This window comes from Harpegnathos saltator, unplaced genomic scaffold, assembly GCF_003227715.2.
Source record: "Harpegnathos saltator strain DR-91 unplaced genomic scaffold, Hsal_v8.6 scaffold51, whole genome shotgun sequence".
Taxonomy (NCBI): Eukaryota; Metazoa; Arthropoda; class Insecta; order Hymenoptera; family Formicidae; genus Harpegnathos; species Harpegnathos saltator.
In genome coordinates this window covers 1,234,363-1,363,925 of record NW_020230327.1, presented here as the reverse complement: position 1 = coordinate 1,363,925, position 129,563 = coordinate 1,234,363, and the positions used below count along the sequence as shown (strand labels likewise).

Here is a 129,563-nt window from a genome sequence, read left to right as displayed (position 1 = left end):
GTGTGGAAATTTTCTTGTTTAATAATGCGTTACCTCGTGTTACATCAACATATATGATAACTGAAGGTATGCAATTTCACAAGAAGATGTACTTTATCACGCGTCCGCAAAACATCGGATTAATTGTAAATTACAAACTCAGTATTTTATTAAATATATTAAAATTTTATACATTACAAAATTGTCAGTTTTTACAGTACATTCTTTTTATTAATAATTTTCCCTCCGAAGTTTCCAGGAAATACAACTTTTACGGAATTATATCTCAACAAACTAACATTCCTGCACAAATAGCTTCCTGAAACTTCATTAGTCATTTCCTATTACAATCCTGGACACGACTTACATATGTCTTGGTGAGAACGCGTTCTACGGTTGAAAATTCACATGTGAGTAATATCAATAATAATTGCCGCTTGTTAACTTCTCCTCGGCCTCTACTTGCTCAAAGCCACCCGAGAGAACATTGTTGACCAGCAGCATCGTAAGCCAAACACTTAGCTAAATAGCTTCTCTCTTTTTCGGAGAGTGGGTCAGCTCTTATCCGGACAGAAGCGACCATCTCGCGCGAACAACACCGGGCGGTACCCAATGGTGTGTCAAGGTGGTAAATTATTCATGACCGAGACGAATGAGTTAATAAGCTGTAGTACGAGCCCGGGTCGAGGCAGAGATGAGTGATCGTAAATGTAAATCAGCCGGAGCCACGGATACTCAGCCCCGTAACACGAAAGGGGCGCGGTGCCGTCCGTCCACCCGCTACGCTGCCCTCTCTATGTGTGTCCATCCCTTCTCGGTATTCTCTTTCACTCCGCGCTGTCCCGGTAAATATATTTACCACGAAATCCATGCATTATGCTCCCGCGAGCGAACCGCGGATTATTCGAGCTGGATCGGCGCGTACCAACACGGTATTAAACCCTACGAAGATTGCACGTCGTGATCACTTTGGTCGGTTTATAGATTTATCGCTTCCCCAGTCTCGCTGATCTTCGTGGATGGTAAATATCGCTCCTCGTCATTAAAGTGATATTTGCCGTGCACGGAAAGGATGGAATTTACGATTAATAAAGGTGGACTGTACTGTGAAAGGGAGATATATTACATTGTTTTGATATCCTGCAGCGATGTGATCATTCGTTTTTTTTTTTTTTAATAATATCTGTTTTTTTAACAATAATCAGTTTTTTTTTTAAGATTTTATAACCGAGTTTGCAGTCGAAAGGGATTTCGACGTCGCGTTAATCCCCGCGTATCGCAATTTCCGAGATTGACAATTTCCGATTATGCAGGTTTTATTCATTGTTTGAACGAACACGACGGACTTTTTAGTTTTGAGCAAGGGATTAATATCTCTTTTAATCTCTTTCGTTGTTATTTGTGAAAATTAAAATAAACAGGCGGAAATGGAGAGAAATTGAACGCGATTGCGTGCCGAAATCGTAATTTGGCGATGTTTTTAAAATTTCTCTTAATTCGCAACTTCACAGAGATTGCAACTCCCATGAACTCTTTTAATTCGCCTGCTTTTTTTGTGGAGGATTATTTAAATCGCATCCGTTTTGGAGAAAGCGCAATTGGCCGGGAATACCATAGCATGTAAGTGCGTTACATGTTTCCTATTACGCGAACCGTGTTGCGCCCTGTTCGAGTTATTGGGAATAAAAGGAACAAAAACTAGCATCCGATGAATTCGGTGCTGGCGGCCACGAATATTGGGCCAATAAAGGACCTACCGTAAAGCTCGACGCAGTTGTGTATTTCTTTTAGGATATTTTGTCACAAAGCGCACGCTCCGCTATTCAACACAACTGCATAATTTAGCTAATCGATTTAATTTTCCCCTTAAAGCAATTATTTTTTCCCTTTTTAAGCAAGTTGCACTCAATTAATTTCGTGAATCAAATTGTATTGGTTTCCGGTAAACAAATGGGAGTATATAAAGGATCATACAATCCATTTTCCTCGAGGTTTTAAAAGTCGACAAACGGGAGTTATATTCAGAGCAAAATCTAGACCTGTTGAATCGCATTAATTAGAAATTCATGTCATGTTTGGTCATTTTTGTTAAATTAGAATGAACTATCGACTTGTTGTAAGAATTGAAGACAACCCTGTGAAGAATTCAAAGATATCAAAATGTTTTGATGGAGAGAGAAAGAGAGAGAGGCAACTATAAATTATTATTACTTTTTGACCGATACTAAATCTCGGAATAATACATCAACAATTGCTCTCGTTGTTTTAACTGCACTTTGATAAAATATTTTTATCTGGGAATGATCCTTAGTGAAAAGATAGATCAAGAGATATATTAAAAATTCGATTCGCATTTCAATAGAGACGAGACAAGAAATCGAGGAGAAAATAAGACATTGCGAATTTATTCGATTGATCGGCAGGCGGCAATACGAAAAATGAAGGGATTCACATATAAATAAGGAGCGAATCCTGGTCGACGGATGGGACGGTCGGGCGAATCTTCGTGTTCCATTGTATTTTTCCAGCTTTTACTGCCGCGGATGGTTTTCACATTATTTCCTTACTTCCGTCATGACGCGGCCTGGGCGGCCTGAGCGAAAAACTTTCTGAAAATCAAACCAGCCCAAGCCGGCTCAATTTAACTCGGGGCATAAAAGCTCGTTTAACTTGTTAACTTAGTGGAAGTTATCGCTGAAATTACATTCTACATTTGCAAATTGCGGCACCTACTTTTTGTCCATATTTTCATTTCGTTTCCGAGTGTTGAATGTAGCTATTCCTTTTAATATGCGATGAATAAGGAAATTGCATTCGATGTTATCACAAATTAATATTGAATTTTACTCATCAACTGTTAGCGATGCGATTGGATAATTATCATCATGGGTCGAATCGTAACGTCGAGATATGATTCTTGATTTTTATTTTCTTCTTTTTGAGGGTTGTCTCTTTTAAGGTTAAAGTTTAAATCCGGCTTTAAATCCAGCTTGAAGATTAAGTCGGGGTTTGATCGCGGTAATCTAAACAAACCCTTGGGGGTGGAATAGCCGCTAAATAGCCGAGACCTCTCACCGACAGGAAATTTGATGAGGGTTCAGCCGAAACAAAAGAAATAAGATGTATACACGGAAGAAATCGTCCTGGAGCGATGGAGATTCTCGGTCACTCTCTCGAAATGTTCTTTGTGGAAAAATGTTCGTTTGTTCTTGAATCCTCATTCACGAGTTTTTATTGTGTCTAGAGAAATGAGATTGCTCTCTGACCGGAATGTTTATTACACCTCATCGTCCCGATTTGTTGCGAAAAATTGCTGATAAATTTTACGAGGAGTTACGAGCGATTACTTATTAAGTAATCGCTTATTAGATGATCCGCCGGAAGAAGTTTGGGAATGTGCTCGAAATAATTAGTCGAAGTAATTGATCATTTCCTCGAAGTCCTCGCATACTTGGAACGCTAAATAATTGGACAAAACTAGCAATGTGCCTGTATCGCTAAGTGCTTATAATATTAAATATTTATCACTCGCAATCGGCGAAACTTTGAAATATCGGATGTGGAGGAACTTTGGACGCTTGAATTATTAAGTACTTCGAGACTTCGAGTACTCGTAACTCGCACACAAATACAACTTTATATATGCTCGGCGCGTTGAATATCCAGAGTGCTGTATGCTCGGAATAGTTCGCATTAAGAACTCCAAACGTCGGAGCACCGCGAGTCCTGAGTACTAAGTATTCGGTAGTCGTTTGACGCGCGCAATTTTGGACTGGGCAGAAATTGCGAGAAGCTCGCGACGTTGCACTCTTATAACCGCGCGCGTTTGCATGCGCGCGTAACAAGAGAGCAGAAGGACAACCTCGCCGTGAGCGAGGTCATCCGTTTGTTTAGGTAACTCGCTTTAACAAAATTTACTGCTACGCGATACTGCCATGCGTTACGCCGGTAATTGAGCCGCGCGAGGAAAAGCGGAAATGGAGGTAAGCGGACGAGGTAATGACCGCGAGATTACGAGAGCCCGATCCCCGCCCGGTTCATTCCTCGAATTTCCTTCGCGTAGATGTTGGGATAACAATTTGCAAGGGACATAAATGCGCCAGATGCCCGCAAGGGCTTGCAGGAGCACTCGGTAGGGAATCGATCCTCCGCATGGAGTCTGGAAGACCACTCGCAGAATCTCGAGTACTGCATTCAACTTCCATAATAGCGGATAAGTTAATAGTCCGAATAATGACTCGTCGAGTGATTCCGACCTCCTCGGTCCCATCGGTCCCGCACAAAGGAGGAGTTCACGCAATTGTTAACAGATTTAGCACATTGTCAAGCGTAGTTGGTACTTGTATTAATAATATTTTCTATACGCTACCTTTTTGTATGAATTATTATTTTACGCATTACGCTGCTCTTTCTTTTACGCACCACTTCGTGCAATATGATAAAAAACGTCCGAATGAGGCGATCGCACGCATCGATTGCGAACATTAGATTATCGCAATTACGTAGCCACATGCGCAGCGGCTTCCTTCGTTCGTTGACTCCTTGAGCAGCCAGTCCCGTGCTGCAATTTCGAGCGTCGAGCGAAACGAAAGCTGTGAGCGTTGCAATTATTTCGTTTTTCTGCAGGTACGAAAGCCAAAATTTGGGAGAGTATCTGGGGAGTATCGGCTTCGGTGGGCTGAGACAAGCGAATCGATCGTCCATAGAGATTCCAGAATGGAGAGCACCCGAAGGATTCTCTAGGATCCCGATGGTTAGCACCTACCTCCGTAATGGCGCTCTAACAATGAAATATCATTGTCTGAGACGGCTGGAGCCACTTCGAAGGGGACCAAACGAGCCCCCTTATTTGAATAACCCTACCGTCCATTTTTGCGATCTCGGCCCAATTGACACGATTATACGAAACTCCCTCGGAGATCTCGGACGAAATCTCTAATAAACTTAGCGGTAAACTCCAATCGGACGTAGTCCTGATTGTTAATTCAACCGCTCGATCTTCTGAACTTAGTTACGGAACATAAATTAAGACTTTGAAGTCGCCCCGGCTCCAAGTCGCTCGTTCATTAACGGCCCCTGCAATCGAAATCGCGCCGATCGCGAATTAATATTGAAATATCAAACGTGTTTTTCCCTCGTTGAAATGGAAAAAGAGGAAGTGAATTTTTATTACCGCATTACATTTCTCGATCAACATTTGTCCGCTCATCCACACACGTTCCTTCTGTTTTTCTTCATGGTCTCTCCTCTCTCTCTCTCTCTCTCTCTCTCACACTTTTTCTCTGATATTTTTATGGCCATTTGTTGTTTAGAGCCAGTAGAGATAATACTCTCTCAACAACAAAAACTGATACAGTGGCGCCAAGGCGGCCTTGGAACTTGAAATCGGTCGATATTATTTCCGCTATCTCGGCGCGTAATGATAATTAATAGTCGAGGAATGTCGAGGGTAATTAATCGTCGGAAAATAATTAATAGTACGCCGCGGTAAAATAAACATGATTGAACCGTAATTTATTATCTGCGCCGCGCCCGCCCGCCCGGATAAATATTAAACGGCGAATTTCGCGGAGAGCCTGTTAATTACTTATATGGGGAGTTGACGAATGGTGTTCTTCGGGGCGAATCGATGGCCGAATGTCCGGACGGGCGAGTCTCCTCCGGACTTAGGTAAATTTATCCTGAAACTCGTTTCGCACCTGGTGATTTCTTCCCGAGTTTAGAATACGTTAAATGGAGCGATCGCGTTTTTCCTTTCGTTCTCCTTCTCCCCCCCCCCCCCCTCTCTCTCTCTCTCTCTCTCTCTCTCTCTCTCTCTTTCTCTCTCTCTCTCTCTTTCCTCTTTTTTTCTTTACGGGCGCCTAAAGTACACATCGCGACTTTACGAGCGCTTTCACGATCGCGCGGGCGTAACGCGCAACGCTAGGAGATGTTAAACATAACGCGTAATATCACGCTGTGGACGTCACCGTCGTCATCGTTCCGGCTTTAATGCACATCGCGTAACGTTCATGCGCGCTTTCATTGCCGCATTTATGGACGGCGATTACACAATGTAGGTTGGGAGGAAAAAGTCATTCGGCTCACGCGCCGCGGTTATCTTTTTCGAAATGTGTCAATTTTTCCTATCGTCGCTTAATCCCCCTCTCATTCCCTTTAATCCTCTCGACGTCCGCGACGTTGCGCGGCGTCTTCCGAGAAGCGCTGGGGAATCTCTATCGATTGCGGCGAATAAGGAGCGAGGTCCGATTTGTGGACGTATCAGTGAATAATGAAACGTAATTAATTTTAGGAAAGAAATCCGTAACGAGATACCGTATCGGCCTGAACTCTACCGCTTTTATTTCGCCGCGCTTCTACATTTCCACAGGAGAATCAGACATTTATGATGGACTGTACCTTTCTCAATTTGGCGTTCGGTTTGATTGGTTCGATTCTGGTTTGCCCTAATTCGATCCAGTTTACCATGCAATCGGCATAACGATTGATGTTGGCATGCCAACAATTACATCGTTGAGCCACCGCTAGGATTTTGACCCCTCGTTAACGCGCTCATCGTGTCTCACGACCGAGTAATGCCATAAGAACGTTAATCACGCAACCACAAGATTGATTTCCATACCGCGCGTAAAATCGAAGTAAAATCGGCTCAGATCAAGTGCGGACGATTCCTCGAAAAATGGGCCACCTTCAAGCCGAACATTCGACAGGGTCGACGGCAGCACGGCTAAGTGCTGGTGTATCATTAATTCGCGGCAAGACGCTCAGAGGTGAAAACTCTCAAGAACAAACTAGTGAAATTGAAGCGTGGCCCTGGGAGGCCGATTAAATAATTCTGGACGGGCAAAACGGTGCTTTCACCGCTCTCTCTCTCTCTCTCTCTCTCTCTCTCGCTCTCAACATTCGTCTAACATCGCTCACACGGATATTATTACCCGAAGAATAGCCGTTCAGGTGGATCAGGGGGTGGTTGCTAGCGGGAGGAGGGAGGTTGCGCGGAGAGGAAGGCTCGGATCCCTAAGTAAACTCGAGGCTTTCCTTTCAACGAGCTTTCGGCATTGTGCCCGGGCGAGCTCGCGCACGTAAATACCATGATTGATGGGATAGAAACAGCCCTTGAATCGCCCTCTCCCGCTTCTCAGCCGGCGTTCTCCGAACACCCTTGCGACCAACCACTCCCGCACGAAGTTTACAAGAAGGCCACAATGGGCCGAGCAGTGCCGATTTTCCGCGCAACCCCTCGCGATGGGCACTTAACACCCCATCCATCCCCCGTATTGTTTGATTGTTCAATGGCACGTGCTACGATCCTTTCCCCGGCTATCATCCCGACTGAGCTGGTGTCGGGTTCCTCGGCGTGTTCTTCGAACGGTTCTCTTGCGATTCACTGTTAGTGAAGTAGAGTTCGCCCCGGGAGATCCTCAGAGACTCTCGAACATTTTTATAGCGACCTACGGCTTCAAAGAGCTCGATAGACCTTTCGAGATTCTCTCTCTCTCTCTCTCTCTCTCTCCCTCTCTCTCTCTCTCTCTCTCCCTCTCTTTCTCGAGGGTTATTCGAGTTCTCGCGAATTCCTGAGAGAGCAGCGTATGTCGGCCTAATTAGCAGTTTATGTAATGTGTGCTTTTCTTAAGTACCCTTCTCGGGCAGCACAAGGTTCCAAGAGATGTCTTAAAGACATCCAAAAGGCGTCCCATCTTTCTTAGACGTCTTCAAGAGATCCTCCAGAAGTTTGGACTGTCTAGGTTAGCCTTTTGAATGAGGATTTTGGACGTTCTTGAAAAATGTTTTTTTTTGGTATTCCCTTATATTCTCTCTCTCTCTCTCTCTCTCTCTCTCTCTCTCTCTCTCTCTTCCTTCTTGCTTTTTCTTTCTCCGACCATTATGTCTCGAAATGTCAGTGTTGTTGAATTATTTAGATTTTTTTAGGGGTCATGCCTCGGGATATTTTCAATTCTTTGAGACGCCTCCGCGAGCGCTGCTCCCCAGAGCTTTCTCAGCTTTCTCTAAGATGCTTTCAGGTTCTTAAAGCTTCGGATCGCGTCAGTAGGTCCCTCCGTCGAGGGTACAACGGCAAAAAGCACGTCGGTGTCTCGGGCGGGCTAATTACTCGGCATTACAGGTGCATCAGCCGTAAAACCAGGTACACGCAGCCCGCAGGTACACTCGGCTAATTGAGTGGGAACAGACTGTCGCGACTCGTACGTTCGCAAAACCACCATTTCCCACCCTTCTATAGAACGTCGGTGGAGAAACTGCCAGGTGTAAATACACCGGCGCATTCCCATACAATCGCGGATTGATGTGTCCTTACACCTTGCGGTCCTTCCGCAAAGTCTCTTACTTGCTGAATACTTTCACCTTTGCTCCTTGCAATTTCTTGATTTCCTCAGCGATATAGCTTTCCATCGCTTGTTCGATCAAAAACTGACTTGTCGCATGTTCCTTTAACCCTTTAACGCTTACTGGTAACTATAGTTACCAGAAACGCATTTAAGAGTCCATAACTTGGTCAAAGAAGGAGATATTTTCGTTTCCTTTGCACCACTGTAAAGGTGAATTCTTCTTCTAAAAAATGGCACATAGATTGTATGTAGATTCGGTTTAGTCTGTTTTTAGCTCAGTTTTAATGATAATATGTTTTGTCAAATTCCAAGCAGGCATAGTTAGCATTGCTACTGACATTTAGAGGTGCACTATAAATGAATAGATTGGTATCTGTTGTAATTTTATACATTTGGAAGCTTTCTCAGATGCAAAATGTGAAATTAAAAGAATACAGAAGTTCAAAATGGCGAGTCCAATATGGTGGACACGAAAATCAAGATATCAACTTATTTTCATGAAACCTGATAACCTATATAGTTTTTGGTTATCACTGGTTATAGTCTCAGTTAAAAAGAAACTCAAATTTTATTCTTAAAATACTTATAAAAAAGTCAGGCGTTAACGGGTTAAGTATCATCGAGATGCGCTTTCTGAAACACAAAAAGCGGAATAAAAAAACGTATCAATCTATTTTGTCGATAAAATTGGATAATATCAGAGTACGTAATATTTTTGTCAGGGGATGATCTTGGATAGTCGGTTCTTAAATTTATGCGAATTTATCGCGAATTACACTTGCAACTACGAGGATACGGTAACATCGCCATTATTGTTGTTGTTGTTGTCGGAAAAGCGAAGCGAATATTCGGGACGACAATTTTATCAGCATGTCTTCGTTTGACGGTTATTTGAAAGCGAGTGCGAATAAAACGTATTGCGGTAAGATGAAGGTAGTTGATTGAGGATGCAATGGAAATGTATATGTGTGTATGTGTGTGTGTGTGTGTGTGTATGTGTGCATTGCCGTTGCCACTCGAAGTCCAAGGCGTGCAAAGCAGCAGGGCGCCGCGGAACTTTTATATTCAGAGAGCGTCTTCAGAGATACGAGATCAAATTAGCTCCAGAGACGTCAGATCAAAATATACTTACTCTCTTGTACGAATTCTTCGTCTTCCCTCTCTTCCATTTCCTTGTACTTCCACCTCGCGCCTTTTCACCCCGTTTTATGCGGCCGACAGCGAGTACGACACGGAATAATGTCGTTTCGTGAAACATTACACGTGTTTGTAAAATAAGTAGTTTATACAATCGATTAACGGTCTCGCATTTACCACGAAGAAACATTCCCATCTCGTTTCCACCTTTTGGTTAAATAATTTCCCGTGTAATTAAAAAGCAAGGAAGACGAATAGAGAGAAATTTGCGAGAAGCTGAGGAGGAATGAGGAGAAGTGCAGCAAGAAACTAGGAGGAAGGGGTAAGAGACGAAGGGAGCAGGAAGGAGAATAGGTTGGGGAGAGTAGCTCGAGGCTCGGAGATGGCAGGAATATACCCGTAGAATTGCACGTGATGCGAAAATTCGTTTATATGCTGCCAGGGCTGGCATTCCTATAATGTCTACCAATGCCGCGCATTCCATTCTGCTCGGATGACGCGTATTCCCGGGACTTTATACGCGTGTACGTATTTCGCGCTGCGGATAGAAAACGCTGTCGCCACTACGCCTACAAATCAATGATTTAGCACCGCCATCGAAATTGTCCGTGACTTCCTTCGATTTGCGTCGCACGACCGCCGCTCTTCATCTGGAAATTAATCGAGGGGTTGAAAAGTCGCTCCACGATGGTTTTCACATTAAAATAAGCGATTAAAAACTAAATTCAAATAAGCCATTCAAATAAGCGATACTTTTTGTACGTACACGCGTTTCCAATCTTCCGATTCTATTTATTTATATTCGTTGAGTTCATCCGAGGAAAGACGAGGAGTGCGCGTCCTCGTTTCTGAACCCGCGTGTATCTCTTGCAAATCGGACTTTTAGATTCACACTCCCTTGCTCATAGCAAGTGCAGTTATAAGCGACCGAATTTTACACACGTGTATACCTTATAGCTGGATTTCGCGGGTTGCGTGACTCCTCGATCGCCCAGTATCGTCCTCCGCGTCCGGAGGATGAATACGAATGGCGAGTCAACGAGGCGTACCTGTTGGTAAGCAGAGGCGCAATATGGAATATCGAATGCACTGACTCGGCTGTCTCGGCCAGACATTCCCGTGGCCCCGCATGAAGCCACCGGATGCATCAAATGCACCAAATGCAGCGTGATAACGTCACTCACAGGACGTAGGGTCGGTAATTCGGCAACGACGTGAAAGGGGCGACAGGGGAAGGGGATAACTTCACCCTCGCGCAACCGCCCGTTCGCCGCGAGTAATTTTCGAAATTGGCCTTCCAGGACGACGTCGATTCGACGCGTGACGGGCGAACGTAAAAATCGCGCGGCACTGGCGGGGGATGAATAATCGTCCCGAGGTTAAATTACCGGGGGAGAACATCTGGGAGAAATTCTCGATTCGTGTATCGAGAAATTTCGCCCGCTGATTTAAGCCGGCGTCCCGGGACATTTGAATCCTGCTACTGTGTGCGTGCGTGTGTGTTTTCGCACAACTCCGCAGCGCGGTTGAAATTTCGTAGGATCCTAGAATTCTGAATTGACGTTTGAATTTCTGCATACACGTCCGTGTGTGCACACATACGTACACGGAAAGTCGCATTTTTCAAATTCTAAGTTCACAGACTTGGAATCGATAAAATTTCAGCGCAGCTTTACCGCGCAACCGACGACATTGTACCCCTCAGCTGATTCTGACATTATGTACTTCGTGGCGCGTTTCACAGATTTTTATCGGTCTATTTTAAATTATTGATCGTTATTTTGACATTCACGATTACACATCATGTCGACAAAGTCAGTGCTGGCACGGCTGGCAGTGTTATGTCGGCTCGTTGATTATCGTAGGTGTTCGGGAGTCGATACTCCGAATGTGGTCGATACTCATGGCTATCCTCGAGCCTTCGTTTCGGTGGCAAAGAGGCTTGTTTGCGGCAAGGACGTGCCAAGAAGCTTGCCGTACTGGAAGTCAAGTTTCGGGAATAACAAGACGCTCCAGAGGTTGCTAGCGCTTTTCCGATTTCGGCCCCATCGATCCTTGCATGGTGACCGCCAGGGAATTCTTTATACTCTAAATTTGAAACCAATTCTCCTAGTTTCAAGTTTAGTTTTAAGTTTTTTTAGTTTTAAGTTTTAGGGTTCAAAATTCTGAGGATATATACACAGGTAAACTCTATTTTATAATTCTATGTGAATGATTCGACAATGTTACGTTATATACTCTGGTCTTAATAGAAATTTAACATTTTTATGATTATAAACACTGTGTGTGTGTGTGTATATTTTTTATAGGGTGTTTAGCGTAATGGTCTTCACGATTTTTGAGACTCTTTTGGTAGTTTACAGAAAAGGTTGTGAGGTGAACATTCATACGTTTGATATAAACTACTACTATTTGCAATAAAAGGATTGGAAATATTTTTCGTAAAAATTTCAATCAATTTGAATTTTTTAAATGGCACTATGCAATTTTCTTCATAACATTGTAGAGAATTTTAGAACGAATTCCCCGCACTGCCCGAAGAGTAGAAATATCGAGATTACATTTTTGAAAATACTGTTATACAAATTATGATTCATTTGTCCATATGATTCGATCCAAGAATTTTTCTCATATAAACAATAGCAAGCCTGTTATGAATTTTAAATGTCGTACCTCGTCAGTCGAACGTAAATGCAATACTAAAATCAATTTAAACGGATAATATTTATTATCTTTTGTTGTTCTATGTTCTACACTTGGCGTTCTACACTTCCAACAGCGCGAATCGACATATGTGGATTTATGTGAAAATACTGCTAATACTGTTACAAAATTATTATCGTTCGCAACTACATGACTTTGACATTTCTCATCAGGAAATTTTTCAGTTCCCAAAATTGTTGTTTAATATTTCTAAAAGTTTTCTCTGATGGATGATTTCTATCTGGATACCGCTGTCTATGTAATACTACAATGGGAATTTTTTCTACATTTATAAAATATCAGTAGCATGTCAATTTTTCCCAAATTAGAGTAACAATTCATTCCTGCTATTGAAACAACGATTAATATCAACTTCGGAAGAAAACTCACAAAATACTGATCATTATCCATGATGAATATTATGTTTACTGCAAAAATGGTTCTCGAGCAACTTGCGGTGTTTCTACATACATTTCTAGTTAAAGCTTATAAGTATTGCTATTTAAAATAACGTCGCAAATTTAGTATTAAATATGAATAAAAATAATATACGCAGAATTCGTCTTAAAATTTCTTACAATAATACGAATAAAAAATAGTGTCATTTAAAAAAAAATTCAAGACAACATAGACTTTTTATAAATTTTTTTTTTCAAATTTTTCTATCGCAAGTGACAGCCTGCATGAAATAGATGAATGTTCACTTTACAACCTTAAGTGCCGAAAGCGTTTAAAAAATTGCGCGATTCATTATATCGAACACTCCGTATATACCTTTGCTTTATAAATATAATTTAAATTTTAATTCACATCATGAATATGAAAGTAATATTATCGCGCTGAATTTGTAATTTAATTTTCATAAAAACACTGTTACACGTATGCGTAAATTTATTATGTGATTTCTAATAATTTTTAACATAACAGATATGTTAATCAAATCGTGCTGCCCCGTTAATTAAATAATTTTTTAACGTCGAGATCTTTGCAAAAGTAACAACAATAGCCAGACAGATTTTATCGACTGTTTCGCCGTTAAAATCAGCGGATGCTTTGTCCCCGCTTTTTAGCTTCTCCGCGAAGAAGACATACCGAAGAAAAGACACCGAGCCGAGTGTGCCGCCGCCCAGGGAGCCCTTTTATTGATGGTGATAAACATTTTTATGAACCCCATGCGAATTACTACTTTTTATAACCCTGCCACTGAAACTGAACTGCCGTCTTGCCTAACCCCCTAACATTCACCCCTCCGTGGGCGTCCTCGTCTTTGAACAGTTTTCCCTCCTCCCGAGTATTTCAATACCAACGAAGCTCGACATATCCCTGTGACCGTGAGATTTCGGAATTTAAAGTTTTTTCAGCTGAGAATGAATTTTGTGATCCGAGTATTCGTGGGACTGTAAGTTTAAAATTAAAGGCTCTCGAAATACACAGAAATCCGAAAAGCAAAAGCTTAAACATACTGTGTACTTGAGAACTCTGAATTCTCGGACTTTTGAAGTTTTCGTATATTGAAACTTAGGACCTCGAGAGCTTTGGATTCTCAGGACTCCTTAGGTATTTTCGAAACTTTCGAAACGACAAAAGAAAAACAATTGGAGGGCTTAAGGTCTTTAGACACTTTAGTGATGTAAAAGTGTTGGTGTTTACATACTTTTTACAGCTAAATGATGTTATTAAAAAAGCGAAAAGCTTGCGCGTTCAAACTTCACGATGTAAAAGTCCTTGGTATTTTAGGGTATTTCGAGGGACAATTGTAAAAACTGGCGTATTTCACGACGAAGACGCTGTTTGTAGCGCAACATTGTACTACTGTTACGATGTTGAGAAACACAAATGAATTTTATTTAATTTAACTTCATGACATGTAAATCCTTGGTTTCTGGGATCCTTAGATCCGGCCGGGATTATGCTGTGTCCTTCGTAGTCCAAGCTGGCGGCACGAGCCGCGCGTTCCATATAATTGCGCTATAATAGCCATCGCAGGTGTCGACTCGTTAAATTGTTAATACATCACTGCGGAGGGCGGCCAGGAATTTCCGGAGTTAATTCTGCAGCTTTCCGGATCCGCGAGAACGAGTTTGAAGAAGTTTCGGCCGATTACTTGCTCGTTAGAAATTAATAACGTCCATCGGACACGCTCCGCGCCGTGCCGCCTTCGAATTTATTGACGACTTGCTCGCTAATTTCGCTTCTTGGGTCTCTTTCTTTTTAGCGCTGCGGCGAAACTTTAAATATCGGCGTCTCTCGCGCCTTTTTGCCAAAAATTTGTGCAAACTTTCGCGGGCCCTTGCGCGTTAATCAGACTTCTTTGCGATGAAGGTTCCACGTCCAGCCGACCTTGTTTTGTGCATTAACTTTTTGAAAGCGTCGTGCTTCTCCAGCCGAGCTGCAATAGGCAAAGGTTTAAGGATTTCGATTTCCGAGCGAGAAAAGTCTTGCAAGTGACGAAAAATATACGAAGCCTCTTGAGGATCTCTTCTCGAGGAACCTGTGAAAAAAATGAAAGGTAAGAGGCGAGGAGAAATATGAGGACATTGGAGGGCGGTAATTATTGCGAAAGTTTTACACGTATGTACATTAGCGGTGTAAAGTCCGCGATGGCTGTCGATACACCGCGATATCTGTCACTGGGTGCACACCGGCGCGAGCGAACAATTAATTAAACAAATAATGTAGTCGGGCAATAAATTAAATTAATCATATGATAAATAGATATGACTTCCATTCGTTGAAATTGTTTAACACATTAGAAGTCCCCGATACCGAAATTCGCGAAAGTGTGTCAGGCGCGAAAAATATACGCGGTGGCTTGAAATTTGCGAGTTCCATTTGGGACGTATTAAAATTAAACGGACAAACTTTGCCGAAACTGTGTAACATCAATATTTACGTAATGAAATTTCGATGTTGTCGGATTGCCAAAATTGAATTAAGAGAAGAAACGGTTGTAAATATTGCTCTTTCGCGAAATTGCATAGAGCGAAATCGCGTAGAGTTTTACTTTTCGGAGAAAAAGAGAGCCGAGGAGAAAACGACGGAGAGGAGAAACACGTCAGATCGTCCTGATGCACCGCACAAAGAACTGCTGAAAAGTTTCGCCGGTGCGCACATCGTTATATCAATAACTGACAGCGATCGAGAGTAAAAGTAAGCTGAGATTTCTCAGCACGAAATTGACTCGGAACATTCATATCGGGACATCCAGATATATGGACGAGACATCGATATGACGGATGCGCGAGATTTCGCGAGGAAACTTTTGTCGCGCCGCCATTAATAATAATAAACGTCGCGACATCGATAATAACTCGCTCTATAACGGTGCTCGCCGACTTTGCCAGACGCGAGGAGACGCGAGACAAGGACAAGGGGAGAGGGGCGGTATGTGCGACCGGGATTCCCCGGGGTACATACGTCTTCGCTTACGTTCAACGCGTTATTTTATTTACCGTACCATCGCTAAATTTGCTCCCTGCCTACTGCGAAATTTTCTCTTCTTCCGGCGCGATAAGCGATATTACTTCGACGTGACTCTCTTTTGTAATTTTGTAAAATTGCACTCGAGCTGTTGCCCCATTTATATACTGAACTTTTGCGTCCTCGTAGGATCTTCGTGGGAGTTTCGAGCGACCTGCTGACCGTTAAAAGTATCGAATTAAGACCGGCGATGATTTCACGGTTACGCGTAATTTTGCAAAATCGCCGAAAGGACGTAGATATCTTCTCGCGCTCGATATTTCGCGAACAACTTGCGCTTCAACTTTGCGAGAGCTCCTTCGTCTCGAAATTCTAAACATCCTTCACTCTTGATCCTGAATTATTATTCTAAATATATTCCATCTCTGGATCTCTGGGTTGTCAGTGTATCTTACTGTTTCAGCAACGCTTGAAATAATTCCCAGGGCTCGTTTCATTCCCTCGCTTCCACCGTGCGGGGCGTATAAAAATCCGCGCGCCTTTGCGCCATCTCACATTCGCGCCGTGCAAAATCGGCGTGAAAAACTCGGCGAAGAATTTTGCGGCCGAAGCCCCCCGTCCATGACGGTTCGTAAAAGTCGCCGTCAAAAATCGCGATGATGATGCGGTCTCGCCGAGCGAGACGCTCACCCTCTTGGCATCATACCCACCCCCTCTTGGCGCCGCTTCCGCCCTCTTCCGCTGCCGTCGCGACGTTCGCCCAGCGTCGTTCGGTGGAGGCGTGCATTTACGAAGGGCCAGTACGCTACCAGCCGTCGAGCGGATCGAACATAGCAGCTCGAGGTAGCCCGTGCCGCGTCGACGCCGTCGAGTTCCGCGATTGTGGCCGATTATCGGATGATTCTCTCGTGTGACGCGATGGCTCCGCAGGGGTCAGCAACTTTTCTCGCTGTGTGCTCCGCTCCGCAGGACACGTGCACGCGCGCGTGCGTATCGCTCGCAAACACCGCGGCGGCTACGTGATCGCCTCGCGACGTGATAAGCCGAGCAATTCCGCTCGTGAGCACTCCAGTGAACGCGTCGTCGAGCGTCGTCAAGGATTTCGAGCAACATGCATCGCTGGCGTTATTAATAATACGCCGAAGAACTCGCGAGAATCCAGATGTCCCTGCGTTACGGCCTGCAGGAGGTGGGTTCTTCACGCGGCTCGGAGCGGCACCGTTTTCCAATTCGCACGTTCGCCGATCGCTCGCGGACGGGGAGTAATCGGCGACTCTTAGGTCTCCGGAAGAGACCGTCATCCGAGATAACTCGAGAGGCCGCAGACGCGGATTATTAATGCCGTTGACACAGCAGCCCGCGGGACGGTGTAATATTTGAGCTGTCAGTGCGAGTTGAGTCTCCTCGAGGCCGGATACTCGAGTTTCTGTATTCCTAATCCTTATGTCCTTCATCAGCCACGGCGTCTACGGTGACTGGCGGCGTGATTGGCTCGCGACGATATCCCAGTAATTTCGTATCGCAGTAATTTGCGGAATCGCTCCGAGTCAGACGGATCGTCGGGCATAATCCGCTTATTAACACGAGTCATTAGTGCTACGAAACTCAAAGTTTCAACCTCGAAGCCTCGGAAAACGTATCGCCGCGCGATGAATATCCGCCGGCTTCGTTCTGTAATTTTTGTATTTTCCACTTCCGCACTTCAGAGAGAGAGAGAGAGAGAGAGAGAGAGAGAGAGCGGAGGACGCTTTTGGGGCTTTACGTATTTGATTCGTTTCCTTTAAATGTTGGCTGATCCTTCGACTTTGCGCTAAGTCGTTCCCCTCAAATATTTGCCGAGTACTTGCAGCTTTGCGTCTTTGGATCCCGCTGAAACTCACAACTGTTCCGCCGAGATACTTAATCCAGCGCGAATCGCCCGATTGTTTCTCATGGTTTCGCATCTTTCTTCCGAAGATTCCTCGGCGTCACGTCGCTTCGTCATGTCGAAGATTTTCGTTTCAAGCGCTCTGCTTATCCTCCCACCACCAATCTCATCAAATTCACCAATCTATTTAACGTAAATGTCCGCTTTGCATTGCTTAACATTTGTCCCGGTATTTGTACGTTACACTTTGGACTCGGTGGATCTTTTAGCTCTGGGATGCTCGCGTACATTTTCGAGCTATTTTCAGCGCGATTGTTAAATTTTACTTTCGCGCTCTGCAAATAAAACGGCGAATATATTTATCCGATTCGTCAACAACGTTGACATTCTTAGGCTCGGACACATTGGGAGGCTCGGATTCTCCCGCATAATCTCGCGGTCGGAACACACCCTAATCCGCGCACTGCTCGCCAGGACCCTATGGTCCTGTCCAGGATTTGGGACGAGCGGTCGCTCGTGACAGTAGAAAAATATCGCGCATGGCGCCCTCCGCTTTTTCCGCTCAGGAGGGTTGGAGGAACGGTCGTCTGACACTGACACGTCGGTAATGACTTCGAAGAGACATGTACGGAGTGGCCTGAATTGCGGAAGCGCGCTCAGCAACACCAAATTTTTCCCAGCGCTTTTTTTTCGCCCGTCACACATTAAGCAGCAGATATTTTCTCGACCGCCACGAAACGCACAACGGCGCGCTTAATGTCTCATCTGCGTTCGATAGTAGCGTCGCGTTGCGAACGCTACGTTTGAGAGTTAATCAACGGTTAACTGCTCGAGGAGCAAATGAAATAACTTTCATGGCGAGATTAAAATTGTACGCGTCGAAATTAAGTGGCGGTGCTTACTTACAGTACAAACGTGCCCTCTCTCTCTCTCTCTCTCTCTCTCTCTATTTTTCCTCTATAAATATGTACAGCAAAAAATGTTCACTAGCGCAAGGGAGAAGATATTTGTTACGCGCAACGAAATATACATTACGCGTAAAATATCCTACCTCGCGTTTGAAAACTGCGTGCAACTCGATCCTTCTCGAAAGTGCTAAAACATTCGTCCACCGCGAAATCGTTCTAATGCAAGGTAAATATTTCCTCGCGCAACGGGAATTGTTTTGCGCGAGGCAAATATTTTTCCGCGCGACGCAATCGTTTTAAATTGTTCCCTCTCTCTCTCTCTCTCTCTCTCTCTCGCTGTCTCACGCTCTGTCGCTCTCGCGTCCTCCCCTCGCTCTACCTTTCCCTCTGGATTTCCCGATCGCGATCGAGGACGCGCCGTTGATCCGAAATTTTCGCGTCGCGCCGGCATTTCCCGGCGGGCGCGACTCACCGTTTTTTCGATTGAAAAACGCGTAATTTGTAATTTCCCGTGGGCTCGCCGGGAAATCCGCGAGACGACACCGAAATTACGCTGGCTCTTGGCGATTCGTCCGGGATTGGCGCGGATCCCGGGCGCGTCGAGATTTTAACGAACGCCCTTTTTTTCCGCCGCTGCATCGCGTCGGGTTTGATTAGAGCTCGCGGACGCGGAAATCGCTCGTCGCGACGCGGAAACCGTGAAAATCGTCGCGCCGGCGCGCGCTCGTCCTCGCACGATTTTACGGTGACTCGTTTCGCTGAAACCGAGCCGTGTTCCGGATCGAGCTTAATTAGTACGGCTACGTGCCTGCTATCGTTCGTTAATGATAGTTATACAGGGTGTGGCACACTTGTGTATTTTCCCCTTATTATACTATCCCGTATGTACATATCATAGGCAGATTACATGTCCGCTTTGCCGTGTAAGTGAGAGTGCCGCGCGCAGTAACGTCCGACGACACTCATCGGAGTTTATTGGGCAAATAAAAGACCTGTGCAGCTCCTGCACAGGTCGAATATACGGCGGATGACTCGGATATTGAGCGATTTCTGCGAGATAACTCCAATCTCGCCCGTCGTCCATCGTACTACGAATTTCGCGATTAAAGATAACAATTCGAGTGATGCATGCACACCGCGAATTCATACCAGAATTCTCCGTTCACGATATCCGACTCGGCCTGTTATTCGATCGGCGGTGTTTCGCATTGTGTCGCACCTAACGCTCCCCTTGAGCCAGCAGAAAGGGTGACGCTTTGATTTTTCGGAAAGTCATCCTCTCGTTCCGATACTTGGGCCTTTTTTTCTTTGATAACGGTAGGGGAATCCTCGTGGATACCCTCGCCCTTTGCGAGAGGCGAGGGTTATGCCGGACTCTTACCGGCTAAAATCTCACCGGGGTGTCTTCAGGGGGACCGTTGTTTGCGGAACTGGAGGAAACAACTTAATATTCCTTCTCCAGCCCTCTCCCTCTCCCCCCCCCCGCAATACTTGAGCCTCGCCCGCGGCACTTAACAAGCTGCAACTTATCGCGGCACAAACAAGGCTGCTCAACACGAAAATTCTCACTGCTCCAAGAAGCATAGTTTTCCACGGTCTACAGTAATTTTCTGACTTTTCGACTCAACTTGTGAGGGCGAGATTGAAAAAGTAACCACAGGGTAACAGGAATTTATCGTACACTACTGGTCGTCTCGCAGACAGCCGGTTGAAAATGAGCTTGAATTTAAGCACCACGGCGGTGCGATTTTGAATACTCGCGCTCGAATTCTCGCTCTCTCGAAGTATTCACCCCTGCTTATCCGTCTATCCATCTTCCGTGCGCGCGCGGGGAATTCCGGGCTACCGCAGTCCTGAAAAGCTCAGCGCAACGTCGGGCCGCAGGAACGTCCGGCGCGCGACTCGCCCTCTGAATCGCTGGACCGGGCTTGGAAAAAACAGACGGACGGACTCTCGCTCGCACATACGCGATACGGCCGTTTTGTTTGCCGGCTCCGCAACATTTGACAGCCATTTTTATCGACTATTGTCCCTGGTCCGACCGGATATCCCGCTACCGGAATGCGTCTGCAGCAAAACAGCTCCGGCCTATGACAGGGGCCGGCCGGGGCTGAAAGTGTCGATGAAATCTCTTTCGAATTCGCCCGACGATGATCGGCCGCGGTTAATCATAATACATTCGAACGTTTTCACAAATTTTGGTTTCCCACGGACGCAATTAACAGTCCTCGCTATTGCCGCCGGCTCGGGTACCGCTCGTAATCTCCTCCGTTAATTTTATTCTTATTTACATAATAGCAATAATAACGATAATATCGGAACGTTAATGTAACAATCTCGATTTATAACGAGCGCATTTGCTTATAACGCTCGCGCTCACACAGCGCGAATTGTCACATTATATTGATACATAGCGGTATTACATTTTAATATTATAACGATATAATATTGCACGCTCACACACACACACACAAAGCGCTATCCGTTTTCAACCTAATGCTTATTATTTATTGTTTAGCGTGATAATTTGGCAAGCAGAAATTACCCGCTGGAGAGACTTATCGAGAGGGCGCGCGCTCGCGTTTTCCCACCGGTCCCAAAGTGTTAAATTATTCTATCGAGTCGCATATCCAAAGATCGGTTATTGCGTTAAACCTGAGAGAGAGAGAGAGAGAGAGAGAGAGAGAGAGAGAGAGAGAGAGGATCAAACCGATCGCGACTCTAATCAGAGCGTTTGTTTACACTGAACGGAAAGAACGAGGTTGACAAAGAGTTCTCGAATCTCACCAGGGCCTCCCCTTTTCTCTATTACTCGCCGGCCACGAGAGGGTAGAAATCCCGTTGTGGAATTTCTGGATTCCCGACCGGCCAAAGTTCTCAAGAAAGAGTAATTACAAAAGGACGAAAGGAAGGAAAAAGAAAGATGCACCCACTGAGGAAGCGTCTCTCTCTCTCTCTCTCTCTCTCCCCTGGCCCCCTCCTTTCCCTCTCACCTTCATTCTCTCCCCCTTGGATTACGTAGTACGGGAAGTGTCGGCGGGGAGGTGGTGGAAGGTCTCCGTCAGGCGCGAATCGCGGTCGATTCGAACTTTTAATTACGTGATACTTAGGAGGTGCGGCGAAGGGCGGCACAGGGTGGGTCTTCGTCGAAGGGAAAAAGAGAGGTGGAACAAGCTTAAGCAGCACTCGAAACTGCTTCCTAACAAGACCGGAAATCTTTCGAGGACCCTCCGCAACTGCCGTCACGGCTGTACGCCGTTTTTCAATTAATTAGACCGGCTCTGAAAGAACGACGCTGTAATTGCAACTGCCATCTGCAGCGCGGACGTAAATCGCTCGCGCGAGCGCGTGTATTACGGCCGTGTATTACGCACGTCAATATGAACACACACACACACACACACGTCCCGTCGCGCACCGAACGACACACCTGACCTTTGCTTTTTTTTTTTCTCGCCGTGACCAGACCGCGCTCGGCTCGAGCGGGGCAAGAAGTAATTGTCGCTATTATTTTGCGTCGGCGGCCGCGGCGGGTGATTTTTGTCGGCAAACTGAAAATACGTTTTGCAGCAGCGCCGACGCCGGGATTTTAGCGGCGGAATCGAGGGGAGCGTTCCTCGCGTTTTTCCGCGGTTTTCCGGCCGGCTCGGTTGACGATGACGCACGGACCGAGCGGCGCGGCGTCTTGTTAGTGTCGGCGCCATTCTGTAAATTCGGAGTTCCCCCCTGTAAATCCGTGAGGTTCATCCGAGCCGGTAAATTGAAATTACTTCCTTCATACTTCCTCATTACTTCCTTCGAGAGCCAAGTATCGAAGGTTTCCGAAGTATTCAAATTTCGTAAGCATTCTCTCACTCGAGCTCTCCCGCCCTCCTACTCTCACCCTCCGGCTGGATTATTTTCGCTCGCATGCGAGAACGCGATGCTCGCCTTTCACCCCCTTCACGGGAAAGAGAATCATCGGAAAAGCCGGAGGCTCTCACTGCCATCCACTTCCGACGCGGAAAATGCGGTGGCGATAATGGCGACCCACCCTTCCATCCTCACGGTCGTTCTCTAGCTTCTTTTCAAGCCCGCTGCGATAACGGCAATCGGAATTAATTTCTTCGAGAACGAGCAAACGTTTTAATGGTTTCTCCACATAACGAGAAATCCATTAACGGTCGTCCTCTCCCCCCCCCCCCTCCCCCCTTCAAAAGGATTTTTTTGCGCCGCCGCAGTATCACTCTCGCGAGTATCCTGGTGTCGCTTGTAAAGTGTACGTGAAGCCACCCAGACTCTGTTCCTTGGCGCGGTAGATATATCAAGTTCCTTCCTGGCACGTTTTCACGCTTGAGATTACAGACGTTACGATAAATAATAATTTCTGGTTCGATTCGCGGAGCAGAGGTCTCTCTGAGGCAAATATCATCCAGGGATTTGTCAAAGAGCCCGTGGAGCCGAGCGTGGGTTGGGAAAGGGTGTGACTTTTGCTGAATGCATTAGGTTAAAAATAGAAGGAAGACACGGGGATAAAAATCGTCGGGAACTTCACGAAGAAGCAAATTGTGCGGTGAATGTTGGAACGGAGTACAGCCGAAAGACTGTGACCTGCCGTAAAGTTCCTTGCTCCAGAGAACATTGAGCACGAAGCTCGCTTCCGCAAGGACGAGGACGTCGACGCGATAGCTGCAAGGAAACTCGGAAGATCCGGAACATGCAAAGAGTCACAAGGACGAGCCGCATAAATCGAGGCTCATTGTACACATTGAGCAGGTGATTCGCTAACGATGTCACCCTGAGGACCACTCGAGAGACGAAAATGTGCTGCTCAGGTGGTCCAGGTGGAATCAGGTTGACCAGGTGCGGCGTAGTATGCGGGCTCGCTGCATTGGCGGCCCTCAGCACCGCCCTTCTGGGTCCCACCTGGCTCCACACCGAGGAGAAGCTCGCCCTGCCGAATCTGCCGAGAAATTTCGCGAATGTGGTCAGCGTGAGGTTCAAGCTGGGACTCTTCAGAGTATGCCCGAGGATCGTGAAACCCACCAACTTCACATTCCGTGAGTAATGATTATCCTTTTTACGACAATTGCAAAGGTAGATAGAGCCGAATCTACGAGGCTCCTCTCCCTCTCTCTCTCTCTCTCTCTCTCTCTGTACTTATGATTTTCCTTCTGAGTTCTCACTCCGAATTTCGTGATTTTCACAAATTTTAGAGAGAGAGAGAGAGAGAGAGAGAGAGAGGGAGAGAGTTTAATTATATTTCGTTAAATTTTATAATTCTGCTCAAATTTGATCTTTATCATACGTCTGGTGCGCATCTACGTTCCGCCAGACGCAGATCACGCTGCGGAGTGCCAAGCGGAGTCTCCCGAGGCAAATAAATGGCTCTATTCCGCTTTTGCAATTATCAACGGAAATAGCCTCGATGCGGAGAATGAATGTATCTTTATTTTTTTGACACAATATCGCGTGTCACACCCGTAAAAGACGTCCGCGGCACACGATATACCGCCCGATCGCGCAGGTAATCCTCTTAGGGTGGACGTAACGGTTAGGATTAAAACTCCAACTTTATGTTAATGAATATTCATGCGGCAAAAAATTGCGGATTCCTCGAGCGCCTAAGGAGCTTCGTAGTATGTCCCGCGCGACAGTCTCGTTTCTTCCGTTTTCTCGACGAAATCTCGCAGTACGACGGGTCTCTCACGAAGGGTTTTCAAGAACGACGAGGAGTAAACGTAAAAACAAATGACAGTGGTTGTAAAGAGCACAACGGGGCTGGCAGGTGGGAGGGGGTGGACGGGGCGGGGGGAGGGGGGTGCGCAGAGAGAAAACAGCCGCGGGCGGCGCGGTTACAAGGATGGTTGCAGCTACCCGGACGGTGACAATTCCTTTTTATTTCCCTCGCAGCCTCGTCTCGCTCGCTCAGGCTTTCGACTTTTATTTCTACCGTTGCCCTTGCTATTTCCTCGCCCCCTCCCCCGTCACGCCGCGTTCGAGACTACCCCTCTCGGGCTCCGTTTCCCGCACGGAGGTATATTTAAACGTATTCCGCGATCGGCCGATCCGTTCCTATTGTTCCGCGTTCTCGGTTGAGCTCCAATTCTTCAAGGATCACACCGCTCCTTTGTCGTTACTTATTCACGGTGATGGACGCTCCGGTGTCTATCGGATTGGCGAAGCGCGTCGTGCCGCAAGGAGGGAAGTTGTGTCGGGTGTTTCGCTTTTAATGAGACTTATTACGATTTCAGCTAAATTCGATTAGATGAATTAAGACCGCGCGACTAACTTTGTGTATTGTGTAGATACAATCACACAAACACACACACACACACACACACACACATATATACATATACATGTAGGGTTCACTCATAATTCTGTTTTAAAAAGCGAACTCGGCCGGAAGTGTGCAACATCCGTAATAAATTCTGATAAATTGAGTTAGTCAGCATTCGGGTCTTAAATCGACTTAAAATTCTAGAATTAAATTTCAAATTGTACTAAAATTAGTTAGCCGAGGCGGACAAGTTTCTGACTCCGAGAAATATGGCAACGAAAGGATTAAAGAAGAGGATTGAAGAGTTACACGCCGGAGCTGATTAACTTTCGATGTGCTAAGGCTGAGATAATTTCAGCTGGTATTAAAAAGGAAAAGTTGAAACTAGTTGCTTAACTTAATTAAACTTAATAATTCTAAATACGGCACAATAAAACTCCAAATGAGATCTTAATGAATATAAAAATATAAGAGATTGCACAGAGTAAAATCCATCGGAGGAAGAGCGATCTCTCGACGGAATACAAACAGCGAAATAACGACAGAGATTTTTATTTAAATATTTGCACGGTACGACCGGCTGTTCTTTCACGTTTAGCGTATATAAACAATTACGCGCCCTTCGTAGGCTTTCGATTGAAACGAAAAATATATTTATGTAAAAATTATATAATAATAATGCGGGAGATCCGTTAACCGGTCGTTGTTAATTATCGGTTATTTACGCGGGCGAAGTCAAGCGAGAGATTTATTTAGGCGAAACGCCATTATCCAGTTACATTGGGAGCCCACACACACACACACACACACACACACACGTAGCGATTCTATAATGGGGCTGCTATCGGTATATGTGGTCGTTTATTATTTACCGATTAATAAATGATTTTATCCGCGGCAAAATCCTCGGCGCAGCTAATAATTAATATTAAAGCTACGGAAATAGCCGCGGAAATCGACTTTCATCGAAGCCGAGTTTCATCGGCTGATTTTCCGAGTGTACATATGTGTGTCTGTCTGTCTCTGTGTGTGTGTGTGTGTGTGTGTGTGTGTGTGTGTGTGCGTGCGAGCGCAAACACGCTTTTCAGCGGGACTTGGCAACGACATACCTTCGAAAACAACAACCCAACGGTACACGCTCAGACGACGCGTGCAACAACGCGGTGCTTCGTAATGCTAAACATTTATCGTTCTGATATCTGTCCTTAGCGTCAAATTAACCGGACGCCGCAACAATGCGAGACATCAACATAGGGATATCCGGATCAAGCGTGTATTGTTAATTTAGGCAAAGGGGAAATTACGGTGCTTTGGATCGTTCGGCTCACACAGGCTTACTTTGGGTTTATTTTACGCGTTAACAGTCCACAACAAATTGATGATGTAGCGAATCCCCTTTCAAGGGTGTTACTCGGTTGGTTGCAAACATCACGGCAAACAGCACGAGCTGGTTTAACATATCCTAAGAAGGAAAAACCCCAAGTGCCGTAACTTTTCATTTGCCGCTAATTAGACCTCCGTCCTCGTAGGACATCCTCTCCAGATATTTTCATATTGATGATGCGAGGCGATTTTAACGCGGGGCGTGTCGCCCCATTTCGATTTGCAAACGTTTCGGAAAGTCTTCCGGAGTTGATTACCCTTCTACGTCGCCTCTTTATCCTGCTTAAAAGCCTCAGAGCGTGTCAAAGTAGACGAGAGTAACTGAATTAAATTCGAAAGTTTTCTCCTCCCCGGAAAACTACGGGCAAAACTGGCGGCGCCGGGGGTGGCTCGGGTCACCTGTAAGTAACCGGCGCTCTCAAGGCCGCGCACATCCCCGCCGTAAGGGATCATGCGCGAGTTATTAGTTCAAATGAGCGGTGAGCGCAACAAGGAAATACTTTTAAGCTCGGATGGAGAGAAACGAGTCTCGCCTATCGCCTCCGCAGAGACTGGTGATTCAAAGATGGCGAGTACAAACCAGCGGCGTCCCTCGTAAATCTTGGCACCCTTCGGGTGTCCCACCGCGATTTTTGCTTGCGAGACCCCGTCGATAAGTGATGGGTCTTAACTACGGGGGGGACTTGATTCCTGAAACACGAAGCCGCACGATTTATGTTTTATTGTTATTCGCAATGTACGTGTCCTTTCTCGAGAATTACAGTGGATTTTTGAAATTAAAACCCGTCATTAATTTTTATTTCGGTCATGAGCTAAATTGAATCGCTGCTTTACGATTCACCGTGTGGTTTTGCAAAACAGAGTAAATGAATTTTATAATTGAAAGCTTTATAAGCGGCTATATAATAATTTTTCCATTTATACCAGTCATTTAATCCTCGAACGTCAGAATGCAGATTTACGTTTAGCCAAAAGGAGAAGTTATGTTGAAAATCTGAAAATTTGTACTTTCGATTTACCGTTGTATCAATTTACATCGATGTATAATCATACCTAAATCGATGGTTTTAATGACGATGCGCTTTAATGACGCTTGTTTCTCCGTCATTTGTAATTGTAATTTACGTTATTTCGTCGTGCCTCATTTTTTTGAAACGTCCCGAAAAGAGAGTTGAAGCGAACGCAATCAAGGTAGGAAAAAGTCGGCAAACGAGCGTGCTTTCTGCGTGGCGGTATGTCGCTGATTCCACGTGACTAACGAGTCCTTATTATCCTCGTCATCATGTGAAATTCGTTCTGAAGGAGGCAAAAGTACGGAAGCTGGGGAACTTTGAGTCTCTTCTTCTTGACAAGTGTCACTTCGGTTCACAATAACCGTATGATGATGACTGATGACGATGAACTCGATAGCGTCATCGAATTAAGCGGTGACTGCTGAATGGCATTTCGATAAGGGAGCTCGTTGCTCCACTAAATTTCCTCCCTCCAGCCGAATTAAGGCTAATCAATTTTCGATGTTCAATGTTCAATGTATGTTATTGCTATATGTTATATATTATACATGTTATATGTTATATGTTATATATAATACAAAACGTACGTACAAAAATAATTGCTTATATGTGTATCGTAGCGTAGCGTAACGCAATCAACAAATTAATACATATCCTACACGTGTTGTGTCGAATACATAATTAGTTATAATATTAGTTATACTTAAATTGTGACGTAATTAATTATCATAATTTGCTGCATCATCTCTGTCAGTAAAGTATAAATAGTACGATCTACTATCCATGTCATTTAATTATTACTATTGCTAATACTTAATTATTCACTATCCTCTGTTTGCTGTTATTATTGCTAAAACCGTTATTGCACGATTACTCCCGTGCGATATTAATTAATAATAAGGGGTATTGCATTAGAGAGGAGCGTAATAGAGAACTATCTAAAAATCGACGCGTGTCAATAGTCGGAGCGGCGTCGTTACGCGGCCGGCAATTAATTACTGTCTCCGTAAAACTGCGGGACGCCGACAATTTGTCTTCATTGCTGGCGCGACTTATCGAAGGGTATGAGGGGGGAGTGAAAAATAGGAAAAGATACGGAGAGGAAGGCGGGGTAAAGGGGAGGAAGGGATTTTGACGAGATACAAACCCGAGCGAGAATTAAATCCGCGAGCAGGAAACTTTCACCGGTATAAAAATTCGAAAAATATAAACTCCCAAATATGTACGGACTGAATCGTGTAAACTCGAATGGCAAACAAAACAGATCCGTCGTTAGCGCGAAACAACAAAAAAGAAGAGAAAGAGAGAGAGAGAGAGAGAGAGAGAGAGAGAGAGAGAGAAGGAGAGAGGAAAAGAACGTATAAGAATTCGCATAGCATTTCGCGGATAGAATTACGCGGGAGCGCGAAATTCCAAGGAAACAAGCCGATACGACAGACCGAGCAACAAATTAATCGCTAACGTAAGACAAAAGGTTCTCGATGTGGCATTGTGTGTTCTCGTGTTCTCCCTCTCTCTCTCTCTCTCGCTCTCTCTCTCTCGCTCTCGCCCGCTCACGAGGATCTCCATGTAAATCACCTAATCGCCATGCCGCTCCGCTTTCACCGGTTAAAAAGGAAATTCGGCGCTCGGTATAAATCGCGAGTGCCAGGGCCGAGGCCAGTGTGCGGCACGATAATAAGGTTATTTGTAATTCCAGTACCGGCTGATCAAATCTTCCTAATTTCCTGGATCTGCTCGCTTAAAATTCCGCTCGCAGGACGCGCCCGCTCCTCAGCATTGTTGCGGAAAGTGTCTGGAATTACACCGTAGAGAGGCTCCGACACGGCCATAAGGACACGAAATAACGATCGGCGCTGTATTAATTTCTAATGCGCTTCCGCCCCGTGGATCTAATTGCCCCGAGGTGCTGGAAACTCGAGAATAACCAATTCGTGCATTATCCTCCTTTAGGAGTGTCCTCCTGGCCGTTGGATTTTGTTACCGCGATGCCTCTCTCTATCCCTCCCTCCCTCTCTCTCTCTCTCTCTCTCTCTCTCTCTCTCTCTCTCTCTCTCTTTTTATTTTATGTTATTTCGATTTATCTCACGTCCACCGTTGCGTTTGCGTCCCGCACACCGTACAGCACACTTCGTGTCCGCGCGCTTCCGTGTATTTTCAATTTATTTTATTTAAGCGATAACACAAGGTACGTAAGGAGAGGCGAGTAATTAAGCGGACATATAGACATAGGCCGGCGGCGACGGCGGCGGGCTACATGTAAAGCCTAATTAAAATAACAAAGCTAAGTTAATAATTCAGCAGGCGGCGGTTTGAATGACCCGTAGCAGATCTCGCGACAATTAATTGTGCGCATTGTGCTTTCGACGCCGCGCCGCGCTGGGAGCGCGCTCAGGACGATTACACGGCGAGCGGGGAGGATCGAGCGAGAATCCCGACTTGGCGCGAGAGACTTTCGCGACGGTTAATAACAAACAAAGTCGTTAATATTCCGCGCGGCTCGCTCAAAATGTCGTAACGTTCCGCGAAGCGTAAAATTGCGGCATTATTCCGGTCGCATTCCGCCGCCGCCGCCACCGCTGCCGAAAACGTTGCTTCCGGAAATAGTCGCCATGCCTTAACGCACTAGGAATTGCACCGGATAATCCTCTCCTTCGCTCCCTCTTATTTGCCGCACATTCAACTTTCGGCCGGTTCTCGCTTTATTAAATTATTCTTCGCTCTTTAATTCGAGAACTTCCGTGACAACTTTGCTTGCCCGGCGTGAATGATTACCATATTGCGAGATGCGAGTGTGTTTGTCGTGAGACGAGCGCGATAACGCGACGTCAGGGAAACGTCATCGAAATTATGAATTAGCTGAGCCAGCGTGTATACGTCAGCGTCTCGCTATCACAACGATTTGCTTGTAAGGATGGAAATTGTAACTTCGCGACGATAAATCCGAAAGATGTCCGCGCTGCGTCGCCGTGACGCGGGAAAAACGAAGAAGCTTGACGTAAGCTCTTCGGAATTTATGTGACGATATTTCTACACGTTTGAAAGGTGGCGCGGGATTGTTCGCTAATAAATCAAGCTCTAATGTAGTCCCTGCGATTCCATAATCCTCCCCTGCCCTCCCCTCAATATTTTCCTTCCCGTCGACATTCCGCGTGAGACGCGCCCGAGACAAATCGCGTTTTTGCGTCTCTCGCGCAAAAACGCGATTATATGATCGCGTTAACGGTGTTACATAACGCGAGACGCGGTTTTGCCGTGTCGTTCGTTTCATCTCAAAATTGCAACGAGAACATTTGGCTAGTTGAGAATTCGAGTGCGCGCTACGACAATATCAGAATTCGGAGAGGACCGTTGTTATCTTTTACAAGGGTTCCCAACCGGGGGTGCGAAGAAACATTCTTGGGGGTGCGAGGAGAAGCGATTGTAATTAATAATGATTGGGACGAATTCTGGAATAATCCGGCGCTTTTACCATCAAATCAAATAACATGTTATTAAAATTATATATTTTTTACGTATCCGTACGTATATATTCATTACGTATCGCTATGCGAAGTTTGATACCGTGGATAATAATTTTATAATATTAAAATGATAGTTAATTTCTATAAAACAATACTATGTAATAATAAATTATTATAAATTAACTTCTTACCTTCCCAACAACTAAAATCCCAACAACTAATTTTTACCATAAAACATATGAATAATTTTTTTTTTGTATGGGATGTGAAGGATCATTGATAAATTTTTATAGGTGCGAGATACAAAAGAGGTTAGGAAACCCTGATCTTTTACAAAGTTTAAGCGTCAAACTAAATACTCGGGGAAGTGTGCGAAAATTGGGAATCGGGAGATACGAAAACTCGACAACGTCCGAAAGCAAGTGCTAGATTTAAAAATGGTACTTTTGAAGATCGATCTTTATTATACCCAGCTAACTGGGCTAACGTCGACGTCGCTTTAAACGCATCCAATGTTATTCGTAAATTCTTACCGTTATCCCGACATTATCGGCGCTTTCGCCGACGAGCATGCTGCAAGACCGGTCTATTGATTTTGCGTAGAATCTTTCCCATTACACGTCTGGGCACGCAGGCTACCCTTGAGGGCAGCCACCTTTCGACGTCTCGTAACCCCGAAGTAAATTACACATCCCCTTTGATCTAGCTGGCCGCGGACTTACCCAGGCCGAAGCTTCTGATACATTTTTCTCATACGCTGCTCTCGATTAGACTTTCGCGCGTCAAAGGGCAGGCTTGCTCATGGAAGAAAAAGGCAAAGTTGCGTCCACCGTAATTCCCGAGAGAACAGAAGACCGGGTTCATTCAACAAAAAGCGGACCTGAAGCGATAAGTCGGGTGTATTATGCTTCAAAATGCTAAACTGAGAGTCTCGGAATGCTTTTGTAGAGTGGAGTTACGGAATTCCTATAGACTTCTTTTCGAAAATTTTAGCAAGTGTGATGTTTTGGAAGAAAACTCCATTTTCCCTTGTCTGTCGCGAAATACGAGGAAACTGAGGGGAGAATTGACGTTTGACAAACAAAAGTTATAATTGGCCTAGTAAGAAGAACTGGAAAGATGATGAAGCTTAACATGTTATCGGAGCTTGGAAAAGACACGGTGCACGTGAAAATTGGAATCTCGCATCGATCTCGCATCTCTGTTGTCCCTCTAAAAATGTTCTCCGTCGGCGTTGTCAAGCGCCAGGTTCGAAGACTCCGAAGAAACAAACAAAATTTTAGAGGACTCATGAATTATTTATAAATTTCGAAATTGGAGCCGAGGAGCAAAGGGACCGGTATAGAAATTGGGAATTTCAGAAGAACGGAGTTCGGCAATGCGGTCGGTCTTGCAAGAAGTACGACTCGCATCTCCCCGCATTTCCCACCCTTGTGTTAACACACTCGACACCGCGGCGCACGATCGACGTGCTCGGCGACTTTTCAGTCCGTGGTTTCGGGAAATCCAAGAAAATCTCGGGGATTTTCCGGCGGCGTTGTCGCGCGCGCGGGCGCGCGCGGGCGTGCGCAACGAGTAAAAAGGGAAAGAATGTCGTGGCGGCCGATGCGGGGATGCGGCGGGGGGCCGGGTAGAGCCGGTAGTGTGGGTAAGCAGTAAGAAACTCGGATCGACTACCTGATGGGTCGGTGCCATGTACCAGATGTTCGGTCTGGTTCGTGGCGCCATGGATTCTGGAATCGACAGGACCAAGAAGCGCAAAAAACTTTTTTCGATTTACCGCCCGACAAGCGCGCGCGCGCGCGCGCGCGTTTTGTCCCGCTTGATATATATCTCGCGCGAAGGGGATGCGATAGGGTACGTGGAATTGCGCGAGTGATTTTCGCATTGAGCCTCGGCCACACTGAAATTGCGCGCGAGCTTGGGAAATTCGGAAATTTCGGGATTTCGCCGAATTACCAGTTACAACAGTCGGATTACCCGCGCATTTTTTTAATCGTCCGCAATGAGTAAAAGAGAAAAAGGATCGAGCAGTGCGAGAGAGAGAGAGAGAGAGAGACAGCGAGGGATGAATTCAAAGTCAGATGCTGAAAGAAAGCCGTGTTAATTAATTAATTAAAAATTACACCACGGTGTGGACGAGACGCGGAAGAAATGCGGAGTTTACGCAAATATGACGGAGAAAAATCCAAAGCTTTAATACTTGTAATGGACTTGTTTACAAACAGGACGGCGAGGCGGTTGTTTATTCCGCCTTTACATCTCCGTCTGCGTGTTTCGACAAATTTTCGCCTCGAAACTTCGATGTCGAAGATTTTACTCCGAGCCGGGGCGAGGCGAGGTGAGGAGAGCGGTCGCGCGTGTTCGAAAGTTGCGAAAGTTAGACGAATGCAGAGTTGATGAGAACGAACGACGTGCTGGCGCATTCTCTCGCTATTTTCGCGGGTTATTTTCTTTTAATCCCCTTTCGCCGCGCGTTTTTCCGCGCTAATAACGAGCGGCGGCCTCGATCGTCGCCATTAGCGGCCCGGCTCTCTCCTCGTTTCCGCCGGAAGCTCGAATTAATACGAAGCTTTGCGAGCGAATCGTTGCGAACGAGCGCCGCAACAGAAAGCCTGAAGAATTTATGTTTCGCGGCAATTAAGCCGAAACGAGCGGATTAAGCGAGTTTGCGCGTTCCTGGCCGATCCGATCATCGATCGTCGACATTTCGATTACACCCCGAGACGCAATTGAATTAGTCCATGTAAAAAGGACCCGACTCGACCGAAATCACAGATATCGATCACCGCTGATCTCCACAGAAGAAAGCCATATCTGTCGCGTCATATTTGAAGCTATTGAACGATCACAGTAATATTCAAGAGGATGCGTTTAGTTCGTTACTTTCTTTGTCAAGCAGATCTACAGTGTGGCAGTACTGCTTTGCGCAAGCAGAACTTGCCGCAGATGGACAGGAGGAGGGAGGAGTTTTTCGATTTAAGTACAAAATTGGTAGAAGCTGAAGCGACGCAAAAGCGAGAGACTGATATAAAGCGAAAAGGGTGCAAGATGGAAGTAGTTTGAGAAACTTTCATTAATCCTCCGCGGCGTATTCAAAGCGTTTTAATTTCGTGTAGAGCACAAAAGAATTACTCGGGTCGCCGGTGCTGAAAAACAGCATTATATACGCCGCTCGAACAGCCTGAACGAATGTATATAACATTATATTCATATATATTTCACACTGTTCAAATACTTCTCACCGGTTCTTGCAGCTACGAAGGCCGTCCGAAGAGAATTCTCGAGCGGGTGTTCGCGAAATTAAAAATCTGAAGATTTTTAGGCGTTAAAGTATATGAAGGGTTTAAATACTCGGAAGCAGGCAGAAAGATCCGATGGAAATGAATATACAGAGACACGTCGAGAGCGAACAATTGAATATTAAACAATTATTTTCGAGAGTGAAGGTCCTATGAATAAATTACTCTTGAATTGCAAATTCACATGTAATATGCAATGCGATATGCGATGCGATAAAAAAAAATGTGTACTTTAACAGACACGGTGGTCGTCGTAAATGTTTACTTTTGCTTCCGCTTGTTCCTGCGCAACATTTTGTTCATGATTTCCGTGAAAAAGGTATAAGCGATAGTCCGACACGATTCGGCGATATCCTAAAAACGGCATTTTACTGAAGAAACAAATAACTGTCCGGAGGCTGCTGGTCAAAGCGTAATAAACGCTTTGGGACTTTGGCATTCGGCAGTCCGAATTGGTCCTTTAAGGATCGAATTCCGATATCGCCGGCCGCGGATTGGCCGGGCAGGATTTTGCGGAACCGCGAAAACACCCACCACTTAATGGAAATTCCTCTTATTTTTTCGAGATGGCTCGATTATCGATTCCGTCGATTCTCGTCGCGCACATCCTCCTACATTCTCCTCGTTCGTCGACTCGTAATAACACGTTCACGTTGCGCGTAACACGTTAGAAGAGGAGGGAATAATAATCTTGTAACTTGAGACTTGGCCGAGACATTACATTTATCTGCGGAATGTCAATACTTAATGGCTCTTAATGCCTCGGCTATTTTTCAAGTAAAAGTCGAAGTAGAGGTGTAACGGGGTTTCGTATAATCGGAAAATGCTGTATAATTTCTAATACGTTCCTGCGCGCGCTCCGAGATGAGTTATATACGCCCGAGAATCGTGGGCATCGATATTGAAAATAAAGCGAGCTGTACTTAACGCTTTGTGAAAAATTCCCCCCATTTTTTTCGCAGATCGCTCAATTCTCGACTTCACGGATATTTTAACATCCTCTTTCTATTTCCCGTTTGCAAGTTATAATACGCTTGCGCAGCGCAGCCGGCGCACCTTTAATGGCTTTCGTTGCAGCGAATGTATTAATAACCATCAGGAAAAGTTCTCGCAACGGCGCGAACGCGGTGCGGTCTTTTTGCTCGACATTCGCCGGTAGCCCGCGGCTGTTTCCCCCGCGCGATGGCTTAGAAGAACTTGCAGGAAAAGCTGCGCTTTCTTGCATCCGGTACGAGCGACCGTTCCGAGTAATGTCGATTCGCCGTCTCGTGATTTGTCGGAAAAATTCGCCCCGGTAGAAATTTTTCGTTAGCGCGGTGCCTCTCGGCGTTGCAAAACAGATAAACTTGCACGCTGTGTCACGTATTTCGCCCCAGATTGGGATCCAGAATTCACCAAGAGAGATTTATACGTGACTTACGGGAGATTTTGTTGATGCGGTACGAAACACAGCGTGATGGATTGCATTTTTTTTTATGCTTATTGGCTTTTCTTGGCGAAAGCTTAATAATAAAGTATGGAAGCTTCCATATTTAGACTGAGGGAGAAATGGAACGCTTAAGAATTTATTATATTTATGGCCGTCTTGACTTGATAAGGTCGGTAGGAATCGCGAGGAGACCAGGAAGAAAGTTTCTTATTATAAAAGTTACACTCGATCTTGTATTATAAACTTTGTTATATTTTGTGATTGTGGTGTGTGCAGTGTTGACTGCTTTTCTGAATTCTGTCGATCGCTCGACAAGATAATTATTTCTGGATCGATTAATTTTCTAGCTGAAGTATCTCTCATTTATTATTACTGTAAACCGCTTATGAATGTATGTACGAAATGATCGGCAGACTTGAGTTTTAAACTTGTGATTGGTATTTGCGATAATTAACCTTTGTGTGTGTGTGTGTGTGTGTGTGCGTGTGTGCGTGTGTGCAGATCGAGCGAAATTACGCGCTAGTAAAGAAAAATTAACAATAGAGATCGCGCATCGCGTAGAAATTCTGCTGACGATGGCCGAACGTAACGGGTGGCGAAAAGCGCGATGAGTCGTGCATTTTGCCACGCGATCGGTGCCGACGAGCTCATTATGGCACTAACGAAGCCGGAAAATTAATTTCTCGGTTGAGTGCAATCACGGATTGCATTGTTTAATGACCGCGACGGGCGGGAAGCCGGAAACGCCGCTACACCGGAAGGTCGAGCCGCTTGATTACCAGTCTGGGCGGAGATATTATTTCTGATAACGAATATGCTTTATCGTTTCCCACTTCGGAGTTGTCCGCTCCAGCGAAAGTTCTGCTCTGGCGGGCTCGATAAAAAAAAAAAAAAAGAAGAAGAAGAAGAGAAAAAGAGAGAAAAAAGGCGGACAAGCTCTCTCAATTTGGTAAATTAATTTTTGAGCGCACGCGAGAAGGTATCGCACTGTTCTTTTCTGCAAATTTGAATTTTCGACTGCCCGAGGCTCCAATATTGGAACATTCGCCATTATTGACATTACTTTTCCCGGACTTATCATGCAGCCAGCCAAGGTTTGCTCATTGTCGGGACGTCACTCGCGTTCCAATTGATTAACGTACATTAATCGATATTTTTTCGCTCAAGTCTGACGTTTCTCGCTGTCGCGTCTGTCAGAATTGAATTCTAATGTCCAATATGAACATCATACATATCTCTAAATCCAACCTAACGTAACGTGTCATAAAAATATAGACAGTTACCGAAATATTAATACACACTGGCTTTATGATTCCGAACCGGTGCGTATTTCTCTCGACTGGCAATTTTCATTTTTTCAATTGAGGAGATATTAACGCGGGGAGTTTTGCACAAATACAAAAAAAGAGTTGCTGTTCCCTTTTGTTTAATTTGCCGATTTTCCCAGATATTTCTACATTTTCATAAATACGACGCGCGCGCGCTCAAATCGTCGCGAGTTTCAGCGCGTTGAAACTAAAGCAATTCCCCGCTTGACCCGAAATGAGAGCGCTTAGCGAAAGGACCGGCGTATCAGAAAGGGTGGCTTTTATCGTGCCGCAATTCCACACTCGCGGAACGCGGCACGGGATATTAAATTTATTCGCGAGTCGACGCCGAGAGGAAGAAATCGAGCGTACTCGAGTCGTCGTACCTCTGCCCTTCGTATTTCCTCGCCGCACGAGTTCCGTTTTCGATTTGGCTTGGCACCGGTCCACTTACAACCCCTCCCCCTGCAGCGAGCCGATTTACATGATCTCGTGGAAACAACTCTCGCAGACGATCTTCTTGCACCGAATGAGAAATCTTCGGCCTTTAACCGAATAAGCTGTCTCGACTAGCTAAATTCGAAGGATGTTCTGCTCTTCATTCCTGTCCGCGCTGCGCGATGGCCGGGGACAGGGAATGTAAAATATGGCGCGCATAAAAGTGTAAAAACAAGAGAGAAATCGTTGATAAGTAGTGGGGTTGATTGTAATGTTGAAATTAGAAATGTCTGCGAGAAAAGAGATTTGAGAAATTAAACTCTAATTTGGATGCAATTTCAACTTGAAGATAACACCGGGAACAAAATTCCAGAGTTCGACAAACTTTACGTCGAGTCTTGGGATAAAATTGTTTGTAAAACCATTACCAGTTTTTTCGCGCGTGCGATAAGTCGTAGGTCGAATCGAAGATTCGCAATGAAATATTCACGATAACGGGGCAAGTCACGTGACGCTTGAATCCGCGTCGAGACAATTGCCGCCGGAGGTGCTGAGAAATTAGCGAATATTTGTCGGGAATAAATTCTCCTTTCGGGTGTCCTTATTTTGCGTGTTATCACGGTGGGCAACAAATCTTGGTCGGCGCAACATCGGGGCAACATTGGTTGCAGCATTAATTCCTGCAAAAAGTTTCATTAAATCCGAGTTGCTACGCTCGATAAAAGGAGGGGAAGGAGCGAAGAGGGAGCCTCGCACGCGATGCTGTTCGCAGGAGCCGGCGCTGCAGCGTCGCTAACGCAGGGGCCCTCGGGAGGATTCCGCACGTACGTCCTGCAGGAAACTTCCAGACGGCGATTCTTCCACGGCGGCAATGGCGGAGTTGAGAAAAAGTATAGGAAAGGAGAGAATGAGGAGGAGGATGTGGTGGTGGTGGCGGTGGCGGCGATGGTGGCGGTAGTGGTGGAAGCGGTGAGAAGGAGAAGGAGGGAGGACGAGAAGGAGGAGGACGAGAAGGAGGAGGATGGTGAGATCGGGAGGGTGAGAGGATGTAGCGCTGTAACTTGTCGGCATTAAGCCAATTAAGATGACGCATGGCCGCAAAACTTTCACCACCGGCAGGACGATCAATTTTGTTCCCTCCGAGTCCTGCGACGGCAACGATTCCATTGAAGGGCAGCTCCCACGGAAGGACCCGACCTGCGCTGCACTTTTTCGCATCCCGCAGCGGGAAGAGTGTCCGAGGGACTTTGAGGGATCGAGCCCGGACTTTATAGAGGGATCCCGACCAATGGAATTGGAATTCCCAGATTTTCAATGAATCACGATTCGATTTTAATAGCGCCCGCTCTCTCGATTTTATTAACGAATGCGCGCACTCTTGAACGGTAATGCCGAACAAGTAACAACTTTGTACTTTTTAACATAACTAGAACACTGCAAGCGCGCGCTACGCGCGCGCCATTTCAGCATATTCATATTAAAGTTAAGAATAAATATTATAAATAAGAAATAAAACCTGGAGTATAATATAAGTTCGATAATATCCGACTCCAACATACGATGTATTAGGCGCATACATTTTGAAATTCCATAACACATATTTCCTGCATAATAACGCGTCACCGTCTAACCAATGAAAATTTCAACGTTTAGAATTTCTATTCAAGACCATCTTAAGCTCTCTCTCCCTCTCTCTCTCTCTCTCTCTCTCTCTCTCTCTCTCTCTCTCTCTCTCTCTCTCTTCCCCCCTATCTTCCTCATACTCTCTCTCTCTCTCTCACACTCTCCTCTCTCTCCCCCTTTTGCTTTGTTTTTCTGTTTCGTTCTCTTTCTCACACATTCTCTCTTTCAAGCACTCTCTCTCTCTCTCACACACCCTCTCTCATACTCTACACACACACACTCTCTCTGTCTCTCTCTTACATATACACTCTCTCTCACTCCTCCCCTCACACTCTCCTTTCTCTTACACACTCCTCTCTCTCTCTCTCTCTCTCTCTCTCTCTCTCTCTCTCTCTCTCTCTCTCTCACTCTCTCTCACTCTCTCTCACACACTCTCATGCAATCTCTCTCTCATACCCTCTTTCTCACATACACACTCTCTCTGTCACACTTTCTCTCCTCTCCCCCCCTCTCTCTCTCTCTCGTTATATTTATTACCATTACCCGATAAAGAAGAAGAAATATATTATACCCTATTATTTTATGTTATAAAATTGTTAACCTGATATAACCCCATTATAACTCCTTTCGTACAAACTGACATTCAGCTGTCATTCGCCGCGATGACAGCTGCGAGCGACACGAATGCAGCCGTAACCGATCGAGGCGATCGAGACAGTCGAGATGGCTAATTAACATCGCGGAAAAGAGGCTTCAATAAGAAATACACTCACGATAACACGCACTTTTTTGGAGAGGAAATTTGCATCTGATTAATTGGATCCTCTCGGTGAGTTTGGTACACTCACAAGCAGTGATGGGTAAGATTTCAAATGTATCTCGATACAGATACATGTGAAAAATTATATCTAAGTATACAGGGTGTCCCATTTTAAAAAACGCACCTCGATAATTCTTCAACGAAGCATTTTCACCAAAAGTGTTTCGGGCGAGAGTTATATAATTTCAAGGTGGACATAAAACAACTATATTATTTTGTTTACAAATGACACTTTCGAGATATTCCCTGATCATCACTTTTCTTAAATGAAAATCCCAATTTTTTATTACACCGTCCTTTTCTATCAATTAATTTAAACAACTTTTGTCTGAAACATTTTTTTATTTGCCTAATCTATTTTGCCGCGATATTAAAATTTGACCTCCAATGTTAAATAAACATTCAACCGGTGCTGATGATGATATAATTGTGTTGAACTTTAAAAACAAATATTTCACATGAAGATAATGTGCTATCGATACGATATCTTTTTGCTTGTCTGCCAAATAAGAAAGAACTTCCATGCCGATGGCACTGTCAATTGTTTCCATATTACCTTGGTCTTTTAAAAATTTAAAGAAATGTTCATCTCCCACGGAAGACTCTGAACAACTATCGGAAGATATTCTGGTTTCATTTTTTAAATACGCATATTTTTTTGCTCCTGTAATAAACAACTTTTGACAATATTCGTGGTTCAGGATCGTTTTTGAAAAAATCCCTGCTTCTTGAATCAAGTTTAGCCATTTCAACTTAAGTTTAGGAATAGTTACAGATGAAATAACGCAAGGTTTACTATATATACTGTCAAAATTCAATACAGTATCCCCGAATCTTTTGTTAATGCCATCTATTAGAGTATTTCTCAATTAGGTAATTCGCAAATTAATTTTAAGTTGCAGCAAAGCTGGCAAAACTGGTATCCTAAATAACAATAGTTTTCTCCCTGTAGCAAATCAAGACTGTATACTAAACTTTTCATTACCACGATAACTTTTTTCCATCATCGACCAAAAATACGTGAAAATATATCTGAAAATGTATCTGAAAAGCCGTTTACACACTATGTTTTGTATCTGGATACAGATACTTCAATTCGAATGTGTCTCGGATACAGACTCAGCTGAGCCAACTGTGTCTAAATACGTCTAGATACGATTTAGATAAAGCTAGATACTGTATCTAGATACATGTGTGTATCTAGAAACTACCCAACACTGTTCACAAGGCGCGATCTCACGAATCGACGAGGGCGCGGGGGAGGAGGGGAGAATGAAGTATCGTTATAATCACGATCGAAGCATTCCTCGGGCATTAAGCGAGAAGAAATTTCGTTGGTAAACTATCCGCTCGCTCTCTCTCTCTCTCTCTCTCTCTCTCTCTCTCTCCACTTCGATTTCGCGTGAAATTTCGCGTGCGATCGTGCTCGAAGAGAAACGGCGTGTAAACGCTGTAAAGCGGAGATCAAAAAATACCTCGGAATTATTGAGTGAGGCATCACACGAGGCAAGTGTGCTTCGGTTAACAGGAAGATCACAATGGCGCCGCTGATATTCCCGCACGGTGCTCGTATCCTCGAGCCCTCGATTGCACACAGCGGCAGTCGGTGCATTCGTTGGTTTTCCGCGCGGGGAAAACGGCGCGCGGTATCGATTGTCTTCGGCCTCGGCGGAAGTGTCTTTCGCAGCGAGAGGCGCGCATTCTCGACGCGTATCTCGAATCGAGTTCTCGATTCTGGAGCAGGCCGGCCTTCGAATGCGGTTAACTAACCGGAAGTGACGAGCAGACAAGCGCGTTGAATGCACGGGGAATCGTCCGTAGAAAGTACCGCTCGATTTTTCGACTTACACACACACACACACACCATACACACACGTACACGTTTACTCGGAACCGCCATATTTTTCCGATGTGGCGAGTATTTTCCCGCTCGTCGAAAAAACGACACGAAAAATTATATCATATTCTTGACTCGAAGTGTCGATTCTTTTCGCCGTGGAGAGATTTGCAAACAATCTTTGGCGTGACTGGCACATACACAAAGAAGGTACCGAGCGAATTGTCGATCTGTAAGATTCATCCCCCGGATCGAAAATCCTCCGTCAATTCCTTTTAATACGTTTAATTTTTTGCAGGGCTAATATCGCCGACACGAATCGCTACTCACTCGAGAATGTCTTGCTTTCTTTTTTCCGACTTTCCTCCAGCGACAGCTCTCTTTCTCTCTCTCTCTCTCTCTCTCTCTCTCTCTCTCTCTCTCTCTCTCTCTCTCTCTCTCTCTCGTTCGCTTGCTCGCTCGCTCTCTTTCCGCTTCGCCCCATCGATTTCACCCCCTACGTTGCCAACCCTCCACCATACGACCGCTTCTGTCAGCACAGATACGAGAGGGACGTCGAAAAGTTTTGTTCTCCCGCCGCGGTGTCTTCCATTTCCATCCCCATGCCCCACCGCGCCGCTCACCGCTCGCTTTTCTTCGTTTTTTTCGCGCGCAGATTGAACTTTACGAGCGCGTATCCACGAAAGTTCCCCGCGACGAGAGGACGGAAAGTAAAAGCCAAATGGAAATCAGCTCCGCTATTTCTTAAAATTGTCCGTGAAATTCATCGAGTATTTGCCGGCGCGAGTTCCCGCTATTTCTGAGTCGCCGCGACGGACGACTTGTGAATCTGCAGCTAAAGTGTAACACCCCGGAATTTGCTTGCAAAGAACCTCCCGCGAGGAGCGCGAGCGAACGAAAATATATGACGAAAATATGTCGCGGAGATTTGAACTTACGGAATGTCGAAGACTTTAAAAACGCGAGAACGTGAATATCTGAAAACTGTCCGAATTGCAGATGCGAGGATATTGGCGAAGAGTTGGGGATTGTAAGTAGAGTGACGATTCAACAGAGCCCCCCCGTGCAAATATGCATGGTAACTCGCAATCGTTTCTTTTTGTTCTTGGCATCGCAAATATTTAACAACGTGGAGAACGTGTTGGTCTCTCGAAAGCGCCAGTAGAAAATGCGACAATGTGAAATCCAGAAACTAAAAGAGAGGGACAGAGAGAGAGAGAGAGGGAGAAATACGATCGTTCGAACTTTCCCACCTTGGAGGTACGGCGATTTGAAATTCGTAAACTTGGAAGATTGGCAGATATGGATATTGCAAATTTCTGTTGAGTAGTCGCTTGGATGGAAGTAACGTTAACTGCGTTTTCGGTGCGTCGTCGTCGCCGTCGCCGTCGTCGCCGTCGCCGTCGCCGTCGTCGTCGTCGTCGTCGTTGCAGAGGACTGTATTCTCAAGAAGTTTCATCCCGCTGAAGATGTCGATGCACACATCTCTATCGAGCTGAGACATTGGCTAACTTTTAAAGTGTCGTTACGTAGAAGCGACGAGGTGCCTCCTCTATATTCCGAGACTCTCGTAGTCGCAACGTTGCGTTACGTATATCCAACGCGGCGAATATAAGCCTGGCGTGTGTGCGCGAGCGCTGCAATGTAAAATCTCCAGTTTAAATTAACGCTACGCGAACGGATAAAGACGAGAAAGCTGCCGCTTCTACTCAGGATTTATTTTTTCGCCAGTGTGTCGTGGTTCAGGTGTAAATTGGAAAAATGCCGAGTTCCTTGGAAACTTGCGAGGCCAAGTCTCTCATAAAAAGTGGCAACGAACAAAATAAAATTAAAGAGCATGAGAAAGAATGAGATACAAAAAATCGCAATATATTACGATTTTTACTCCTGATTGTCTTGAAAAATCAGATCTTGGATCTTTTTGCTTCTGTGTAACTGTTGTAAATCATAACTGCCGATTTATCGTTTGTCATGAATCACACGAAATCGCATCCATCGCGGAAAATGACATGTATTACTAAAATTAAAGGATACGGTGAGGAATGAGATAAAAAAGAAAATCGCAGTATAATACATTTCGATTTTTGCGCCGGATTATCTAGTCGTGGAAAATCAGGTCTTAGATTTCTTTATCCGTGTGTGACTGTTGTAAATTATAACTACCGATTTATCGCTTGTTATAAATTATACGAAATTGCGTATCCATCGCGGAAAATGGCATGTATTATTAAAATTAAAGGATATGAGAAAGAATGAGATAAAGAAGAAAATCGCAGTATAATACATTTCGATTTTTGCGCCTGATTATCCTGATTATCTCGATGTGAAAAATCAGGACTCGGATTTCTTTGCCTGTGTGCGACTGTTGACTATAATAACTAATAATAATGTAGATTATAATAACTGCCGATTTATCGCTTGTCATAAATTATTACGAAATTGCGTCGATCGATCGCGGAGAGTGATACGTGTTACGTATCCGTCAAACTAATTGCTTCGATCGATCGTGTAATTGGGAAATTGTTAAATAATGTCCGTGGAATTTGCACTCCTAATACTTTCGTTTTAGACCTCATGAATTAAACATTTGAATGCCGTGAAAAGTCGGCTGAGTGCATTGGACTGAGTGCATTTTGGCATCGCGCACTCTCATCCCGCCCACTCACGTCCGAGACACCTTATATTCGGAACATTATTGCGAATTCTCGGGGAAGAATTTCATAACAAGCGAGCGCGAGCGACGGGCGAAAGAGCGACGAACGATAGAAAGAACGCCGCCGAAAATTAATGGCGGCAATTTAATTACTGGCTATTTAATAACCGCGAGAGGCGAAAAAAGCGGCGCGGCCGCAGCGGCGCCGTTATTCAAAACATAAAATTTAGTACTGTCGTAAATAATGTCGCTCGCTTTGTTATTGTTGAGATATTTCTCAACGTCCTTGATGAAATATAAACTTCGCTACTCAAAATGTCGTTTTTCCCCCGTCACGCGCGATTATAACTCTCGCGGCGAAGTGTCCCACGCGTTTGTGCGCACATGGGTAATTAGCGCGTGAGATTATCCAAAATGCAGCGCAAAAAGAATAAGGGCAAAGGTCACGACCCGAATAATATCTGCCGTTAGCTCAAGCTGCAGGATTTATTGACGCGCGCGCGCAAGAGAGATCTCTTTTTGTAAATAGAAATTTCCCTGTACAAAATGCAAGATACATCGCTCTTTAAATGCCTCACATGCAAAGTCACAAGGAAGGAAATTCGACGCTAAAGTCTCGCTTTTTCACGACTGGGAAACTGGAAAAGCCGATGAAATAAAGATAAAACGATTGTGCGTTAATCGCAATATTGCACGTCCTATTCCTTTTTCTTCCACCTGAATTTGATCGCTCTGCATCCAACCGCGCGACGTTCCGACCTGCATTTCAGAGCTAACGGACTAAAAGTGCCCGAGTCTTTAAGCAACAAAGCGTGCGCATCGCCATTTCTACAGGAAAGTTTAAATTGCGTTTCACAATTTAAGGTAGGCGATAGCGTGTAGTTCGCGCTTATTTACTTCATAACTTAATATTAGTTTACAACTAACACACATTTTGTGCGCGCGCGCGCCTCACGCTAGCGCGTGTTATTGTTGATAACATCGGCGCATCTTGTTCGCTACCAGACGCTCGCACACATGTGCAAACACACGTACACACGTGTGCGCACGCGCGGGTGTAAAGCTCGCACTAACACAACAAGCGAGAATGCTAGAGGTTTGCTGGCAACGGATAGGGGTGAGGAGACGAGAGAGGGAGAGAGAGAGGGAGAGAGAGAGAGAGAGAGAGAGAGAGAGAGAGAGAAAAAGACGGAGGGAGACTTCGCTCTGAAAGTTTCCTAGAAACTCCACTTTTTTCTAATTTACACCTGGACCTCGATATACCCACGGGGAAGTAGATCCTGCAAAAGGAAGCAGCGGAACGATCGCTCCTGCGCTCTCACTCGTTTCCTCCGTTGCTCCGTTGTCTATCAGAATGTCTCCCAGAGTTCCGGTATCTCAATATTCAAAGATCTGAGAAAGAGCGAATGATAAGAAAACAGGAAGATTTCGAGGTAAACTTGCGAAAATATCGATTTCACATTGATCATTATCGCTCACACACAGCAGAACGAGAATTAGCCTGGGCATATTTAAAAGTCGAAACAGTGATTCCACACGGCTTGCGCAGACAATGCAAATTTTCCAAAGTGTACAGTTTACATTACCGGGAAATTCCGCAAAATGTTGCGCTCCCTTAATATTCGCGATTATCCGCGATACATTTCGAGTTCTTTAAAAATGTATATCGTGTATGCGGTATATTAGCATGCCCAGAGGGGTGAATTTATGCGAACAAATTACAGGGGTTGCGCTTCGACGATCGATCGTCCCTTTCCGAAGCCGAGCTTGCAAGTACCAGCTCGCGACGTATTGTGCCGCGATAAATCGAGCTTCGACGAGCCTCAGAGTCTTATCGAGAAACCGAGGATTAACTGACTGCGCTGGAAAATACCGAGGCTCGTATTCACTCGTCAACTCGAAAATCCAACGATGCAGTTTGGTGGCCTGAAAAAGCAGAAATTTCCGTGATTAATAATTCACACACACACACACACACACAAAACTACAGGCTCCACCGTACGGACGCCGCCGGTCCATTTTGAAAGTTGGGAAATTACAAATGTCGGGTATTAGAACTTCGCGAGTAACTGCGGAATAAACCAATTAAATTTAGAGCATGCTCTTTTCTTTCATTACGTATTCATTTCTTGAATCTCCAAATCGCTAGTCGCTGGAATCGCTGAAAATTCAACCGTTAAGCCCCCCCCCCCCCTCTCTCAGATACTTGACTCGCTTGACAGAGCTCGGCTTTTTTCAGGTAGCCCGAGGAAAAGGAAAAAGTCCAGATGTTCACATGCGGAAGTTTGAAAAGGAGGGCTCTCGGGCGTTTTCGCGTTTACCTGTGTTACTTTACATTTCCGAGACTGCGATCCTCGACATCGGGAGGCTTTGGAATTTGTGAGCGGAAGGATATCTCATCGGGCCGAATTTTGCCAAGCTAGAGACTTACTAATGAGAGCTCGCCTCGGGGCGATTAACCGCTTAGATGGCGCATGCTAACAGTGCGAGACTACCTTCTGGAGATAACGTGACAAAATCTCAGGAAATGTAATTCGTCAGACGAGACCGGAGCGTGTCTGAGGAATCCTGAACCTCGCCGGGATAAAGGCATCCAGGATGCAAGTAGAACGACCCGGGTCTCCGAAGGATGCAGCGGGAATGTTCTCGAGAAATTGCAACTCTCTCTGGCATGGTATTGCGCATGAAGAGATCCTCGAGAGAATCGCGGACCGGACCACGACGTTCTACCTTTAACGTAAATGCATTTTCTCTTCTTGTAAAAAAGACGCAAAGCCGCAAGACGATCGGCGAAGCTCGTGGATTAGATTCTCGTAATATTCAGCGGGTCGGCGCTGTCGAGTCCTCCCCGTAATGCTTGTTTCATAAATGAACGAAATGGCTTGGAGAAAATCAAATTGCTACATAAATATACCAAGTTAAATGTTACATACGCAGAATTCACATGTAACACGTTATTACTCTTGAAAACATTCTTTTATTTTTATTTTCGTATTATTCGTATATTTCGCCTTATACTCGTTATATTTCTACAAACTTGGCTGGGATAATGGATAAATATCGCAAAGGGCGAGCGGAAAGTCCGCCCTTTCGGCAAAGTCTGCCGGTTCTTGCGTGCACCACCTCGTGAAACGTCCTTCAAAACGGCAACCATCGACAAACTCGTCGATGGCAAATTTAATTCGGCAGAGTAGTGACTATATGCGCGAGACCCAAAGACCCAAAGACTTTCCCTGACTGCGTTTCATATTGGATTTGCATTCGAGCTTCGTCGCTTTAAAGACTTTGCCGACTTTTTCAGAGACCTTCGAAATCGGCCAAATATCTCGCGCGCGAGAGTAGCTGTCCGATAGAAACTCTCTTTTTATGATCCGCTTAACTTTCTGACTTTCGACAACTCTAAATTTGTAAATTCAACGGATCGCTGAAATAAGTATTTTCCGAAGGAAAGATAGCACTTATCGGGCGAAAGAGAACTCTGGAAATCTTTATGCTGCGTACACAAGTGAAAACTTATCTTTCGGAATAGAGATATTTACACTGAATCCCTTTTTTCCCTTTTTCTTGCCGAAAGAATCCGATGTAAAAGAGATGGAATTGTTTGCCCTGGGATCTTCCTGACTTCTCGTTTCTCATCTTCCAAATTCAGAGATTTAAGAAACTTTTAAAAGTGGTGTCGGAGATTTGCTCGCGACATATTCCTTCATATCATATGTCATAACACATTAACACACGCACGCACATGCACACACACACACACACATTACGCGATATTTCAAAATACTTATTCTCCTCTTTTGATATTCACGGTACACGTCAACAAATACAAAACTCCCGCGATGACAGCTGCAAAATTGCCCCTTCCTACGAGCAGGGAATCTTTCAGCTACTTTGTGTTTCATTCTCAACTTTATAATCTTCGAATTTCCAAAGTTACCGCACGCCAATCCCGCTCTCTCGCTTTTCTCCGATGCTAGTTTCACGTTTAACTTTCCATCCCCAAAACATTTCCGAAAGGATCGCTTCGAGCGGTCCATTGGTCGCGCAACTTTTTCGCTCTCATCGCGAGCTTTCGGAATCTCGCTGTCATATTTATTCGCGGGCTCGCTCGAGTTCTCGGCAAATAATTCTTAAATCACCGTATCGCCGAGCGGACGGACGATTAGCTCACGATCGAGTGCGCGCTATCGAGCGCGTTTTCGTACTCTGGCGGTCGCGGAGGGTGAACCTCCGTCCGTGAGAACTCGCAGCCAACTTAACGAGTATAATACGTGTCAAAGTTCTCTCTCAAAGCGGCCGCACCTGCAGCTTCGTTATACGAGCGCGGGCTCGAACTAGGCGGCAACTTGCCGCTAACTTGCCGGCAAAGTGCGTGATCCGGAGCTGCAGCGCTAAACTACAAGAAGGAAACGAGCTTACCCGCTTACTTACTTATACACCCCGGAAATACCGTAGTTGCTCCGCCGAGCATTTTTACGCCCGGGGTCAGAGTTTCGTCTTCTTCTTATAAGCCTGGGTCGCGCCTTTACGCCGCGATATTTCCTAGATATTGGACGCAACACACACACCTGCTAGCCTGATCACGAGACGCGCGCTATTGTTATAGTTATTATTTATCATCAAATTGGACGTCTCTTGCCGTCGCATCGGCCTCGCCTGTGTCGCAGTCGCTCGGAAGTTCGTGCCGTTCGTGCGGAGGGAACGTTGAGAGAATGAATGATTCGAATTATTCGACAAGACTCGAATCTACTTACTCGAGGACTTCACTTAACCTACTTCTCCTCTCGCATCAGCCTTTAACCTCTTGGCCCTCATCGCGACTTTCTTCAAAGACGCTCCGCGAAATGCATCGAATCGCAGAGGCAGTCTGTTGCCGCGGAGTGCATGAAATTGCCGTGTATGTGTCGGAGGCTGCGTTATAAAAGATTCAAAGTGCCTCTCCCGTGAGAGAGTCGACATTAAAAGCAAGCTACTCGAGAGAATATAACAGAAGTATTCGCGAGAGATCGAGATATCGACTTTTACTTTATTTCGCGTGTGTGCGCGCCCGCCGTAGTCTTTAATTTTCAATTCGTATCTACAATTGAAGATCCTCCCGCTGAACATGCGGGGGCCGTCATATTTTTTAAGTGCTAAAACTTGTAGCCTCCAAGTTGCAAAGTTTTCAGCTCGTTAGTTTTATCAACAAAGGGAACTCTTATTTATACTCGCGCAGTATTCTCTCTCGAAGCGAGCGGTGTAAATAATGAAACATCGATAATTATTAACAGTCTCTCCTCTTTCCTTCATCTGCTTAAGATATCGATAATTTACAATTTTACATTACATTCTCCGCATAATAGTCACATCACAAAATTATTGAATATATTATATATATATATATATATATATTTATATATTAATATATTTAATATTATATATATATATATATATATAAATTAGAAGCCTCTATTAAAATTGCCGATTTATACTAATTCTTCCTCCCATTATGTGAGAAAAGAGGAGAATTCGGGGCCGACAAATGCGGCATTAATTTTCAAATTCGCCGGTATTTTGCGAAATGTCCGATTCCACGATTCTCCATATTTCCATCTTCCGCGTCGCGTGATTTCAATATTCGGGAATTTTCCAATTTACCGGCCAGTGGTTTTCAACGGGACGCACGACGAAAGAATCAAATCACACACGGCGCGCAAACAGACGTTCCGTCCTGGCGGATTCGGAGTCTTGATCTTGGCGGCGATCTAAATGAGTTTCCGCGGAAGCGCGTTGAATCGATTAAACACGGCGCGCGAGACGGCCGGATGATTGAAATATCGAGTAAAAGCTAGGGCGGATTCTCCGCACCTGAGTCCGCCACGCTGCGTTGCGGCGGGGGTATTCGTTACGAAGAAGAATCGTTACGAGGAAGCGTTAAACTATCGCTTAATAGTCGGCAGGTTCGGCGGAAGCGCCGCTTACATAACCATCGCCGTATTTACGCGAGCAACATGGCCCGATAAAAATAAAAACGCCCGCCCGCATTCTCGTCGTGCTTTTACGACACTGCGGATTAATAATGCGGAGCGATTTACCATGGCGGAATGTCAGCGCTCCTGCTCCGCTCCGCTCTTTAAGCCGCGTTCCACGCCGCTTACATAATAATCAACGGACGAGAAGTCAATGATCAGGCGTGTTAACATCCGCGTTCGCGAGTGCTCCTCGAGAACACGCGCGGCTTCTCGTCGTGCGAATATCGTTCGGGTTTTGTCGCGTTTCCCGACTGAAATCGTTTTTGAACTTCTCGGGATCCGCGATACGCGGGACCCGCCTCTCCTTCCTTCACTTTCTGATCGATGTCCTATAATTATTATCGCACAAATACCGAGCACGGTGCTGGACTATATTTGACGAGTTACGGCTCTGTTGTTAACATCACCGGCAAAATATCATGGTTAATAACGATCATCTTTATATTAAATATTATCCGCAGCAGTCTCAGCATTCTCCGTGAGATTTATTTCATAAAATACGCAAAATACCGTTCGCGCGCAATATTCGCCGAAACGGGAATATCTCGCCCTTCTTTGCAACGTAGGAATTCTGAAATGGACGTTGCGGAGTTATCACTTCTTTCTTTATTACTGTTTCATAATCCTTATCTGGTATTCGTGTTTTGAGCCGCCTCTCGCGGTGTTTCCGGATGCGAGCGGAAGGCAGAAAGCGCGGGAAGAAAAGCGAGAGAGGGAAAGAGAAAGAGAGAGAGAGAGAGAGAGAGAGAGAGAGAGAGAGAGAGAGAGAGAGAGAGGTTTGCGGCGGCAAGAGGGAAAAGGGAGGGCAGCGGGAGGAGGAGGTGAAAGGGGGTGCGGAGAGCGATATTGATTTTGCAGCAACAAACCGGCGGCGGCCGCATTTCATAGCCTACCAGACGTAGCCAGACGCACGTTCGACGTGCCATGGCGGTCTTCGTTAAAAAGCTGCGAGTCCCGCAGGAAGGGTTAGTCCAAGGCGAAGGCCTGATAAGCCACACCCTTCGAGACCTGCGACCTTATCACCTCTAAGGTTAGGCTTTATCGAAGTTTACGGGTCGGCGAATACGCGCCGGAGTCTTCCGGACGATTGCGAATACGCCGGCTTTTACGTCGACTAATGCGCAAAATCGCACCCTTTTCCTCTTCTCTCTCTCTCTCTCTCTCTCTCTCTTTTTCGCTGTAACATTTCTTGGTGTTGCAAAAGAGAATTAAAAAATTATATATATATATATATATATATATATCATATATACATACTCGAGCGCGTGCGCGTGTATGTGTATATACTGGGTGTCTGAGACGACCCGTACACCCCTTTTCTTTCAAAGACTAAGCATTTTGGGAGAAACGTTTTAGACAAAATGATGAATTTGATGATTTTGAAATTTCCAAAAGTCGATAGGTTAACAAAAGTTAGAGCACTATTATAACAATATATTCTTGAGACCAAATAGAATAGAAAAGTCTAGCATTATTTTTTCTTCCGACAAATAGTTAGCAAGATATCGTAAGTTAAATATTGAAAAATTACCAAGTTTTCCTTAAATATCTAAAAAAATATTAGATAAATAAAAGAATGTTTCGGACAAAAGTTGCTCAAATTAATTGGTGGAAAAAGATGACGTAATAAAAGATTTGGATTTCTATTTAAGAAAAGTAATGATCAGTGAATATCTCGAAAGTGACACCATCTGTAAACAAACTGATATAATTGTTTTATGTTCCCCTTAAAGCCATACAACTTTTCTCTGATACATTTTTTTCTAAAATGTCGCGTTTACAAAATAATCGAAGTGGACGGGTGGTCAGATATATCTGGTATATGTGTGTATGTACGTATGTATATATATATATATGTATATGTATCTATATATGTATATATATATATATACATCTATATATGTATCTATCTATCTATCTATATATATATATAATGCAAATTTTCAAGTTATCAATTGAAAGAGCCCTCAAATATGGTTATTTTTAATCATTAATAATTTAATGATTATTGCGATTTTTGCAAAATAATACATAATTTCTCTTCTCAGTTTGATCTGATTAATCTGATTCACACTTTTCCGTTTCCAAAAGATCCCGAACATTCTATATATATATATATACATTTTGGCGATAAAGAAAGCTGCAATCGCAGGTTCTATTTCGTTCGTTTAATCTTTCCACTCTCTCGACGTCGCCGATTGATGTGCATGGAAGCAAAATTCCCAATCTCCGCTTTAGAAATTTTGCGGCAAAGTTGCAAAGGCGTCTGCTCCGTACAGATATATATATGAGGTTGCCCGGGTCTTTTCCATTAAAAAATTGAAATAGGAAGGGGGTAAACATTAGTTTTATTACATGTTCTCTACATGTGGAAACGATGTGTAACGCGAGAGACAAAGAATAAGATCGTATTCAAAGGACAAAATTAGTCTCGAATACATTTCATAATTTTTGAACAGAGATGAAAATAATTCCATGCAATTTTTTCCATTTTCATAGTTACGGTGCGTATGGAATTTTGAAATCACATTTAATCCACATAGAAGAGTTATTCTTCTGGGTTTTGCAAATAACAAGCAACAAGCTAATGTTTTTAAAATGTTCAGATAAACTTTAAAAGCATATGATTATAAAATGCAGGGTAGCCCACGTAACTATTTATAACTTGATATCTCGCAAACTATTTCATCGATTTTAAAGCTTTACAGGTCTTGAATCGCGTGGGTCTGAGCGATCTTTAAACTTGAATTGAGGTTAGCCTCCTAACCCCGTTTGTGAGGAGCGTGTGGGGGAGGGAGGATTGGGATAGGCATTAATTTTAATTTCTACACAAAATTACGGTGTGAAGTTTCGACTTGTACCTACATGAAGCGCTCGCGAATAATCACACGAAATGAAAATCACAACACTCTGCTCTAATTTATCCAATTTATTAAATATCCAAAATGTCCACCACGGACTTGTAAAAATTTATTTATCCGAATTAACAAATTATTCTTAACGTTTGATAACATTCCGGGAGTTACTGAAGCGCAAACACCTTCGCTTCATATTCTCTTTCGTCGCCGGGGGTTAAAAATATAACTTTCTTCTTCAGAAAGAAATATAAATAAACACTGTTATACATTAAGTTCTGTACTTTCATTAAGTTCAACTCAAGTATTCATGAAAATCTCTTCAATTTCGAGCTACTATTTATGCAGTAACATTATGAAAATCATAGCTATGTTTGTGTGTATGTGTGTGTCTGTGACACGAAAGTAAATATATCATTAATATTATTTCTCCTAGCCGGCACCATTAGACTTTTATGTAGCCCTTTTGTGATATGGATTGAAGACGCCTCATAGATTCACAGAATTCAAGAGTTAAATCGTTAAAATCGATGAAATAATTTCCGAGATATCGAACTATAAAAAGTTTTGTGAGTCATTCTGTATAAACTTCAATTTTTTTAAAGTGTACCTTTTTCCACTGTATTGTGCATTATCACAATTATTTCATAACATAAAAACATTTTCTTTTCTCTCCCTCCGCCTCCCTCCTTCTCTCTCTCTCTCTCTCTCTCTTTCTCTTTGTCTCTCTAACCTGCCTCTTAAAATAAAATGTGTAACGCAAATTTCAGATGAATTTTTTGTCGAATATTTTCAGCTGAAAGATTCGAGTAAACATGTTTAATAGAGAGACCGCACAAAAACAGCTCCCCTGTGACGTCATTTCAACGTAAGCTTTATCTATAAACTCATGAACAAAGGCGTCTCCCTACGAATGTTTCGAAAATATTTTTAATGCCTGCATAAATAAACGAAGTTTTCGCGGGAAAAAGTTCTTACGGAATTAAAATTAATTCTTTCATTCGAATGCTGCTTCACAATGCCGGGCGCTCTTTTTTCATCGCTTTGTCGGAAATATGATGTGATGTTGTAAAATGCATAGCAGCCGGGCTTTATTAACGATCGCACGCGCGCACGCGTGACGCGCGCTCCTCGTGTAGCGATACGCGCTATTGTCTCGCTGATACACGCGCGATGTAATACAAATCGCAGCATAATGGAAGAATAGTGGCGCAGAAGTCAATGCCGACCGCTTTATCGCTTTATTATAAACGCCAGACAAAGGGGATTTATGCGAAGAGGCCGTCCTGTCACTGACGGGAATTTTTATCCAAATGACGCGCCGCGTCGCGTCAATGCGTTCCGTCATTACCTATTTTACCTATCTTTTTCTTTTTTCATGAGTAAACATCACAGAGACATTTTTTTCGCGCACGGTTAATCTCTCAAAACTGCACATTTCGGTGAATAAAACGCGCTTACACGGAATAATACTGCTGGTATTTTGGTATTTTTTTCCTTTTTTATGTCCTATTTCCTTTCTATTTCCAATGGTGCAGTTTCATTTAAAAAAAACCAATTACACTTACAATTACAGCGTCAAATGTCGCGAAGCTTATTTCTTTCGATTTGCCTCTCCATATTTCGGCATTGAGATCCACTTGGCAAAAGTGATTCAGAGGAACAAAAATCTCACCAACAACAATCGGGTATCACCGAGGCGCCGCCAGGAAGGATGATTACTGTCGATCAGAGGAAATCACGTGATCAAAGGCCGGTTGGTAAGCGAAACACGTTCCGTCCGTCAACAGAGATCCTGCCGGTCCACTTTGGCGGAGTCCTTGTCCGACATCCTTGCGTGGACAACGTGATGACACTACACAGCGTCTTCGTCTACACATCGATCGACGTCGACCCGGCGATGTGTATTAACGTCCACGTCCAAGAGCAACGTCCGTGTCTACAGCCACGTTCACGTAGAAACTCTAATTGACGGGGCGACCGGTCGCGAAATTCTCGAAATAGAAGTAAAGCGGTTAATAAGCATAGGTAGAATATCTAATTTTCCCGGCTTCTCCCGGCGACGCACGTAATTTCGGCACAATTAATCGCGCACCGCTTTTAAGGCTAAAAAGCGGCGCTCATCAGAAAATTATCAAGCTCTCTTAAATCGATTACCAGCTAAAAAGCACTTAGTGGCAGCCATTTCTACGCTAATAGGCGGACTTGCTTTAGCAACGACGGAGTGGAATTGGAAAAAAGAGATAATTAGCAGCAATTTATTTTTCCCTAACAGTTTTTCCTCCAACACTTTTTAATAATAACGCGTTTTCAATAATTACACTCGAACGCGAGTAAGATATCGAAGCCGATCGATTTTTCATGCCTAAAGCTTTCCTCTCTCTCTCTCTCTCTCTCTCTCTCTCTCGCACAAGAGGTATCGATGGAGGGAGAAAGATTTTTCGGGAAAGCACGTAACAGTGAAGAGCGATATGCTTGCGCGTATGCGTGTGCGCATGCATGTGTCGAAAATAATTGCCTGTTGAAATGTAATTTATAATTCGGAAGCACCGGAAAATCGCCGTGTAATTCGCGTGACAGCATAAGCCTCTTTAATTTGCGAATTTCGCAAGCTTAAGCGTTTTCCAGGACGCGTCGGCAACGAGGTGCGTTTTGGTTCATAGATTTTCCAATCCGCGGAGGTCCTCCGCGCGTATCCCGGCGCTAATAAATTTTCGCCGGTATGATGAGTCCGGTGGTCTCTCCATTAAAATAAATCTATCGGATGCGCGGGAATCATACAGGCGCGCTCGCTCGCGACGCGATGAGTCGTAAACGCGCGCTGCGAACCGGAAGCGTTGGGCGGCCAGCGGCAAGAATCGAAGCTGCGCGGGTGTCTCGACAGATTTGTTGATGCTTTCTGATGTTGCCGACAAAAGGGATCGAAAGCGAGCCGAGAGAGGAGGATCGAAGAGGTCCTCGCCGATTTATTTCCCGTCAATACGCCGGCCGTTGTTTATCATCCTCCTCGAGGATGCAAGCCTCGCACAGACTCTCGACCGGATGCGGCGATCTATTTTCCATCGTAGGCGGGATGCGAAACGATGGCGGGATCGTGAAAAATAGCCGCGATAAATAAACGAATAAATAAGCAGAGGGTAGTTATGTCTTTGCAAAATTCAGCGCATGAAAAATGCAATATTCGCGGGATAAATTTGTCGGCCGGTCACTAAAAGGATTTGCTTAAAACGCTCAAAATATTTCCATCGTTCGAAATCACGTTTGTTCCCCTGTGTATTATTATCCTTTATGCATTATCGACGATCCCGATTATGTGTGTGTGTGTAAATTGATGCGGGAGATACGATGAGGTGACGTTCACGGCAAAATCAATAAACGTAGATCAAGAAACGTAGAAATAAATAAATTGTATGCAACATACAAAAGCTGGTCCGGGGTAGCCATGATTTATGAGGACACGCGGAGTATCTCGAGGTCCTGCTGAACAGTTGGGTTGAATAAATCGTGTCACGAGCAAAACTGTCGGCGAGTGTGTACTGTTTCTTGGAAATTTTTCCGAAACGCAAAAGACAAGTGGAGCTGGAGCGCCTCTTTATGCGATTAACTTAATCAGACCAAACGCTCATATCTCGATTCCGATTGGATCGGAACGAGTAAATCAGCGATATGGATCGAAACGAGATTTCGCACAGACTACTCGGAGATATCGTCATCCGGAAGCACAGTTCCATCCGGAAGGAATCAATGTCAGCATCGGATTAACTGTTCTCGAGATGCAACCTAGAAAGCATGGAAGCAATCCTCCTTTATTCCTGTCCTTGATCACACCGTACACCAAGGCATCGTCCTTTCTTCACTTCGACTGCTTCCTCCCGTCATTCGCTGACTTTGCAATCTTTCTCTGATTGTAGTATAGTTTGAATTTACCGCCCGACGTGTGCAGGACGTTTACGATTTTTACGGCACAGGTAAAAATGTGTCGCAACGTTTCCGAACTGGACGGGTGTTTCGACATTCTTGCTCGGCGATGTTAAACTTGGCAAGAATTCTTTGATTAACTTTCCGCGCGCGGACTTTTCTCTTTGAGAAAATTTAGATCCGAGCGTAATTACTGGGACATTTGACGTGGAAGATCACATCGCAGCGACGAGGAAGCTTCGAATGTGCGAGTTGATAATGAAAGCTTCATTTCCTTTTTAAATGGATTCCAGGGGATTTTGCATTAAGAGAATTAAAGCAAAAGCCTTTTCCTTTTCTCTTTCGAGGGAGCTGATTTTTCACATTTCCATACTCGGTTGTCAATTTTTAATATATTCGCGAAGAATCAATCTACTGCGACGTGTTCCCTTTGAAAATTTACAGCGCCTGGATAAAATATTAATAATTAATCTTTTTGATCGATTGTGCGTGTGTGTGAGATTTGAGCAAAAGTCATTCGATATATCGACGCTCTCCGAGACGTATATGGCCGTTGCCTGGAAATGTCCTGGAAAAGCACAGCAGGGCGGAAACGCTGGAAAAGGGTACGCGGCAGCCAATTTTTGTGAGTGCATCTTGAAATAATCATAGCTTCAAGTAAGTGAAGTTCCTCGTATCCGCTATGTTCCGTACATACAGGTTGATCCAAAAGAAAGTTCGTGCCGTGGCATAGAGTATCCAATACGCAGAATAATTTATGCATATCTCTGCGACTAATTTAACGTCGGGTCTAATAATGATGCTAACTTGCACACAACACAATTTACGATACTCTTTTATGCAAAATATCTGAACTTTTATGTTATGAATTTTTAAATAAGAGAATTTTTTAGGATATATTTTATGCAAATATTAAAAGCAAAATGTTTTTAAACGATTTCGCGAATGGTGAAGTACGATCGTGTGATTGTGTAGGGATCGAGTGTACTGTGCTTCAATTAATCATAATTCTAGTCTCTTCCAAATCTTCCAAATAATGAAAGATTACACGCAGACGCGTGTGGGAGAGCGTGCGAAGGAATTACTTTGCATTTTGCGTCGCTGTGTTAACTTGTAGCGAGACAGAAGTTAGCGATATGATTAGTCTCGGCTCGACATTCGCGCCATTGCGAACGCGCAAGTGCGCCAGCACTTGCTATCGCGCCGGCGTACTACGTTTGTTTCACGCTATACTTGTTTCTGCAATTGAAATGAATGACCGGAGTAGCCGAGGCGACCGCGTGGTCAAAGTGACCACGTGGTCGAGGCGACCACGCTTGTCTGGACGGTGGAATGGGGGAAGACGCAATATCGTGCACAATCGTCGAAAGCTCCGCTTCCAGACGTCGTAGCGACTCGAAAGAAAAACCGCTGGGAAGAGGAAATTATCGCGCTTAGTAGGAGGGATTGATCAGCACGTTATTTAAATGTAAAAGTATCGATTTTTACGTTTGCGTTAAAGTGGAAATTAATCTATATCGATGGGGAACCTTGGTTTTGGGAAATCTGCGATGAGATTTGGAAGTAAGGGGAATAATAATAAATATTAATATAATGCTAATAGATGTGAATGTGTAATGATAAATATTTATGAAATATCATTGTGCACGCAGTTGGAGGAGAAAGGAAGCATGTCCGTAACTTGGAACACTGAAAACGCGAAGGGGTTGAATCCCCAATGCCGCTTGAAATCGCAGTTCGCGGAAGTCGGGCGTGAATTTCCGACGTTCGATTCGTTGATTCCTTTATCGTGCGGCTTTTTCATTAGAATTACAAACAATCGCCTCGAGAATGCTTTTTAATCCCGACCAATAATGCGATCGAGCTCACTCCAGCTCCGGCGTCTTCCAAGCTCGAATGGAGGAGACCCTCACCCTCTTTTGTCCCCCCTCTCGAGTTCGACCCTCTTTGTGCTCCATCCTTCTCTTCCCTTCCTCCCGCTGTGCTTTACTCTCTCTCTCTCTCTCTCTCTCTCTCTCTCTCTCTCTCTCTCTCTCTCTTCCTTTCGTTCTCTCGCCCTCCCGAGACCGCCGGTAGCGATGCTCTCTCGTCGCTTTTTAAAACAATCGGCGCTCGTAAACAACGTCATTCCCAGCCTTTTGTTTCCGCCGCCATCTTGCAGTGAGCTGCAGTTAACACGCTGGTTGTTACTACACGGACAATTATTTTTATCGCTCGCCACCGTCGTATTTCTGGCAACAGCGGCTTTTCAAATATTCGCACATCACAACGCAACAGTATAATCTAAACCATACTGCATCCCTTTACCCTTTACCCCCTTCCCCAATTTAGGTTTTCCAGCAACTAATGTTTTTACTTTAATTAGAAAACTAGAGAGAGAGAGAGAGAGAGAGAGAGAGAGAGAGAGAGAGAGAGAGAGAGAGAGAGAGAGAGAGAGAGAGAGAGAGAGAGAGAGACATTGTATTATAATAAATAGATGTCATCTTTTACTTTTTATATAAGTTTAAGTATCTTCCATTTTTGCGAAAAATTTGTACAGATTATTATAAAGAAAGGATTCAGGACTTTAGAGACAGATAGTATTCACAAAATGGAAGAAGAAAGTCTTAATGAACATGGGTAAAAAAATTAATATTGTCGGAGTTACGAACAGTTACTTATTTTAATTAAAGCAAGTGACTCGCTTCTGCTGCACGGCCATACATGAAATGCCTTTTTGCAATTTCTTGATTAGAATAATACGACGTCATTCTTACCGTACCGTGAAAACTTTATGATGGCTCTCTGCAACTGTTCATTGTTCACGAGAATATGTAACTAACAATTGCTCGCTGAAGCGTGTGTAGAAATGGGAAGAAAATAGATGTTTGTTTACACTTCAAGCAGGAGCAAAGGAGCTTTTTTAAGGATTCCTTTGAAACATGATACTTCATTCACCAAAATGACGTAGATAGACAAATTACATCAGAGAATACAAAAGTACCAGAAGTCACTTGTTTTAACTAAAATAAATAATTGTTCATAAGTCTAATAGTATATATATATATATATATATATATATTCGGGATCTTTCGGAAACGAAAAATTGTGAAAATTAATCAGATAAAACTGAGAAGAAAAGTCATGTGCCAAAATTTTGCAAGAATCACAATAGTTATTAAATTATTAATGATTGAAAATCATTAATACATCACATTTAGAGGTTTATTTAATTGATAATTTGAAAATTTGTGTATTACTTATTTGCAAAATGATAAAGGACTTTTTTCTTTAGAATGACCTAATTTACAATTATATGACGGATATTGTGCTTAGCGACAGGTTCAAGATTCAGGATTCAAAATTCAATATATACTCATATCTATCGCTAAATAGAATAGCCAACATATAATTGTAGATTAAGTTATCCTGAACAAAAAAGTTCCTTACCATTTTGCAATTAAATACGCAAATTTTCAAGTTATCAGTTAAAAGGCCTCTAGATATATATATATATATATATATATATGATCAATCATTAATAACTTAATAACTATTTGTGCAAAATGCTATTTGACTTTTCTTCTCAGGTTGATCTGATTAATCTTCAAAATTTTTCGTTTCCAAAAGATTCTGGACTTTTCCGGTTAATTTTCCGATCTATGTTTATTGAGACTTCTTCCACCATTTTATGAGTATTACCTGCCCTTCAAGTCCTGAACCATTTTTTCAAACACCCTCTATCTCGCGCTGGACATTTCTTTTGGAGGCATTCTATTTGTGCGCTGTCTTGATTGATATGCTCTCAATACATTCGTTTCTTGGCTTATTTCTCTAATGGTAGTCCCGATTTCCGCTGAAACGATTTTATTCCCCGGCCACGTGTGGTCGAGTCAATCGAGAAATTGTTATCGCCGTCGCTGCTGTTGTTACTTCCAGACGACCTGGGCGATCTGGTTGGCGGTCGTTCCGCGCGAGAGCTTTAAAGCCTTGGAAAGAGTAGACGAAAGCTCTTAGCATGTCGGGGTCGGTTAGCGGTGAACGCTAAATGGAGCTCGACGATTTAAGAGCGGCATGCAATCACGTGAAACGCGATTATTTGTCGCAATGTCGCGTTAGGAAACTCCCGTGAAAATGCGAATTCGGAGAACACATCATTCTGCGCGATGAATTTGTTACCGGAACAGGGAGAACTCTAGTTACGCTCTTTATGCCGAATTGCAGGACATACCCGAAAAGAGTATTCTCTTTGTAAAGTGATTTTTCCCATAGTCTCATATTCTAAGTGAAGTCTTTTGTAAAAAAAGGATTCTTCTTTCGATAAAGCGATTAAAGTGAATCATTCATTTAAAATTTATTAGATATTATTCTAACTGTTTTCCTCTTATTCCAAGAGGATTTCCTCTTACATCAATTAATTTTCCTCTTATAAGAAGAGGAATATGTTGATTCGAATGTTCTTTTGTTCAGTCATGCTCTATCTTCAGATATGAACGAAAAATTAATCTTATGCTCATAATCAGAATAGTCAGAATATTTGGAACGCTTATTAAAAAAGGTATGTATGTTGCTGTAACATATAACAAAGATAATTTACTCATATTTGGTCAAGTACAGTTTATAATCTATTGCAAAAAATCGAATAATATATTCTTTCTTTTAACAGTGTTTCATACAATTGGTTATGATGAACATCTTTGTAGTTGTGAAATCCATAACAAAACTGATTGGAAATTTATTTGTTACGATGATCTTATTTCATTCGTGCCTACTTATTGTAGAACTGGAACCAGAAGTATACATCTATACACATGTATTACTTTTCGATATATATTATAATAATTTTTTCAAATTAACTAGTATAACCAGTAAGAATAAAGTACAGTAGGAATAAATAATAATCCTCTCAAAAAAAGATTAAATGATCTGTGTATAACAGGAAATTTATATTAAAATCAATAAGATTTGCATTATACACATAATACCTCTAACTTTAAGAATAACGTGCTTATAATATTTTCCTCTTAATCTCAGAGGAATTCTCTTGAGGTTATATATATAAAAATAAAATCCTTTAAAATTTAGATGATTTCGCTTATTCTGAAATTACTTTTTTTTCTTTTTGGGTGGCACACGGAAGAAATGGAGTTTGATTTCGAACGAAATTATATACTCGTATTAAAACGGAGATGTCTAATAAATTGAGCCACTGATTTGATGATTAACGTTAAATCGGAGAAGTGCGATGTTCGCTTGAGCTGTGTACGCGTAAAGTAACAACAGTGCCTGGAAAGGCGACTGCGTTATCTCAATTATGTGTTTGTGCTTATTTGACATTCGCTGTAATTAGATCGCAGAGATAACGACCCGCAATTTAGATGCATTAACGGGATTAACCGAACGGGATTCGAACATCGCTCGAAAGTTCCTGCAATATTTAATCAGAGTCGCGGTAATGCGTGCGCAAACCGCCAGCGCCTTCTTCCCGCATAGAACAAACATCGTCTCTCCCGCGTTCATCCTCTTAAGGGGTTTGTTCAGACGCTGAAACGCGGCTTGCCTTTTAATTTCGCGACGGCGATTCCGGAATCCCGTCGCGATTCCGACGAAGGACTTCCGAGGATTAATGGCGGCCGGCTGGAGGGAGGAGGCTGTTGAACAGCGACGATTAAGCGTCGTCGCATAAGAATGCATCCGGAGCGCATAATAATCCCGGACGATGCCTCATCGCGGCAATAAATGTCTCGCCGGGCGACGCCCGGCGCGTCGCGGCATTGAAGAGAAAAGGTGGTTAAATTGAAATTACCAGCCGTGTCCCTCGAAGGGCTAAGACCCGCAGCTAGACCCGCTATCACTCCGCTGTCTGGGTTAAACCTCTGTAAACAAGGAGCAGCGGCGACGAAGAGAAACCGGCTAACTCATTGCGGCTGCCGTCCGTTAATCACTCCGATTACTGGATGTCGTTTTGCGAAGTAATCCCGTTGTTGTAGACGAGTCACAACGACGACTGCTGAGCGACACCGGAACGGGAAGAGGCGAAGACGTCAATCGGGACGATATTCTCGTGACAATTACGGCCAACAGCGCGCAATGCGAGAGTGACTCAGCGTTCAGCCGAAAAGCGGGGAAACGCGGGGGTAATTACTTGCGCATAAATAAGGCCGAAGTTTGCGATTCGGTGTTGCAAAGTAACCGACCGACGGTTAAGTAACGGGAGCCGACGCTTCGCGGCCTTTTAGACTTGAGGAGAGACTTCAATCATCGAAACGGCGTCACCCGTGACTTTATCATTTATCGTCGTTTTAATACGCGAGACCAAAGTCCAACAGGAGAGCGCGGCTTCTTGCGCGAGTTTGCACGCGGCTTTCATTAGCGAGAGTTGCCAGCCGGAAGGCAGAAGCGCGGTTAAAGTTGGGGAGCTGATTGAAGTACCTCGGCGGTTTACCACCTCCGCAGCCCTACCGTCACCCCCGCCTTCCTGTCCCCCCGCCACCGATCCGTTCCTCTCTTCTATTCTCTCTTCGATCGTTTTCTAACTTTTCGAAAAGTGCCCGCGCTCATTAAGCTTCGAGCAAACAATCCCGTCGGAATCCAGTGATCATGGGTTATCCCGCTTGTGAAAGCCACGCCGCCGGCCGCGCGTTTGTGTGAAAGAAGGCGGCCATTTCTCGACCGACCGACCGCGCTGTTGCGAAGCTGTTATTCTCCCCCCGATCGTTCTCCAACTTTTCAGATGTGATCGCTCTCGTTAGAGGTTGCGTGAGCGTAGAACCGTCTTGGGGTTCGAGAATTCCTCGGCCCTCAAAAAGTCTCGTCGAATTTATTCTGGAAAAGGAAGAAGACGAGGAGGAGGAGGAGAAGGAAGAAGAAGAAGAAACGGCCATCGTTCTCGCTACTCCGTTACCCACGAAGCCTGCGCGCTCTGCCGAACGACGATATATACCTCCCGTTTTTCCCCCCAACAAATTGGGAAATAAATTTGGCGACTTTACCTTTAAGGTGATTTGATTTGACAGACGCAGCGCCCGGAAGGGTTAATCAGCGGGGGAAATTACCATTTTTTGCAACAAGAGAAAAAAAAAGTAGCCGGACAAAGTTGGCGAGCTCGAAGGAGTCTCATCGATTTTATAATCTACCCCCTTCGCGCGCGCAGACTATTACTCCCTTCTTCCCGCCTGCTTCAGCCCTCCCCGTTCCTCCTGGTAACTCGACATCCTCCCTGCACACGGCGATGTGCGGCGGGGCAGCGGGGCGATCCTTTTCTTTTTCTTAATGTAGTACGTCGTTGATTCACAGTTAATGAAGCGAGAATGAACGTCGGACAAAAAAACGGCACGTTTCGCAGGAGCGAGAAACGCGCATCGGGAAATTTCCCGTGACGGTCTCGCTGAGATAGGATTTTTCTTTCCCCTCTTCCTTTTTTTACAACTCGCACAAGCGAAAATTTCGCGCGTAAACGCCGGCCAGGTGGAAATTATGCGCCAAAGCACACTCGCGCCGCACTTTTCACGCTTCCGCAGTCGCGATTCTTTCCGCCCCCCCCTCCCCCTCCCCCTCCCCCCTCCCGTTAGCACGCTGGGGCCGAAGCTATCGAGCGCGAAAATAAGTAGACCGTTCGCCTTTAAGCGAGTGAAATCTCGAAGAATACACTGCAGATTGCAATTATGCAAAAAGCTGTACAATTATGCGATGGTGCAAAAAGCTCGATAATGGCCGGACATTTTGAGAGCAGCTTCCTCGCGGTGTATCGCGCTGCAAACTCTATATACCTTTCCTCCCCTGACCTATGTCGCGTTCTATTCGGCGTTTGCGTCGAAATTATTAATTTTCAAGAATGACAACAGCAATCACGGAGCTGTCGGTTCGAGGGTTTCGCTGATAATGAATTAATTACGCCGCGGCTTACGCGAGATACACACTCGACGCTCTTCTTCGCTGAGTCTGGCTGCTCAATTTCCACCCTTTGTTCCAGACATCCCCACGCCGGCTTGTAGTTACGTGAGGTACAGCAGCCTGGAGGACGTGAGGCCGCAGGAGTTGGGCTTTCGCCAATTAGAATTCACGCCCACGGTCGTCTCAAAAATACGGTAAGGTTGCCCGGCCGTCCGTTCGTTCGTCCGTTCGTTCGTTCGTTCATTCTTTCGTTCTTTCGTTCGCTCCTATAATCACGCCATTGTTAACTCGCTATTAAAAGGGAGGCGCACGCCGGGCGGGTTGTCAAGACGGCTCCTTAAAGGGCTCGAATTTAATTATGCCGGCTCGACGATCCGCGGAGCGGGGTCCTGCTCGCGCAGCGAGCGAGTCTCCTAATTAGCGATGCGGCTGCTGTAGTTGCCCTTCAACCCTTCGCACGCATAATGGAAACTCTCGTCGCGATGCGAAAGGGCGGCTCGGCGTAAAGGGCGAAATTCATTTCGGTACGTGCCGTTTTGCTTACAACGCGAGCTAATTGCGTTCGGTAATCGCGAACGCGCGATCGAATCGGCAAATTCTGCGATCCACGAAGCCGGGAGTCAAGTCGTGACGAGCCAACGAGGCGACGGATTCGAAATTGATTCATCAATCACAGTCGAGTCGACACGGAGTTCTTTTGTGCGCGATGAACGTTTCTGGGGGCTTGAGAGAGAAATTAAAAAATATCTCGACACAAAAATTCCGAGACACAAACGTTCCTCTCGATGGAAAGCTTGAAATGAACGCGAAATACGTAGTAATTTATGCGAGCGTAACATTTATCGTCTATCGGCAATTATTTTTACGCACAATCATTCTCCACCTCATCATGCATAATTATTCAATATAATCCGGTGTATATCTTCTTTCAATTTTCCATTTGATATTACTGATCTGAAAAATATCTGGACGAAGCTGAATAATTTCGAGCGAAATCAAAGATACCCCGTCGGATGGCTCGCTCGCAATTACGAACAAAGTTACTGACTACGAGTAACAAAATTTGTATAAATAAAACGTCCCATCGCGTTTTTCCAATAGAGCACGCTCCGAGAGAAATAAACACGAAATTATTTTTATGCAACGCAATGTGCGTCACGAGAGCGCGCCCACGCGATGTATTTTAATTAGAGCGGCGACACGTGAAACGCGTCGACGTGTTAAGCGTCCGGTATCAATTAACAACTAATTATAGCGCAACATTCGTGACTGGAATCATACGACGCGCTCGATATATTTGCATGTGTAAATTTGCTTTAAAAATGCGGAAAAAAAAGCTTCGATAAACGCCCGGCTTTATCGAAGGGGGGTGCGTACACATCGAGTAACGATTATTTATTCCCTGTCGGTCGGAGGACTCGCGATTCGCCGAATATTATCACGCGATTAATACCGACGAGCGTGAGACGCGAGCTTCAACTCGAGTGGGCAAAGGGACAAAGGGGGGAGGGGAGTGGAAATTAGCTTTTTTGCCGAATCGAGCGTCATCGGCGCTTAGGTTTTCGGTGAGCATGAGCCGCAACGTTCAATACGCGGTAAACGAGATAGAAAGTTAGACGATCCCGCGGAAGTTGGAGCGATCCAGGAATCCAAGTTCAAAGAGCCTGCCGTTATTGTGCGCCGGAGCTTGCGAGAATCGATTTCAGGCTTTCGCTCGGAACCGGTCGTTCCGTTATATAACAAAAGCGCGAATTTAATCGCCCAGCTATCCGTTCGCAATTTACCCTTCGCGCTCCGATCTCCGATCTCGGGACTCGAGGCTCTTGAAAAAAATGTTAACGACCGCCATGAGGGTCGAGAGAGCCCCTCAAGAAATATCCGAGGACTGCGACGAGCCTGTGCAAGTGGAGACGAATGAGAGCCGAGTCGAGTTTCACCCCCCAATTGCCATCTTGCCGCTCAAGGAAATCGAATTCAATTGTACGCGAGGGAGCATAATTAATATCGCCCGGCGATAACAATCTCGCTAATTCGCAAAGCATGCCAGCGGACACCTTGCTCGTTCGGCCCTGATATTCTGTCGTCGCGGTGACGAATATTAACGGAGGAGTTAGCGGCGAACCGGTATCACGTCGTATGCACTCACGCGCGGTCCGTCCTGATACAAAGGGACGCATCCAGTCCATGACGTGCAGTGCACCCAACGGCCCTCCCTGCCTCCTCTCACCCCCCTCTCAGCTCCACTTTCCCTCCGTCCCTCTGTCTCGCGTACGCATACACGTGCAGCTACGCACTCCCTCATTTATCTTCTCTCTCTCTCTCTCTCTCTCTCTCTCCCCCTCTCCCCCTCTCTCTCGCTCGCTCACTTTCGTCATCTCCGTCTCTCTACGTGTGTAACGCGGAGCGGCAATAATTCAGTTACCGGGACAGAGTCGATAGCGTTGCGGCCGGAGAGGCCACTGATGTGGCTTGATTAACGAAAATTCTCCTTACGGATGCGACGGCGTGTTCCCCGTGTGCTCACGTGTGTTGACACGTGTGTGCGAGCGTTTGTCCGGCCGATGTTTACGCGCGGGCTTCGCCGGGAAGCCGCGGGCCAAATTACTCGACGCGACGCGACGCGATGTTATTGAAGGGTCGCTCTTACCCTCGAGGGAAATGCAATTCCCCGTCTCGAGGAAGATTATTATAGCAGGTGATAGGGCGCTGTCAGTGCGCGCGCGCGTCCTCGGACCGTTTGTTTTTCAGCGCGGCCGAGGAAGGTTTGCTAATTTATCGAGTTGCTCCTCGCGCAGCGGATTATCTCGACTGGTTTATTCCTGCGCAAGACGAAAATGACGGTAATACGAAATAAACGTGTAAATTTCTTTCGCCAAAACGCGGGTAAATTACAGCCGAGTTATCTATCCGGTCTGTAAATGCGAATTTGTAGAAGTTACATTCGGGATAAGGAAATGGGGGAGGGGATGGGAGGGGGGTTTGAGCCTTCCGGATGAAAGTAAGCAGATTTATTCGATTATGCTGAAGACGCGGGTGATATTCTACGCACGCCGCGTCTTTGAGAATTTTTTCCCGAGGAACTTGGCATAACTCTGTTACACGAAAGCAATTGTTGTACAACTCGGGGCAACCTCAATGAATTCCTGAAAATTTGGCATAATTCCACGGCGAATTTCCTGGAGAGGGTGAGTTTCGCAAACTCCCGAAACGCGACCGCTCGAAAATCCGAAGTCTCTGGGGAATTTCGGAAAATTGCGGAAAATTCATAAAAAATTCAACTCAAATGTTCACACCGAAACACACCGGAGAAAGAGAGGGCTCGAAAAAACCGCCGGAGTTCCTTGGATTGCGCCCCGGTGCACCGGGGGGGGGGGGATCCTCTCGCGGATGTTCTCGCGGAGTGAATCCCGCGGGAGATGAAGTATCGTCATGCGTCCTGAGGATTTCGCGAGGCGAACGAGATGAGCGGAATGCCGAGCGACTGTCTCACGGAAAATAATCGCGCGCGGAGTCGCCGCCGCGAGTTCGCCAAGTGCCATAAACGTCGGGAGTTGCCGAGTCGCGGCAATTCGCCGCAGGGGCCGACTGTTTTAAACGACAATCGCATTAGTACGGCGTCGGGCGACTGATTGCCGCGGACTTCCCACTCGCTCTTTGATAGTTCCGCGCACCAAGTTTTGGCCGCGGAGCTCTGTCAAAGCCACCGGAACTCCGCGTAAACTCATCCATTCCGGCCGCAAAACTTCCTCGGGAATTGTCGCCGTCGTCGTGCCAAATCGCTGTACCGAAGAACCGCGCCGCGAATGCGAGATGTCGAGGAGCCGGGAATCGACAGGCCGACCGCGGAGATCGGCTTAAGAGATCTGTTTTTAACAACAATTCAACGTGAGGCAAGCCCGACAGACGCGCGACAGGGCTGTCTTTCTTCGCGCGATTAATCGACGGGATCCATCTCTGCTCCCGCAAGCTTAATTAATATAATCCGTTAAAATGATAATCTGACAGGGAGCGGCCTTGACAAAGCCCGTTTACGTAAATGTAATTTCGCATTAACGTAGTCTAATCTGTGGGATATTAACGTACGAACGGATTATACTGAATTATGCATATCGCGCATACATCGCACAAAGAAAGATTCATGAATCTTTGAATTCTTCTATGAGCATCGACGTCCCTTCCCTGGTACAGGCGACGATAAAAATGGGGAAGAATAGAAATTCTAGCAAGGTGCTACTTCCAGAAACATAATTCCACTTCCTTAAGAAGCAATTAATTCCGTCCCCGAAGGAACGATAAAGGACGAGGGTCGGAGGGCAAGCCAGACATTTAAATTAAGTGGCTTCCTTCGAAATTAGATCAGGGAGAATGTTCACCGCGAATGTTTTCCGTCGCCGTGCCTTGACCGGAATATTTCATCTGGATCAATAAGTAAAGTCCACAACAGAATAATAAAATCGACGTCGAGTTTACGATCTTGAAAAATAAACGAGGAGATGCTTTTTATATGAGTGGAGAGAAAGTGAATTCAAAGAGAATAGGTTCGGTCTCCAAATATAATGATTTATTTAAAGTGGATCCTGTGGGAAGTTAAGAGAAGTAAAAATTCTCGCTTCGAAATATTCAAATAACTTACATCATTGTCGCTTTTAATTAAACAAGTTCGCTAATTTCCGCGGAAAATATTTTGTATTTTTTTTTTAAAGCTGTATATGACAAATATGAAGTGAAGCGACTTAACATATTTCGGATCTTCGCCCGTAATCTCTCATTTATTTCTGCTTTTTGTTATGGCTGATCCTTTGTTATGGCCAATATTTGCGCGAATATTCCATAATAGCAACAGTGAGTGGTTTGAATAGTGAAGGTTAATAACTCTAATTTACTGTTAAACTATGAAGGACTATAGTCAATATTTACTACTGTCAGCAATTATGCCTCGATTATGCCTCCATTTCAAGGAAATATTCCGCTCCCCACTGCCTTCGAGCAGTTTGCAATATACATCGTGCTATTATATGTAGAAGTTCAACGAAGTTTAGCTTCTCGTATATATTCTCGCATTTTCCGATATAATTAAAAAAAAAATATTTTTTCATATTTCTTTCTTTTTTTTTTTTGAGATTAGCCTTCGAACGTATAATAATTTTCTCGTGACTTTTCAGACATTTCTTTTTTTCGCAAGGTACACAATTTGCGTTGTTTTCGAAACAGCACATCGAAAATTTAATTATCATATCGCAAACAGATCTCTAGACACACTCGAGCTTCCGCAAATGTTTCGGTTCTATTTCGGCCTCTTGTATAATGCACGAGGGTTGATCGATTATTAATTATCTCTTGATAAATATGGACGTTCGTGCTTCGCAACGCGTGCAGGATAATCTTAGTCATCGAGGAGCAAATCGACACCCTTGTTTCACTTACGCTACATTTATTCGCTATTAGTGATACACGATTTAGTCTCGTCTCCCTCTAGTCCTTTCCGGTCCACGAATTCTCTTACAGTTTCTTCCGCGCTGTCGCCCTAATCTGCTGTGATTTATAACAATATCATCATCGGCGTAGTTTTAAAATATTTCAAATAACGCTCACGGATACTAGAACGAGTTGTAAAGCGCGAGTAATAATATAACAGAAAATACGATAGATATAATTCGTGCGTTGTGATGAATTATGCGTGAGAAAAGTGTCGATCGTAATATTGCTGAATAAACTAAATCCAAATTCGTGGGGAAACTTTATTATCACGAGTCGAATTCCATTATTACGAATCAACGTTATGAGTTGTTGGAAACAACGTTGTGAGTTTGGAAAAGTGTAAAATGCCGTCTTTGGGGACCGACGACGGGGAATTATTTGACTTTGGGCATCATTGCTACATGATGATATTGGACATTAGTCCGAAAGTTCAGTCCTCTGGATTGGCTGGGAACTTTAATTCGATTTCGGAATTCAGATCGATCCCGCGTGCGTTGTCAGTACATTCTTACGAAAATCGAGAAAAACGCGCTACAGGAGCGCAGTTAAAGGCTTCTCCGTTGACGCGGTACGTTCGTACGCACATCGGAATTGCAAATGCAATCACCAAGATAAAAATTGGCTGTCATCTGACGTGGAACGAAAGAGGGAAAGGGACGGAAGAGACGGTGGGTGTCGGCTGGAAGGCCAGGTAGGTGCGCCGGGGGATGGAGAAGGGTCGAAGGGAAAAAAGACGCGCATAAACCGTCAGACGCGGAAATCGATTTCACTTGGCGATTATTTCTCGATCGAGAGACGCCGTCGATGTAATACATTCGAAAACGCATGCAATGACGAAATTACGCGCGAACGAGACGACAAACAGAAATGTACGAAATCACCGCGATCCATTTGAAGTCGTAGGAACGAATTTTCTCTCGTGCTTGACGGGAGGCTTCGGAAATACTGCACCGTTTTGCGTGTTTTACGTTATCAAGTTATTTTAACAGAAAGAAAAAGAAGAGGAAGATACTCGTAACGAGCGGAACGAGTGACATTTTTCATTATGACGCGTTTTTAAATACATGTTCGTTCTTTTCAGCTTACCCACTATCGCATTAAGTCGTACGCCGATAAAAAGCCGTTATGCCGAGGAAAACGGCAAGAGACGGTATTTGCAATAAACGGCGACCTGCTAAATATTCAGATTAATCCGCTTTAATTGGACACATACGTGTCCGATGCGGTCGCCGTCCTTCCCGAAAGCCCGCATAAATAACTCGACTGCGCCATTTCCGTTGCAAAACTAATTTCGCGCCGGCAGAACTCAGGTGGCTCGCAACAAACCGCATGCAACTCTCAGCTTGAATAATTCCTACTTTCGTACAAAAAAAAACCCTCCAAATTTCAAGCGCTTAAAAATACACGCGAACGTGTGAATTATCTTCCCTTTTTGTCTTCGTTACTCGGCTCTCTCTCTCTCTCTCTCTCTCTCTCTCTCTCTCTCTATATATATTCGAACCTAACGAATTATCTGTCTGCGGGGTGTCGCGCAGAGTCGAGCGGAGTCGGGAAAATGCGAAGACGTAACGACGCTCCCTCCGATATCTCGAATCACTTTCCGTCGGGGGTAGAAATATCGGGGGATGATATTATTTCTCGCGATTTTTCAGACCACAGTTTCGAAACTGCGTTACTGCAAACATCCACTTCGAGTCTGTCTATAGAACTGGATTCAGAAATTGCAGTTTTCATTCGCAGCAGTCGAGCAACGTCTTTTCGCCAGCTTCGAAGAACAGCACCTTCGAGCCGCCAACTTTTACCGTGGCGAGGGCTGCGAAAACGGCACAAAGCCCGCAAAGTTTGGACGGATATTCGCCGACGAGGGGACCTCGAGCGCGACTCTTCGCGAATCGATCGAAACCGGGCGAAGATTCGCGAGATAGGCCGACTGCAATTCTAATAATGCGCTTGAGAAAGCGCGTCGTTTTGATGCAACAGGTGATGCGACTTGAAATTGTCAGCGTTTCGTCCGACGATAAAATCAAGCCGTAGGTTACAACGCCGCGGCTGAGAAGCCGCGTGCTCGTTTCTGAAATCGGTCCGCGACGCAATCAGACGTTTCGCTGCCGATATGCATCGCGGTACCAGTTGCGTCTCTCCAGTCTGCGCCTAGAACAGCCGCATATTTATTATTCTGCGCACACGCGCTGTGTGAGAAAATTTGATTCTCTCAGCCTGAAATTCGTAGCTCGTCAAGTATTATTTGTTCTCTTACCTTTCATCTCTCTAATGCTCGCTGCGCTTGTCGAATTTGTTTCGGAAATAATTTCAAACTCCAATTTCGAGGTATTATTTTTTGTCTATTTGTTCTCTCCCTCCCTCCCACTCTCTTTCTCTCTCTCTCTCTCTCTCTCTCTCTCTCTATCTCTCTCTCTCTGTATGTGTGGGTGTGTGTGTGCTACATAAATCAGGCGTAAGTGAAAGGATTAATTTATCGCAGTACCCGCGGAAGATTCCGGCGCCACTCATCATCCGCTTTGCGAACGAGCAGCGGTCCGGAGATAAGATTTTTGGAAATTTATCGAGGTGTCGCGGAATCGCCGCTCGAGCTTTAAGGCTCTCATTTTCGCCGGCACGCTCCGAATCTTATCGAGTAGCGGGGGAAGATCGAGGATCTATCGTGAGCGAATGAAGAAAAAGAAGAGGAAGAAAAAAAAATGTTCGACCAGCAAAATGCAGAGACGCGTAAGCAGCTCCTCTCTCACGCTCTCTCTCTCTCTCTCTCTCTCTCTCTCTCTCTCTCTCTCTCTCTCCTCTCTCATTCTGCCCCTCCCCGCGTCCTTAGACAATTTATCAGGGATTTCGGTTCGAATCCTGCGGGCTATCGTTCCGCGCACACGACCTATATTTTTTACAATTTTTTTCTCCCAGGCCGTTTTTCACGCCGCAAACTCTCGTACGGGGTTTTATCGAATTTATCTCGAAAATAATGCTATATAATTTACCCCGCGACGTGTCGCAAGAACGAAAATAAGCCGCGGCTTATTTTAATGGCTCCTCGAATCTCCGGTTATTAGAATCCTTGTGTTTTACGACTCCGCAAAAGGATCACTCGAGCGTCCACCGTCTATGTGTCGAAGTTTAAGGCTATCGAATCCTCTTTACGGATTCTCGGGCACTTGGACTTTATATTACCAAATTTTTCAGTAGCCCGGGATTGCCGACTTTTAAAATATTTAGCTCTCTGCATGTTCGCAGTTTAATATTCTCCCAATGTAAATATTAGATGTACAACTTTGCTTCCGCTGTTTTCCTATAGATGGCTTTAGCGGTCGATTAGTGGTCGAAATAAATAGATCATAGACGTCATGCAATAAATTTGGGCATCTGTCAACATAACCCCATAGAAACATTAGTCGATTTGTGTCTGCATCATAAAGTTATTCTCGATTGAAAATGTCAGTTTACGAGCCAAATTCTCGTCATTTGCGGGAGGTTATAATTTTCTGCTTCGATATGAAGAAATCTGCGGCTGAGACTCATCGAATGCTCTCAAATACTTATGGTGAGGCCGCTATTAGTGAAGGAACGTGTCGTGAGTGGTTTCAACGCTTCAAGAACGGTGATTTTCACGTCGAAGACCGACATAGCGGTGGAAGAGAGAAGGTTTTCGAAGATGCAGAATTGGAGGCATTACTTAATGAAGACTCGTGTCAAAGTCAGGAAGAATTGGCACGATCATTGGGAGTGACTCAACAAGCAATTTTAAAACGTCTCAAAGACATGGGAATGATTCAGAAGCAAGGAAATTGGGTGCCGTACCGAGTTGAAACCGAGATATGTTGAACGGCGTTTGTTTGCTTGTGAACAGTTGCTTGAAAGGCAAAGACGGAAGGGATTTCTGCATCGCATTGTGATTGGGGACGAAAAATGGGTTCGTTACGATAACCCCAAACGCAGAAAATCATGGGCATATCCCGGCCATGCTTCCACATCGACGGCCAAACCGAATATTCACGGCTCCAAGGTCATGCTCTGTACTTGGTGGGACCAGCTCGGCGTAGTGTATTATGAGCTGTTAAAACCGACTGAAACAATCACAGGCGATCGTTATCGGACGCAATTAATGCGTTTGAGCCGAGCATTGAAAGACAAACGGCCGCAATACGCAACGAGAGACACGATAAAGTGATTTTGCAGCATGACGATGCTCGACCCCATGTTGCGAAAGTGGTCAAGACATACTTGGAAACGTGGAAATGGGAAGTCCTACCCCACCCGCCGTATTCTCCAGACGTTGCTCCCTCTGACTATCACTTGTTTCGATTAATGACACACGGCCTGGTTGACCAGCACTTCCGGTCTTATGAAGAAGTAAGAAATTGGATCGATTCGTGGATCGCTTCAAAAGATGACCGGTTTTTTCAACGCGGGATTCGTACGCTGCCCGAAAGATGGGAGAAAGTATTGGCCAGCGATGGACAATACCTTGAATCATAAATGTATAACCAGTTTTTTACAATAAAGCCTCGAATTTCGGAGAGAAAACGGCGACAGCAAAGTTGTATACCTAATATTAGTCTGAAGAAATATAAAGGGTGTCCCAAAATTCACGCAAGAAGTAATCTTGATAGAAAACAGGTTTATAATTAAAAATTGTAAATTTGTTAATGATCCATAAAGTATACAGTATAGGGTTATGTATGGAATAGCATATCGGGTAAATGGCCTTCACGGCTTTGCTGGCACATATGCGCTCTTTTGTTGAAATTTTCCATGACCGTTTTGCATAAATGTGGCTTCGTTGATATAGCGCTCAATTTCCTCCTTCAAGGCGTGGGTGGTCGTGGGCTTGTTGGCATAAACCTTAGACTTCAAAAAAACCCCAAAAGAAAAAGTCCAACGGCGTTAAATCGTGTATGATCTGGGCGGCCAAATCTGATCACCAAAATGGGAAATTACACGACCAGGAAATGACTCATGCAGTAATTGAATTGTTTCTCGGGCTGTATGGCATGTGGCACCGTCTTGTTGAAACCACATGTCATCCACATCCATATCTTGCAATTTAGGCACAAAAAACTGGATTATCACGTCGCGATAGCGAGCACCATTAACTGTTATTGCCTGACCATTCGTATTTTCGAAGAAGAATGGTCCGATGATGCCTCCAGCTCAAAATCCGCACCAAACAGTGACACGTTGTGGATGCATTTGTTTCTCAACAATCACTCATGGATTTTCTGAATCCCAAATGCGACAATTTTCGTCGATTAACCAAGCTATCAAGATGAAAATGAGCCTCATCGCTGAAGGCTGATTTTGTTCGAAAAATCAGCATCCACTTGTTGTTGTTCCATAATCCATTCAACGAACTCTCTTCACTGTGGCCGTTTACCCGATATGCTATTCCATACACAACCCTACACTGTATACTTTATGAATCAATAAAAAATTTACAATTTTTAATTATAAACCTGTGTTTTCTATCAAAATTACTTCTTGCGTGAATTTTGGGACACCCTTTACATTTGTATTTGTTTTCGAAGGTGTCTCTGTATTTCTCTTTTATATTCTTGTCATTGGGAGTTGAATTTTTCTCAACGTAAGTGATTCCTGTTATCAATTGGTGGTCTAAATTGATTGTAAATTTAGGGACTTGCTACAGCGCTACAACCAACATATTGGACGGCGGGAAGGTTAGTACTCCTTCAAGAGTTCAGGGTAGACCGTAAATTAATATCTTCCCTTGACACGAAGTCCGCCGCAGACATGTCAATAATTCATTGCAAACCACCGAAAACCCTTTCGCGCGCCCTAAGGATGACGAATCGACTGTGTCTAACCGAAGAGAGATTTAATCTCTGGTATAGAACCACGAATCAATAAACCCAAAGCGTTCGTGCGACTCCACAATCTTAGAAAAAAAAGGAAAAATAAGCACAAATGCGGTCAGCGACGACCGGTAAGACTGCAGGATCCAGGCTCTTGGCGGAGTTCTATGGATTCAAAGATCTATGAAGTTCTAAAAATCTCGGGGTTTCCGAGGGCTCGAAATAACCCTCGAAGAAACGCGTCGCGGCACCCCAACGGCCGCTATTCAGCTCGGGGAATAACGGGCGAGGGCGATTTCCAATCTTTGTGTCCTAAAATCGTCCTTGATCCCTCGGCCAGAATCACTGGCGGGAGGAAAGAAGTATAAGGATATAACCTCGTCCGGGAAAACTTCCTCGTTTCTTTCTTCCCCCCCGCGGGTCCTCCCGCCAGCAGTGCCGGCAAGGCGAGTTCCCAAGCCCGGCCGTAGTTTGGATTACAGGCAAAATACGTCGAGACGGAATCCCTTCATCCCTTAATACCGGCTTCGTTCCTTCCTTTGAGCGCTAGCTTCTCGCGAAGATGTCACGGTGCGTGCAGGTTTTACGAGGATGAAAAAGATCAGGAATGGTCAAAGATTAGCATAGAGCAGGATTATCTCAGAAAAATTCCACTCTAATCACTTAAGATGCTTTCTCAATGGATCCGTAATGTTAAAAAACGGACGATTGTTGTGTTGAACTCAAGCTAGTTAAACGTTGAGCACTATTCTTTGAAATAGTTTAGCTTCTTATAGTTTTGTATAGATTGTATGGCACTGCGACTCAAAAGCTCCTCGGTCGTTCATTTGTTGCTTTAAAAATGTGTGTCAAGTTCAAACTCGATGGGGATGGAGGTGAACGTTGCAAATAATTAAGCAACACGGGTGCCGGGTGATGGTGGACCTGTCCTTGGCAAGCGAACGAGGGGTTGAAGAATGGACTCGTGAAATTTCGTGGTTTCCATCCACCTTGCCATTTCGCCATCCCCCCGTCCTTTTCGCATTTTACTCCGTGTTGGAGGCAGGAATAAACTCCCGTTGAGAAGATAAAGAGTCGGCCGTCTGCATCGAAAAAGAAGGACGCGGGAGGAGGGGGGGGGAGGGACGTGAGCTGTGAGAAAAAGAACGAAAATAGATCGGGGTTTATCTATATAAACACTGCTGGCTTATGAACCAAGGCCGTTTTCTCTTCATCTTATTGCTCATCAATATAGATTATTTCTCAATCTCTGAAACAACCGACGAAAGCGTCTTCGTTACTAGCGGCGGCAATCTTATTTAAAGGAAGAGAGTGCATATCTCGTCTTTTATTCCTGAATTACCTTGCCAATTATTTTCAGCCAAGGGAAGAGCGAAATCGGATGTCGTTATCGTAACAGAGCCGCGATCCAGAGAGAGAGAGAGAGAGAGAGAGAGAGAGAGAGAAGGAGAGGAGAAATCTTCTTGAAAATTTTGTTTAATATTGTAGGGAACAAAATGCTCACACTCCTCTCTCGGAGGAGAATGGATAAAATTCAGCAGAGGAGACAAAATGCTCGCGACGATGTGAGGTGAAGAAAAAGAAATTTTAACAGACGCCAGTGGGACGTTGATGCACTCGTCATTACTTGCTAACTCGTTACTTATTCGATCTCAGATACGCGTTACACCAACCTCAGGTGACTGTTAAATTAATTTAACTTCACACTACCATTCGCGTGTCGCCCCATATCGAGCTTTAATACTCGGAATTCTGCCCTCTACGTTTTCAACGCGAGTTTCGAGGACCTCCCCTCCGCTCCCCGGAAACTTCGCCTCCGTGATAATGGCGCCTCGCGACTCGCTCGACTCTTTCCCGGCCGAAAATAATTCAGTGATCGTGAGGCGTTGAGGCGTCGCGACGGATGAAATCCCGCTGAGAGAACGACTGAAGGGGGAGAGGAGGCTGCAGGGGGCGAAATGGGGGAGGGGAGACAGCGGGGAGTTCTCAGTGAAGCCGTTCGCCATTCTTCCAGATGGCTATTCAGCTACATGTTAAATGGTGGTGTGCCATCCTCTCTCGCACCCCTTGACGCCCGGGACTCATCATTTGTCCCATTCCGCACCCCCACGACGTCCTCCTTTCGCTCCGTCTCGCAGCGACGAGCTGTTCCCTCCCGTCGCTTCGCGGTGGCCATCTTGCCGCCCTTTTCTCCGTCTCTATTGTTGCCGGCCCTTCATTGTCTCCCGTCGACGTAACTCGCTCGACCGGCACACGCTCGCATTCTCCGCCCGAGCCGGAAGCGGAAATGCTGGGGGCGCGTCTGCTCGCATTCCACACGCTCGTCCATCCGCCAGAAAGAAATGCACGAAAATTGCGAGCGAGGTCGAGCTTGAATGCTTGAACGCTGAATGCACCGTCGGCAGTGATTAAAATGTCGCCACTGATTAACCCGGGGATGGCTGAACGAACGGTCCCTTCAAATCCGAAAAATGTAGCGGAAAACATTTATATGTCAGTGTTACATCTGATAACTGATTTTAAAACAGAGAAGAGAGAGAGAGAGAGAGAGTACGTGTTTTCCGATGGATCTGGAATTGCTTTCTCCATGGCGGGAGTTTCGCGCGGTATTGCGCGTATATTTCCAGACATTTTTAATATTCATTATAACTATATACAGGGTGTCTATAAAGTATCGGGACGGCGAAATATCTGGAAAACTAAGTATTTTGGAAAAAAAAAATGTTTCAGACAAAAGTTGTATGGTTTCAAGAGGAACATAAAATAAAAATATATCATTTTGTTTACAGATGGCGCTACTTTCGAGATATTCACTGATTGTTGTACTTTTTTTAAACGAAAATCCCAATTTTCTATTGTATTATCTCTTTCTATCAAATAATTTTGACAACTTTCGCCTGAAACATTTTTTTATTTGTCTAATACCTTTTGAGATATTTAAGGAAAACTTTTCCAACGTTCAATTTACGATATCTCGCTAACTATTTGTCGGAAAAAAGTGATAGACATTTTTACTCTGTTTGGTCTCAAGAATATGTTGTTACAATTACTACCCTGACTGTTGTTAATTTGATGATTTTGGAATTTTGCAAAGGTCGATAAGAAAAGTAACGATCACTGAATATCTCGAAAGTAGCGCTATCTGTAAATAAAATAATATCGTTGCCTTATGTCCTCCTTCAGACCAGACAACTTTTATCTGAAACGTTTCTTTCTAAAATGCTTAATTTTCGAGATATTTCGCCGTCCCTGTATTTTTTATACACCCTGTATATTCTTGCAATTGATCCATAAAATCTACCTTATACGAAATGAAACGTAAAAATAGGACAGAGAGAAATCAGTAAATATCTCGTACACTGGTACGCAACATGATTGTCGAGAATTCTTTGACTTTGAAAGCCTCCGTAATTGTAGGCTTCTCACAAAATTTCGCTCACGAACATTTCGTAACACGCGGATAACGAAATTTCGGTAATTTAATACAACGCAGAGCGCCGCGATACACGTTTTACAAATGAAATGGAAACATTTTTCTCTTTAACACTCTACCGTTAGCTAAATAAATATATTATCACGTTTTTGTCGTCTGACCACATTTGTCTGTTTCCACTCTCCCCGCGCGTATAAAATATCGCCGAGTAATCGCGCGCGTAAAAACGGCATGCTCGACACACGAATAAGGGCAAAATTCACGGATGAATTACATGGCGCCAGCCGAACGTTTGGAATTCTCGTTTATCAAATGCGTGACGTCTTTAGCCGCTTAAATTAAACGAGCCCGATGTAACTACTCCGAATACGAACATTTATCTTCGTACGGCAACCGGTTCCCCTGTTTCTAGACGTGCCTTTAGATGCCCCTCGTGATACTCGTTTTTCGTTACGTCACACGAAATTTCTTCTCTTCTATCAGTACAATTCCTAATGATCTCGATATTGGTCTCATCTAAAGCGACATGAGGGAGATGATTTCCTCAACCCTTTGGCGGACTACTTTATCGCCTTAGAATCGGGCGGAAAAAATATCTCTCTCTCTCTCTCTCTCTCTCTCTCTCTCTCTCTCTATCTCTCCCTCTCTCTTTCGCGCGCGCGCGCAGGATGTCGCTGAACTTTTCAATGCTTGGACGAGATCGAAAGGAATTTCGCAGAGTTTTCAAAACGGCGCGAACGGCGTTTCTAGTGTGAAAAAGAGTTAGAGCGTGAAAAAGAGATAAAGGAATCAGACAAATGGAGGGCATTTTATGCAAATTAATAATGGCGCGCAACCGACGCTTGACGTTTGCTTCGGTTTCTTCGTACTCCCGAGCATCAAAGACTTAGTTTAATTAGAAGCGTCTGCAGGAAAAGCGACGGGGGGCGCTTCAAAGCGCGGCCATAATCCGCGCGTTAACGAGCCCGGCGCACTAAAATCGTTACTTTGACGCATCGCAATTATTTATTGTGACGAGAGTCCGCTAAATTGGCTTCTTGCGATCTCCGGCGGAAGACACCATGATCAAAGCGCGCATTTACTTTAATTAGCCGTCGGGGTCGGGCTCCGCTGCGTCTTCTTCTCGAAGGAATTAGCGCGACGCCGGGATGCCATGCGTGTATTTGCGCCGAAAATGCAGATAACGGGAAGCGATTGTGTCAGCTCGAGGGGGGAGGGGCGACGCGTTTTTTCAGATTCGCGAGCATCCCGGAGTCGCACTCGGGGAATTAGCTGCCGTAATTAATTATTGATAAAAGCCGACGCGCGTCAAGTCGCATCGAGAATGAAGACCGATCGCGGGGCATATTTCTCTCCCCTTTTTTCCCCTTATAGCCGCGCCCGCGAGGTGAGACGGCTCGCTCGAATTTCACGAGCTAACGCCCGCGCGACAATGAATCGAGGTGTTTTATTGCGCCGGCGCGAGGGGGATTTTCAAGGGTAAAATGGGGCATTCCTTTGAAAGTACTTTTCAAGCGGAAAGCGGCGGTATTATGAGCTAAAGGTCAATAATTCGGGGAAGATGCGCGACGCGACACCGAGCGAAGTGGCACTCTCGCGAAATCCGAGCTGCGATCCTCGCGTGTCAGTGCCGCAGCGCGTCGCGTCTTCTGAAATTTCATGCCGAAATGTAAGACGCTGTAAGCTGGGCTAACGCACGGCTGGATACACGTTAGCGCGAGCGTCCCGCGGTGCGAAACGACTTGATCGAAAATGTCAGGGAATTTCCGCGGTAATTAGAACCTTGAGAAACGCATCCCCTCCAAGCGCCGTGTGTCCGCCGTGTTCTCCAATTGTCCGCTGACTCGAAAGAAAAGAAGTATTCTCAACTCATTCATCGGATTATTCCCGAGGCGTATTTCCAATACGGTCGTCAGCTCAAAATCATTAGCCTCGGAGCGAAAAATTCCGAGAGCCGAGAGCTCAGTCCAAGTCGGCGCGCCTTCCCTTTCCTCGGCTTTCTGCGCCCCTTTAAGCGGCAAAAACCGGCGGCACACCGGCCGCAGATTCCGGATGAAATGGAAGAAGCGCAGAGGCTGAAATGCCGCGCGCGAGCCTGTTAATGTCGCGCAAAAATTGAACGCGGGGCGGAAGGAACGAGGAGAAGGGCGGCGGCGCCGAGGCGGAGGGAGGGAGGGAGGGAGGGAGGGAGGGTTAACGAAGTGTCGCCGCGCGAATAACAATCGCGGCGCGATTTCACGCGATATCGAATGCACGCGGCCGATACATCGGCGGGTTCGACCGGGCCGCGAATGCAATCGGGATGGCACGAGCGGCGTTTAAAGTAGCGCGTAATAAAATAAATCGAGCATGGCGATTAATTCGCAGCGGGGTTATTATAGAAGCAGGAGGCGTCGTCGTAAATAACAATAAAACTCTATTAATGTGGTAGCACCGGTAGTTACCCCGGCCTGGCGACGAGCCAGAAACATACCGTGCCGGCTATTCACCCCGCGAAATACACGCCGCCCTACCTATCCACCCCCTTCCGCCTCGGCATATCCCCCTACTGCCGGGGGGGAGGGGGGGTGGATGACGGCGGACGCGAGCGCGCGGGGGGATGCATTTGCATACCAACCCTGCGTCCGTATGTAACGCAGAACGGTTATGCGGCATTACGCACCGGGGTAGCACTCCGAAACCGGTCAATGGCGTCGCATCGCCAGCCGGCCGCACGTCAAATTGTCCGAATTGGTCCAAAGCAAACGCTAGGATGCTTGCGGCCGACGATGTAAAGCGCATTAACTGTCATAAATGCCCGGCCGCTATCGGACGCGCATTTTTCTGACAGAACGCACCGACGTCGCGCCGTCGGCCGGGCATTATCCGTGAATCAAAAGTGCCTCTGCCGGCTCGATAAAGGGCCGGCGTCGGACGGGAACCCGCAATTAACGTTTAACAGGTCGCACCGTAAATGGGAACTTACGGATCGAGATCATCGTCCGTGTCGAATGGACGAGTGATCCGAGTGATGACGTATTTTTCGCTCGTGGTCTCAGATTATTTGCGAGAGTCTTGCTTTGCGAGTCGCTAGCGCGCGCTCTGAGAAAAAAGGTTTGGTTGGGTTGACAAAGCAACGGTAACCGCAACGAATAGTTTGTTAATGCGGGACAACAAATAACTTCGTTGTGGTAACAAATGATTTGTCGCTTTAACCAACGATTTTACAACGGGAACAAATGGTATTGTTGTGTTAGTCCGGCAAATCACCAATTTTTTTTATTTATTGGCAATACGGAATATGAGCAAAGGTTAGAAATTATGCATAAGCAAATCAGTTGTGTTAACTCTTTCTTACCAACGCATAATATACAGCAAAATACGTAAAATACTTGATGAAAGCACATATGCAGTGCTGCACTAGCGCGTATCATAATCACCATAAGATAATTCAAATGTAGCTCCATTGCATCTAATCGAACATTGGTAGAGAAGGCTTCACAAAATAATAATTCTGTGTGTGTGTTTTACAGAAATTCGGAAAAGGAAATAAAGCAATACATTATTACGTTACTTTTTATTTTTAGCACGACACATGACGTAAAATTAACGAGCTATTAGATAAAATTAAATAAGGTTAAGAGGGATATATGATACGTACATACAAAGGCTCATACTGCAAACGTACTTTTATCAATAAAAAAGTCTGTAAAAATGGTTCGTAGCTACTTGAAAAAGCTTATAAATCTCTCTTTCAGAGATGCTTTTATCTATATATGAGAATTCAGAATATGTAGATCACGAAAAGGTCACGTACATGTACGTATTACGTTATTACGAAGTTTTGCTGCTATTCTTTTTGCTGGAAGTTGCACAGCCAACAAACATATATGATTTGCATCCTCAGCAATCTATACTTGTTAAAATTACAAATAACCAAAAATGATCTGTTGCGCTAATTGTTTAATCTGTTCTCCGTACAATTGTCAAACAGCTAGAGACGTGCGAATCAAGAATTTTTACGTCGAATCAAATCGAATCGAATCTCATTTTTTAAATTCGAATTCGAATCGAATCATTAAAAAATTTAACATAACTATTAAACATGTAAATAATGGTGGAAGATTTTAATATGAAAGGGAATATTGATATCGCAATATTATGTTAAAGTTAAAAAACATATATTTAAATATTTAAAGTAATTTATAATCAAGTTATTAATTACAAGTGAAGTTAATTATAAGTTAAGGGTTCAAACATGCCTAGATGGCCCGTTTTGTAGCTGATGCGCGCAAACGCTAATGTATTTGACTCGTATTCGAATCTTCGCGATTCGAAATTTTTAAATTATTCGGATTCGAATCATGGGGATTCGAATCGAGTCGAATTACATTAGATTTGATTAGATTAGATTCGATTCGAATTCGAATAGGTCGCGCATCTCTACGAACAGCAAACGTTGAGTTGGCATGACAACAGAAATCTTTTTTGCAGTACGCGATATACGCGTCCTTGCACTATTTCGCAATATTTTTGCAATAATTGCATTATTTTTTACTCGTGAGTAGCCTCAGTATGTCTCACAGGTGCACTAATTTCCCCGTTATTTTCCTCCGCTCCTTGAAACGATTTTTCTTTCATTAGTACTTGGCTGGCAGACCAGGTTAAGAAAAAACAGTGAAGAACACATTGACAAATATTAGGATGGATGAAAAATCTCGAGAATCCGTATAGCAACGACGATACGTTGTAGTATCTAAACGTGTATCTATTGGATGTAAATATTGCGACCAACGGAAAGTTAGTAGCGAGATGACGTTTGTGACATTCACGAAATATGTAAGCTGTACCTTAATACTGGCCGTGTAACAAGTACATTCGTAATATCGAAGCACATTTTCCGCGTAATCTGCGGGCGCGTATCCTAGCAGTGAAAATAAAATATCCTTTACAACGCTGGGAGGTTGTAATATTTCGATAGAAACGATTGGGCGCCAGAAATTTACATTTCAATAGGATTTCGGGAGTGTGTATGTGGCTGCTTAAATATTAAAAATATTTCAACAATTTATCGAAGAGAAGGGGAGAGAGGGAGAAGGAGGGAGAGAATGAATCCGTCTGAAAAAGTTGATTTAAGGCGCGATGGGCGGGAGAGGGACGGAGAGGGACAGAAAAAGGATCGCTGGGTCATCGGCTGGATAATCCATCCTCGGCCCCTCGAGCGAGCGTTTGTTTTCTCTCGATTGCTATCGAATCGAGGTGGAAACGATATTTGTCGCCAGGGCGGCCTACTCGAAAAGAAACTTTCCTCTATTCCGTCTCCGAAGCAGCCTGACGATGTTCTGATCCTGGGAAGCCTCGGTGATTTCTTCTCGCGTATCTCGCGACAAACTTAATCGCGTCTTAACCGCGTTCGGCGAATCCCGGCGACCACCGCGAGTACAAAACCGCCATATCGACGCGACAGGATTCGCAGTTCAAGAGTTCAAACACCTCCCGGAGCCCGATAATCCCTCGGCCGCTGTCGTTAATGCATACACGAGCGAAAAACAAATCATCGGCGCTCGCGTAATGCTCGGACGCGCTTCTGCAAAGGTTATTTTGAGATCATTTCAGCGCCGAAATTAATTGAATCGAACGGCAAGTCGAGCCAAGAGCGATATTTCTCAAAAACGCTCGGGGAAATTATTCGAATCCAAACTCGAGGTCGCGCCAGCCTGCAGTTTCGCAATTTCCAATCTCCGAATTTTAATCTCAGATCTCGACCGAGCGATCCGCTCCCAAGTTCTCCCGAGTTCTCTCCGACAAATTCGATAAAACCGTTATTGAAGTACTTCCAGCATATTTTTCCCAGCGCGCGGGAGGTTAACGCTTCAAAGATCCAGCCAGCGATATATTTGCGTATATTCCGCGGATTTCCACGGACTCTTCCGCGTAATATTCTTCCCGAGAATTCGGATTCAAGCGTACAGAGGCCCACCGATGTCGTTATCGATCTCGCCGGGGTGAGCCGGGGGGGGGGAGGGGAGGGCGAAACACGTGAGGAAGAGGCCCGCGAAAAAAGAGGTGAGGCCACGCGCGCGCGCGCGTCTTGCGCGAGGCGACTTCTCGATTTCGCTCGTCCCGCTCGAGCAATGCGCTTTATTACGGCTAAACAGGCTGACCGAGCAGTATATTACCGCAGGACGGCTCTGATTTATCGCTAGGCGAGCCTGCCAACCCTCTGCCCAATATCCATACCCGGCCCCATCGGCGAGCAACGCCCGAGAGCGTCTCTCCTTCCCTTCAGCCTGGCCGCGTCGACGTGTAGCTTTTCCTCGCCGCCGGTCGAAACTATTAATTTCCATCTCCCGCGACGGCCGCCGCCGTATAATTCGATTCTGCGGAATTACCGCGCGGGACGGGACGGGACGGGAGCGTGAGATGCCGCGCAGTTGCTCCGCGTTGCATGCGGCGAGCGAAAGTTTCCAGCTCCAGCAGATTTCCCGACCGGAACCTCCAGCGCACCGGTGCGGCGGCGCGGCTTCTGAAAACGGACCCGATATCTCGGATTCCGGACTTCCGCGAGCGGCCGCGTCGAATCTGCGAAAAGCAACTCGGCCGAGACGTCAGACGCTCCCCAAATCGCGTTCTAATCGAGCGTGAGTGTCCCGATCGTCGATATACAGCTCCTTAAGCGAGCGGCTACGAGCGATGAGCCGCGCCATGAAATTGCCGCGCGAGATCAAGACTTAAACGTCGGAGCAGGTCGATAGGTGGGCCGGTGCGCGCCGTTACCCGGCATGGCCCATTTACCCCGATAGCTACGAATACGTGTATTACACTGCGGCTTCGAAACTCACCCCGCCACATCGCGGGCGGCGGCGGCGGCGGCGGTGGCGGCCGCCCTCCACCTGCAAACGACAATCCTTCCCAACGTAGCGACTCGCGTTCCTCCAACGATACAGGCGAGCTTATGACTGCGCCGGGGGTTGGGGGTGGCGCGGAGAGGGTGCGGCGCGGCAGGAATTTCATGAAACGTTTCATGGCTCGCGGGGCGGCGCGGCGGGAGGGTGATGTAAACGCTGTCTATCAGCGAGTTTCCAGGTGTAAAACGTGCTCGATATTCGTCAACGCGCTTGCATCATTTCGCACGGAAGAAGTTCCAGTTGGACATGCATTTTCTCGAGCCGGAGACGAATTCAAGAATTCGCTCTCTTTTCTCGGAGTAAAGAGGAGAATTTGTCCGTAACAACGAGACGCGCGCATATCGATCGAATTGTGAGAGAGCGGCTAGTTTTTAATAAATCGGGAAACCATCTCGACGTGCGGTTGAAGTTGACTCTGTTGTGCGCGCACAACATCGGGGAAACGGGAGTTAAATGAAGCAAGTCGATCGTGATGTTTAGATCGCGCCGTCTTCGCGACGTCCGCGAGATACTTTTAGACATCGCCATTTCCTCGTCGTTTCCGCGATCGACCCGCGATTTTTATTCGTCGTTCGACGCGCTCGCGAGAATAGTAAGACATAAAGTCGCACTTCACCACCCTAATAAGGCTGCTATAAATTGCTATCGATTTGAAGGCTGGCGTCGCGGCGACGGGCTGCTTGGGATGTACCGAGTATCGCTTTTTTCTCCTCTCTTTTTCCCTCCGGAAAAGCCGCGCGATGAGAGAATGTTTAAAAATAATGCGCTTGAAACGCGCGACCGTCGGCGTCGAGGTTGCGGACGACAAGCGAAGCGTCGTCTGCTTCTTCATCCTTAACGGACTATATGAAGCGTGTCCTTGTTGTTTCAGCATCTCCGCACCGTTCCAAGTGGCGGCCGTGATCCTGATCCTCGCCGCGACAGTGTCAGCTTTGATCGGCCACTGTAATTCTGATCACAGGACTCTCGTGGCCTGCGGACTCTTCCTCTTGAGCGGTAAATAACTCTTTTCCAACTTCTTTAATCATTTGCTCTGAACTTTATTTACGGCCTTTTCTCTCGTGCGATGTCGAACGGTCCAGACCCTAGCGCTTTTTTCACGACTGCTATCTCGATTGAACACGGCGAACAGTTCGCGCTTAATTCGATCGATGCGTACGCGCTTAATTATAAAACACTTCTAATAACCTCTAGTGATAGTAATAATCAGTGATGGGATGTTATTTCATTATCTGTTATTGAACTGTTATTGAACTGTTATTAAGCAATAATTTTAATAATAGTTATCAAATTTTTAAAATAACAGTTAACGGACTAAACGGTTATTTTCATAAAATCATAATTTTACAAGAGCAGTAATGTTTAAAGTACGAAATTACTGCTTGCTGATTAATGTCACGTTCCGATACAAGCATCAATACTGAAAATCTATAGGTGACTTAAATAAATCTATACGTGACTTAAACTGTAGATTTTCAATGCTAAGGCCAATATTTATGGTCGGATTTTACTTTTCTTAAACAGCAATATGAAATGGATAGCTGAATAAAATAAGAAAATTTATATATATTTAAATGCACTACTGCTACTATTATTCTGCAGGCCATTAAATAAAGCATTAATAATACTATTTTTTTATTTTTTGAGAAATAAAAATGAAATAGCCCGTATTATTTTGGTACTTTTTAAAAATTTCTATTAGTCTCGTTTTTCTCTAACGTTTCAATTATAAAAATCAATTAAAAAAGATTATCTCCTAAAGTAGCGGGATGACGTTTTAATGATATTAATAACGTCATCTTGCTACTTTGGCATTATTATATTATTATTATTTTGTTCATAAATTTCTAACAGAGAAATATATAAATATATATATAAATATATTTATATATATATATATATATATATAAATTACATAATATCGTTTATGTTTATTGAACTCAATATTATATTAGGTGTGTGAATTAATTCGGTCCATCTGGCGGCCAATTGCTGTACTATGTAATTTTCTAACTTTTAATGTCTGCAAAAGGTTTTATTTTTTAGTTTTGATATCTGGCAATAATATTCAGTTGATAAACGTTTGGGTTTGTAACAATAACATCGTTTTTATCTGAATCGAAAATGTCGAAATTCGAGCCAAAAAAGCATCATTTTCGGGAAGTTCTCATTTTCTGTTTTCATTTGAAGAAAACAGCCGCTGAAGCTCATCGAATGCTCGCAGAAGCTTATAGTAAAAGTGCTCCCACCGATAAATCATGCAGAGAATGGTTTCGACGTTTCAAAAGTGATGATTTCAGTGTCGATGACAAACCTCGTCCAGGTTAGCCGAAGAAGTTCGAGGACGAGGAATTGCAGGCGCTAATCAATGAAGATCCGTGTCAATCGCAACAGGAGTTCGCGCAATTGTTGAATGTTGATCGATCAACAACTTCTGTGCGTTTGGCAGCCATGGGAAAGATTTAAAAAGAAGGAAGATGGGTGCCATACGAACTGAAAGAAAGAGACATCGAGAGGCGAAAAGCCATGTCTGACATCTTGCTTGCCAGGCAAAAAAGAAAAGGTTTCTTGCATCGTATCGTGACTGCAGACGAAAAGTGGATATATTTCGATAATCCCAAACGAAGGAAATCCATTAGCGACCCAGGGAAACCATCCACATCGATACCAAAGCGGAATAATCACGGCAAAAAAGTAATGCTTTGTATATGATGGGACCAGAAGAGTGTAATGTATCATGAAGTATTAAAACAGAGTCAAACCATCACTGCTGAACTTTACCAACAACAATTGATCCGTTTAAACAACGCATTGAAGAATAAGCGGCCGGAATATGCAAAGAGATACGACAAAGTGATCTTTCAGCACGATACACGCTCGGCCACATGTTGGAAAGATTGTGAAGGCCACCTTGGAAGCACTTGGCTGGGACGTTTTACCTCACCCACCGTATTCACCGGACATTGCTCCATCCGATTATCACTTGTTCGATCGATGGGCTTTCGAACCAGCACTTCAACAATTATGAAGAAATAGAGAAATGGCTCGATGAATGGATCGCTTCGAAGGACGAGTTGTTTTTCCGTCACGGAATGCAACAACCGCCAGACAGATGGGAAAAATAATAGCAAGCGATGGCAAATACTTTGATTAGTGTACTTTTCATGTTTTTTTCATACTAAAGTCTTTTTTTGGAAGAAAAAAAGGGACTAAATTAATTCACACACCTAATAGTAAGTTACTAGTAATCGTTTAACCAAATAATTGGTTCAAATAACCGGTTATTTTAAAATAACAGTAACTGTTATAAAAATAACCGTTTAGCTCATCACTCGTAATAATTCACCTAAAAACGAGTATTCTATTTATAAAGTGAGTTTTTCTCATAATCTTATATTCTAAGCGAAGCCTTTTAGGAAGGGGATTCCTCTTTCGATGAAGCGATTAAAGTGAACCATTTATCTAAAATTTACTAGATATTATTTTAACTGTTTTCCTCTTATTTCAAGAGGATTTCCTCTTATCTCAATTAATTTTCCTCTTATATGAGGAGGAATATATTAATTTGAATGTCTGCTTCTTTTGTTCAGTCATGTTTTACCTTCAGACATGAACGAAAAGATAACCTTATGGACTCATATGCTCATGGCTCAGAATATTTGGAACGCTTGTTAAAAAGGGTATGTGTGTTGCTGTAACATATAACGAAGATAATTTATACCAAAATTGGTCAAATACAGTTTATAATCTATTGCAAGAAGTTGAATGATATATTCTTTCTTTTAACTTTTTCATACAATTTCACACAATTGGTTATAATGAACGTCTTTGTAGCTATAAAATCCACAACGAAATCCATAACTGATTGGAAATTTATTTGTTACGATGATCTTATTTCATTCGTGCCTACTTATTATAGAACTGGAGCCAGAAGTGCACATATATTACTTTTTGCTATATATTATAATAAGTTTTTTCAAATTAATCAGTACCATAAGAGTGAAGTACAGTAAGAATAAATAATAATCCTCTTAACAAAAGGTTAAATAATCTGTGTATAAGAAGAAATTTATATTAAAAGTCAATGAGATTTGTATTACACACATAATTCCTCTAACTTTAAGAACAACAATGTGTTTATAATATTTTCTTCTTAATTTAGGAGGAATCCTCTTGAGGCCATATATAAGAGTAAAATCCTCTAAAATTTAGATGATTTCGCTTGTGGTGAAGTTGCTCTTTTTTGGCTGTTAATCTCTTTTAATTAAATTTAACTTCGAAGCGCCGCTGAATTTGATTGATATGCGGAAGGAACGACAATTGCCCGGCTATTAGCGACGAGGAATTTAATTCTGACGCGGGATGGCAGTGCGTTAAATGCAGCGGTCGAACAGAACTCGGGAGTGTGCAAGGGAGCCCGAGGCTTCTCTTTCTCGTCGATCTCGCGGTTCCTTCGCTCCGCCGTACGACGTACCACCATTCTTCACGCTCCATCGCGTCGTATAAACGGTCGGCCGAAGATCAAGAAAGTGAACTCTCGATTCGTGTCCATTGTCCGGCCGACGTGGATCTCGCTATTGTTAAAACCCACGTGATCTACCAGGCGTGCGAGCGAGCGAGCGAGCGAGCGAGTACCGTTTAAATCACGCGAGTCGCTCAATTCGTGTCGAGGAGATCGAGGATCGCATTGTTGGCTTCTCGCTGGCGAAAGTGTACTTGATACACTGGCGAGAGTCAACCAGCCTAACGTGACCGGGGAACGAACCACTTCTGTCTCAGCGCCCGTCCGTTCTTCCTGCTCGGCGGAAAACTACTCTTTCTCGGCTGCATTCTTTTAGTCCTCCTGACCTTTGATCTTTTCGCTTTTCGCGCCAGCACACGCTCCGGGGAGGCGCGGTAATACCGGGAGAGGCAGTAATCCTGTAAGGAGGAAATTGCAAGAGCCCGAAGGAACATCAGTTGCGCCCCATCGGTGTACAAAGGCATAATGAACCTCTTTGTTATCATTTTGAGTCTGTCTTCTCGGGCGAGTGTCGCTTCTACTTTGCCGGCGAGACTCGATTCGCCTCCGCGACGAGGAGGGTGAAAATGATCGATGCACCTCTCGCAGTGCCGGGATCCCGCGGATTACCGCCGCAAAATCGGTGCGCGCAGCGACCTAAACGCGTCGCCAGGAACCCCAGCGATGCTTTCCCATTTCCAACCCTTTCAGCCCTCGTATATTTAGCCCTTCCCTCGGGTCCCTCTCCTGCCTTTCCTGCCTTTTTCTCACGGATAATCCGACAGGTAAGTCGATATGCGCGCGTGATTTCAACGAAATCGAAATTCGGCTGAGGGATGCGCGGTGATAGCGAGCGGGAGTGAGAAAAGGCCGGTAATATCGCACGGCGGAGTCGAATTGATTTCTTCAGTCGCGACAGCGTGGGGGAGGTGGGTTCAACATTTTAATAAAAACCACCCACGGTTTTGTCGTCGACGTCGATGAAGGGTAGCGCCGCATATATGAGGGAGTAGCGGCGTCATGTGGACGACGCCCTCTGCCAGGTACTGCCGAGCGGGAAAAGTCTTTCTCGGGAAAAGTCTTTCTCATGGTTATTTCCTTGTACTCCAATTTTGCGAGGTACATACCGCGTATTATTAATTATGTATGAGATCCTTGGCGTATACAATATATTTACATGCAAATATAAATTACCAATTATATACAATCGAAATATATGGTATTTCTTTTTCTCGTGTCTTAATTTTACATTTTATTTCCTTTATAAATTCGCGTATTTTTTTCTTTTCTTTTTGAGAAGATTGACAGATTGATGAGAACCCGAATTAAAAAGAGATTGTATTTATATACAAATATTTGTATACAAACAACGTGCTTTTTCTCACATCAAGGCTGCACTCTTTTGGAAAAGACCGAGAGAGACCTTAAAAGATTCCAATTAAAATTCTGCTGGCATTGTCGTTTTAATTCAAGCTAATGAAGCCCCAATTAAAAATCCCATGCAAACTACGGCGAAAGCCGTACGAAATATTAGGCGCTTCCCTGTTTTCCGCCCCGCTCGCGGCTTGCAAGGAACGGAGAGAGTTCCTCGTACATTTTTTATTAGCAATCGCCATTTTCTTCAAGAGGATTTTATAATACGAGGTGCTTGAGGAAGGTTTCAAACGAGCGAGCTTCGAGTCGCGGCGGTATTTCTAAAGGCTTTTTAATAGCGCCGAGAAAGATAAAAAGCGCGTCCTGTAATGAAAGAAGCTCGCTTGCGCGAGTAACGCCGTAAATAAAATTGTCACAAACGAAATTGTGGAAATGAATTTTCGAAAAAGAAGAAGAAGAAGAAAACTTAGTTTTCCCACCGTTGACACGGTGGGAGACAGACGGGTCTCTTTATGTCTGATCTTATCGTTGTACTTCCGATCGCGCGTACGATTAAATCCACTCTCCCGATACTTTGCATCTGCAAGTGATATCAACGTAAAAAATAGATGTAAAATTAACGCAAATACACTCGGTGGTTCGCTGTTTCCGGATGCGGGCTGAGCTGCATATCTCACTTTGTTTGCGATACCGCGGACTTCCGGATGATTTTATCTTCGCTTGGCCTTGCTTGGCCTTGGTTTCGTTTCCGCGGACTTTTTCCCACTGATAACGATATCCAGCCGGAAGCGCGCGGAAATGAATGTCTCGCGCGCTTCGCGCTGGACAGCGAATCGCACGAGATCAACTGCCAGAGATAATTCGCAATAACGCACTGATTGCACTTGGTTCGCACTATCCAGCGGCCAATATTAATCCAGGACCTATAGACGGCAACGAGGCGCCTGTAGCGAAACTTCGGCGCGCACTTTTGCATAATTGAACATTCTTTCCGCGCGAGAGAAGGAGAGTGAGAAAGGGGAGGCGAGTTGGGAGGAGGTGGATAGCAAAGGGTGATATGGTCTTCCTTTCTCCGTCGCTGACGACAGAGAGAGAGAGAGAGAGAGAGAGAGAGAGAGAGAGGCGAAGAGCGCTGAATGGAGATAGACTCTCGCTTGTTCACTCGCGTGTCTATGGCCTCACGATAAAATTCTCGGCGGATTTTCAAGTAACCTCCTCCGTCCTCCGCGGACGCGGCAGCCGTATCGAGGACGAGACAATTTCGGGGCGAACTTCGAAATCGTACTCGAGGGGCACGATTGCACCGGCGGCGGCTCCCAGTTTTTTCCGACGTAACTCTGCATTAAATTGAGACAGCGAGCGAACACTCGCCGTAAAAGCCTACATTGGTGCAAAAAGTGCGTGGAAGACTCCTTCCGCGCGATATACGCCCAAGACGCTGAGAACCCAGAATCTCCCGAGAAGATTCCAAATTGGCGTCTGGTCTTCTCATATGGGACTGCACAAATGAAACTCCCGTGAACGCGAGTTTTTCTGACACGCGAGGTTTCCTTGATTTTTGCCAAGTATTGGTCAAGCATTTGGACGCTGCTCTTTGCAGAATTGATTCTAGCGACATTTGAGGGTAACGTTTATTGAGACACTCGAATTATTGCATAGATAAAAGCCTCCTTTAACTCTCTGTGTGTCGATATAGTGAATACACTTATCACCTTTTTCTTCCTTTTCTGCGATGTATCGTTTAATGAGAATTTAATGAGAATCAGTATGACCTCACATTTTTCTAATATATTAATGCTTATTTAATGTTTTCCGTTTTTATATTCGATCATTCATTTTTAATTATTTGTAAACAAATAAAGTTGAAGAAAGCGATTAAAAAGATTCAATCTTTTGGGAAGTATTTAGGATTAGAGGCTGAACATTTTACCGAATAGTCTTCGCATAGTCAGGATAGAATATATATTTTTTTTTCCAGACTTTTTCGCACGCTGGATTTTTTGAATAAATCTTACAAATCTCATCGTAATAATTAGCGATCTGAAAAACATTTATATCGTGCATCTGATTTACATTTATTCAGACTTACATTGATTTACTCTTGCGCGGCAGCCCTATATTGGATTTGCCGTTTAAAATTTGTAAATCTGACTTTAGATTTACAATCGGTTAACTTCTTGTGGGAAATTTTGTTTCTGTCGTCGCCTGCGACCACGCCGAGAGGAACGCGAGGGTGTTAAATATTTGGCATTAAGATACGTTCAACATGCTTAAGTCAATGTCTTGAGAAGTCTCATCATCTTCATCCTCCTCGGCAGACTGGTTATCGTCCACAGGATAGGACTCCGGGATAGTTTGCACGGGCTCGCTATCAATCCAGGTTGGAAGCGTGGCTGCGGGGATCGATTCCGACGATTCGAGGTGGCGCCGATGCCCCCACTTTGGATTTCGATCAAACTGCGCGCAAAAAGCGCGGTGGCCATCACGGCTCGTTCCTTCGCTCACTGTGAGACCCCTAATGAACGAGATGATGAATTAATGACTGACGCGAGATCAACCGATGTCAAAGTAACAGGCGCAATTTCGACGATGTGCGGCTCACTTTTCGCGCGCCTCCGCGCTAATTGATCGATGGCAATTAAGCGAGTGTAATACGTTTTGTCAGCGGAGTTTTAATTAAGCGAACGTGTCGACTGATCGGCACCTTCCTGTCGCACGTCGAGTTAATTATAATTAATAATATCCGGCGAGGAAATAATTACATTCACGTGTCTAATTCTATTTTCGCCACGAGTTTTTCGTGACTTCACGACTTTAGTAGCACTTACTTCTCCATGCAGGTATCAGCGTCGTCGAAACGTCTGAAGCAAAACTTGCAATTTTTGAAATATATCTTCCCGACGCTGAACGCGATGAAGCCAGGCGCTTTTTTTACACAGTTATAAAACTGCAGGTCGCAGTCGCACAACGAGCTACGAAGGAAAACGGAAAATGCGTTAGTACGCTGCAGACTTGCGATTAGTGATGGGCTAGACGGTTATTTTTGCTAAACAGTTATAACAGTTACTGTTATTTTGAAATAACCGGGTTATATAAACCAGTCATTGGTTAAATACGGTTACTAGTAACTTTAATATTGAGTAACTAGTAACTATAATATTGAGCTAAATAAACAAACGATATTATATAATTTATGTATACAGGGTGTCTTAAAAATGCCGGAACCCCCTGATAACTTTTGTGTTTAAAGTTTTTCATGAAAACTTGATCCTGCAAAGTTGTCCGGGGGTTCCGGTATTTTTAAGACACCCTGTATATATATTCCTCTGTTAGAAATTTATAAACAAAATGATAATATAATAATGCCGAAGTAGCAAGATGACATGTTACTAATATCATTAAAACGTCTTGAGACGTCATCTTGCTACCGGAGATAGTCTTTTTTAATTGAGTTTTATAATTGAAACGTTAAAGAAACACGAGACTAATGGGAATTTTTAAAAAGTACAAAAATAGCACGGGCTATTTCATTTTTGTTTCTCAAAAAATAAAAAAATAGTGTTATTAATGCTTTGCTTAATAGCCTGCAGAGTGATAGCGATAGTAGTGCATATAAATATATACATGCATTCTCTTATTTTATTCAGCCATCCATTTCATATTGCTGTTTAAGAAAAGTAAAATCCGACCATGAATACCGGCCCCGGTATTGAAAATCTACAGTTTAAGTCACGTATGCTACAGATTTTCAGTACTGATGCGACACCGGAACGTGACATTAATCAATTAACCGGTAATTTCGTACTTTAAACATTATTGCTTTCGTAAAATTATAATTTTATGAAAATAACCGTTTAGTCCGTTAACCGTTATTTTAAAGATTTGATAACCGTTACTAAAATTATTACTCAGTGACAGTTATTCAGTAACAGGCAACGAAATAACGCCCCATCACTACTTGCGATCGTCGGGGAGCCGTCGCAAATACCTTCTGCACAATTTGGCGCTGTTGTACAGTCCGTATTTACTTTGTTGAGGTCTTATGTAGTCGGTGCAGAAATCGTGCGCTCTGCAGCATTCGTCCAACTGCCAGTTGCTGCCCAACTCGGAATAGTTGTTGGCGATGTGTCCAGGACCACACCAAAGGGTGCCTAAATATCGCAGAGAAAGCGATTTAGCCGCCGGGGAAATATTGTATTATGTACTGTCGAAAACTGAAACGGTGTATTACCGGGGACGATTCCGTGTCGAAGAGTGCTCAGTTCCTTCCACGGGCTACGCAACAGAGTCGGTAGATATTTCCTCAGGAAATGAGATATCGCACTGCTGTCACCGGCGAGCAGAACGAGCACGCAAAGCGCGAACAGACCGATCGCGTCCGATCGTCTCATTTTCAAGCGGGATGTCTCCTGTTCACTCACCGATGAAAAAAAAAAAAAGAAAAAAGAAATCAAGCCACCCTGAGCGTAATGAAAATTGTGAGCGGATTTTTTCAGATTAATCTAGCGACGCGGCGAGAGATGCGAGTAGCCAAAGTCTCGGGTGTATATCTTCCGCGGGAGTATCATTCAGACTGAAGCTATTTATCGATGCACGACGAAAAGTGTACAGCACGTATAAACGTAATGCGGCATGAAATGAAACTGACGCGTCGCTCGTTAAAAATAAGAATTATGATGCCGGTGGCAGACGGTATATACACGCTAACGCGTACGCACTCGTCGCGTGCTTCCTCCTCACCTTTTCCTCGCCGCAAGCCGCGAGATCCCGGACAATTGACGACAGGAATCAAGCGTTTTTTATCTTATCTCGTAATCTTCTCGCGTTGCTCCGACGAGCTTTGTCGGCGTTACTTAGACTCAAGCGTCGATCAAGTTGCATCGCATCTTACAGACACGGCCCAGCGGGAAATGGTGGAAGGATGTGCTGTTGTACTGCCTCACCGTTGAAAAGTATTAATAAAAACGATAGGACGCACAAGTTTTTGTCACACCGATGCGGTCTTGCTTATCGGTGGCCTATTAATACGTAGAACGTAGTGGGAGCTTTTTTATCGCTCGCTTCACGCTCACCGCACGCAAGTGGCTATTTTTACCTCGCAAACGTGTCCACCGTGCGTCCGATATTAAAGCGACAGTTTGAGTTGCGGGTTAAACTGACACTGTCAATGTAAAATTAGAATCGCAATTGAAAAAAAAAGGGGAAAGAAATAATGAACTCGGCGAACTCCGCAGTTCGTGAAAGCTTCCTATTCCGCACCTTCCGAGCGCAGGTTTTACGTCGTTATTAAAAAATTCGTTTATTCCTACAACACGAATTTATACATATGTACATTCGTTTGCATATATTTATTAAGAGTGTGATTTAGTTTCGAGCGTTTTGCAAGAGACGACATTAATGTCAGTCGCGTCGAAGACGTTCCAATCACATCTATTGTTTCTTAATGCTTTAATATTATTCCATGATATTTAGTCATTTACTAACAATAGACGCGGTAAAAATCGTGTTAATATCATCTCAAAAATGGAGCTTCCTAAAGAATATTTTCGATATGCGTTGTTTTCGTTTTTAATCAGAAAAAAAGAAAACGGCGGCTGAAGGTCAGAGAATTCTGATAGAAACTTACGATGATGTTGCTCCGTCAATTAAGATACATGAATATTCGGTTAGACAGTTCAAAATTGATGATTTCAATATTAACGACAAAGATCACTCGGGACACTCAAAAAAGCTTGAAAATGCAGATTTGCAAGCATTATTGGACGAAAATCTGGCACAATCCACCTCAGAATTTGCATGGAACATTAAATGTTGATCAATACAACAGTTAAACAACAACAGTTAAACAGTAAACAGTTAAACAACAACTAAACGTTTTTACATGATATGAGAAAGATTTACAAAGAAGGAAAATGGGTCTCACGTCAATTATCGGAAAATGCCATTGCGAACCGATTGAACATTTGCATTTCGTTGATCGTCAGACAAACATGAAGAGTTTTTTATATCGAATTGTTACTGGGGATGAAAAATGGATCTATTTCGATAATCCCAAACGAAAAAATCATGGATTGATCCAGGCCAATCAGCAACATCCTTCAAGGCGCAATATTCATGTTCAAAGGTATCGTGTATTTGGTGAGATCAAGAAGGTGTTGTGCACTATGAACTGTTAAATCCGAATGAAACTGTCACCACTGGTCGTTATCGACAACAATTGTAGAAATTGAAGCGAGCATTGAGCCAAAAACGATCACCAATCTCGAGTAAACGGCGCAAAGTGATCCTTCTTCAAGATAATGCTCGATCTCACGTTGCATTATTAGTGAAGCAAACGCTGTCGGAGCTGGAATGGGAAGTCCTAGCGCATCCCGCGTATTCTCCAGACGTCGTTCCATCCGATTATCACTTGTTCCGGTCGATGCAACATACTCTGGAGGATGCACACTTTCATGACTTCGAACAAGTGAGAAAATTTGTTGGAAATTGGATCAACTCCAAAGAAGAATCTTTTTATCGTCGCGGGATTCATCTCTCGCCAGAAAGATGGGAAAAAGTTGTAGAAAACGAAGGGAAATATGTTGATTAAGGTATTCGTTCATTATATCTTGCTTAAGTAAGTCAGTTTTTGAGAAAAAGGATTCCCAAAACTAATTCATGCTCCTAATAGAACGAGATAATCAAGCGGCACCGCGGAAATGAGGCGGCAATAAGAAAACGCGCTTTCTTCCGAGTTTGGATTTAACGTGTGAACGTCGAGAACTCGAGAGTAAAACACTTGATCGACGAGGCTTCGCCGAGAAAAAAACCCATTCAAGGTCGCCTGAAGAAGCCACGGCTGAAGATAACGGCACATACTAATTGCGAAATTAATGTCGTTCACATTAAAAGTAATACGATGAAATAAAGCGCAGAAAGTTTTCTCTCTTCGCTAGAGAAAAAGGGTAAGAAAGGTAAAGAGAGAGGTGAGAGGGAGGGGGGAGGGAAAGAGAGGAAGGGAACCGAAACAAAATGGGGTCGCAGGTACCTTCCTGGGTTTCTGGTGGAGCTTTTTAGAGCTTTCTCTACATTATTTCAACTGGCCGACCACCCCCCTCCGCCAACCCCTTGAGGCCTCTTTCGCTCGACTGCGCATTCCTTTTAGCGATTTCGTCCCCCTCGGTCGCGACATCCGCTTTCGTTTCACGTTCTTCTCTCGTTCTTCAAGGTTTCCGCCTGCCGCTTGCCCTGCACTTACTTCGACACCTTTCACGCTCGCATCCGAGAGAATCCTTTCGAAATGGCGAGCGAGCGAGAGAGAGAGAGAGAGAGAGAGAGAGAGAGAGAGAGAGACTGCGGACTTTGAGACGTTATGCGAGCGAAATGACATTGAAGAGAAATTAACTGTAAATTTAATCGAAGTTCTCCTCTGTCCTCTCCCCCCCCCCCGTAAGGTCACACAGCTATTTTTTGCCGTGACTTTCGCGATTTTCTCTGCAAAACCGTCCGTGATATTCAATTCAGGCGTGACGTTGGTACACGTAGAGATACAATTGCGATAGAAACGCGAACTTGAGGAGAATCGACTGGCTGGCGGGAAAAGTCGGCGTCGTTGGATTTTCGTTTCGAGGGACCGTGACATCATTAGCGAGGAAACTGCGCACGCAGGACGATTAACAGCTGCATAAGGAACTGCCTGCGAGGCGGTGAGGGGAGGAGGCAGAAAGGAAGCAGTTTGCATCTCCACGGTCGACGGGGTGCGGAAGGTGGTTTGCGCTGAACGTGGCGCTCGCGTGTGTCTGTGTTGGGCACAAAAGGTTTGACATACGTGTGCACGTGCTGCCCGCTCGGGGTTAATGCACCAAGAAGCGCATTACCGGGAGTGCTTACCGCGAGGGAAGGAGGAGCGAGTGCAAGGCCAGCAGTTGCCGCGATGCACGCGGTCCCCCTGGCCAGCCAGGGGGAGGGAGAGGAACGAAAATGTCGAGTAAAAAAATTCGAAGACCGCCCGACTCGACTAGCCCGAGCGCGCGTAGTGGTTGATGGAAAGCTGCTGTTATGGTTTCCTTGCTTGAGAATTATTAAACGTGCTGAATCTCCCCTCCGAGGATATTAAGCGAAACCGGTCGGCGTTACGTGTGCGATAAAATACGCGAATAAATGTGTACAGTCAGCGGCTCTCCTTTTCTCTTCCCAATGAATTTCGCAATCGACAGGAGAATGTGTGTTTTGCTAATTCGCAGAGAGAGAGAGAGAGAGAGAGAGAGAGAGAGAGAGAGAGAGAGAGATACATTTTTCCCTTTTCCATCGTTCTGCGTTCTGAATTTTAACGAGATAAAAATATCGCGATCTCTTCGCGTCGAAGCAATCGCCGCGGATAGGAATTCGCTGTCGGATGTGGACGAACGCACTTTTCGCTCGACGAGACAGAACTTCGCGAAGCGGCGCATTCGGCTCTAAGAGATCCGGAAGTTCTGTCTCGTTTCAGCCAAGCTGTTGAATGAACGCGGCTTTCATCGCCGCGTTAATTTAATCTATTTTTCCTCGTGTATGTCTCACGACGCGTGTGCATTGTACATAAATTGGCGCTTAGCAACTGACTGAAACGGCAGAGATGCTCGTTATCCATTAGCTTCCGCTGAGGAAGGCAAGGAAGAAACTTGCTACCTGACTCGCGCGCGCCAACTGCCTTCGCGTAAAGCCGGCATTATTTCTACCAGTGCCGTCATCGCCGGCAGCTTACGCGCGAACGCTAGTTGACGACTTCGCCCCTCGTCGTCGAGCGAGCGAGCGAGCGAGCGAGCGGAATTCGTCTCGCCGAACAAACGAGGGAAATTATCTGCAACGACTAAAGTAATAACATTTAACTGTGCACCGCGCGGGACGGCCCCTCGCGCCCCGATTTCCCGCCGAGAGGGTGCTGGAGGACTGGCAGAGCGAGAGAATTATAAATTGTTGGGGCATAGTTGCGATTGTTTCGGGCCGAGGGTGAGAAGCTGCTGCGCCTCTCTCTCTCTCTCTCTCTCTCGTCCCCGCCCTCTCCGCTTTGCCCCTCCTCCTCCTCCTCCTCCTCCTCCCGCTGTTTGCGAGGGCGAAGACGATTATTCTCTCGTCCTGTTTGCACGACTCTCCGCGAGCAGCTCCGGGAACATTGATCGCGACTGCGAGGAAAAAGATCCCCCGGCTCTTGCGTCGACTTCCGTCGAGTCTCGCGAACATTCTCGAAACTGCGCGTCCTCGAGTATGTGCTTTCAAATTGATGGCTGTGACACGAGTGGTCCGTCGGCGATACAGCGATCGACTTTGTGCTTTCTCTCGTTGCGGAACGGAGATTTCTAATTTCTCCCTTGACGAAAGCTAAACACTTACACTTTGGTACTTTCAAAGGGAGGATTGGAAGGAGACGGCGTTTTGACAATTCAGAGGATTTTATCCCGCTATCAGGATAAAGTCAAGCGTCTGCACTCTTTGGATTGGAAATTACGGGTGCTTTGATATTTTATTTTTATAACGACGACTCGCGACGATACTTGCGAGATTGAGAATATTTCAAGCTACGACGTACGTAGCTTTCTCTCGGAGCGCAGCAATTTTTTCCTTCTTGACCAGACCTTCGCGCAGCCATAACCCCCTTTGCCCGTCAGTCCTTCCTCGGGCGCCGTGCTTTCACAGGCAACTATCCGCGAGAGAATCCTGTTCTAAGCAGCCGGAAGCTTTTCCCTACCTTAAACGTTCTCTTTCATTGCCCGCGCTCTTTTTGCGGCTACGGGGTCGGCAGTCACGAGAATGCAAGAGCCGCCCGGACTCGGAAGTTCTGCACCTAAGGCCCGTAATTACGTGTCCGGGAAACAGGAGGGGTGGCGGACGGGAGAAAGAGATGGACACGAAAGATACCGCTGGAAGACGAGAGCGCAGTATCCGGCAGCGAGACTCGCGCTTCGCCGGACCCGACTGATTTATATCGAGCTTCGCTGGACGCTAGTCTCGATCTTAACCGGATTTTCGAGGGTTTACGCCGCCCGGCTTTCGGAATTCCGGCCAAGAATTTCCTCGGATCCGCAGCCTCAGCCGGATTGATTCACCGCTTTTATTTCCGATGGAAAGTCGCAAGATCGACTCGCGATATATCAGTGATCGAGCGGGTGTGTGTCTACGTTGTAGAGATGTGCGAACTACTCGAATTCGATTCGAATCCGAATCTCTATGATTCGAATCCAAATAATTCGAAAATTTCGAATTGTGCAGATTCGAATATGTAATATAAAAATATATTAGCGTTTGCGGGCATCAGCTGCAAAACGGACCGTCTGGGCCTGTATGTTTGAACCCTTAACTTGCAATTAACTTAACTTATAATTAACAACTTAATTATAAATTACTTTAAATATTTAAATATATATTTTACTTTGAAATGATATTACAATATCAATATTCCCTTTCATATTAAAATCTTCCGCCATTATTTGCATGTTTAATAGTCATGTTAAATTTTTCAATGATTCGATTCGATTTCATTCGATTCGATTCGAATTTAAAAAATGGGATTCGATTCGGTATAAAAATTCTTGATTCGCACATCTCTATTACGTTGGGAATTTTCAAAGAGAATCTCCTCTCCCGCCCCTTTCGATAGTTGCAGCATTATATATTGAATCCGCGAACGTCACACCGTGCGTATTTCAGGTGTCGTGGAAGCCACGGTTCTGGAATACAAATTCAGAAAAATCACACCTGAGGAATTTAGATGTCGAGCAAGATTTTGCCGGTTGCCCGCGTCTCGGCGGACTAGTTTCAAATTTTATTTCTACAACGACGAAGCTATTAGTGGCCCCGTTTGACACTTGAGGGAAATTTACATTCATCAAGGGAAATTTATATTTCCAAAGCCCTGCATAAGCAAGCACGTGTTTCGTGTACGAGGGTGGTCGTAGCCGTTGCTACTCTTTGACTCAACGCAAGCACATCGGAGCCATCGCTGAGTGCGACTTTGCGCAAGGAGTCGGGTTTTCGTCGGCTGCATCGTCGGCTTGTCTCAGGCCAGCCACCGCTTTCGGATTACTTCGTAATTTTCGTTATTCTCGTCATGTCGCAATCTGCAAGAAAGACTTCGTGAGAGGCACTCGAAGTTCCCAAGCAGACGACAACGCGTGACTCCATTAAAAGTCTTCTCAGGAATCCGCGTTCGATTATAGTAATAACTCCTGGCCGTCGACGCGCCACCCCTGCGCCGGACATTTCATTCCTCAGGGGTGTGTCGAGAAAAATTAGGGAAATACGCGCACTAGGGGTATTATACGCCGCGGAAAAGTTGCGGCGGCTTTCAGAGAGCGGCTTGACGAAAGATACTTCCACCCGCGCGTGTGTTCATCTGGCGTTTGGCGCAGTTAAAAGCACAAAAAGCGTCGCGAACGCTCTTTAGCCTTCGTTAATGCGCATAATTTATGTTTTTAATAAATGTTAATCCCGGCGCTCCTCGCCAGAGATTGTGACGCGAAGTCGTGCGGTGCGTAAACAAGCAGATTTAGAAAAAAAATTTCCATATATCTCATGAACGCTTTGAGGCGGCACGTTCATTAAAACGCCGTAGAACGGCGAGATTAAGCTTTATTATAAAGGCCGCGAGGGAGAACTGTCGGCCGCGTGACTAAATTTCCCGGCAGCATTGTGCCGTGACAAAGCGAACCCGCAATCTTTCAGACGCGGCGAGAAGTTTCCGGATGAAAAATTCACTCCGAACGGCAATAAACGTTCGCATCTTCGAACCGCCGCTAAATCGTCCGACGAGACACGCCGGGGGCGGGGCGTTTTCTCCCTCTTACACGGCACAAGTCTAATCTCGGCTTTTAACTCACCCCGTAACGATTTATGTGCAATTGTACATGATTCCACATAATTATTAAGTGTGTGCAAAGTGTGTTTAGTTTCTTTTGCTCAGCCCTCCAATTATTTTAAATTGAAATATTTTCCCGTCGTTTTGTGTTTTTGTAAGGTTGGTATTGGACTTCCTAAAACGTCGTTCATTATGATCCATTGGTGTACATAACCTTTCGAGACACAGAAGAATCTTATTGCTATGAATAATTTGGTATCTTCTGCTCAAAAAGTATCCGGAAATTGCTTATTATCAAATAATGCGCGTTTATGATATTTCGAAGTCTTTTTGCAGTTAAGTTGGTGCCACTGTACTTAACTTCCATACAGAATTAGAGTGTGATCTGTCAATTAGTTTGTCCGTTACAGTTGTTTATGTCAGTCGACTTCAGATACAACCTGCGATTTTTACGATGTCGAATATTGTGGAGCAAAGAGTTTGCCTTAAATTCGGTGCTTTCAACGAAGTTTCCCGTGCCGACGCGTTGAAAATGCTATAAAAAACATACGGGGACAACTGTATTTCAACAACACAAGCGTATGAGTGATATAAATTGTTCAAAAAGGGTCGTACAGCCGTCGAAGACTTGCCTCAGCCTGGTCGCCTATCTACCGTCAAGTACCGACCAAAACGTTAAAAGCGTGAAGAAATTGCTGCTTGAAAATTGCATCATGTGAGCGAAAGAGAAATTACTGCCGAGTTTAATATATCAAGTGGCTCTGTCCGTACCATTTTTTACTAGTTTTGGGCACGAGATGCGTTGCAGCACAGCTGGTGTCGAACAGCTGAATTTTTTGCGAACAGAATACCGCAAAAATGTGGCCGGAGGAACGATTTTTCGAGCAGCTGCCGACGAAACATTCATGCAACCCATCATGATTTCCCAAAACTCAAATTACCGCACCGATGTGAACCTGGCAAACAATTTAATCAAAAAAAAAAAAAAATTCTCGGAAGTACGAAAGTAACTTTCCAACATATTTTGAAAATCCTGTACTTCCGGTTCCTTTGAGATACAAACGATTTGAAGAGAGGTAAAAACAAATACAAACTATTCTCTCTCGAATAGCCGTTTTGCGATATTTCAAAAATTGGTGAAAGTACCTCTCGGACTTTTTTTGAAGATCCTGTACTTCCGGTTCCTTTGAGATACAAACGATTTGAAGGGATGTACAAATGGGTACAAATGATTCTCTTTCGAATGGCGTTGACTGTTTTGCGATATCTCAAAAATTGGCGAAAGTACCTCTTAAACGTTTTTTCAAAAATCTTGAATTTCGGTTCCTTTGAGGTACAAACGATTTAAAGGGAAGTACAGACGGGTATAAACGATTCTCTTTTGAATGAAATTGGCTGTTTTGCGATTTCTCAAAAATTGGCGAAAATACCTCTTGGACGTTTTTTAAAAGTCCTGCACTTCCGGTTCCTTTGAGGTGCAAACGACTTGAAGGGAGGTATAAACGGGTACAAACGATTCTCTTTCGAATAACGTTGGCTATTTTGCGATATCTTATGCTTGTTTGCTGGCTATTTTTCTCCCTTCCCCTATCTTTTTATCCTTCGAGGTACAAACGAAACAGAAAGTGGTACAAACAGGTACAAACGAAGTACAATCGAATCGTATTGTGAATTTTTTGATCAAGTTGCCAGGTTCACATCGGTAATAATCGATTCGACTAAGGCAGTAAAAAAAATTCGTTGAAGGAACTTAAAGTCATACCAAAATCGGCTTACGAAAAATGTTTGGAAGACTGAATTAAGCGTTGGCATATGTGTGTTGCATAGAATGAAAAATATTTTGAAGGCGACAAAATAAATTTACCTGAATAATTGAATATTTTGTGTCTTACTGCACGATTCCGGGTACTTTTTTTTAGTATTAGGTGCGTGAATTAATTCGGTCCATCTGGCGGTCAATTGCTGCACTGTACATAGTTACTATACATATTAGAGGTTAGAAAATTACAATTTTCTAACCTCTAATATCTGCGAAAAGCCTTATTTTTTAGTTTTGATATCTGGCAATAATATTCAGTTGATAAACGTTTGGGTTTGTAACAATAACATCGTGTTTATCTGATTCGAAAATATCGAAATTCGAGCCAAAAAAGCATAATTTCCGGAAAGTTCTCATTTTTTGTTTTCATTTGAAGAAAACAGCCGCTGAAGCTCATCGAATGCTCGTAGAAGCTTATGGAATGTGAAATGTGTGGATGTGGATGAAAGTGCTCCCACCGATAAATCATGCAGAGAATGGTGTCGACGTTTCAAAAGTGATGATTTCAGTGTCGATGACAAACCTCGTCCAGGTTAGCCGAAGAAGTTCGAGGACGAGGAATTGCAGGCGCTAATCAATGAAGATCCGTGTCAATCGCAACAGGAGTTCGCGCAATTGTTGAATGTTGATCGATCAACAACTTCTGTGCGTTTGGCAGCCATGGGAAAGATTTAAAAAGAAGGAAGATGGGTGTCACACGAACTGAAAGAAAGAGACATCGAGAGGCGAAAAGCCATGTCTGAAATCTTGCTTGCCAGGCAAAAAAGAAAAGGTTTCTTGCATCGTATCGTGACTGCAGACGAAAAGTGGATATATTTCGATAATCCCAAACGAAGGAAATCCATTAGCGACCCAGGGAAACCATCCACATCGATACCAAAGCGGAATAATCACGGCAAAAAAGTAATGCTCTGTATATGATGGGACCGGAAGGGTGTAGTGTATCATGAAGTATTAAAACAGAGCCAAACCATCACTGCTGAACTTTACCAACAACAATTGATCCGTTTAAACAACGCATTGAAGAATAAGCGGCCGGAATATGCAAAGAGATACGACAAAGTGATCTTCCAGCACGATACACGCTCGGCCACATGTTGGAAAGATTGTGAAGGCCACCTTGGAAGCACTTGGCTGGGACGTTTTACCTCACCCACCGTATTCACCGGACATTGCTCCATCCGATTATCACTTGTTCGATCGATGGGCTTTCGAACCAGCACTTCAACAATTATGAAGAAATAGGGAAATGGCTCGATGAATGGATCGCTTCGAAGGATGAGTCGTTTTTCCGTCACGGAATGCAACAACTGCCAGACAGATGGGAAAAAATAATAGCAAGCGATGGCAAATACTTTGATTAGTGTACTTTTTCATGTTTTTCATACTAGAGTCTCTTTTTTGGAAGAAAAAAACGGACCGAATTAATTCACACACCTAATAGAAAGTACATAATCCACTTTTCATTGCTAGTACCAATTTTCGATAAAAAATCTGTTTTGTGCTCTCTAGAAAGCAATGAAACGCATGTACTTTCAACGGGCGGATAATGCTGTTTTGCGATAATTCACGAGGCACTCATTTTCCGAGTTTCTAAATTTTTCCCATTTCCCGCAGTTGCCTTAAAACTGTTGCTTGGTCAATTCCGAGCTGTTCTGCAAGTTTTACTTGCGTTCGGTACGGGTTTTCATTCAGCAATGTTTCCAAATTGTCGGTCTCAAGCTTTTGTGGCGTTCCAGAGCGGATGATTATTTACGTCGAAATCACCGTTTTTAAAGCGAAGAAATCAATATTTTCCCCAAGAACAGAGCAATTTAATTCATTCACATCCTTTAGTAGCATTTTTTCCTCGCTGGAATTCATATCGAATGCAGTGTCGGATGTAAAATTGCTCATCGCTCATTGTATCAACTGTTATTTTTAAAGCTATATGAACCAGTGAATCATAATATGAATGGCGTTTTAGAAAGTCCAATATCAACCTTACAAAAATACTCCGGGAAAGTCCAATGCCAACCTTAGAGAACCGCCGGGAAAATATTCCAATTAAAAAATAATCCGCAAAAATAATTGCATCAGGAAGCTGCGAAAAAAAGACTAAAACTTTTGCACGCACCTAGTATGTAGAATAATAATTTTATATAATTATACGCGATTATGTTATTTTACATAATTATACGCGATATAATTTTTTCACGAACGGTTGTCGGGAATTTATCGAATCGGACTCGGTCATTTCAGAGCGGGACTCGCGCGCGAGAGAAAAATAGGGCAGCTCGAGAATAAGCGTGTTTGCCCTTAATAATATTCCTCCATTATTCACTGATCCGCGCGCGCTTCCGTCACCGTTATTTATGTTTACCAGCCGTCCGGGAGCACCACCGCAATATCTAGAATCAATGCGGCACGGGGCTAACGGAACAATATTTTACCTGTCGGTGCGAGCCCGTGTCTCGGGGGTGGTGGACCAGTTCCGGAAGTACCGTGGCTGCGAACTTCGACTCAATACGTCAGCGAACTTAAAATGGAAAGTTGACAACCCGCGGGCATGCCAGACATTCCGCCTCTGTCGCGTTCAATTTGAATAAACCCACCCCTGCCGTCCGGGCCGCCGCTTTCGCGTTGTTCCCGTTCTTCGTCTTGCGCGGTTAGATTGCGTCTCTTTCGAACTTATTCAAATTGCGGCCCCCTCGTCGCCGGCTGCTCGCGAGAATGCCGCGGGATCGATCGCGGCGATTGATCGTCAGCGAATTATTCTAAGCCGCCTGCTGGCGATCCGGCTACGCCCGGAGAGCCGTTAATAATTTACAATGCAAGTTGTAAGCTTATAATAACTCGCGAGAAGTTAGCCGGCCCGCTTGGTAGCGGCCATAATTAAATTAAGCCGCACGCGGTGCGAGACACGCCGTCGTGCTCTGTTTGCTTCAATAATAACGTAACTCTTGGCAGACGCGGCGAAATAAAATATGGCGTCGCGCCGGAATACGCGTGCCGGCTTACTCCCCGTGCGCTTCGAGAAAGATTAATAATTATCGCCGCCGCCGTGCGCAAATCCGTGTTTCATCGCGGAAAACTCATTAGTTTCAGTTACACGGGGCTGCCGGGGAAAAGACAGACTCGTTTGTCCGAGTGAACTCGAGATTGGATGAAAATCTCTCTCGCCGTTCAGCTCGAATTTCTCTTTCGCCTAAAATCTGTTTGAGACGGCAGAGAAAGAGAGAGAGAAAGAGCGAGCTACTTCCTCCGCCTCAAAGTTTCCAAATCCTCGAGCGGATCCCCCTCGCGTTCCGATATGCTCGCGATATGATCGCTTCGCGCGCGCAGCACTCGCCCGGGAATGGCCTGGACTGATTTTCCAACCGCGGTGTCTCATCAGGAAAATATTTTCCATTTGCGAGAGCGAGCTGGGCAGAAACGAACGACTATCCTTTCCTTTGAAAGCAGCCTGCATCTCGCGCGCGGCGGGGCTCCTCCCTCTCTCTCTCTCTCTCTCTTTCTCTCTCACTCTCTCTCTCTCTCTCTCTCACCCTTTTTTTCACACTCGAAGCGAAGCGCAAGCCACGAAATCAGTGCGCGATGTCGGCTCGGAGGTATTAACCGCGCAATGATTAACGGGAATGCAAATGAGGGGAGGAGGGGGGGGGGCACCGGCAATCTGGCGTAAATGAGACGCCGTGGAGCGAATTAATGAGGACGCGTGATGCGAACGAGTGCCGCGCGCGCGGGAGTATACCTACCTGCCTGCACTCGTCGTTCGCGGCTTTTTCGGAGCAGAATTGGGGAATTGCACGTGTGTGTGTGTGTGTGTGTGTGTGTGCGTGTGTGCGTGGTGCACGCGACGAGTTCCGGACAAACACGGAATATATCGTGCGCCAACGCGGATAGCTCGCAGGCCGCACGTAATTGCCAGAAGGCCGCCCTAAACCACCGTAACTGCCGCTACTTACTGCAATAACATCCGTTGTCCTGACAACAAATTTCAACAACTCCGTTAGTGCGCGCGATCATACGATGCAACAATGTACGTGCGTGCGTGATCGAGCTTTATCGTCTTGCGGCGCTTCGAGCGCCGCGCCTCCAGGATTCCGCTCGGCCACTGCGAACTTCCGCCGCGCTTCGAGAGCTAAAATTGCGGTTTGTTTGACCGAGAGTTCGGAAAGTTGAAATTAAATCAACAACGTCTCTTACTTCACTCGGTCGAAATGAGGGAAGAGAGACGGTGTTGCCGTTGGAATGAATTTTCCAGAACGAACCGCCGCGCACAAAATCGCACGTGAAACGATAATACAGCGCGCTGTGTTATCGTAGTCGCGCGTTTCGATGATGATAATACAAGTTGCAATTAATTAATAACACGCAGTATCTCGCGGCGTGTTGTATGGACACATTTCGGGAACATACCCGCTGATACCCGCAGGATGCTTCCGCGCGTTTCAGTGGTGCTTCTCGACCGGTTGAAAAAGCTCTTTCGGAACGGCAACGTAATCCGGCGTGAGAGCGGAACATGATAAATTGCAGTATGTTTGTATATAAAGCGCGGTTTCCTGCTCGCGTAAATATTTGATGCGCGCGTGATTAATTGCGGTTGCCTAATTACGAGTGTACGGCTCAAAATTGCATCTGCATGCGTACTGAATGTACGCAGCCCAGGACTCCCCTCAGCCGTGGGTTTTTTCATTCAGTTTGTTTATTCTCCCGGAGGATCTGACTCACCGTTATATTTTTGCCTACTTTGTGTAACGGCCGAATTTTTCATTACATCTCCCATTTATCATATTTGCTCAATTATCGCTCGAGCAACGTGTATCTTTCCAAATGTATCACCACAAACCTGTTTTTCCCCGCGAAAAACCCAACTAATGAAAAATATAAATGCTTCATATTTTCACGTTTTCATAAAAAAATAAAATAAATAAATACGTACCATTGGAATATATTAGAGAGAAGGCGGTGTCACATATTAGTCCGAAATAAATTTTAAATATCTCTTTCTTTCTCCTTATTAATATCAGCCTATTTCAAATTCACATTAGTCGGTGTGACGATCACACATTAGTCCGAAATAAATTTTAAATATCTCTCTCTCTCTCTCTCTCTTTCTTTTTTTAATAATTTCAGCCTATTTTTCAAATCCACATCTTTTGGCCTCCACCGCAGTTTTTCACTCATTCCTCCTCTCTTTATCAGTGTCGTCAGCCCCTTTCATTCGTTTGGGACACAGGAGAGCCTGTGATTGGTAGGACTGTGGTCTCAGGACATCCTGTATACGCGCGAGGCGCGGTATGCGTGATAACGCAACGGCGCCGTTATTATTTGCGATATTACGTGACCGCGAATTGCCAGATTTATCGATGCCGCCGGAGTATCCGTAAAAGCGGCCCCTTGCTAAATTAACGTAACCGAAGTTTAGCGTTAGTAACAGATAACTCACTTGATATTGCTAACGAAGTACCAGCGCCGGCTTTACTGGCTCGCCGATGGTTCCGCTGGTTTACGTAGCAAGTTAGCCGGGAAAAATCGACTAACTGCGACACGAAAGTCGTGTTTGCGCGTCGATATGGCCGTGCACAGGTTCTCGTTTGTTCATCTTGGCGTATCTCGTTGACGTCACTTTGATCATTTAATTTCTGCAGCGCAACGAAAGCAAAGTCTAGAATCATAAAGAAGCTGATAAAAAAAGCAAATATCGAGAGACGCGTGTTCAGACAACTGCAGATATGAAGAGGAAACACTGTGCGAGATCTGGCCCGTTCGAGAGTACGATACGCTCCGTGTAGAACGAGTAGAAATTTGTTATATATTACAGAAGACATTACCCCGTCGCACACTGCGCGCTCTTTGGAAACGACACGAAGACGAAGCGGCGCTAGAAGGCGACTCTAATGCAGCTTGTTATTGCGTTCAGTGCGCAACAACGCTCGGCCATGCTCGAACGAGCGCAAATATGCTCCGCGTCAGTGCTCTAAGACGCTATCGGGTGACCCGATTGTTTGGTTTCTCGCGTCGGCGATTTCGCGTCCCCGGCAAATCGCACGGAAGCCATTAACCGTACTTCGGCTCAAGCGGTATCGCGCAATTCGATTTTGGGGCTGACATCGCGTCGATCGCCGAGCGAATCGCAGATACACGTCGCCCGAAGCGATTGCCCGCGATCGGAAGAGAGAAATATTAGGTGTACAACTTAATTCTCGGTCTTTTTTGCTCAACTCCAATGCTCAGTTTATAAAAAAGAATACTTACCTAATCCCGAAAGTAACCTCCCTCACTTTCTACACATTTCTGCCATCTTTCAGGCAACTTTCGAATTCCTCTTCGGAAAAAAGAACGATGGTGGTTTGGACTCAATGAAGCCATCGATGCTTTTTCTGACTTCTTCAGAAGTTCGGAAGTGCGAATCAGCTAGGTGGTGCTGTAGCGATCGGAACAGGTGATAATCTGATGGGGCGAGGTCTGGAGAATACGCCGCGTGAGGAAGGATTTCCCAGCCTAAGTTCGAGACGATTTCCAGGATCGCTTTTGCCGTGTGCGGCCGTGCGTTATCATGTAGCAGTAGGAACTTGCCTCGTTCCACTACCAATAAATGGTCTTTTTTACTCGAGTGCGTCATTCACTTTGATTAGTTGTTGCTTGTAGCGTTCAGCATTGACCGTTTGACCGGGTTCAATTACGTAGTACACAACACCCTTCCAGTCCCACCAAATACACAATAGCACTTTTTCGCATGAATGTTTGGTTTTGGAGTACTGGTGGCTCACCTGGATGAACCCACGATTTGCGTGGGTCCCAAGCCGGCTCAAGGACGAACAAACCATTTCCTGCGCTTCAGTTGCATTTTTTTAAGTTGGAAAGCGAAAAGGAGGCAGTGCTTCAAATGTTGCTTTTCGAACGACATTGCATTCACTACTGTTGTTTGAGGTTATATCAGCAGGATTGCCATCTGTTATACTGCATTCTAAAGCTGAGACTTAGTACTTTCAGACCACCATAAGGCAGGAATAAATTTCAATTTGAATAGAAGCTGTCATTCATTGAATTTTGGGGCCGAGAATTAAGTTGTACACCTAACAGTCAAATCCAAAGTTCCCGAAAAGTGTCTCGCGCATCCCAGAGACCGGATATACGCGACTTGCCGGCATCCCACGGGTCATCATGGCACGAGGAGAGGTCGAGCCGCCTAACGACGTCGTTATTATCACGCGGGGTATACTTCTTAGTACGTACTCGACGTCACGCTACTCGACTCGCAAGAAAAGCGACTCACGCGAATCCGGACTTCCCGGGAGCACCGGGGAACCGCGAATGTGCGGCGTGTGTCTGCCTCTCCAACACGGCGGAGGAGAGCTGCAAAAATTCCTCAGCTCGCGCGAATGCGACGTCCGGCGAGAAGAAATCGAGTATCTTGCTCTTCTCGCTGTCGCCTTCCGATATAATTCCGCCGTTCTCCCGTTTGTACGATTTATTGGGTTGGCAACTAAGTAATTGCGGATTTCACTGGTAGATGGCGTCAGTTGAATTTTTAGGTATATTTACGTATTCGGAATGTCAAACCCATATTGTTGTTTGATAGTTGGTACTTCAATTGGCATTCAATAAAAAAGTTGTATCGACCGGTTGTGTAGTTTTTGTTTAGCGGTCGGTTGAAAAGTGGAAAGGTAAAACGAGCATTTTCGTCATATTTTGCTTGTTTACTTCGGCAAAGGAAAAAACGCATCGCAAGCTTACTAAAAGTTATGTGCTGTGTATGGTGACGAAGCCTTAAAAGAACGGCAGTGTCACGATTGGTTTGCTAAATTTTGTTCTGGTGATTTTTCACTCAAAGATGAACAACGGTCTGGTCGTCCAGGCGAAGTTGATGACGACCAAATCAAAGTAGTGATCGATGCGGATCGTGATAGCACAACACGTGAGATTGCAGAGAAGCTCGATGTATCGCATACATGCATTGAGAAGTGTTTAAAACAACTGGGCTACGTAAAAGAACTCGGTTTACGGGTTCCTCGTGAACTTGAAGAAATTCACTTAACACGACGCATTGCACAACGCATCTGTGATTTGCTTATGAAACGTAACGAAAATTATCCATTTTTGAAAAGATTGATAACTGGCGATGAAAAATGGGTTATTCACAACAATGTCAATTGAAAAAGATGGTGCAGCAAGCAAGTTGAACCAGCGCAAACAACATCCAAAGCTGATATTCATCAAAAGAAAGTTATGTTAGGTGGTATCAGTTTGGTGGGATTACAAAGGAATTGTCTATTTTGAAATTTTACCACGCAACCAAACGATCAATTCAGATGTATATACATTTAACAAGTAACCAAACTGAACAATGCAATTCAAGGAAAGCGACCAGAATTGGCAAATCCAAAAGTTATTGTGTTCCACCATGACAACGCAAGGACACACACATCTTTGTTCATTCGGCAAAAATTATTGGAACTTGGTTGGGATATGTTACCACATCCACCATATAGTCCTGACCTTGCACCATCAGATTATTATTTATTTCGTTCTTTGCAAAACTTCTTGAATGGTAAAAATTTCAATAATGATGATGATGTCAAGTCGCACTTGGTTCAGATTCTTGCCGATAAAAACCACAAATTTTATGAACGTAGAATTATGACGCTGCCCGAAAGATGGCAAATAGTTATTGATAAAGATGGACATTACATTTTGCATAAATAGCATTGCTGCATAAAGTTATTTCGTTCCATGAAAAAATTGTCTTTTACTCTTTTTCAAAATCCGCAATTACTTAGTTGCCAAACCAATATACGACTATCGGGCGAATTTCACGCGCGTCATTCCCGCCTCCCCCTCTCTCCTCCTCCCCTCCACTGTCATCATGTTCTCACCGGTTCGGAAGCTCGAATCGCCGGGATCGAACAGCTCGTGAAGCTAATCGGAAACAGCGGCAGAGCCGGCGGTAAACTTGCAATCGGCGGCACTAAATTATTCAAGAAACGCCAAAACGGGCGAAGCGAACAAATTCGCGTTGCACGGCGCCATTCGGCGACCGGATGCTATCACGATGTATCGATGTCGCAAGCATTAGCCTTGTCGCTGCTCGCGACAGAATTATACGTGCGAGCGCAGCGACGGGCTCGCACTATCGGACCATCATACAAATCTACCCGTCGATACTCCGATCCTATCTCGAGGTAATTCGCGCGAGGCTCTGATAAATTGCAATATATACCGGGGCCGCGCGATGTATCATTCTTACGACTCCAGCGATCGGCTTCTTCTTTCCAGGCCGCGGCCGAGTAGCGTGTGAAAAAAAGCCGCTGCTGAATCAGCGACACGCGCGTTCCCATCGACCCCTCTTGTCCCCCCAATCGAAAATTGCCGGAAACTGTCGAGCCCTGTTAATCCCCGGGGACTTACACGTCCTTATCTCTCGTCTCTCTCTCTCGTCTCTCTCTCTCTCTCTCTCTCTCTCTCTCTCTCTCTCTCTCGCTCTCTCTCACCCTCTCCCCTTGTAACCCCCGTAATTTATTCCAAGACAAAAAGTCCGTCCGCATCTTGTCGTCGATGGCGGACAAAATACGCGAATAATTTGCCGGGCTATCGCCGGGAGAATCTATTTCCGTTAAAAAGCGATCAAATTTGTAATCAATGCGTAAAATGTGACTATTTACATACAACATTATGTAAAGAAAGGGAGAAGGCGAGGTAGGAGGGAGGGATGATAAAAGGAGAAAATTTTCTCTCTCTCCTTTTTTTCTATCTTTTTTTTCTTTCTTTCTTTCTTTCTTCCTTCCTTCCCCCTCTCCCCCCTTTTCTGTTGTACGAGAGTTTTCTTATTCGTTGTACTATTGTCTCAATTGCAATGTGCATCAAAGGGTTCAGACATCCGTATATTATTATTAAATAACAATAATAAATTCGAACACGACAAGATTTTCCCGAGTGCGAGTTTATTTTGGAAATGCAACGTAATGACGACGAATATTCCTCCGCGTAAGATCGTGCAAGGTAACGGCCTATTCTTTTTCACGCAGCGGGGAGTATTGTCAATAATTGTTTTAGCGATGTTAAAGCTGTCAGACTTGATCGTACGGGGGAGGATGGGTGAGAGAGGAGGAAGAGCGGGGCGGCGAGAGGTGAGAGGACTCGTGTGTTCGGGCATTAAATTAAATTCTAGCTGCACATGGCACCGTTCTCCATTTTTAATATCCGACATTAATAATGCATCGCGTCCGGGAAAGATATGCGATAACGTCGATATGCGCGGTGTTATGAAAATTCGCGCAAACACGTCGACCGGAGTAACATTATTTTCGCGCATTATTTCGCATATTTCGCGCGCGCGTCTCCCCGAGCTAGCGTTAATAATTTTTATGAAGCAAAGTCACGCTTCGCTAATACGTTTTATTTAACAGAGCGCACGGGCTCACTATTTTATTTAGCACGGAATTGTAAAATTAATCGCGCTCCGCCGATGTCAAAAGCGATATACGATCCGATATCGCGTTTGATTTAATCGCTGTAATACGCCCGGCGATCGATGCGTCGCGCGATATTTCGATACATCGAAGCCGTGCCGCGAATTCCTGAAATATTCGGCTCGTTAATCAGCGAAATGAATTTACAAAGTGGAGCCTGAATGTTTCATTAATACGTCATCTTACGGTGCGAGCGGTGTATTACGATCGACAGACGACTGACGACATCTTTCCCGTCTTTCTCTTTCGCGCGCTTGCATGCTAATTACCGCATCCATTTCCGATGAGAAAATAACAACACTGTATAGCTGACAAGCAAATCGGAGGATCTGCCATTTAATCTCGCGAGGAGCAGCAGAGGGAAGATCACCGCTGCGAGACGCGGAAGATTAACGAGAAGAAAAAAGAATGTCTCCCGCGTCGAATTGGGGCAGAAATTCCGCAATTTCGGAGTTACCAAGTGGACTAAGTCGTTGATCGACGTGCGTTATCGGCCGCATTCGAGCGTGTAATTTCCGCGTTGCATCCCCGGTGCATCCCCGGCGGCTATCGTCGGCCAGGCTGGTCCGGCGCGGAATTTAATATTAATACAGGGTGGGCGCTCGAATTTCGAGAATACCGTCTGCGATATCGGGTGACCGATCCAATTCCTGCGACAACGCCAACAGCGACGACGAGCGGTTGCTGTGCCCCCGTAGGAATGCACTTTGCTGAGTTGCAGCGTGCGCATCGGGGAACGAGGCGAGGAATGCGCCGACACGCAAACAAACGCGTCGGATGCGCGCGAGCTGACAGGCTGTTGCTCTTGTTCCTATTTTTTAATTAGTTCGGGATCGCAGTGAAACGCGCCCCGCACGGTTGTTACGGCGCGAGCGAATTCCTTCGGATCCGATTTTAATTAATTCACAGTCGTGCATCTCGAAGACAGAGAAACAAATCGGTCGAGGCTAGAGAGAGAGAGAGAGAGAGGGGGGGCGGGGCAGGGAGGTGGGGAGGGGGAAGAGAGAGGAGGAGAGAATAATAATAATTAACACCGGCAAACCTCATTGTCGCGCGATCGCGAGAAGACACGAGTGAAAATGACGAGGAAAGTATATTCCCCGTCAAACTTTCCAGACGTCTCTAATTAACTATGCATGAAGTTGAAATTTTGTTTCAGCGAAATTTACTTAAAGTCAGCCGCAGACAAGACGATTACATTCGCCCGTTCATGCTCGCGTGCGAATTAACCGGCCGTGATTCGTCCCAGCCGGTCTCGCGTGTCAAAGAGACCCGCGGAATTATAACGACCCGGGGCAAGTTTATTTGGAATATGCGAAAAAAAGGTCTGTCGCTAACGCAAACGGATGGCACTCTGGTGGGACACTTGGTGCACGATGATCGATAGCCGCCGCATGCAACGGGATATATAGGCTGGATACTCAAAATAAATAAAAAAAAAAAAAAAAAGATACATATAGAAAAATAAAAAAAATTGCTGATTGCAATTGTTTATACAAACTGTTAGGCCGGGGTGACGCGAGCGACAAAATTTATCGCGCTCGGCCGGCGGGGAAAAACAGAGCGAGAGAGAAAGGCGGGGGGGCGAGGGGAGGGGGGCAAAAAAGGGAGGGCGAAAAAAGGAACGGAGGATAAAACACGCGCGATCGGGATATCGAATTCCGTAAATCGCGGAATTGCGGAGTCCGACGGAGGAATCGGCATCGACACGGCCGATGTTGTTTTCGCTATCGCTGTAACGAGTTCGCGCAACCGGCGCGCAACGGTCTTCCGGGACACGGCACGGCACCGGCGTGCGCGAATATTTCGGGCCGCGCGGCGCGCATCCCGCCGTGCATTCTGCCGCGGCTCCGGTGCATAAATTTCGGACGTGCCGGCTATGGTTTATGCCGGCGGGATTAAATAACTTGACCCACTGGCAACATATCACGGCCGTGTACGGCACGCGCGCACGTCGGCGTACTCTCGTTGCGGAACACCGGCGGAATTGTACGCGCCAGCGCCTCAATGTCAGCGTGTCAATCTGCTTTGTGGTTTTTATCATCGGAGGGAGATACCTCGCCGCGCCGTCGACGTCGTGATCGCCTCGTGATACGTGTGCAAACGTTATTAGCGCAATTACGGGCGTTCGAGAGCTGCGCTCTGAGTCGATTAGCGTCGATCAGTTCGCGGTCTTTCCGTTCGGCAGCACGTCGGCACGTGGGAGAGGCACGCGATAAGTTTCTCTCGGTGTTGACGCGTATTTGTATAAACCAGCCGCTGAAAACAGGCGGCGCCGTTAATTCCTGAATGTTCCTCGGGAAACTTCCAATCGTCGGAACGAGACTAAGCGCGCGGGGGGAATGTTAATACGAAGGCGTTAACTCCTCGCGATAACTCGACGATTCTCGTCGCGACAACTGTGTCCCAGTTTGCGAACGCAAAGAGTTCAACGCGAGAGCGCGGAAAGTCTGCGGATTGACTTTGCTTGGCCATGTTATATTTCCGATAAGCGTATCAACGTGTCGAGCTTACGGAGGCATTAAGCTGTATGTTCCGCTTTTGGAGATTAAGAGATAATGAAAAATGGTAATTGCTGAAAAATTCTCGGCAATCCTGCTCTGTCACTGTTCTAAATGACACTGGCACTACCTTCGTGTCTCGCACACTGACTCTGATCGGATTCAACTGACTCTGATCGGAGAAGTCGGAAAATAATATACGCGACGGTAGCCGCCGGTGTACAGTGGCGTGCATTAATTCGCGCCGCAAGAGGAGAAGCGCTGTTCCCCCACTCCGCTCGTCATCTCTCCCGCCAGCTGACGAAGACCGGCCGGGCCTTCTAGCGCGAAATATAAACAAATATCTCAGCATAATGACTCATGCCGGTCTATTATAAGTGGAAACTTTTTCACTTTAGAAAATAATAAATCTTCGCTGAAAGAACTACGCATCTTAGAGATGTTTACCGTTTGGATTTGTGCCCGTGACAGATTTCTGATTATAAGCTGTGAGAAATAATATTCCAACTCGTTAGCCTTTACCCGCTGATGGCTGATGAGAAAATTGTCCGCGGAAGCGTTTCTTCGCCAAATATTTGTATCGTTCTGAGAAGAAAATAAGTTTCCAGAATATTGCAAAAAAGTTTTTACTAAAAGACCGTTGAGGAGGGGGGACATGAGTCGTCATGCTGAGATGTTTGTTTATACTTCGCACTAGACTGGCCTCCAACAGTTGGCGGAGATGATGGTCAGAGTGGGGGAACAACGCTTCTCTTCTCGCGATGCGAATTAATGCATTCTACTGTACATAGCCGCAAGTCAAGGACTATTATGATCGCTCCTTCATATTGTATCCACTTGTATCGATGTTTATGAGATCGTATGCTCTTCAGCTGATGAGACGCGCCTGTATAGGCCAGACTGGGTAAACATGCGCTGGAGAGTACTCTGACGTTACCTGTTCATTCACATATTTCATGCTCTCCACATCGTATAACGTCAATATTTAGTAATCGTTTAGTAACTATTTATTAACCAAACCAAAAGACAAATGTTTTTAATTGCGCAATAAGAAGCAAGAAAGTGGAGCGAGGAAAGAAATAAGAAACGATGACACAGATAAAATAATTACATTACCTCATACTTTAGTGCCTCTCGCTTGTGATTTAAATCGTCAAAGTAAACAACTGCGATGACGACAGTTCGCGGTAATGAGAAAGAAGAACTTTCGGAAGGATCTCGGTAGGACTCGACTCAAGTTTGGCTCGACATTATTTTTACGACAAAGTGCGTGATGAGAAGGAATCCGTCTCAGTCATCAGACGAAGAAGCAACAGTGCAATGAAGTAGCGCTTATAATCGCGCATTTGAACAACTTAACGATGGGCTACCGATACCTCCGGCATGCACCATGTTCATTCAGCCGTCGGATTTCCTGGCAATAAACGAGTCAGGGGATCTCCGGCCACTTCCAGCGGGACGTCCGACTCCGTGACCGGGTGTAGTTTGATTAGCTAAGATTGCCAGACCGTAGCTGGAAGCGGCGAACTATCCATCGCCGACCCCGCGTGAAAGTCAAGCTCAGCCTCCAATAAGGGGTGAATCAAGTTTGTCAACTTTGATCTAGGGCACTTTCAAGAGACCAAGCGCGCAAGGTACACGCGTGTTACCTTCTAAGCGTTCGGGGTGGTACAGAGGGATGAAAGGGGATGCAACAAGCCGGCAACTTTCGGCTATGTTCGACGAGTAGATTGTAATTACTGTTGATTAATTGGGTACAGCTTTCAACGCTCGGCGTAGGATGAGCAGCCAGAAGTCAGTAAGGGGAGGAGGGGGAGGGAGGAAGAGAGAAAGGGAAGCTAGAGAGGAACGCGATAATCTCGATAGATACGGAAATTTGAAATTTGAATCTTGCGCAGCGTATGTAAATTCGAAAATATGAACGTTGTCAATAAATCAATTGCTGATCTTAATAATATATGTTAACAAATATCTAATGATTTAGGAGTGCGTACTTACTTGTTTCTCAAGAGATTCATTTGACATTCCTTTCTCGGTGCAGAAAGTTATAATTGCAGTAACTGTACAAGATCATCAACGTCAACATACAAGTCAGTATGACGGGTTGTCTACCCTTATTCGGGCAATAATGCAGAAGTTGCCGAAAAAGTCTCTCGTTGACTCTGTTGACAATGATATTTGCAGTGCTTCCTCTTGTTTTATATAATTTCTTAATTTCTTTCTTCAGTTGAAGAGTTCGATAGGAATTGGAGATTAGAAAGAACGGTATAGAAATATTTAGAAGTCTTATATATTATATTCCACCGATATTTCTACAAAAGATCGCTTCTGATCGATGTGACAATTATCATGCCATATTTTCAATAAAAGAGGCGTCAAAGTACAATATTATGACGTACCGAAAATGTGTCGCTTAATAGTTGTCGATTAAATTGCAATTAATATTTATACTGCGTTTCTAGTCGACTCATACTTTTGCAGAAGCGATCTTTTGTAGAAACATGGATGGAATATAGTACATAAGACTTCCAGATATTTCTATATCGTTTTTTCTAATTTCTAACTCCTATCAAACTTTTCAACACAAGAAAGAAATTAAGAAATTATGTGAAATAAGAAAATGTGTTGTATTATTTATCTCCTTAACTATTACTCTTATTCACTCTATTTAAATCCGTAATATTTATTTCTCACAACACGAGGAACATCCGTGAAGTGTGTGTCGCCGATTTCGACTCGAGACTCGATTCATATTTGTAGAGTAGCCAAAAATAAGAGACCCATGTTTTTTTTATCAGCAATAGCTCAGGTTTAAGGGATGAAGCTGCCCCTTAAAGTTCCATTCCTTTTATGCTATCTTGATAATTATTGCAGATAGGAAAAAACGTTTCAAACAAAAATTATACAGTTTCTTATGCCGCACAATTTTTGTTCAAAAGGTTTTTTCCTATCTGCAATAATTATCGAGATAGCATAAAAGGAATGAAACTTTGAGGGACAGTTTCATCCCTTAAACCTGAGCTATTGCTGATAAAAAAGAATATGGGTGTCTTATTTTTGACTACTCTACAAATATGAATCGTGTCTCGTCGAAATCGGCGACACACACTTCACGGATGTTCCTTGTCAGTTTCACTTTTTTAAACATCTTTTTTAATTTAGTGATGAGGCTCGACTTTTGTCGTGAACGGTCGATAAGCTGTCATAACAATCACGGTGCAAAATCAGTTGGACTCGTCATAACTGGAAGCACTGCAAATATCATTGTCAACAAAGTCAACGAATGACTTTTTCGGCAACCTCTACATTATTGTCCGAATAGAGGCAGGTGACCCGTCATGACCTATATGTTGACCTGTATGCTGCTCTTTATGTTAATGTTACACCCTGTATAGCGAATATAAGATATTCAAAAGAATGTTCAAAAGGATGAAGCAGAAGATGAGTATTATATTTCGTGAGTGAATAAATATCCACTGAATGTTGCAAATTGCCACTAAATCAGGTTGTAGTTGCTTTCCAACGAAAATTGCAGAATTCTTCTATTCTTATATCTTATTTATACAGTTCCACGGAGTCACCATCGACGTCCCGGACTAGAATTTCTTCGTTGACATAGTCGCGCCTTGCTTTGTTCGCCGACAACTACTCAAACCTTTGCTCAATTAATTAGCAGTAATTGCAATTTAGTCGACGAACGTGGAAACAAGGACAGAACCGGAAGTTTCTATCAGTGTGTACGTGGCATTCGCTCGCACAGTTAGATAGTATTCGGCTACGAGGGGGTGTACAGGCACGCTGAGAATTACGGAGAAGCTATAATAAAATTAATTCGTGCACAGAGGTGCATTTACAATTACGCGACGCACGAGACACTTCACGACTTACTTCGGAAAATTCGTATACTTTTATTCTTCATGTTCGCTCCCGATGAAGTGCTGTCATCGGATGTAGTTTTTACTGATGCAACGCGAACCCGAAGCACTTCATACTTGGACGAATGAGCGAAATCCAACGTGTATATGTGTGCACAAACTTCTTGTTTATATCGAAGCCCGTTCGACATATTGCAAAAGTTGGCGGGGATTGAAACGCGGATTATTCTATAGAAACGTTTCAGGTCCGAAGGGAGGCAACGGAGACCGCTAATTTTCTCGACTCTGATAAATCGCTCTCCTAAGTGGGATTATTACTTTGTTATCGACACGGTAATTGCTTTGTCGAGGCGGACTCAGCGCCCATAAGGCAACATTGCACGGCGAGCGAAGACTAGAAGGACAATTTCCTCCCCCTCGTAAGCTGTCTCCCGTGGGCCGTCAATCCCGTTTTTATTATGATTCGATCGTCCGTATCCTCCGTAAGCCATGGCGATATGAGCGGCGTCGTTCCTTCACAAATACAGGAGATTCCCATGACGATGGCGACCGGAATGAAATCTTTATGGTTCGCCGACTCGAATAATATCCCCTTTGCTGTCTTATAAAAAAGAAGTTATTTGTAATCGCCGGCCAATCTCTGATCTTTCCCGATTGAATTCGGGAGAATGTCGTTATAAACGATGCGATCTCATTCTCTCCGCCATAATCTCACGCACTCATTAATTGCAGGCATGTACCTGCCAATTATCACATATACCAGCGGCCCCTATAATCATTGAGAGAGCGCCTAGTGATTGTCGATCGTTGTAACATCAGTTCCCTTGATCATCTAATACGTCACTAGCAGTTGCCAGTGACCGCACAAACACGTCCGATAACCGTCAGATTATCCTCATAGTGGTCATGAGCATTATCGGCTGATGCTTTTTCAAGTACCGTGTGTGCAATCCAATGCTAGAAATTACTTACACTTCCGGAATGAGTTTTCGACGTCGCTCCCCATCACCTTTTATCTCTTTGTCGCTTCGGTTTCGACAACACACGCATATACATGTATGAATCCAAGGGAAGGGATAACCCAATGCGAGTAAAATGGGTAAAACCCAATTATTATGAGATACGTGTATAAAGCGTCGCGGGACTCGTTAAGACGCGAATTGCTAAAAAAAGTTACAGCAGGTATGATCGAAAAATCGTCGTCGTCGGAAGCGCGAATGTTTGCGAGCACTGCGTGTAATCGACTCTGCGGATATAACATGTGCTCTGAACCCGACCTCGTCCAAGTTCAACCTAACCCGACGGTAAGCCCATCTAGATTCCGAGCAGCTCCTAATCCCGTCTTAGCTTCGGCCAAACCGCACTCTTGCCGGCCGTAAAGCAGCGAACGTAAAAATTTGCATACGCGTAAAGCGGAGGAGCCGGCTGGCGACAGTCGCTCCGGTACGCGGCCGGTTCAATCCCAAGCTCGACGATACGCCCGTTATGACGGGGTAAGCTGCTCCGTTATTGCGTTCTTAACTGCGGATATTCGGGATGCGCACGCCGCAAGGAGGACTATTGTCGTGATAAAGCGCGTGCAGGCGATGTTCCGAATTCTCGAACATGTCCCGCGGTCACGTCTTACTTACTAGTTTGGCAATTTTGTCCCGTTCCCAATAGTTGCGCTTCAACCCTCGGCTGTCACGTAGAGAGAAATTATTAATACCTGAGAACTTTGCACGTTCAACGATATGGCGAGCAAAAAGTGAAGACGAGAATTAGAAAGTTGTTGCTAAACTTTTAGCCGGCTAGGTACTTTTCGACCACGTAGATACTGTAACGTGAAACTCAATTTTTTCTTTAACGAATAACTTGACTTGATCTTTCCTAAGTCTTCGATCGTTTCATGTTCATCTCTTCTGACTAAATTTTGACAGATCAGATAGTTTTGTCCGTAAATTCTGTTCAACGGATGAAAAACCGTGAGAAATAAAACGCTGCGTGTTTCAGGTCTTTCCCTGGGCGGTGGCTTGATAGTCTTGGCGTCGGCATTGTCGGACGCGTCGCTGGAACTACCGGGGAAATATAGTTTGCCGTCGCCAACTGGCATGCAAATGGACGATAACGGTCTACCTCAGTATCACTACGGCTGGTGCCTCCAGCTCTCGGGATTAGCGCTGATCCTTGCGGAAGTGGCGGCCGTTTTAACGATGTCCGGCTACATGGCGCGGTTCTCCACGGTTGAGGAGATGGTGAAGTTGTCGATCAAAACTCTCACCGCGAATTGTTCCGTTCGATTTCAGCTGGGAGTCCGCTTGGAGACGAGAGCTTTCATTAAAACGTGAAACAATAACACGTGTTGTCCGACGTCGAGCAAGTGGACTCCTGGCTTTATATCGTCGAATACTATGCTTGTTTCATTTAGCCCCAGGATATTTATGTCTTTTGTTGTTTTTTTAGGTGAGGGTCATGGTCCCGGGTGCCGAGAGGAAGCTTAGGGAGCAGAGAGGGCTCAGCTCGGAATATCTCGTGAGGGCGCATCAAAAATCGCCGGGACCGCCGCAGACTCGACCCTTCGGTCAGCCAGCCAAAAGTGGGTGAACTTATCGCTAGAGAGGGTGTCCCGCGTGTGATGGTGCGGCACACGCGCGTAGCATTTGCGTAATCGTACAGATCAAGGGATCCGTAATCAGTCGCCGTAGAAATCCTACGGGTGCGAGTATGTCGAGATCCTGAGAGATCCAACGGAATCCCAATGATCTAAAATGATCTAAAAACTCCGAAGTGCTGCGGGACACCCTGTACAAATATAAGCGCGCTTTCTCATGCCTGGAGGAAAGAGTAAGTCCGCACTTCTGTGTCCTAGCGCCTCAGAAAGTAGCCGAAGAAGGAACTTCGTTGCTCTGCAAGTCGGCGCCCGACATCTGCGCTTCAAACCCGCAGGCCATCAGTTACGTCGATAAGGCAGATCTATCTCACGTCTTGCCGGCCTACCCGGAAAACAAGAACGTCGATCCACGGTACAGCTTCGTCGATAAGTCGGAGGGTAGCGTCATAGATTCTCGGCTTAGTGGTTTCACGGATAAGGAAGGCTTCATCGACTCCCGGATTCTGTCCGACTCTAGACAAAATATGATTGCCTTCACGGATAACAAAGAACTCAATCAAGAGCAACGTTATCCCGACTTTCCTGCGAGAAACACCGACCAGAATGTTGTCGACTCTAGGCTGAGCGGTTTCGCTGACAAGGAAAGTCTTCTTGATTCTAGATTGAGCGGCTACTCCGACAAGAACGAATCCTTGCTGGACACTCCGTTCGGTTACGACACCCGATTCAACAGCTTGGCTGGCCAGACCGTTCCGATCACGTTGAAGAATCAGAACACGTCAGTGTCGGCTATTCAGTCCCAGTATATATATCAGAACTTTGGGACGATACACTCCGGCATCCTCAGGGTATCGGAGCCGGGCACTAGCTCCAGCTCAAACTCCAGTCAGCGCAGCATGACCCTGCAGAATCCGAAACGCAAGTCCCAGATCGCTCAAAACACCTTCAGCACGATGGAGTGCGAGAAGAGAAAGCGTGCGTCTGGGATAGCCGGCAAAGCAAGCTTTTACACGGGAAGTGCTGTATGACCACCACCTCCACCTCCGACTCCAAGGTAACTTCAAGAAGAGGAGACCTCACTGTAACCAGAATTCAGTGTGACAACTTTCGAGGCGAGTTGGAGGATTTATATTACAGAGGACGCAAACAAAGAGTTTTTTACTAGCTGACGAACAGAGCTCTATCGACAAACGCGGTAGCGTCTTGTATCAAATATATCTATTTAATATGTGTGTTCTCTCACGAGAGAGACGCTACAGCGTATCTTCCGTACGAACGAAGAAACGTCTTTATACGAACGTATCTACACCGTGCTACCAGTGGTGCAAGATTTTCCATCGGTGATGTAGAAATATACGTATTGTCTACTATTAATCGCGCGTTTACTGGCATACGATATATAGAGAGAAGAATGCGTTCTTATCGACTACCGGTGTTGCAGATTCCTGCAGCGGAGAATAATGCCAAAAAGTAATCACGGTTTCGCATCGGTGAAGTATTGTACGATTAGGCTGTCTGGAAGTAATTGGACTCAGTGCAGAATTCTTCGAAATGTAATTCATAAGCGAGGAGATATAAATGCAAACGTGATTTGCAATAATATTGTCAATAATACTGCGCGCACACACGACAAAGTTTTACGAGTTAAACGAAAGACGAAGAATGACGGTGAAATTGAATTACTCTCGTCATTTTAGATATCAGAGGAGTAATGTAATGTCCGCCACTCGCTATTTACCTTTAACTCAACACGTAATCGCGTTTTAGCTGCATAACCAATCGAACAAACTTGTAAGGTGTAACATTAATATAGTCAATATGTTGTAATATATTTGGTGGTTGATATAGCCATGATTGATAGTCATTCGGGCGCAAAACTGTTATTTTCAATAAGTCAATAATAAGAAAGTGCACATCGCTCGGTATGCGAGAAATCAGGTGGCTTTAATTCGAAATTTTCCTCATACTTTTCGGTCGAAGAAGTACGCGCTCTAATTGTACCACTAATCGAGAACATATCACAAATAAAAGTGTTTCCGTTGACAACGCAATTTGCATTGAGGGGAAGAGGAAGGGATATATATTTTAATTATTAGTTTCATCTACGTTCGTTTCTCGCATTTCTTCCTCATATAGAACGACGATTAGAATGAATGTTCAATGCGCCCGCATAAATACGTACATCAATATGTTGTAACGATTATAACTGAGTGTAATAAAATGTTCCTTTTCTAACAATCTCTGTCGTCTCTGTCTCTGTCTCTAATTATTATTACATTATGTAACACTCACTGTACAAGAAATAAATGCGTATTTAATGTCTTCCGACAGATCGCAATGTTATTAATGTTAATGCATTTTATGTGTGTGTGTGTGTGAGATGAACTTTGCAAACGTTATTCGACGAGGAGATGTAGTGTGTGTGTTTAGAGAAAAATTTGTTTCTCAGCTTGCTAAATATCAACAATTCAGTAAAATGATGATGGAATCGTGATGGAAACGTGATGAAGAAGCTCCGTCGAAAGTTTGTTGCGAGAGGACAGTTCGGTTTTCTCGAATCTACATCCGGCACAACGCGCAGAGATCCTAGCGAATCGACCGATGGTGCTGCAGGACACGCGTTCCGACGCGAATGTCGCTCTCTCCTGCAGATAGCAGCGTTAAAACCGGGAATTACCGAGGACATGGAGCGAAGTCAGTAGATGGCGGAATAGTGTTCGCATTAGCAGACACACCGCTTCTAATGTTTAATTAACGCCGCATAATTGGCCGGCCAATTAGCGCACGCCGTTTAATATTAATCTGCAATTTGAATTCATTTCAATGCGTTTAAAATTTATTGAATACATAATTAATGCCGCGTGCGTTGTGAATGCAGATGTGCGGCGCCCGAAACGGATCGCTCATTTATCACGCGGCGTATTTTCAGATTCGACGCGGAAAACGCGGCGGACTGGAAACGCGTCGCGTTCCGCGCGCACGTCGCGGTGCCATTTGCTGAATTATAACTTATCATTCGCGTCGGACGATGATAACCGGGCGCTGTGGACGAGTGACAAAACAACGTTAATCGCAAACGAGGCGGCGAGCACCGGCGGTTTTCAAACACGAGACGAGAATTTTAAATGGGAAAAAATTAAGCCGTGATGGAAAAGCTAATTTCCTCATTTCCGGGGATGCCTTCCTTCCGACGAATTGGTGGAATCGGCTGGAAAAGGGAACAGGGCCGCTCGTCTCTGTCATTTACCTGAGTTGCCCACCAAACCCATTCCCCGCCCTGCTCCGAAATATCCCACCAACCCCTTCCTGCAATCTCGCACCCTCGAAACGAGCCACCTTCCCCTCGGTCGCTCTCTAGCCGTCTCGCTCTAATCCAATTAAAAACGCCGGACGATCGCGCGAAACAGCAGCGCATCGACCATGAGAATTTTAATTGATGTTACAGGTACGAGAGGGTAGCTAGCTCCGAGGAAGGGATCGTTATTGCACGTTAGCGCGAGCGAGATGTCTGCCAAGATTTCATTTCATTATAAAATTACAACATTTACGACTGTATTTATTTCGTCTTACTGATGATTACAAGAAATCCAACGCATATGGAAAATCCTGGCAATCCCGAAATTCGTTTTGGCAAAACTGTTCCCTTCGATATTCCACAAGTTAAACGCCCTCAACGTCCTAATGTATTACATGTGAATAAATGAATAAATACGAGCTCGAAGTTCACAGAGGGGGGAAAGAAACGCGACGGTGGCAAGAATATTGATTACTAGCAAGAATACTGATAATTGGCAATATTTTATTTGATAATTTGTCAGAGTTGTGATATCAAGAGACGATAAGTACTGGTATTGCCCCGAAGAATCGACCGGCAAGAGCGCTAAGTTTTTTGCGTGTCTGACGAACACCAATCGGCGTATCCGCAGCCCCTCGTGCGAAAGTTAGACAAGGATGAAAGCCAAGGGTGAATAACCCCCGAGGATAAAACGTGGAAGATGGACTCCAAAAAAGCCGGTCTCTTTGTCCCGCAAATGGAGACGTTTCCACGCCATTCTCTCGACCGTCCTCGTGGGAGGATGTGGACCTTATTTTTTTCTTCACCCTCGTCCTGATTTGACCCGTAACCCCGTCGCTGTCCCGTCTGGCTTTAGAAGTTTATCACGTCCGTGGAAGCTCGTAAACCCGTCGCTTTGCACCCACGCTCCCTCTTCCTGGAAAAAGTTGAAGTTGAGATTTCTTCGAAATCGAAAAACGGAGCGATGGACAAAATTATGGCGCAATTTGCATCGAGGTGTCTCCGAGCAATATGATTTCGTCTTCGTGATACGAAACGCGCGGCATAGGGATGGAGAAATCGCAACGAGAATAAATTTCGCGGTAGATAAAAGAGAGAAACTAGAGCGAAAGAGAAAATGGTGGCCAGACAGCCCGCGGGCGGCCAGGACTCGCTGCCAAATGAAATTATCCCTCGGAAGCGCTG

The 129,563-nt window shown here is 44.8% G+C and overlaps 2 protein-coding genes across 11 annotated transcripts; one reads left to right on the top strand and one right to left on the bottom strand.

The window, feature by feature from the left end:
• Positions 1-16,373: 16,373 nt before the first annotated feature.
• On the top strand, positions 16,374-126,673 carry LOC105182170 (uncharacterized). 8 transcript variants are annotated; one of them, XM_025302751.1, is made up of 7 exons: positions 16,374-16,773; positions 22,747-23,398; positions 64,626-64,740; positions 87,032-87,156; positions 124,486-124,727; positions 124,936-125,068; positions 125,342-126,673. In XM_025302751.1, the coding sequence occupies exons 2-7, from the start codon at positions 23,161-23,163 to the stop codon at positions 126,109-126,111; spliced, it is 1,623 nt and encodes a 540-aa protein (XP_025158536.1). In that variant the 5' UTR covers positions 16,374-16,773; positions 22,747-23,160; the 3' UTR covers positions 126,112-126,673. The 8 variants fall into 8 exon arrangements, with proteins under 8 accessions (XP_025158536.1, XP_025158538.1, XP_025158533.1 ...); XM_025302753.1 differs by having other exon boundaries at positions 22,856-23,398; positions 125,342-126,111; XM_025302748.1 differs by having other exon boundaries at positions 22,845-23,398; positions 125,342-126,111.
• On the bottom strand, positions 93,958-118,829 carry LOC105182165 (uncharacterized). Of its 3 annotated transcripts, XM_011139390.3 has the most exons (6): positions 118,632-118,829; positions 111,095-111,313; positions 96,267-96,444; positions 96,024-96,186; positions 94,864-95,007; positions 93,958-94,550 (listed from the first exon to the last, which is right to left on the bottom strand). In XM_011139390.3, the coding sequence occupies exons 3-6, from the start codon at positions 96,424-96,426 to the stop codon at positions 94,286-94,288; spliced, it is 732 nt and encodes a 243-aa protein (XP_011137692.1). In that variant the 5' UTR covers positions 96,427-96,444; positions 111,095-111,313; positions 118,632-118,829; the 3' UTR covers positions 93,958-94,285. The 3 variants fall into 3 exon arrangements, with proteins under 3 accessions (XP_011137692.1, XP_025158541.1, XP_025158540.1); XM_025302756.1 differs by lacking the exon at positions 118,632-118,829 and having other exon boundaries at positions 111,095-111,329; XM_025302755.1 differs by lacking the exons at positions 111,095-111,313; positions 118,632-118,829 and having other exon boundaries at positions 93,959-94,550; positions 96,267-96,782.
• Positions 126,674-129,563: the final 2,890 nt, after the last annotated feature.

Excerpts from the sequence above, each read along its gene's own strand:
- LOC105182170 (XM_025302751.1), top strand. The coding sequence starts at position 23,161 with ATGTGCTGCTCAGGTGGTCCAGGTGGAATCAGGTTGACCAGGTGCGGC. Across the intron at positions 124,728-124,935 it reads TCTCCACGGTTGAGGAGATG|GTGAGGGTCATGGTCCCGGG; the intron begins GTGAAGTTGTCG and ends TTGTTTTTTTAG. Across the intron at positions 125,069-125,341 it reads CTTCGGTCAGCCAGCCAAAA|CGCCTCAGAAAGTAGCCGAA; the intron begins GTGGGTGAACTT and ends TCTGTGTCCTAG.
- LOC105182165 (XM_011139390.3), bottom strand. The coding sequence starts at position 96,426 with ATGAGACGATCGGACGCGATCGGTCTGTTCGCGCTTTGCGTGCTCGTT. Across the intron at positions 95,008-96,023 it reads AGCGCCAAATTGTGCAGAAG|CTCGTTGTGCGACTGCGACC; the intron begins GTATTTGCGACG and ends TTTCCTTCGTAG. Across the intron at positions 94,551-94,863 it reads GCTGATACCTGCATGGAGAA|GGGTCTCACAGTGAGCGAAG; the intron begins GTAAGTGCTACT and ends CTCGTTCATTAG.